The following is a 141,590-nucleotide window of genomic DNA, read 5'->3' as shown; positions in this document are numbered from 1 at the left end:
ACCACCCTCTGTCATGCAGAGGTTGGGGTTACTGCTGGTTTTACCCAAAATTGGGCCAACTAGTAAGCGTAGGGAGGACTAATGACCTACCAGAGTTTGGCAGAAAGCAGCACATTTATTATAGACTCATAGACTCATGAACTCATAGGTCAGAAGGGACCAATCTGATCATCTAGTCTGACCTCCTGCACAAGGCAGGCCACAGAACCCCACCCATCCAATTTTATAACAACCCATATCCCAGGATCGAGTTATTGAAATCTTCAAAATTGGTTTGAAGACCTCAAGCTGCAGAGAAACCACCAGCAAGCGACCCGTGCCCCACGCTGCAGGGGAAGGCGAAAAACCTCCAGGGCCCCTGCCAATCCGCCCTGGAGGAAAATTCCTTCCCGACCCCAAATATGGCGATCAGCTAAACCTTGAGCATGTGGGCAAGAGTCACCAGCCAGCACCCAAGAAGGAATTCTCTGCAGTAACTCAGTTCCCATGCCATCCAATATCGCCCCGCAGATCATTGAGCAGACCTATCTGGTGGTAATCCAAGATCAATTGCCCAAATTAACAATCCTATCATAACATCCCCTCCATATACTTATCAAGCTTTGTCTTAAAGCCAGGAAAGTCTTGTGCCCCCACTACTTCCCTCGGAAGGCTGTTCCAGAACTTCACTCCCCTAATGGTTAGAAACCTTCGTCTAATTTCAAGTCTAAACTTCCTATTATCCAGTTTATACCCATTCGTCCTCATGCCTACATAAGTACTAAACTTAAATAATTCCTCTCCCTCCCTAAGGTTAACCCCCCTGATATATTTATATAGAGCAAGCATATCCCCCCGCAGCCTTCTTTTGGCCAGGCTAAACAAGCCAAGCTCTTTGAGTCTCCTTTCATAAGGCAGTTTTTCCATTCCTCGGATCATCCTTGTAGCCCGTCTCTGAACCTGTTCCAGTTTGAATTCATCCTTCTTGAACATGGGACACCAGAACTGCACACAGTATTCCAGATGGGGTCTCACCAACGCCTTGTATAACGGTACTAACACCTCCTTATCCTTGCAGGAAATACCCCGCCTGATGCATCCCAAAATCGCATTTGCTTTTTTAACAGCCGTATCACATTGGCGACTCATAGTCATCCTGCTATCAACCAGCACTCCAAGGTCCTTCTCCTCCTCCGTCGCTTCCAACTGATGCGTCCCCAACGTATATCCAAAATTCTTATTATTAATTCCTAAATGCATAACCTTGCACTTTTCACTATTGTATTTCATCCTATTTCTATTACTCCAGTTTACAAGGTGGTTCAGATCTTCCTGAATAGTATCCCTGTCCTTCTCCGTGTTAGCAATACCCCCCAGCTTCGTGTCATCCGCAAACTTTATTAGCACATTCCCGCTCTTTGTGCCAAGGTCAGTAATAAAAAGGTTAAATAAGATCGGTCCCAAAACCGATCCTTGAGGGACTCCACTAGTGACCTCCTTCCAGCCTGACAATTCACCTTTCAATACGACCCTCTGGAGTCTCCCCTTTAACCAGTTCCTTATCCAACTTACAACTTTCATATTCATTCCCATCTTTTCCAATTTGACTAACAGTTCCCCGTGCGGAACCGTGTCGAACGCCTTACTGAAATCTAGGTAAATTATATCTACCGCATTTCCTTTATCTAAGTAATCCGTCACCTTCTCAAAGAAGGAGATCAGATTGGTTTGGCACGATCTACCTTTACTAAATCCGTGTTGCAATTCGTCCCAATTACCATTGACCTCTATGTCCTTGACTACTTTCTCCCTTAAAATTTTTTCCAAGACCTTGCATACTACAGATGTCAAGCTAACAGGCCTATAATTACCCGGATCACTTTTATTCCCTTTCTTAAAAATAGGAACTACATTAGCAATCCTCCAATCACACGGCACAACCCCCGAGTTTACTGATTGCTTAAAAATTTTCGCTAACGGGCTCGCAATTTCACGCGCCAGTTCCTTTAATATCCTCGGATGGAGATTGTCCGGCCCCTCCGACTTCGTCCCATCGAGCTGTTCAAGTACGGCCTCTACCTCAGTTGCGGTAATATCCACTTCCATATCCACATTCCCGTTTATCATCCCTCCATCATCGCAAGGTTCACTAGTCTTATTAAAAACTGAAGCAAAGTACTTGTTTAGATGTTGGGCCATGCCTAGGTTATCCTTAATCTCCATTCCATCCTCAGTGTATAGCGGCCCCACTTCTTCTTTCTTTGTTTTCTTCTTATTTATGTGGCTGTAGAACCTTTTACTATTGGTTTTGATTCCCTTTGCAAGGTCCAGTTCAATGCGGCCTTTAGCCTTCCTCACTTTATCCCTACATGTTCTGACCTCACCAAGGTAGCTTTCCTTACTGATCCTGCCTTTCTTCCACTCCCTGTAAGCTGTCTGCTTTTGTCTAATCCCCTCTCTGAGTTGTTTGCTCATCCAGTTTGGCCTACAACTCCTGCCCATGGTTTTTTTCCCCTTTCTCGGGATGCAGGCTTCCGACAGTCTCCGCAGCTGCGACTTAAAGTAATTCCAGGCCTCCTCCGCATTCAAATCCACTAATTCCTCCGTCCAATCCACTTCCCTAACTAATTTCCTTAACTCTTTAAAATTAGCCCTCGAGAAGTCAAAAACCCTAATCCCAGATCTACATTTGTTTATCCTTCCATCTAGTTTGAACTGAATCAGCTCATGATCACTCGAACCAAGGTTGTCCCCTACCACCATTTCCTCTACGAGGTCCTCACTGCTCACCAACACCAAATCTAAAATGCTCAAAAGAAGAGGGATGGGGTGTCACACTCACATACTCACGCTCCCAGGACTGGCTCGGCACTGGAGATGTCAGGATTCTGCAAGGTAAGTGTCCCACAGTGCAGTGATGGACGGTGTGATGAAGGTACATATTCCTGAAGCACAATGAATTGCAATTTGGCGAACCACTGGCTAGGAGGTCCTGGCGAAGGGCATTCACTGGAGGTACAAGCTTGTGAGTGACTCCTGAGCACAGGGCCCCTCCCTCTTTTGAGGACCTGCTCCACATGGCCTGTAACTAGAAATGACTTGGCTGCATCTGGTTGGTCACATTCCACCTTGCGAAGTGTCCATGCTCTGGGGGTGTGAGTGCTGCCTAATTAGAGTCCCAGACACCTTGTCTACCTGGGAGCTCTTCTGCTCTTCAACCAGCCTCTTCATCCCACAAGCATTCCAGGAGTGGGGGGAGGGGGAAAGCCACTTCACAGGCATTCAGAGAGGGAAAGGACAAAAGTGGGAGGGAGGGGAAGTATAACAGACCTTTTGAGCACAGAAATCACTGCTGCTCCTACAACAGCAGGGACAGGCCAGTAGGAGCTGGGAAAATTAAGCCCTCATGTTTCTGCCTGGTTTTGAACCAGGGACCTTTTGTGTGTTAGGCAAAAGTGATAACCACTACACTACAGAAACTCTGCCAGGGGGTTTTGTCCCTCTCTTCATAAGAACATAAGAGTGGCCATACTGGGTCAGACCAAAAATCCATCCAGTCCAGTATCCTGTCTGCCAACAGGAACCAATGCCAGGTGCCCCAGAGGGAGTTAACCTAACAGGCAATGATCAAGTGATCTCTCTCCTGCCATCCATCTCCACCCTCTGACAAACAGAGGCTAGGAATACCATTCCTTAAACATCCTAGCTAATAGCCATTCATGGACTTAATCTCCATTAATTTATATGCAAAAGGAATAGGAGTACTTGTGGAACCTCAGAGACTAACAAATTTATTTGAGCGTAAGCTTTCCTGGGATAAAACCCACTTCATCGGATGCATGCAGTAGAAAATACAGTAGGAGGAGATATATATATGTATACACACACACAGAGAACATGAAAAAATGGGTGTTGCCATACACACTATAACAAGAGTGATCAGTTAAGGTGAGCTATTATCAGCAGGAGAAAAAAACCTTGTGTAGTAATAATCAGGATGGCCCATTTCCAACAGTTTTCAGGAAGGTGTGAGGAACATTAGGGGGACAAATAAACATGGAGAAATAGTTTTACTTTCTGTAATGACCCATCAACTGCCAGTCTTTATTCAAGCCTAATTTCATGGTGTCCAGTTTGCAAATTAATTCCAATTCAGCAGTCTCTCATGGGAGTCTGTTTTTGAAGGTTTTTTGTTGTAATATTGCGACTTTTAGGTCTGTAAATGAGTGACCAGGGAAATTGAAGTGTTCTCCGACAGGTTTTTGAATGTTATAATTCTTCATGTTTGATTTGCGTCCATTTGTTCTTTTATGTAGAGACTGTCCGGTTTGGCCAATGTACATGGCAGAGGGGCACGCTGGCACATGATGGCATATATAACACTGGGAGATGTGCAGGTGAATGAGCCTCTGATAGTGTGGCTGATGTGATTAGGTTCTATGATGGTGTTTCCTGAATAGATATGTGGACAGAGTTGACAATGAGCTTTGTTGCAAGGATAGATTCCTGGGTTAGTGTTTGTGTTGTGTGGTTGCTGGTAAGTATTTGCTTCAGGTTGGGGGGCTGTCTGTAAGCAAGGACTGTCCTGTCTCCCAAGATCTGTGATAGTGAGAGATAGTCCTTCAGGATAGGTTGTAGATCCTTGATGATGCGCTGGAGAGGATTTAGTTGGGGGCTGAAAGTGATGGTTAGTGGCATTCTGTAACTTGCTTTGTAACCTGTCCTGTAGTAGGTGACTTCTGGGTACTCTTCTGGCTCTGTCAATCTATTTCTTCACTTCAGCAGGTGGGTATTATAGTTGTAAGAACGCTTGATAGAGATCTTGTAGGTGCTTGTCTCTGCCTGAGAGGTTGGAGCAAATGCTGTTGTATTTTAGAGCTTGGCTGTAGACAATGGATCGTGTGGTGTGGTCTGGGTTAAAGCTGGAGGCATGTAGGTAAGTATAGCGGTCAGCAGGTTTCCAGTATAGGGTGGTGTTTATGTGACCATCGCTTACTAGCACTGTAGTGTCCAGGAAGTGGATCTGTTGTGTGGACTGGTCCAGGCTGAGGCTGATGGTGGGATGGAAATTGTTGAAATCACGGTGAAATTCCTCAAGGGTTTTATTTTCCATGGGACCAGGTGATGAAGATGTCTTAAGTTAGCACAAGTAGAGTAGGGGCATTAGGGAACGAGAGCTGAGGAAGTGTTGTTCTAAGTCAGCCATAAAAAAGTTGGCATCCTGGGGGCCATGCGAGTACCCATAGCAGTGCCGCTGACTTGAAGGTTTACATTGTCCCCAAATGTGAAATAGTTGTGGGTGAGGACAAAGTCACAACGTTCAGCCACCCGGTTTGCCGTGACATTATCGGAGATACTGTTCCTGATGGCTTGTAGTCCATCTTTGTGTGGAATGTTGGTGTAGAGGACTTCTACCTCCATAGTGGCCAGGATGGTGTTTTCTGCAGGGTCACCAATGGATTGTAGTTTCTTCAGGAAGTCACTGGCTCTTGAAGATAGCTGGGAGAGTTGGTAGCATAGGGCCTGAGGAGGAAGTCTACATAGCCAGGCAATCCTGCTGTCAGGGTGCCATTGCCTGAGATGATGGGGCGTCCAGGATTTCCAGGTTTATGGATCTTGGTTGGCAGATAGAATAACCCTGGTTGTGGTTCTAGACTATCTTATTGCCAAGGGATGGAGAAACTTGACCAACAGCAGGGAGTGAAGAACACCTCCCTAGTGTGGGGGTGACAGTGCCTCCAGGATCCTGACATCCTAGCACTTTACACACCGTCCTGGAGCCTCCCAAAGCCCCAGGACTGAGACCCCCCACTCTACTGATGAGAAACAGGCCTGGGGAGGGGAAGCTACTGGCTCAGAGTCACACCAAGTGTCAGAAGTATGGATGGGACCCCATAGTCCTTCTTTCCAGGCCCCTTCACTAACCACTGCTGCACACTCCCTCCCACAGCTGGCAATTACAAGCAGGCCCTCATGGCCACTCTCCCTGCCTCTGAGAGGGAGTGTGCTCCGCTGCAGCGACTGGACCAGGGGATTGGGAGTCAGGACTCCTGAGTTCCATTGCTGGATTTCCTATTGGTTCCACTGCAGGTTCTTTTCCTTTTCCTGGGGGACTTTGGGCAAGTTGCTCCCCCCTCTAGGGCTCTGTCCCCAGCAGTCAAATGGGGATTTCATACTTTCCCGCTATTGGAAAGTGCTGGGAGAATCCCCCAGCAAAAGCTGCTCTGACAGTGCTAAGCAGCATCTGACCATTGAAGGTCGGAGCGCACTGCCCAGGAGGAGTGTTTGGCTCTGGGGTTTCACTTCAGCCCAGTCTAGAGACAGGGGCCCAGCTATGGAGTTTTGCTCAAGAAGACCAACTCTCCAATTTGTTAAGGGTGTTTTGAATTCCAATCCTGCGCTCCAAAGTGCTTGATGTCAGTTGTAAATATTAGAAGCATGCTCTCCACTCCATTTTCCAAATCATTCATGAAAATATTGAATAGTACCGGACTGCGGATTGATCTCTGCCGGACCCACTAGGTACACCCTCTCCGTTGGACAGCCCAACCTGGAGAAGGACTCCTGGAATCTGGGCTTTCAACCAGCTCTGCACCCACATTACGCTGATTGCAGCTGGACTGCATATCCCTCGTTTGCTTGATGAGAATGTCCTACGGGACTGTGTCAAAAGCCTTAGTAACACCAAGATAGATCCCATCTACTGTTTACCCACCTCCACAAGGCCCAGAACCCTGCCAAAGAAGGAAAAAGGATGGGTTTGGAATGATTTGTTCTTGACAAATCCATGCTCATTAGTCCTAAGAACCAAATTATCCTGTAGGTGCTACTGATAAATAGATTGTTTAAGAATGTATTGCAGGATCTCTCGAGCTATGGAAGTGAGGCTAGCTAGTCTGTAAGTCCCAGGGGTCTCTTTGTTCCCCTTTGAAAGACAGGTCCTGTCTTGTTCATGGATGGGAAGATGTTCTTTTTCAGGGATCTCAGACGAGAACTGGGGTACAACACCTGGTTTGTTTAGGCCACAAAAATGGAGGCAGGAACCTCTTCTCTCCTGCTGGCAAAGAACCCCGGGTACCTAAAAGACGGACTCACATCCTTGAGTGGGCTTCAAAAAAGGCAGTGGTTAAAAAGTTTGGCCCCGAATATTTCTTGTTTCTGCAGACTAGACATTTTAGCAAACTTTAGAATTCCTTGGTGCTAAAACACTATGACACTCCCCTTTCTCCTTCACGGAGGGCTTTAACGCCCCTTATCTCACCAAGCCTCATGACCGCCCAGAGCTCGAGAATTGTCCCTGTTCCCATTGGACAGATGGGGAGGAGCCTGAGGTACAGAGAAGGGAAGTGTCCTGTCACCAGATAGATCAGATTGAACATGTTTCAAACCTCCAGAAGCCTCTTACCTTCTAAACAGGGGTGACTGTTTTCTAGTAAAATCACTAAAAGCGAAGGAGAAAACTTGAAAGAGGTTCCTCCTGGCACTCACGTCCGTGAACCCAAATACTCTGTCAGTCCTCAAGGAGAGACCTGGGGAAGGAGACTTGCTGAAGCAAAGCCGCAGGGGTCTCTGAGGTTTCTCTGGCCCCTCGCCCCTGTCCTGCCTGGCTGATGTCAGCATCTCTCTATGAGGTCACCACCCCCCATCACCTTGGACCAATAGTCTGAGGTCCTGCAAAACGCCTTTGTGATGTCACTGCCACACCCCTCCTTTGTTGTGCCAATATCCTGCCCCTGGCCAGGCCCTTTGGAGGTTTGAGCTACTCCCTGTGGTCACCCCACTCAAGCAGTGTTTGTTCTAGGCAGCAAGCTGGCTAGACAGTAAAACTTCAGACGCTGCTCCCAGTGCTACACTCAGTGTTTCAGAAATTAGTTGACTTTATGGCCAGAAAAGACCATTAGAGCATCTAATCGGACCTCCTGCGTATCACAGGCCCCCTGCATGACACAATAGCTACTTTTGGGGGAAAGGCATCTAGTCTTCATTGAATGACATCAGGGAATGGAGAATCCACCACTTTCCTTCGTAGCTTGTTCCTGTGGTGAATCATCCTTGCTGTTGACTATTTGGGGCTTAGTTGTAACATGAATTTGTCTCTTTTCACCTTCTAATCATTGGGTCTTGTTATGTCTTTCTCTGCTCCATTCAAGAGCCCTTTAATACCCAATCTTTTCTCTCCATTAAGGTACTTCAACACTTCAGTGAAGTCACCTTTCAATCTTCTTTTGATAAGCTAAACAGGTGGAGCTCTTTCAATAGCTCACTGGAAGGCATTTTTCTCCAGTCCTCAGAATATTTTGGTGGCTTTTTGCTGCCCCAGCTCCAATTTCACAGTATCTTTTTCAAATGAGGACACCAAAACTGGAGACAGTATCCCAATATCAGTCTCACTGATGCCGTGTCACCTCCTGTGATGTTATTGACATAATCTGTAACTTTATAGATCACCATTGTGACCACTGTTCTATATTTGCAGCCAATATGAGAGAAAGGTTGTCATGAAATGGGTCTATGGAGAGGTTCTGATTGGCTGATTATAATTATGCTATCTCTAGATGTGTATCATTTTTGTAGTTGATGTTATGAATATTGGCTCTATGCTGTCTGTATTCAAACTTGTGCTATGCTTCCAGGGAACACCCCAGCCAGACAAGTTGGTGTCAGTTCTGCCTAGCCTGCTTGATGGCCCATTAAGGACCATCAGCTCTACAATCAACCCACTGAGAGAAGGCAGATACGCCTTGTGGCTCAGCAAGGTATGCAGGGACCTGCCTATGGACAAAACTGAAAGGTTTTTCTATGCCACGTGCTGAATAGAGTGTCCTTGGGACAAAGAAAGCAAAGACCACATGGCAAGAGACTGTAAAAGGCTGATGCCTCATCTCCATCTTGTCTTCAATCCTGCTTCGTACCTCTGAAGGGACTTTGCTACAAACTGAAGCTCTGTACAAAGGACTGAATGACCCATCCCAGCTGTGGATGGACTCCAGAGACTTGATTTGAACCTGCAGTTTATTCCATCACTGCTACAAGCCTGAACCAAGAACTTTGCCATTACTGTATGTGAAGGGTTAAAATTCATGTGCATTTTATATAACAACCTGGTCTATGGATTGTGCCAGCTCTTTTCCAGACCCAAAGTCCAGAGTATAATCAAGGGACCAGAAGCCTAGCAAATAGTGACCAGCTAAAAGAAAGCTGGGTAAACAGAAAGCCTTGCTTGCTAAGATAGGCTTGGTCAGCAAATTGCCAGGTGTTGGAGCTAAGAACTAAAGAATTGTGTCTTATTCAGAGTTGCAGATTGAACAAAGAATCCCTGTTCCTATTGTGTAAGTCTCTTCTGTAGGGAGACGTTCTTCCCACAGATCCAACCTTGAGTTTATGAAAAGTTGGCAGATGTCAGTATAAGATATGGCATCCTTCCACCTCCCTTCCCAGGGACCAATGCCTTGCCTTAAGACACACAGAAAACAATCTTTATTGCCATATACTTTCACTGTTTCTTTGCTTTAACCCCTAGGAATGTACCTGGAGGACAATCGAAGGAGTTGCTCCTTTCCTATGGACCTCAAATCAGAATTCAGCATAGATATTTTATACTAATAACATTTTATCAAAGTATTCATGAAATGTTAACTTGCTAACTTGAGACCATGGGTGGAGACATTATGTAACCTGTTAACCTTTGGCTACTGTGCTTATCATGTCTTGCTGCAAAACCTATCCCAGAGTTTGGAACTCCCTACCCCGTCACTTTCCCCCACCCATGGAAAATCTATATATTCTATTGTAATCAATTAATAGTGTCTCTGAGCCTAATAAGCAAGGTGACACTCTGCCAGTGCTGTGTGTAATAAACTCCTATTCTTGCCCTCTACACGGTGGAGATTTATGTCCTTCACAGACACCTGCTGAATAAAGAGGAGATTCAGCATCCAGCTTGGCTGAATGTGTCTTCTCTCCCCACAGCTTGGTGATCTTGTGAGGAAATGGAGAAGACTGCCTTTGCCTAGCTGTACATTGCTTGCAAAAGAAACAAGTCTTTTTGGTGGCAAGTGTTGAAAGGAGCCATTAGACAAATGTGGAGACAGGAAAAATGTCCCCCAACTCAACTGGCATCTGTGGATGCTGAAGTCACAACACAAAGTGCTAAACAGTATATGAGCACAGGCTGGTGTCAGAAGAGTCTCTACCAAAGCCTTTTCCACCAGCAGGGGCCTCTCTGTGCACAGAACTCCTGGTAGTGTGATGGCTGCAGGCAGTGGAGAACTCTATTTTGGCATCTCTTTGTCAGTGAACATCTACAGAGGCTGTTTAAAGGTCTCTAGATAGTGATCTTTGGGAAGAGCTGGCTGAAGTGTCTTCCTAGTAACCAGGAGATCCTGGCTTGGCCTACCAGTTCTTCCTTGCAAGTCTTGAGGTAAATGGGGAATGTCTGTAGTTTGGAATTTGCAGGTGTTGTCCTGGGCCATCAAAGGGAACAGTTGCAAGTACTTTTGCAAAGCAGGCACCATGACTTAGCTGGCTAAAGCACTTGTCTAGTAAACAGAAGATTCTGGGTTCAACTCCCAGTGGTGCCTTGTTCTATGGGTTTTGTCTCCTCTGCTCACATTTTTCTGTGTCTTTCTAGGAAACAGAAGAGACCTCCCTTGGTATCCAAGTCATTACTTGCTAAGGAAAAGGCTTCTTTGGAGAGAAACATTGGAAAGAATCAAATCACAAGCCTGGAGTTGATGAAAAGGCTGCTGTGACTGGCATTGGCATGGTGGTTGCTTTGACTGCAATTGCTGCAACACAAAAGCCTGCACCACACGTCCTTGTGATTCGCTGGGGATGTCCACACACAGATGTCATGTCGTCTTCCTTTTGATTGTCACTGATGAAAATGGAGCAGCTGCGAGAAAAGTTCCAGAGGCACTTGCCAAGTGAAGTGGAGGTTAAAGATGCAGCACCCAGTGGTGCCTTGCCAAATGTGTCCACTCCTCCCACCTTTTGGTCAATCTTTTGAGGAAACAGAGAAGACTGCCTCTGCCTTGCAATGCAAATTCTTCCAAAAGAAACCGGTCATTTTTTCTGACAAGTGTTGGAAGAAGGCACCTAAGAAACATGGAGACAAGGAAAAGGTCATCATAACTCAACTTGCATCCATGGCTCCTGAGGCCACAACGCAGAGCACTGAGCACTGTACGACCACAGCTGGGGAATGAAGGGGCTTTTCCAAAGGCATTTTCCACTAGCAGGTTCCTCTCTGTGCGCAGAATTCCTGATAGATTGATGTCTGCAGGCACTGGAGATCACTATTTTGGCATCTCTCTCACTGTTTCAGTGAGCACCCGCTGTGGTTGTTGAAAGTCTGTGATGGGATCTCTGGCATGGAACCTGAACAGTGGGACCCCTGAGCCCTGTGTCCCACTGCCTGGGCTCCCTCTCACACTGTGATGCTGAGACAAGCTGTGAATCTCTGGCAGATATTGCACTTACACAGACATCCGTAGGTAGGGACACAGCCAACTGAATTACATGAATGCTTCTGCAGCCACTCATAACACTAATGATAGAGAGTCGCCCCCCCACAGCTCTGCAGCCTTGCACCCCTGGATCATACCATCTTGCCTTAATCAGAAGCCTGATCAGTGTGAGCTTATTACGCAGGGTCCACCCCTCCCTCACTGTGAATAGTACGTGAACCAGCCTTGTAATGGAGCTGAGATTTCCCAAGAACTTCAAGCAAAATACACCAGTTTAAGTACAGCATAAAACAGATTTATTAACTACAGACAGATGGAGTTTTAAGGATTATAAGTGGTAGGAATAAAAGATCAAAGTAAGTTACCATGGAAATTAAAGATAAATTCACAATCTAAACTTTACACCTTATTACACTAGACCGTAGTTAGGTTATGCACACAGGAAGGCTTAATGCTCGAGCTGCTGCACATGCTGGGCAGGCTTAAGGCCGGGCTCCCCATGGCAGGAGAGAAGAAGAAGACTCTGCCCCTGGAGGGGCAGGCTGGGCTTCCTGGATCCCATTTGCTCACAGCCAGCACCCTGACCCCACTCCCAAGTCATCCATGGTGCCCCCAGGTAGGCCAGAATGGAGCAGCGGTTTTCACTGCACTACGTCCACTTATGGCTTACAGGCAACCCCCAGACTCACCACAGCCCACCATCTCGGCCAGAAAGGAGCCCACTCAGCCTCACCATTGCTGCTTTTCCTTCCCCCCAGAACCCCGCTTCTCCTGGGCTGTAAGGACCCATCCCCTGGATGCCAAGAGGCAGCCACAGGGGTCTGTCTCCCAGCAGCCAACTGCATCTCCATGGGTTCAGCCCTCAGAAGGGCAGGTGGGAGTTTCCTGGATCCCAGTTGCTCACAGCCAGCCCAGCCTCCACCTCTAAAACCATCAGTCACGCCCCCAGGTTGGCCATAAAGGAGCAGCCATTCTCCACTTGGACTCAGCTTTGCTTGTTTTCCTTTCACCCAGAACCCCCCTTCTTCTCCTGGGCTGCAAGTAGCCACCCCTGGGAAGCCAAGAGGCAGGCACAGGATTCTACCTCCCAGCAGCCAACCGCACCTCCCCAGGCTTTGCAGAATGAAGGGTGGTGCTCTACTAACCCCACTTAGCTGTACAGCCTCTTCCCTGCCTTCCTCAGCTTGACTTTCCTCTATTGCCCCATTCCTGCCTCACTTCCTCCTTTGGCCAGTCATGCAAAGGAGCCCAGCAGGAAGTGACAGTCTCTATAGGCCAACCTGCAACAGCAGAGGTGGCCAAGCCACAAGCCTCCAAATGGTGACTGGCCTAACTACTCTAGGTTCTCCAGCCTGACACCAAGGTGCTTTCTCCACTGCTGTCAGCATCCTCTGTCATGCAGGGGTTGTAGTTATCCCAGGGACAGGCCAATAGGAGGAGTGGCCTTTCTGAACAACAAGGGGATCTGGGAAAAGGAAGCCAGCATGTTTCTGCCTGGTTTTGAACCAGGGACCTTTTGCATGTTAGGCAAATGTGATAACCACTACACTACAGAAACTCCACCTACTGGGTTGTTGCTCACTCTGGCACAGACCGATGGACAAATCTAGAGAATGTGGTGGTAGCCCCTCGATAGGTCAGCTGGCAGAGCAGAGGACTGGAGCCAGCACTCAGGAAGTCGTCCTTACCTCGCCCGTGTGACTCCAGCTTGAGGGAGAGCTTCTTTTTCTTCTCCTTGCTGACAAAGAGCAAGAGAAGAATGAAAGGTCAGGTGGGCCAACTCGGTGCAGAAGCCCATGCTGTCTTTTCCTGCTGCATAGCCTGAAATGAGGGACTCGTGGCAGTTAAAGGAACTGCTGAACTCTCAGAAAACATCCCACCCGTGCATAAAGGAGTATAGAAGAGCCTGTTAGTCTAGCACGCTCCCAACTGAACTGTTTCAGCAGCTGCTAGGTTTCTTTTTGGCCTATTACTTTTCTGTGTGGGATTTTTTTGTCAGCTGTTGCACAGAAAAAGGACATCATTGCGAGCGGCCCATGAAGACAAGATTCACTTTTGCCTTCCTTGCTCAGCTTTACTTGCTTCCTCACCCTATTCCTGCCTTAGTTCCTGTGTTACCTGAAGGCGACGGGGGCCCAGCAGTACGAGGAGGAAGTTGGGCAGCTAGACCCTGGTGGCAAAAGTCCTGCCACCACTTGTCACCCCACTCTCTTCTCCCAGCTTCACATATTGGCCACCAGGGACTTGGTGGCCAGCAGCACAATGGAAGGCAGTGGACAGAGCCACCCTCGCCTTGAAGCTCTGGCTCATTAAACCGCATCTTCAGTTGCTGATGGCCAATGAGAGACCAACAGCGCTTGCTATTTTAGCACTTGGAAATGCCATTGGTCAGTCATTGGATCTCTTCAGTGCTGTTACAGAACAAATGAAAATAGAATCTCAGTGTGACATTCTGTACCTTTGGGAGAGTGTGCTGTAACCCCCATATTCCTCATTTTCATATAATCGTGATCTTATATACGGAGCATGCCTTGTAAGGCATCGGGGAAAGGATATGATCTGCCGAAAGTCATTTCTCTACCCATAGATGTTTACCATTCATGCATATGAAGTTATGAGAATTGCGCAGTGTGGTTGTCACTATGCTGTAAGGTGGGGGAGTCAGCCAAATATTAGCTCGCCAGTGACAACAGCAAGGAAAGTAACCAACACCCGGACAGGGTGTCAAACAACCCATCAACAGCCATTGTTCAGCAAGGGAGCTACAGTGCAATCACTTACCTGCAAGAGGACACCCCAGGGGAATTGCTCAGACTTGCTTGGAGGGACACAGTGATGCTCACCTGACTCTGAAGGGTGAGCAAAGCCAAGAGGGAAGAAAGGACATCATAAAAGGAGAGACATTTGCCATGCTTTGTCTCTCTCGTCCACCTACATCTACAGACACCCCCACACCAAGCAACTGAAGCGCTGATGAAAGGGGAGAGCCTGGCTGAAAAGCCACCAGCCGGCCTGTGGTGAGAAGTATCTAAGTTTGTAAGGGCATTGAAAGGGTTAAGATCAGCTTAGAGTGCATTTTGCTTTTATTTCATGAAAACAACGAGGGTCCGGTGGCACCTTAAGGACTAACAGATTTATTTGGGCATAAGCGTTTGTGGGTAAAAAACCCACTTCTTCAGATGTATGGAGTGAAAATTGCAGATAGAGGCATAAATATATATTGGAACATGATGTGAAGGGAGTTACCTTACAAGGGGAGAACCAGGGTTGAAGGCTAATTCAGTCAGGGTGGATGTGGTCCTTTCCCCATAATTGACGGGGAGGTGTCAATACCAAGAGAGGGAAAATTGCTTTTGTTGTGAGCCAGCAACCCCCAGTCCCTCTTCAAGCTCAAATTAATGGTGTTAAGTTTGCAGATCAATTGTAACTGCAATTTCTCTTTGAAGTCTGTTTTTGAAGTTTTTGAATGGCTGTTTTTAAATGGCTACTTTGAATGGCTACATTTAAATGTGCTGCTAAGTATGGCAGTCCCATGTGGTCTAGTGGTTAGGATTCCTGATTTTCACCCAAGCAGCCCAGGGTTCAATTCCCAGCCTGGAAACAATGCAGAGCTTTTGCTTGGAGGGGAGGCAGAAAATGAAAGGAATGGGAAGGGATCCTGCCAGCAGTGGAGCTGGACAGTGTTGGGAGCAGTACTGGATTTGACGTGGTGCCATAGTGCTGGGCCCAAGCTCAGAAGGGGCCTGTAACACTAACTTCCTCCCCTGTGGAGAAACGGAGCCTCAGAGCAGCCTGGATTCAGCAGGGGAGCTGAGACCCCACAGGGCCCTGGGAACTGTAGTTCCTTGGCCAGCTCCCTGCCTTGGAGCAGAGAAGGAACATTTCCCAGCATTCCCTTGGCTGCTATCAACAGGAAAGGGAGGGGGGAAGCTGTGAGACTCCATGTGCTGCAGCTTGCTGTGGCTGGGGGGCTGGCTGCTATAAGGGGGTGGCACCGTGAATAGGGAACAGGTGTGCCCAAGGAGTAGCAGGCTTTGGCCCAGGTAGCACCCTCAGAAGACTTCCCCAGACTGGCTGAGGGATGCTGGTGTGACCTTACCTGACAGCCCCTAAAGAAGGAACTGGGTGGACTAAATGGACAGGGCCCCTCTCTATCTGAAGCTGGGCAAGGCAGGTATGTGAATCCCACCAGAAGATAAAATGGTAAGTAAGAGAGGGGAGGCTCTACTGGACCTGGACAGCTTCAGCTTCAGATACAGGACAGGAGGATTTCCACTTCTGAGCCATGAAAATAGAAATTGACTTTTCCTTTCCAGATGTATCTAATATTCAGAAAGGGAATCTAGCCCCTGCCTTCCAGATCTGAACACCTCAAAATCAGGAGTGCTCAAGCTCAGTTTGGGCAGCTGTTACTTCATTTCTCCCAAATCAAATATGCTGATCCACTGTCATTTGCTGTAGAAAAAGTAGGATAAAATTGAGCAACAAACGTTGGGGTCTTCCCAGTGCTAATGAGGGCTGGAATTGCTATTTTCCACAGCCATTACACATTTTTTTTTTAGTTTTGTTTGTTTAAAAGGAAGACAGTGATATTGCACTGGCAAATTCCCCATAGAAACAAAGAATGGAACAAAAGAATAATAAAGGCACCTCAACTTTCCTCATTTATGTAGGACAGTCTTATTAGATGGATCCAGACATCTTCCAATCACAGAAGCTGAAAATTGTTCCACTTTACTGCAGTTCTGTAACCATGCGGGAACCTAGAGGAGGAAAGTGCCTAACTCCAGAGTCTGCAGCTGCCTAGGGCCAGTGCTGAGGATTTAGAGTCCCTAGTGCTGCCATTACAAGGTTCAAGCATGCTCAGCCTTGGCATTGCCTCTGCTCCTGCGGCTAGTAGCTGCAGCTGTCTAAGGCTGGCCTCTGGCAGTTGCCCCATGGCTGTAGCCAGAGAAGCTACAAGTGGCTCTGTGACTCCTGGGGCCATTAAGCTAGAGCAGCTAAAGACACTGGAGTTAACCTCAAGGAACAGAGGTCACCAGCAGGAAAGGAATGTAAGGGGAGCAGGTCAGGCTTGCAGAGGGAGCTTTCAGCTGGTTGGGAGGGAGAGAGGCTGGTGTCTTCAAATTCCCAAGGGCTAAGTCCTCATTTTGGGGAAATGGTGTTTGCAGGTGGCTTGCTCACATGGCAGGATGGGGGCTGAGGGAGGGATCTGTCAGAACTGATCAGGTGTCTGCTGGCTTTAGAACTTTGAGCTGAGACTAGGACCACATGCAGTGACTGGTGACATGGGGGGGTACTGGAGACATGGATAGAGAAGGTCTGAATGAGGAAGGAGATAAATCTGTGGGGAGTTTCCTTGGTCACTAGGAAAGTTCTGCTCACTATGGACACTGGTAAACCCACATGGGTGTACAGCTCAATAAGAAAACTCGCGGGCTGAGGGAGCTGTGTATGGCAATGCATATAGTCATGGAGAGGTGTGTAATCAAAATGAAAAATGTCTATGAGGTTCAGTACTGGGTATACGATGGCACCAATGGCACTGCCCCACCAGGCCCACACTCGGAGCCCACAGTGACTACACTGGGGCCCACAAATATGTTTGGTGCCAGGGCCAACGAAAGGTTAATCCAGCCCTGACTGCCTGAGCACTATTTCAGCCTCACATTTTTGGGTGGATCTCCAACACTGAGAGCTGCAGAGCACTCCCCCGCAACACACACACACACACACTCATCCTGGTGTTGGGAGGGGAACAGGAGAAAGGACAAAAGAAGAGATGAAGAAAAAGGAGGGAGGGACAGGTGGATGGAGGAAAAGGTGAAACAAAAAGGACAAACCCTAATGTCCCCATGATTCTAAGGGACAAAATCCCAAGTGCGGAATAAAATTTTGCCTCCTTAAGCTCGCGTTTTCCATGCCTAGAATTCAACTCTCACCAGATGGATCAGACTGAACAGGTTTCAAACCTCCAGGAGGCTCTTACCTTCTAAACAGGGACAGCTGTTTTCTAGTAAAATCACTAAAAGGGAAGGAGAAAACTCAAAAGAGGTTCCTCCTGGCGCTCATGTCCGTGAACCCGAATACTCTCTCAATCCTCAAAGAGAGACCTGGAGAAGGAGATTTGCTGAAGCAAAGCCACAGGGGTCTCTGAGGTTTCCCTGGCCCCTTGTCCCTGTCCTGCCTGGCTCATGTCCTGCCTGGCTCTCTGTGAGGTCACCACCTTCCCATCATCTTTGACCAATAGTCTCAGGTCCTGCAAAAGGCCTTTGTGATGTCGCTGCCACACCCCTCCCTGGCTGTGCTAATGTCCTGCCCCTGGCCAGGGACTTTGGAGGTTTGAGCTACTCCCTGTGGATCACCCCACTCAAAGAGCTTTTCTAGAGCATCCTCAGATGTCTGAGAACACGAGTGCCATGGCAATGAACTGACGCACATGGCACCAAGATGAGATCATTAATAGACTAACCAATAGGAGAAGGTGTCATAAACAGATAAGTAGGAGTTAATAGAACAGAAGTGCTTCATATCTCTTTGCCTGGAAAGGGTTAACAAGAACAGTGAGCCTGGCTGTCACCTGACCAGAGGACCAATCAGAGGACAGGATACTTTCAAATCTTGAGGGAGGGAAGTTTGTGTGTGTGCTCTTAGAATTTGGTTGTTGTTCACTCTGGGGGCTCAGAGGGACCAGATGTGCAACCAGGTTTCTCTCCAATACAGGCTCTTTTAAGTTGAGAATAGTGAGTACTAGGTAGATAAAACGAGTTAGGCTTATGGTTGTTTTCTTTATTTGCAAATGTGTATTTGACTGAAAGGAGTTCAAATGTGTATTTGGCTGGGAAGAGTTCAAATTGGTATTTTGCTGAAAAGATTTGAATTTGTACCTGTATACTTAGGCTGGGAGGGTATTCCCAATGTCTATAGCTGAAAGACCCTGTACCTATTCCATTTTTTTAAATTGACAAAGATAATTTTTACTATTTTTTCTTTCTTTAATTAAAAGCTTTTCTTGTTTAAGAACCTAATTGTTTTTTTATTCTGGTGAGACCCCAGGGGACTGGGTCTGGATTCACCAGGGAATTGGTGTGGAGAAAGGAGGGAAGGGGGAGAGAGAGGCTAAATTCTCTCTGTGTTAGGATTACTGTCTCTCTCAGGGAGAATCTGGGAGGGGAAGAGAGAAGGAGAGGGGAAGGTGCATTTTCCTCTCTGTTTCAGGATTCAAGGAGTCTGAATCACAGTGATCTTCCAGGGTAACCCAGGGAGGGGAAGCCTGGGAGAGGCAACGGTGAGGGAAAGGGTTTACTTTCCTTGTGTTAAGATCCAGAGGGACTGGGTCTTGGGGGTCCCTGGGCCAGGTTTTGGGGGGACCAGAGTGTACCAGGCACTGGAATTCCTGGTTGGTGGCAGCGCTACAGGTTCTAAGCTAGTAATCAAGCTTAGAGGAATTCATGCTGGTACCCCATCTTTTGGATGCTAAGGTTCAGAGTGGGGAATTGTATCATGACAGAAGGACACTCCAGCATTAGTAGGGGAGAAACCCCTACTGAACATGCATTACACCTAGCAGCCCTTGCGTGGGGTCGGGCGGGGGCTGCGGAGGGGAGAGACCTGGGAAAGGGATGGATGGAAAATGTCTGTGCAGCTGGGACATGGCCGAGGGCGAGGGGAGAGAAGAGCAGGTGACCCCCGAGGAGCGAGGAGAGAAAGGGGGGGCTGAGATCCCCTCGGATTTACCACTGCCCCCTCCGTGGGGACCCCCCCTCCTCTCCTGTCCTGCCCCCTTTCTCCCTAGAGAGCAACAAGCAACATCCAGGGTGACCCCCCCTTCCCTCAAACCCCTGAGAAGTTACCTGTTCCCCTCCCCCCATTGTGCCCCATTTTCTCTCCCCTTTGCCAATGGCCAGTTCAAATCTCAGGTTTGGGGTGTTTCCCCCCATTTTCACCTGCAGTGATTTGTCCTTGTGTAGGACACAGAAATGGTTTCCCCGAGTGATTTCTGAACTGGGCAGAGGGTTAACGGGCAGAGGCTGGGGGGGCCCTGAGACAGGGACACCTCTGGGCTGGGCTGGGGGGGGCCACTCTCTGCTGGCAACAGGGCATGGGAAGGCCCAGGAAAGGGAGGGGGGAGCAAGTGTCCCCCATAGAGAGGGTCCAGCCCCAGGCTGCTACCAGTAGCACATTCCTATCCTGGCCGGGGGGAGGGCTTTCTTCAGCTGGGACCTGCCCCTAGGCAGCCCCAGGCTCTGACCGCATCAGCCCTGGCCTGGAGCCCCCAGTGAGTGGGAGACCCCGGAGGGGGAGGGGGCAGGGGCACTGGGCCCTGGCAGGAAAGTGACTCTCTCCCCTCAGATCTTGGTGGTTTTCTCTCATTTTATCAAATATGCAGTTTGTGACACAATTTCTTTGCAAATCTCAAAGATTCAAATAAAATAACCTAAACATTTGCCCCACTTCTCTCTAGTTGTCTATTTCTAATTGATTATGCCCTGAGATTTTTGTCTCTAATTATAAAATACTAAGAAAATCTCAGATTTACACCTTTTCTCAGATTCTTGAACACAAAATGTTTGCAAATGTTGCCCATTTCCTCTTTATTCATTTATCAAGTATTCATGTGAAACAGTCAGATTTTATCTCCTATCAACAACCGATATAAAATCCCTCTGATTTTCCACTTTCCTCTCTATAATTTGCAAAATGGATCCAAAATCTCTGATTTCCACCCTTTCTTTCATTGCTGAAAAGTGATCTGAAAGCTCAGGTTTTCCCTCTGTGTCATTATCAAATGTCATTTAAAAATCCTCTCGAGTTTTGGGCTGTTCCTTATGTTTTTAAATCCCAACAACTTCTTCCTTGGGGGGAACCTGTTGCCCTGAGTAGCTCTCCATCCTGGATGTTGCAGGGGATTAAATTTCCCAGTGATTGTCTTTCCCCTCTCCTTTGAGAATCATTTGTTCCCTCTTTTAGCTCTGTTAGATGTTTGCCAAAGAAAGAGACCAGCCAGATATTTAATACACATCAAAGCGAGAGGCCTCCCCCTGTTTGGGGATCAGTGGTTCGCAGCTGGTAATGGGAGAGTTGGCTGGCCCCTTTTCTTTTTTCCAGCTGGCATGGGATGAGGGGGTCACTCTGAGTGCAGCGTGGCTTGAGAAGTATCCCAAACCCCAAGACAAATGGTCTCTGTGAAGGGTTGCTTCCTGCAGTGGTAAGATGTAGCCACCTCTGGGAGGATCCATGGTGGCTATTATTTGCTAGTGACAGGCCACGGACATTTCTTACCTATTTTGCCCCTCCATGCCAGGCCTGCACAACATACGGCCCACAGGCCAAATGCGGCCTGTGAAGCCTTACTGTGCGGCCCGCAGCCGGGAATCAAAGGGCTCTGGGCTGCCCACATCTGCGGGGAATCCAGAGCCCTTTAAAGTTCAGCCACGGCCGGGATTCAAAAGGCTCTGAGCTGCCTGCAGCAGTGGGGAGCCCAGAGCTCTTTAAATCTCAGCCTCGGCCAGGATTTATAGGGCTCTGGGCGGGCGGGGAGCTCAGAGCTCTTTAAATCCCAGCCGCCAGGGCCGGCTTTAGGCCAATTCAACCAATTCCCCTGAATCGGCCTCGCTCCTAAGAGGGCCCCACGCCCAAGCCCCAGTACCGTGTACTGGCAAAAGTCAGTGCGCTGGACCAGGATGGCCCAGCTTCCCCAGGGGGCAATTTAAAAGGCCTGGGGCTCCCAGCAGGGGCTGGAGCCCCAGGCCCTTTAGATTGCCACTAGAACCCTGCTGCTGGAGCCCTGGGGTATGGCTGCGGGGCTCTGGGGGCTATTTAAAAAGTCCAGGACTCCCATTGCTTCTACCTCCCCGGCCCTTTAAATAGCCGCTGGAGCCCCGACGCTTCCCCAGGGTTCCCGCGGCTATTTACAGAGCTGAGGCAGTGGAAGCAGGGGCGCCCCGGGCCCTTTAAATAGCCCCCGAGCCCCAGGCTGCTGCTGCTACCCTGGTGGGAGAGGGGGGAGGTGGAGGGGGCACTCATCATAGAGGATGGGCTGTACCCCCTGTACCTGCACCCCCTGCCCTGCCTGCAGCCAGCCTGTCCCCAGCCAGCCCCTGCTGCACCACCTGCCCACACCAGCCCCGCACCTCCAACCTTGCTTGCACCAGTTCCTGCCTGCAGCCAGCCCGTCTCCAGCCAGCCCCGCACCCCGCCTTGTTTTCAGCCCTGCACCAACCCGTCTCCAGCCAGCCTTGCACCCCCTGCCCTGTCTCCAGCCAGTCCCTGCCACACTGCCTGCCCTGTCTCCAGCCAACCCCTGCCACACCCCGCTGCCTGAAGCCAGCCAGTCCCGCACTCCTTTGTCTTCAGCCCTGCCAACCCGTGCCGCACCCTGCCTGTGGTCCTGCCTAAAGCCAGCCAGCCCACCCCACACCCCTTGCCCAGCCTGCAGCCAGACCCTACCTCTCGCATCCTCCCTCTCCCCCCCTCCAGCCAGCCCCATGTCCACTGGTGCCCTGCAGTTCCCAGGGAAGTAACCCTGCACACCTGCTTCAATGAGATGAGCAGGGAGCAGCTGGGACCCACACATGTGCACCCTAGCACACCCTCAGGGAGTGGCAGAACTCATTTCTAGTTCAGACTCATCTTTTTAAAAAAGAACTTTAGGTAGGGTTAACATACCTCTGTACTTTCCCAGACATGTCAGGCTTTTTGGTTCTTAAATCACCATCCAGGAGGAAAATACGGATGTATGGTAACTCTACTGGTACAAAAAGTACATATTGTGGCAGAACTTTTTATAGGGAACAGGTTGCTAAGAACTGAAAGGCTTTTTTTTTCCCCCAGTCATCCCTGCGGGGCCCCGCCAAAAATGTTCAAATTGGGCCCAGCACTTCCTAAAGCCGGCCCTGCCAGCCACGGCGGGGATTCAAAGGGCTCTGGGCTGCTCGCAGAGATTCCCGGCCACAGCTGAGGTTTAAAGGGCTCAGGGCTCCCCACCGCCACGGGCAGCCGAGCCCTTTGAATCCCGGCAATGGCTGAGATTTAAAGGGCTCAGGGATCCCTGCGGCTGCAGGCAGCCCAGAGCCCTTTGAATCCCGGCGGCGGCTCCAGCGGATGGAGTGGGACTGGGATTTCTAGGGCTCAGGCTCCCCTCAGCATCAGGAGATTCTGGACCCTTTAAATCCCTGCCCCAGCCTTGCAAAGCTTCAAGTTCCCCCAGTCATCGGAGCCCCAGCCCCTTTAATTTGACCCTGAGGGCTCCAAGCCACCTCTTCGGCTGGGAGCCCCTGGTTGCTTTAAAATCAAGTATCACCTCCCCACCCCCAACCTTCCTTTTTGACCCATAGCTGTTTTGGTGGGGCGGCGCTGGGGAAGGAGGGTTTGTTTCTGCAGGGCTGGGCGGGGTGTTTCCGCCGGGCCGGGAGGTCCTGAGTGGGGAGTGTTTCCGCTGGGCCAGGGGGTTTTGGCCCTCAGCTGTTTTCTTTGGAGTATTGTGGCCCTCGCTGTTGTACTCAAAGTACTATACAGGATCTTTTCAGGGGGATTAAGCAAAACGCCGCATTTATTAGTAATACAGGTATCAATTAATCCTCTATGATATCCATATGAGATATATATCACAGTCATGCATTCACGCACACACATAGACATAAACACACTCCGTCTTGCTGTTGTTACAAACTAGTTGCTCCCCTTAACTGCACTGGCCAGGTGAGTTAGATGGGGGAGGGGTGGAGCCGGGCTTCTGCCGATCCGAATCGATGCTCCGATGGTGACAAGATGAGATCTGGGGTCCTTCTGCAAGACACCTCGCATTTATAGCAGCTTCCCTCTTATGCAAATCTAGACCAGATTCAAAATCTGGGTCTGTGTCCGTTGGTCTTTGTGCTGCTTTTCTCTGGGTGTTGTCCCAATGCTGCTCAAAGAGGGTGTTTTCTAAAGAAGGTTCTTGCTTCTAATCCCTGAGGCCATCAATATGTCTGCTCTTCTTTATTGGGCCCACTTGACAAGTTGTATTGTCCTTTGCTCTGGCTCCCATTCCCTCTTCAACTGTTGTAGCTGTCTGGAGGTGGGTGTCTTCCAAGCCTCACTCATTCACACCTCATTCAGTCAATAGGGCAATTGATTACAGAGTGGGGGGGAAGATCTTATTCTACTTCTAGCAAAAAGGCACGTTTTCTTTTACTTTAACTATACTATCCTTAGGGGCTATAACATTTGATACAAAGTTTTCTACCAATTTTCTATATAAGGATCTAATACAAAGTTGTATGAAAATAAAGAGGCACAATGCTAAGTCATATGAAATACAAAATAACATCATGCCGGATGCAATGTCATAAAGATACTTAATACAGAAAGATACTTAATACAAAATAACACAATGCAATGTTATAAAGATTTATAGAGATAGTTAATACAGAGATTTCTCTACATCGCCGCTTTACGAGTTGTGCAGGCCTGCTGACGGCATTCGCGGGGCTTCTCGCTCGTGTGGATTCTCTGATGCTGAATAAGATGAGAGCTGCGATTGAAGGTTTTCCCACACTCATGGCATTCATAGGGCCTCTCCCCTGTATGGATTCTCTGATGCCCAATAAGGTGCGAGCTGCGACTGAAGGTTTTCCCGCACTCACGGCATTCATAGGGCCTCTCCCCTGTGTGGATTCTCTGATGCCGAATAAGGTGTGAGCTGTGATTGAAGGTTTTCCCGCACTCACGGCATTCATAGGATCTCTCCCCTGTGTGGATTCTCTGATGCCTAATAAGGGCTGATCTTTGAGTGAAGAGTTTTCCACACTCGCGGCATTCATAGGGCCTCTCCCCTGTGTGGATTCTCTGATGCCTAATAAGGGCTGATCTTTGAGTGAAGAGTTTCCCACACTCACGGCATTCATAGGGCCTCTCCCCTGTGTGGATTCTCTGATGTTGAGAAAGGCCTGATCTGTAAGTGAAGTTTTTCCCACACTCAGCGCATGTATTTTTTTGCTTTTCCCTGCAGATTTCCTGCTGTATTCTGGTTTCCTTAAGGCCCTTCTGAGTTCCCTGACAGGAAATAAATTTATCCATTTTCTCCCCTGGCTGGTTTCCCTGCTCTTTTTCTGGTCTGTGCTTAACCTCACACGTCATTGCATCACCTGCTGTGATAGAGACAGAAACTTCAAACAGGGATGGAAAGGGGAAGGCCAAACCAAAACAAGTGCTGGAGAGAAGTCAAATAAAAATCAGGAACTCAGCTCCCCCCAACAGGAGAGAGGAGGGGATCAATTCAGCCTTCACATCCCATCCAACTTCGCAGGGGGAAGGGAGAAAGCTACTGCCCGGTGTCTGCTAGGATCTATAGGAAGCCTTGAGCTATATTTACCTTGCGGATGCTACCCCTGCTATGGACAATAATGAACTGAGAGACTTCCCAAGAGCTTTGTAGGGCATCCCAGATGTTTCCTTCAGGCACTTACAGATTCTGAGTTGGTTTAATGTTTCCTCATCTGTGCAGGGAGATTTCAGGATCTCTCTTTCCTCTGAACCCTGGAGCTCTGGGACCCATGGCTCTTCCCCTTGTTCCAGCTGGGAGATCATATCATGCTGGAAAACCAGAAACTCTGCTCAGATGAAAGAAAACAAAGGAGTTCAGTTGATTTCATAAAACTTGATCATAAAAAAACATTCTATTAATTTATCTTCAGTGCTTAGTGTGACCTGGTGTGCCTGGGGCACTCCTCACTGAAAATGCCAAGGTCAGAGCAGGCTGAAAAAGGGAGAGCAGATGCTCCAAAAACTGGTGGTTAACACTGAAGTTAAACTCACTGACCAGTCACAAACTGTGCTTCTGATCCCACACACTGGTTAACGAGACTCTGAAAAAAGAAATCACACGGCCCCCTTTATTGCATGACAGTTCTCTGACTCCTAATCAGCAACTAGGTACGGTACAGTGAGAGGTTATTTAAAAACTCTTCTCACTGTGATACAGCATGGCCAGAGGGCAGAAGGAGAGTGATCCCAATTGGATCCAGGAAGTGGGTGGGTGGAAGATCAGCCACATTACCCAGTCACTATAGGTTTGGATCTCATCCAAAATACCATGCTGCCAGTCAATCCTTTAGCAGTTAAACTAAATGTTTAGAAGAAAGAACGAATGAAAGAATGAAGTTAAATTCCATCCTTCCAGACAATTCTTTAGCATCTAAACTAAAGGTTTAAACGAAAGAAAGACAGAAAGAAGTTAAATGGAAAAGCAGTCAGATACATTCCAAAATGGATATATCAGGTTCTTAGCAGTATTGGTGAGTTGCTGCCTTGAAAGTCTGTCTGGAACGCATCCACAGCTTGGATGGGTCATTCAGTCCTTTGTTCCAGGGTTCAGTTTGTAGAGAAGTTGCTCCAGAGGTAGGAAGGGGGATTGAAGACAAGATAGAGATGATGCAGCTACGCTTTATATTCCTTTTGCCATGTGGCTTGTACTTCCTGTGTCCCAAACACAAGTTTCACAGCACATGGCATGGAAAAGCTTTGGAGGATTCATTACACAGGCAAACCCCGGCATGTCTTGCTGACTCAATAGGTGTATCCCCTTGGTCCATGGGCTCATTGTACAGCTGATGACCCTCAATGGGCCATCAAACAGGCTAGGCAATGTTGATGCCAATATGTCTGGAGGTGTCACCCAGAAACACTGCCCAAGTCTGGAAATACAGATATACCCTACATATCTATAACTCACAATACAAAGGTGATACAAACATAGAAACAAAATTATCATACTTGGCAAATCATAACATTTTCACTGACACCTTACATGGCATACCTAGCATGATTCATTGCCATTTTATCAGATTATATTATTATTTTATTATTAATATCAAAGTCTCTCACAATTTCATGCAGTCTCACACTTGGTAAACTAGTGAATTCCCAGGACCAGTTCCCCAGGTCCTTGAAGATGCCAAACATTGTGGTTATGAGGGATTGAAATACCCACATATCTGCTGGGAACACACACACACAGACACTGTGTCAGTCTATACCCCTGTGTTCACTCTTCTAGAAAATTATGATCATTTTTGTACACAGTATGGCTTGTGAGGTATCACTTGAAAACGCATAATCTACTGAATATTATCCTCCTGTTAAAATGTGTACTAACACTGTATGTAAAGTTATGAGATTTTACAGTATGATATTACTGAAAAAGTTATAATTCTGGGGAACACCCACAGACCAGTTCCTCAGAGACAGCAAGGCAAACAGCTGGTCAAACAGCCATTCTCCTGCAGGGGGAAGGTGTGAAGAAGACATTTACATTCCATCACAGGGACCTCTTGAAGCTGTTGTGGAAAACAACCACACGACTGATTTTGAATCAGCTCAGCCTGAGGCTCTTTTCTTGGTTAAAAGTGCGCAGGAGGCAACAGGAGGCTACTGGAATACTGTTCTCCTGAGCTAAAAATCACACAAGCCTTTTACAGCTTAAAACCACAAACAATGACACATACGTTGCTCTTTAATTTCCTTATTTGGAATATATTGCAAAATTTGATGCAGGTCAAAAGCAAGCTAAACAATTAGTTTTCCATATTTGGCTTTTCCTGTTATTGTTATTACACCTCGTGATATGGGAGTAAGACTCTCCATGTCTCAAGATATGTCACTACCAACCTAGGCCATTTTCACATGCTGGAGTGCACTCCAGATCAGTGAGGAGTTACGTCACCCAGGAGCGGCGCCAGGGTTTTTGGCACCCTAGGCAGGGGTTCTTCCGCGCTCCTGGTTGGCGGCGGCAACTCTGCGGCAGGGGGGTCCTTCCACGCTCCCGATCTTTGGGGCACTTCAGAGGCAGGTCCCGGAGCGAGTGAAGGACCCACTGCAGAATTGCCGCCGAAGACCCGGAGCGCAGAAGGACCCCCCACCGCCGATTTGCCACAGAGAGTGGCAAAATGCTGCCCCTCCAAATCCTGGTGCCCTAGGCAAACGCCTAGGTCGCCTAAATGGAAGCGCCGGCCCTGGTGTCATCTGTAATCCAGGGTGAGATTCAGTATTCTGCTGCTGGAGCTACCCTGTCTGGATACTCCCAGCCAGCATTCAAGGACGCACTGAGTGTCTGTATGATAAGTAACCCTGGACCGGCAGCTCTGACTCCAGCAGCCTGCTTGTTACACCCCAAGCACATTCTGGTTTGGGTAGAGAAGGCTCAGGGTTTGAGAGAAAGCAGGGGGTAGGAAGCTTCTGTTCGTTATGCTGGACCTAATCTCCAGTTTTACTTGAGTAAAGAGGAGATATTTGACATTTTGTGATATTGCTCCTGTGCTCTTTTCCCAAAGTGTTCTGCAGCAGAGGAGGGTCTCTGGTAGTGTGTGTGTCACTGGCATATTGGGGTGATGCTGAAACAGGACAGAGTACAGATGGCATTGTGGGGGTGGCATGAACCTTCACTCTTCATTTCCCCTTCCAAGAACAGAGGGGACAGGAATCCTTACCCAGCGAGGTCACATTCTCATAGTTCTGCTGCATGACATCCCTGTAGAGGGCTCTCTGAACAGGGTCCAGCAGAGCCCACTCTTCCCTGGTGAAATACATAGCCACCTCCTCGAAGGTCACTGGCCCCTGAAAGAGCAAGAGTCCAACACTCAGTACCTGCTGCCCCTCTCACCACCCCACTAGTCACGCAACAGCAGCACCAGGTAAATGGAAGCTCCGGGAGGCACATGTTAACAGAGTCCCACCCCACCTAGTTTAGAGTAGCCAGGAGGCATCAGAGGGTAGAAAGAGAGAATCTTTGTGTCTCCCAGCTGACAGACGGAGGCAGGGTCGTTACATTTATCACATAGCTACTAGCCAGAGCTTGATATAGGAGATGGGGCTGTCTCTGGACCCTGTGCTGGTAGGAATCACAACACTCTCTAAATAAAATATATGGAAGAAAGGGGAAGTCAATAGTAAAGAATGGAAGTTAGAAGGTCAGAATTGTAGAAAACCGGTGAAGAAAGCTATCAGAAATCAATGACCAATCAATGACAACAAGAAGGAAATTTTTAGAAGTATATTAAGTGCAAACTTAATCCTAACAATGGTACTTTACTAGATAGAAATGGCAAAATTATCAAAAATAATGCAGAAGAGGTAAAAGTCCTCAATAAATATTTCTCTCCTGGATTTGGAGAAAAACAGATGATGTAGTCGTATCATGAGATGTTGACGACGACACTCTCTCCATTCTGACAAGTCATGAGGACATTAAACAGCAGCTATCAAAAGTCAGACCTGTTTAAATCAGCTGCTCCAGATAACTTGTATCCAAGACTTTCTAAGAGACCTGAAGTCTGACATCTATACTCATCAAAAGAATGGAGCAGCCAATACTGGATTTCATTCATTAATAAAGAATCAAAGAAGGGTAATATGATTAGTGCCCATTAATGAAGGTTTAGAGAAAATAGAGCCTATCAAACTAACGGGATATCCTTATTGGATGAGATCAAAAGTTTGGTTGCAGCTAATAGTATTGATGTAATATACCTAAACTTCTGTAAGGGATATGACATGATCAGCACAATATTTTTACTAAAAAAACTAGAATGATACAAAATAAACATGGCATACATTAAATAGATTAAAAACTGTGATAGTAAATGGGGAACCATGGTCGAGTGGATTTCTTTCTAGCAGCTTCCCGCAGGGATTGGTTCTTGGCCCTGTGCTATTTAACATTCTTATCCATGACCTAGAAGAAAGTATAAAATCATCACTGATAAAAGTTTGCAGTTGCCACAAAGATTGGGGTTGGTGGTAACTAATGAAGTGCCAGTAGATTCAGGCTCCATCACTGGTAGTCTGGGAAGTTGTCCGAGCCCTGGCTGGAGGGTTATTTCCTGTTCCACAAAGAGGGGAAGTTCCATTCTCAATTCCTGTGCCTTGAAATTAGGCCCTATCTGACACTACACCCCATATTCATCATTGTGGTATGGTTATAATATGATTAGGACATAATTATGATGTATTTTGTACAAGATGCAACGTGTGGTGTCACTGGAAAAGTTCTGATTTGCTGAATATGATTATCCTGTTTGTGTGCACATATGTTTGTATCTGAAGTTATGGATACTGATTCTGTATCTGTATTTCAAATGTGCTTACTCTGGGTAACACCCACAACGAGCCTTTCAGGTACAACAATGAAGAAGCCAGACAGGGCTGATGGCTCATCAAAAAGACAATGGACTGTGGAAGAGCTTAGCCTTCCTGTGAATGTTTCAGTCAGCCTATGGCCTTGGCTACACTTGCAGGTGTGCAGCGCTGGGAGTTACAACTGTCTTCATACAGCTGTGTAGGGAAAGCACTGCAGTGTGGCCACACTGACAGCTACCCAGCGCTGCAGTGTGGCCACATTTGCAGCATTTGGAGCGCTGTTGGGAGTGGTGCATTGTGGGCAGCTATCCCACAGAGCACCTCTTCTCATTTTGGTGCCATGGGTTGTGGGAAGGGGACGGAAGGGTGTGGGTCATTCTGCTTCCTGTCCCAACGCCCCGTGGTGCATTGCTTCACATCCCAGCAGTCACTGTTTTTCCGTCCACATTTGGCGCCATTGTGAGTCTCCCAACGGTTTCTGTGCAGCGCGATTTCTGTGAGAAATGGAGCCCGAGCTGCTGAGGACTTTGCTGATGAGTCTCGCCAGCACATCACATTTGGCAGTGGAGCTATTCCTTCAGCTCCAAAGTGACAGTGATGAAGAGTCCGACGATATCGAGTCGCCTGATGCGTACGACACTAAATTGCTTGTGGCATTCACGGAAATGCTCGGCACCGTGGAATGCCGCTTTTGGGCTCGGGAAACAAGCACTGAGTGGTGGGATCACGTCATCATGGAAGTCTGGGATGACGAGCAGTGGCTGCAGAACTTTCGGATGAGAAAAGCCACTTTCATGGGACTGCGTGCTGAGCTCACCCCCACCCTGCGGCGCAAGGACACGAGATTGAGAGCTGCCCTGTCAGTGGAGAAGCGGATGGCTATTGCAATCTGGAAGTTGGCAACTCCAGACAGGTACTGATCGGTCACGGACCAGTTAGGAGTGGGAAAGTCGACCGTTGGAATCGTGTTGATGCAAGTTTGCAGGGCCATTAATCGCATCCTGCTAAGAAGAACCGTGACTCTGGGGAACGTGCAGGACATTGTGGATGGCTTTATACAAATGGGGTTCCCTAACTGTGGAGGGGCAATACATGGGTCGCATATTCCTATTCTGGCACCATCCCACCTAGCATCCGAGTACATTAATCGGAAGGGGTATTTTTCTATGGTTCTCCAGGCACTTGTGGATCACCGTGGGCGTTTCATTGACATTTACAAAGGCTGGCCTGGAAAGTACATGATGCATGCATCTTTCAGAACAGTGGCCTGTTCAGGAAGCTGCAGACTGGGACTTTTTTTCCCAGACCGGAAGATCCCAGTAGAGGACATTGAAATGCCCACTGTGATCCTTGGAGACCCCGCTTACCCGTTAATGCCTTGGCTCATTAAACCATATACAGGGAAGCTTGACAGGAGCAAGGACCAGTTCAACTACAGGCTGAGCCGGTGCCGAATGACTGTAGACTGTGCTTTTGGCCGTTTAAAAGGGCGCTGGAGAGCTCTTTATGGGAAGCTAGACTTGGGGGAAAGCAGCATCCCTGCGGTTATATCCACGTGCTGTACCCTCCATAATATTTGTGAAGGGAAGGGTGAAACATTCAGTCAGGAATGAACCTCCGAGGTTCAACGCCTTGAGGCTGAATTTGCACAGCCAGAGAGCAGGGCTACTAGAGAGGCCCAGCACAGGGCTGCAAGGATTAGGGATGCCTTGAGGGAGGAATGCCTGGTCCACACTACACAGTTAAATCAATTTAAACAGTGTTAAATCAATTTAACGCTGTACCCATCCACACTACAAGACACTTTAAATCGATTTTAAGGGCTCTTAAAATCGATTTCTGTACTCCTCCCCAACGAGAGGAGTAACCCTAAAATCGTTAGTCTCATTCTTTTACTGTAGCTACCCAGAGTGCACCGCTCCAGAAATCGATGGTAGCCTAAGGACCATGGATGCACACCACCGAATTAATGTGCCCTAGGCCACGTCCAGACTAGGTATTAAAATCGATTTTAGATACGCAACTTCAGCTACGGGAATAACGTAGCTGAAGTTGAATTTCTAAAATCGAGGTACTCACCCGTCTGGACGGCGCGGCATCGATGTCCGCGGCTCTCTGTGTCGATTAGACTCATAGACTCATAGGTCAGAAGGGACCAATCTGATCATCTAGTCTGACCTCCTGCACAAGGCAGGCCACAGAACCCCACCCATCCAATTTTATAACAACCCCTATCCCAGGATCGAGTTATTGAAATCTTCAAAACTGGTTTGAAGACCTCAAGCTGCAGAGAAACCACCAGCAAGCGACCCGTGCCCCACGCTGCAGGGGAAGGCGAAAAACCTCCAGGGCCCCTGCCAATCCGCCCTGGAGGAAAATTCCTTCCCGACCCCAAATATGGCGATCAGCTAAACCCTGAGCATGTGGGCAAGACTCACCAGCCAGCACCCAAGAAGGAATTCTCTGCAGTAACTCAGTTCCCATGCCATCCAACATCTCCCCGCAGATCATTGAGCAGACCGTTCGGGTTGATGGAATTCCGGAATTGATGTAAGCGCGCTCGGGGATCGATACATCGCGTCCAGACTAGACGCAATATATCGATCCCCGAGCAATCGATTTTAACCCGCCGATGCCGCGGGTTAGTCTGGACGTGGGCCTAGTGTGGAGGCATAAAATCGATTTTATAATATCGGTTTTATAAGACCGGTTTTAGTAATTTCGATTTTATGCTATAGTGTAGACGTAGGTTTTGAGGTTAAAAGCCAACAGTAATGTTTGGTGCCTTGCACGGGAGTGAAGTGCAGTGGTTACACTGTTAGCAGGAATCTGTTTTTCCTAAAATGATTTGCAGTACCTCTTTCTTTCCTGGGCTATGGTATCTTTCACTTTCTGCAATAATAAAGACTGTTTTCAAAGCCAAGAATTCATTTATTGAAAAGAAAATAACTTTATTGACAGACACACAACATTTTGGGAACTTAAAAGGGTAGGGGGGTGGGGTGGTGAACTGTACAGTCACAGGTTTTAATATGTCCTGTCTGCAGTGCTGTGCAATGACTGTTGCACTTCAGGATGAAAACACTGCATGGTGATGGGGGTTGAGTACAGACGGTAAGAGTCGTAGTTCTCAGGGCTGGTAGGTGAACATACAGGTGTTGGGGGCAGCTGGTGGTGGTAAGAACCTGGATGCTGGGGAAGGGGGTTTGGAGCTGACATTGGGGCAAAAGGGAAAGAGCTTTGGGACGGGGGGGCAGCACAGTAGTGCTCTGCCTGCATGGCTACGAGTGACTGGATAGAGTCCATCTGGTGCGCCAGGATGTTTATCAGCTGATTCTTGCTTTTCTTCTTAGCCACTGCCTTTCTCCTGCTTTCTCTTTCCCTCCATTCCTGCATTTTTTCCCTCCATTCCTGCATGTTTTCCTCCATTCCTGCATGTTTTCCTCCATTCCTGCATGTTTTTACTCTCTCTGACAGACTGATTCATTACTGCTTTCGGCACTTCTTTGCTTTCTCACGGCTTCCTCCTCAGGTTCTGTAGCCTCTGAGCAATCTGTGATACAGTCACTCGAGTATTCAAGGACACTGTTATTAGAGAGACAAAAATTGAAACAATTTACAGAGGCACCATTGTTTATAATCTCACACAGACAGACAGTTATTTCCCCCACCCTCCCAGTGAAGGAGTTTACACTCTTCACTTTAGCATACTTTTTCTATACCAAACAGACCACACAGAAGCGAAGAAATGGTAAGTAAGGGGCAATGATTGCAGGAGAAAATTAATCCTGGAAGCTATCTCGCTGCTGTGGGTCACCTGGGAAGTGGGAATGATTGATTCAGGGCAGTGCAGGGGTTTCTTTGTGTTGAGCAAAGCAAAATGCTGCAGGAGGCACCTACACTGAACAGTCTCCCAACATTTTCCACTGGAGTTAATCCTGGAAGATATCTCGCTGCTGTGGGTCACCTGGGAAGAGTATGAGGGTCTTCTACAGCAATGCGGATTCCACCCTGGCCCCTATGCAGCTTGCCTGTGCGCAGCAATGGTCCCCCCACCCCTCGCAGCACAGTGGCATGGACGCATTAGCCTGACTGGGACAAGGACCACAGTGGCTCTCCCTATAAACTTGCACAAGCGCATTGCCCATGCTCTGGCAGAAACTTTTGAAGAGATTACTGTGGCTGATTACCGTGACGTGATAGACCACATCAATGGGCTATTCCGCATGTAGGCATGCATGCATGCAGCCCTACCTCCCTCCCCCACCAAAACATTTCCATCCTGAAAATAAAAGCTGCTTACCGGGAACATGCTGCTTTGCTTGCCCTTCACCAAGTTCCAGCTGCTGCGACTGGCTGCCTTCCTCCTGGCTTGAGAAGAGCTCCTGGCTGCATGCCTCCTGGGACTTCGAGGTGTCTCCCCCCACCACAGTACCCTCACTCTTGGCTTCTTCCCTCCGTCCTCCTCCTCCTCCTCTTCCTCCTACTCTTGCCCGCCCTCCCCCACCTGCTCTGAAGTGTCCATCGTGGTCGTCGGATTGGCGATGGGGTCAACCCCAAGTATCGCGTCCAGCTCCTTATAAAACCGGCAGGTCGTGGGGACAGCGCTGGAGCGGTGGTTTCCCTTGCATGCTTTGCAATAGGCACTCCGCAGCTCCTTTACTTTAACCCTGCACTGCACCGCGTCCCGATCATGGCCCATTTCCATCATGGCCTTTGATGTCTGGCCCTAGATATCGTAATTCCTACGGCTGGAGTGCAGCTGTGACTGTACAGCTGCCTCCCCCCAAACACTGATGAGGTCCATCAACTTGCCATTGCTCCATGCTGGGGCTCGTTTGGCGCGTGGAGGCATGGTCACCTGGAAAGATTCAGTGATTGCACTCCACACCTGGCTGAGCAAACAGGAAGGGGATTTTTAAAATTCCCAGGCATTTAAAGAGCGGGTCACCTGAGGCCAGGGCAGTAGAGTGCAAACTGATGAGCAGAGTGGCTGAGCAGGCATTCTGGGATGCCTCCAAATACCTCAGAGGACAGTTACAGTGCTTTTGGTGGCCAAACTTGCGGAGCAGTGCTGCATCACTAGCGCTGCAATCCTTATACCTGAGGCAGAGCAGGAGTACGGCCAGCGCTGCAGCCAGAGAGATGCAGCGCTGTATGTGCCTTGCAAGTGTGGATGATGAGTAAGTTGCAGCGCTGTAACCCCATCACCGGTGCTGCAACTCTCCAGTGTAGCCAAGCCCTATGTGTCATGGATACTATGACCCAGCAGGGCCTGTGACCAGACCACATGACACTAAACTCCATTTTAGTACCTGTATTTTTCCACAAACTGGACTGGGAACTGAATTTGGAACAAAGGGTTCCCGCCATATGGAAAAGCTACAGAAGGTGCGGTGTGACATCATCTCTTGGTCTCACTCCCCACACAACAGAACTCCTGGAAACACCTGAGAAACAAAAACTGAAGTGGGGGAAGTGCTGCTCCCAGGATCAAGGGATTTCTAGCTTGGTATGGAAACTTTGGGGACTGCTTATATCATCAGTCAGGGTGAGAAATTGCTATTTCAAATTCTATCCATCTAGTATGTTAGGCTTAGTCTGAGTTTTGCTTATTTGCTAAATAATCTGCTTTGATCTGTTTGTTATCACTTATAATCACTTAATCTATCTTTCTGCAGTTAATAAACTTGTTTGATGCTTTATCTTAACCAGCATATTTTGAGTGAAGTGTCTGGGGAAAATCTGAGCTTGGTTAGTACAAGCTTGTTGTGCACATCTGTCCCATATCGAGGGGAACGGGAACTATATTAATGAGCTTACATTATAGAGATCCCTGTGCACTACAAGATGGTATAATTCTGGATTTATACTACAGCAAGTGTGCAAGGTGGGGGAGCTGGGAAATTGGCTCTTTTCTTCTCTCTCTCCTTGAGTGGCTTAGGTAAAGCACTCAGGTAGCTTAGTTGGATGCATGGCGCCACCTGCTGTCGTGTTGGGTGATAACAGGCCCTGGAGAGAGTGGCTGAATCTCCAGCAAAGCAGTGTGAAAAGGGCCAGCCTAGCTTGAGGGTTAGAGGGCACAGCTGTTCCCAGAAGCTCCCCAGACTGCACCCCGAGGTGACAACCTATGACACCCTACATTACACAAGTCTCAGCAGGTTTGTCACATCCTGTCCCCTCCCTTTCTCCACCCAAGATATTTCCTGCCTCCAACCACCTCTAGCAATTCCCACCCTTCTATGCATTTACTGCTCCTCGACCTCCAAGCAGAGCCCACCACCAGCACCCTGATAATCTCTTACCTGAGCCAGCTCCATTGCAGCCATTTCCTTCCCCCTGGGAGGATGGGATGATCTGAAGCAAAACATGGACGTTATTCTGTAGCCTGCTGGGGTGAAAAGGGCAAAGTGTGAGAATTCAGAAAGGGCTTTTGTCCATTCCACAAGCCGATTCCCCCCAGCTTTTCCCCTGCTAATGCACATTCTAGGTTCTGGCACACTGGGAAGCACAGAGTGACCTTATTCCAGTACAGGCCTAGCGCCCTCCCACCAGGGTGTAACCCTCTGACACATGGTGAAACCCTCCCAGTAACAGTCTCTCTCTTACACGTATCAAGCTTGCGGACAATACCAAGCTGGGAGGAGTTGTAAGTGCTTTGGAGGATTGGATTAAATTTCAAAATGATCTGGACAAACTGGAGAAATTATCTGAAGTAAATAGGATGAATTTCAGTAGGGACAAGTGCAAATTACTCCACTTTGGAAGGAACAATCAGAGGCCAGAGAAGAGCAGAAACAAAGGAGTCACTTTGGGGGATTCTCCCTGTCATTGTCCCCAAGGCAGCTGTCTCAGGTTTACAAAGTTGTTCGATGTTCCAGCCTTTATACAGTCTCTCCTGGGAGTGCCTCTTTCATCGGCTGGGCCTAGTTTTAGTTTTTGGTAGTTAACAATCTTAGTTTATTTTTTATCTAACCAGTGTGTTTGGATTAAAGTGTGTTGGAAACTGCGTTTGGGATAACAAGCTGGTGCATGTCATTTTCCACTGATGGAATGACAGACTTCATATGAGCTTGTGTTGTTCAGTAGCGTGCTGGACAGTGCAAGATGCACATTTCTGGGGGAAAGTTGGGCACTTGAGAATTTGCTGGTTTTCTCCTGAGGCGTAATTCATGAGTGACTGTCTAGCAGCACTCAATACTGTGTAGCTCGGAGTGAGTTACATGCTGGAGACTGTGTGTTAATTGGCCAAGAGGGGCTGTTCTCGCGGGAAAACAGTGGAAAAGGCACCTCAGGTTGGAGAACTGAGGGGACACAGCTATTTAACAGTCCAGATTGTACTCTGGGTAACGTCACAGACACTCATTATGACAGAGCCTCTTGTAACACAGAGAAAGTAAATCCATGTCCCGGAAATCGAAGACTCCAGACAGAGGGCAACTGTCCCTGGTACTGCTTCTTGCTGACAGACAGGTTCAGACACAGTGCGAGAGTCCTGGGGAAGCTGGGAACAGAAAGCATGGGCTGGCGGGGTTCAGTGGAGAAAGGGAACAGGAAGGGCAGGGATATTACTGAATGCAGGATGTCAGCAGTACTAGATGACAGGATAGCACATAGTGCAGCCCATTGGGAAACATAATCCCAACTATATATACAAAATGATGGGGTCTAAATTAGCTGTTTCCACTCAAGAGATGGATCTTGGAGTCACTGTGGATAGTTCTCTGAAAACATCCACTCAATGTGCAGCAGCAGTGAAAAAAAGTGAGCAATGTTGAAAATAATTAAGAAAGGGATAGATATGACAGAATATATCATAATTGTGAAAACAGCAAATAAATCCATGATACACCCACATCTTGAATACTGCATGCAGATGTTATCCCCCCATCTCAAAAAAAGATATATTGGAATTGGAAAAGGTTCAGAAAAGGGCAACAAAAATGATTAGGGGTATGGGACAGTTATGCCAGACCTACCTCCCAGTTTCACTTGAGCAAACAGGAGATATTTGACGCTGTGCAATCCAGCTCCTATGCTCACCCTGGCATATTGGGGTGACGCTGAAACAGGACAGAGTACAGGTGGCATTGTGGGGCTGACATGAACCTTAACTCTTCATTTCCCCTTCCAAGAACCGAGGGGACAGGAACCCTTACCCAGCAAGGTCACAGTCTCATAGTTCTCCTGCATGACATCCCAGTAAAGGGCTCTCTGAGCGGGGTCCAGCAGAGCCCACTCTTCCCTGGTGAAATTCACAGCTACCTCCTTGAAGGTCACCGGCCCCTGAAAGAGCAAGAGTCCAACACTCAGGACCTGCTGCCCCACTCATAACCCCACTATTTGTGGCAGAGAGGAGCAAATCAAGTGGAAACTCTGGGTGCATGCCACTTAGCAGAGTCCCATCCCGACCCCGCTCAGTGTATCCAGCAAATATCAGGGTGAGGGGATGAAGAGAGAGCACCTTGTCTCTCCCGGCAGATCCATCACACACCTACTAGCCACCGACTGACACAGGAGATGGAGCCCCTAGCAGGGTCCAGGGAAAGCTCCCTGGTAGGAAGCCCAATAACCTCCTCATTGTGAGGAGCGGGATATGAAGGGAGAGGCAGCTCCAATAAGCCTGACTCATGGGTGCCCCTTTCATATCTCACAGCAGCCACTGGTTAGTGAGGTCAGGCTCCAGCACTAGGAGTCTAGTCAGTTTGACTAGCTCCATGTAGGTGGGTTATTTAAACTCTTCACAAATTAGGGCAATTCCACTTCCTAACCTCCTGGGTCTGTTCCTAGAATCTAGGCCACTTATTAAATAACTCCCAGCAGGTTTGCCACACCCTGGCCTCCTCCTTTCCCCATGCTGTGAATTTTCTGCCCGGCTCCAGGCTCCAAACCAGACTGTGCAAACCTTCCCACTACCGGTGTATTTGCTCTCCCTCTCCTCCAGCAGGAACCCACCAGCAACGCCCCAATAATCTCTACCTGAGTTGGCTCCACTGCAGCCATTTTTCTTCCCTGTCCCATGCCAGGCTGGGATGAGCTGGAGCAAAACATGGACGTCATTCTGCAGCCTGTCTGGGGGAGAAGGACAGTTGTAGGTGTTTCAGAACCAGTTTTAGTTAATTTGACATCACAATTTCCCCAGAACCTTTGCCTGCAGACAGTCACCCTAGATTCTGCCATGCTGGGTCTCATGGTATAATTCCCCACTCTGAACCTTAGCGTCCAAAAGATGGGGTACCAGCATGAATTCCTCTAAGCTTCAGTACCAGCTTAGTATTTGTAGCGCTGCCACCAACCAGGAATTCCAGTGCCTAGTACACTTTGGTCCCCCCCAAAACCTTGCCCAGGGAACCTCAAGACCCAGATCCTCTGGATCTTAACACAAGGAAAGTAAACCCTTTTCCCCACCGTTGCCTCTCCCAGGCTTCCCCTCCCTGGGTTACCCTGGAAGATTACTGTGATTCAGACTCCTTGAATCACAAAACAGAGAGGAAAATTCACCTTCCCCCCCCTCCTTCTCTTTCCCCCTCCCAGACTCTCCCTGAGAGAGAAAGTAATCCTAACACAGAGAGAAAATTAATCTTTCTCTCCCCCTTCCCTCCTTTCTCCACACCAATTCCCTGGTGGATCCAGACCCAGTCCCCTGGGGTCTCACCAGAAAAAAAAATCAGCTTTCTAAACAAGTAAAGCTTTTAATTAAAGAAGGAAAAACAGTAAAAATTATCTTTGTAAATTTAAGATGAAATATGTTACAGGTCCTTCCAGCCAAATACACAATTGAACTTCTTCCAGCCAAATGCACATTTGCAAATAAAAAAAACAAACATAAGCCTAACTCGCCTCATCTACCTAGTACTTACTATTTTGAATTTATAAAAGCCTGTATCGGAGAGATTGGTTGCACATCTGGTCACTCTCAGAACCCAGAGAGAACAACAACCAAAAACTAACAGCACACACAAAAACTTCCCTCCCTCAAGATTTGAAAGTATCCTGTCCCCTGATTGGTCCTCTGGTCAGGTGACAGCTAGGCTCACTGAATTTGTTAACCCTTTACAGGCAAAAGAGATATGAAGTACTTCTGTTCTATTAACTCTTACTTATCTGCTTATGACACTGGGAAATGCTCAATCTGTTTATTGCAATGTAGACCTGGCCTCTCCTGCCAGGCTAAGCCCACAGAGACATTTTTAACCTCCCTTCTCCCTCCCCCATCCCATAACAAAGTCTCTGAACACAAGGCTAGAAAAGAGCAGAACCAAAGGAGTCACTGTGGGGGATTCCCTCAGACACTGACCCCACAGCAGCCACACCCCAGCAGGGGGAATATGGAGTCAGGAATTGGATTTTCCTCTGTCTGATCCTTGTTTTGTTCACTGGAAAGTGGTTCTGCCCAGGGATGCAGCAATACATGTGTCTGGGTGGACAAGAGAGCTGGAAATCTCTCCCCCTACTCATTTCTCCCACTGCCCCTTTCAGTCTCCCCTTCCCCTGTCCTCTGGCTGCAAAAGTCCCATTCCTGGGGGTTTTGCTTTTCAATGGCTGGATTTTCTCCTGGTAATTGCTAATGGGAGGAGAAATGAGGAGGGGCTGTTTGTGCAGAGTCACTTTCTTGCCAGACCCCAGGACTTTCCCTGAGGTCTTTCAGTTACCTGGAGACTCTAGGGGGCTAGGACCAGCTAGAGAAAGTCATCCCCTGGTCCGGGCAGAGAAGAAGCTTTAATTAAGGTCAGTTCCCAGCACAGAACCCCGCCGCGGGAGCAGCAGCTGCTAAGCTTGGTCTCCCAATAGTTGGTGTCACTAAGCATAACCCTAAGTAACTCGGGAGGGTGGAAGGGCACAAAGGTATGGAGCCTTCCTGGTTTTAGGTCTCAGCAGACAAGAGTCCCTCCATGTTTCAACTTTAATCGACCTAAAAGGCCAGGCGTAACAGCCGTTATCAGTTGCAACAGTTCTAACTGGTCTAAAGCAGAAATAATGAGGCCTATACACCTTTAGCAGAAGGACAAGATAAATTGCAGAAGGAAAACTTACTAACAAGCTGCCATGGCCCAGGTTACTTAATGCACCTGCGCTTATGTAACTGCTACAGGGGGAGGAAGGAGGAGGAGGAGCCGGGGGAAAGAAAGAAGAAAGAAAAAAAAACTTATAAAAAGGGAAAAGCTGCTTGTGTAGGGATGCTGGATCTGAGGCATGCTAAGTCTCCCACCATTGCTTTGAGATCTCAAATAAACTTTGCTTGCTTCTCCACCCTGGTGTGTTTATTGGCGCTACGCACTCTAGGCAACGAACCACTGTTGCTTGCCTCGGGCACCCTCTGTGCCTGCAACAAGATCACAATGGAGGCTGCAGCATCTGACCCAGGAAGCTGAACCCCAATATCCTGAGCAGAGAGGAACAGAGCGTTTGAGCAGCTTCCCTCCTTTAGCTCTCGGGAGAGCAGCTAATCAGAGCCCCTCCTCACAGGGAGAATTGCTGATCTCATTTGCCTCACTGTCCATCTAGAGGCACTCCTTGTCTTTCCAAACTGACTCTGGATTAACAATGGTCTCAATGACACCAGATTTTAGAAAGAATGAGTCCAGAACGCTGTGGAAGAGACCATCATGTGGCAGTGCTGACCCCCTTCCCACCTCCCTCAACCCCCAGATAGAGAACAAGGACAGAGGGACAGGGGAAAGCATTTTCCCAACGGAACCGGAACTTCTTGCAGTTTTCAAGAGGGAAGAAAAGCAAAATCTGTGATTTCACCTCATAGTGTTTGATAAGTGGATAGAAAGTTCTCACAGTGACTGGGCCTGGCCAGGGAATGTCAGGCAGTGCTTTGAGCCAGGATTCTGGCATAAGATAACTAGGGAGAAGAAGTAAGGTCAGGAGTAGCCCCAGAGCACCAGCCAGCCCCCCCAGATATTCCCTGGGACCCAGGCCAGGGACCTCAAATACCCCTCAGAGCCCCACTGGCCAGAGATCCCCCACCAGAACTTCATTGTCAGGTTGGGAATCCCAAAGAGTTCCCCCCACCAAGAGACCCCAACAGCCGGAGACCCCCCAAAAGGGATCCCCACTTGGAACTCAGTCCCTCACTGCCTGCCTAGGATCCCGCCCCCCACCCTCCAGAAGGATCTGCCCTGCCCTTTTGCCTGGCACCTCCTCCTCCCTGCTACGGGATCCCCTGATGTTTTACAGTGGCACCCTCTGGCCTAGCACCAGGGATTCTCCCACACACACTCTGTGCACCGGGCAAGGCAGTGATCCCAGGAGTCTGCGGGGGAAGCCCAGACAGAGCCCTTGGCACAGCACCAGGCTCCCTCTAACCCCCTGTCCTGCCTCCCCAACAGACGCCCACCCTGCTGTTCTGCAGCAGACAGGCCCCCAGCGATACCCACCTCCAGGACCCATAGCCTCAGGGATGGGCACATCACAACCACCCCCTGAAACCCCAAACCTCCAGAATCCACCAACCTGACTAGGGTACCCCCTGTCCAGCCACCCAGAGGCCTCCCCCTTCCACAATCCCCCTTCAGCTGCTATCTCCCCACACAGCCCCACTCCCCACACAGCAACACTGTTACCTCACAGTGCCTGATAAGTGAATAGAAAGTTATCACTGCCCCCTGCTGGCAAGTCACACAGGCAGAGGGAGCCTGGGGGGTGCTTCTTTAACAGGAGAATGGAAGGCCTGGAGGGACAAAATAGGTAAGAAATGTCCATGGCCTGTCACTAGCAAATAATGGACACAATGGATCCACCCCAGAGGTGGCTACATCTTAGCACTGCAGGAAACAACCCCTCATAGAGGCCATTTGCCATGGGGTTTGGGATACTTCTCAACTCACACTGCACTCAGAGTGACCTCCTCATCCCGTGCTAGCTGGAGAAAAGAAAAGGGTCCAGCCAGCTCTCCCATTACCAGCTGGGAACCACTGATCCTCCAAACAGGGGGAGGCCTCTGGCTTTGATGTGTATTAAGTATCTGGCTGGTCTCTTTCTTCAGCAAACATTTTAACAGAGATAAAGGAGGGAACAAATGATTCACAAAGGAGATGGGAAAGATGATCTCTGGGCAATTTAACCCCCTACAACATCCAGGATGGAGAAGAACTCGGGGCAACAGGTTCCCTCGAAGGAAGAAGTTGCTGGAATTTGGAAACACGGGGAACAGCCCCAAATCCGAGAGGATTTTTAACTGACATTTGATAATGACATAGAAAGAGGCAAAACCTGAGCTTTGAGAGCAATGTTCAGAAATGAAAGAGAAAGGGTGGAAATCTGAGAGATTTTGGATCCATTTTGCAAATTATAGAGAGGAAAGTGGAAAATCAGAGGCATTTTATATCAGTTGTTGATAGGAGGTAAAATCTGAGTTCTTCACATCAATATTTGAGAAATGAATAAAGAGGAAATGAGCAACATTTGCAAACATTTTATATCCATGTTCAAGAATCTGAGAAAAGGTGTAAATCTGAGATTTTCTTGGTATTTTATAATTAGAGAGACGGGAAAATCTCAGGGCATATTCAATTAGAAATGGACAGCTAGAGAGAAGTGAGGCAAATGTTTAGGTTATTTTATATGAATCTTTGAGATTTGCAAAGAAAATGTGTCACAAACTGCATATTTGATAACATGAGAGAAAAACACCAAGATCTGAGGGGATTTTATATTGCTGTTACTGAACTAGTGGAAAAGGGGGACTGTTGGACTGGATTTTATACAACTGTCCAATACATAAACACAAAGTAATGGTTCCCCCCATCCCCATGGGCAGCAGGGAGCCCTTTGAGGAGCTGATTAAAAGGGCATGGGAGGGGGAACTGAAAAGTCCCTGGATAAAGGAAGGGGGCAGCTGTGGGGGATGGACAGGTGACTGGGAAGTGATGGTTGGGATCAACTGTGTTGGTAGTTAGGGGGCAACAATTGGGATTGGGAAACTGCTCAAAGCAGGACCAATCCCCAGCTAAATCCCCAAATGGCCCCCTCAAGGAGTCAGCTCCCAGCCCTGGGTTTAGCCGGCCAGTGCTCAAACCACTGAGCTATCCCATCCCCGCTCCAGGGGCAGCCACGTTTTGGGAATGACTCAGGGCAACAATTTCCCACCTAAACAAGGACAAATCACTGCAGATAAAATGGGTGGGAAAATGCCCCTCACTAGAGAAGATTTTAAATTGACGTTTGAGACTCATGGGGTGAACGGGGGAAATCGGGGGAGATGGGAGAGCTGATCATTTGAGGGGAAAGGGGGGAAATGGCCCCAGATTTTATAGTCCCATGTGAGATACTGAGAGAGAAAAGGGGCAGAACTAGAGAGAATTTGTATCAGGGGTGAGAGGCAAGTGGCACAAACAGGGGAAGGATCCAATTAACTCCCCTCCCCCTTTTGGCTGCCCGCCATTTCCCGCCCCCCAGGAATTCCCTGGCTGCATAGAGACAGTTCAACTCCCCCCACAACCGTGTCCCACTGACCTTCCCCTCCCTACAACTCCAGCTACTCCCCTCCCTGCCTGATATCGCCCATCTCCCCCCACACCACAGGGAATCCCCCCGCCAGGCCCCAGTCTCTGCCCCCCAAATCCCAGGGGTGCCGGGGACAGATCCTGCTGCAGCTCCACTGGGGCTGAGGCAGCTCTGAGGCTTCTCCCAGGTTCCCTGGGGCAGAGTCACTTTCCCACCCCCCCAGTGTCCCCCCGGGTCTCTCACTCCCTGGGGGGCTCTGACCCAGGGGGCTGGTGCAGGCAGAGCCCGTGGCTGCCCAGGGGGCCGGTCCCAGCAGGAGAAACCTCCCCCCGGTCAGGTGCACAGCCCCGCGCAGGCGCTGAACACGTCCTTATATCACTTTTGTGGCGGGAAAAGTTCTGAGGAGATGGAACGCTGAGGGCTGGTTTTGGCGGGAAAAACCGGTTTGGACTGGTCTGAGCCTGTGTCCTGATGGTAAACACGTCCCCTCTCAGAGATGGAGTCCAGGGGTCAATAGTTCATATGCTCCAGACTGGATCTTATTTTAAAGCCAGTGATTTACTTCATAAACATCTTAGTAACCAACTAATTGAACAAATCAAACAATTTATACTTCTTACACCTAACAATGAGATAAAATACAGAACACAGACAAACCCTGTCAGTAACGGCTAATGTCCTAGATGGGAAATCAGCAGCAGTTTGTAGCGGGGGGAGCGCACAGTCTGAATGTGTATGACCCGACCCCAGTCCCCAGCCCCGCAAAGCAGTAGGGCTTGGCACTCTCTGTGCATTGGTGTGGTGGCTGAGGGGTTAACCAGGCAGTGACAATCCAAGGAGTTTCCCTGAGTCAGTCTCACTCCTGAGGAGATTCTGCACCAAAAAAATCCTGTGCACAATATTTAAAAATTCTGCAAATTTTATTTGTCAATCAATAAATGTGGAGCCTCCAGCATGGCAGAGGAGAGCACAGGCTGCTGGATGCACGGAGGTGGGAGATCACCCTGCAGCCCCCTCTCTCCTCCAGTGAAACAGACTCGGTGGTGAGGCTGCACCTCTCTGCTGCCTACTCCAGGAGCCCCCAAAGGACTCCCCAGAACTGCTCATGAGGGCACATGTGCCTTCCCTTTGCTTCCCCATCAGAAAGTCAGAAAGCCTGAGCAGCTGGCCCCGGGCGATTTGAAAGGGCCCGGGGGCTCCTGCCACCACTACTGGCAGCACAGCGAGACTAAAGCGGATTCCTGCCCACCCTCGCTCTGCACGGCGCACCACTCCCAGAAGGATCTGGCACATCCCTATGGCTCCTGTGGGGTGTGTCTCTCGCACGCTGCCCCCACCCCAAGTGCCAACTCTGCCATTGGAACTGCGGCAATGGGAGCTGCAGGGGTGGTGCCAGCGGGCAGTGATGCCAGGAAACCCACGCCCCCCAGACCTCTTTCATGTAGGAGTTGCTGCCAGATGGGGGTGTGGGTCACTCTTGGGAGCTGCCCAAGATAGGTGCCACACCCTAACCCTCTGCCACAGGCCAGATCCCGCACCCCACCCACATCCAAACTCCCTCCCAGAGCCCATCACCCCCCCTGCACCCCAACTCCCTGGCCCAGCCCAGAGCCCACATCCTTCCCATACCCAATCTCCCTCCCAACGCCCGCCACTGCCTCCCAACCCCCTGCCCAGCCCCAGAGCGTGCACCTCATGCACTCAAACTCCCTCCAAGAATTCGCACCCCCTCCTGCACCCAAGTTCACTCCCACAGGCTGCCACGGCCCCCCCTACCCCCTGCCCATCCAAGAGCCTGCACCTCATGTACCCAAACTCCCTCCCAGAGCTTTAGGGGGGGGTGAGGAATACCCAAACTCCCTCCCAGATCTTTAGGGGGGGGTGAGGAAGGAAGGGCAGGACTTGGACCCGTTCTGGGCATCACCAAAAGTTATATGAACCTGGTGACGCTGAGCTGGAGCTGGGGACTGGGGGGAGCTGGGAGTTTGGGGTGCAGTGGGGGGGTCAGGGCTGGGGGGAGCTGGGAGTTTGGGGTGCGCTGGGGGGGGTCAGGGCTGGGGGGAGCTGGGAGTTTGGGGTGCGCTGGGGGGGGGTCAGGGCTGGGGATTGGCGGATGTTTAGAGGTCACAAGCCCTCCCAGCGCTGCCGCTGTATTAAACCGCTCCCCGGGAAAAGGCGGGGGGGGGCCGGTCTCTCAGCGGGGGAAAAGGAGGAGGGGCGGGGAGACGGTCTGCCTGGCCCCGGGGACCTCCTTAACTTGGGCTGGAGAGGGCGGAAGCGGCCCCGGTGCAGGCTGGGAGATGTAGTTCCTGACTCTCCCTGCACAGGAAGTGACGTCGGCGGGGAGGCGGAGCCGGGCTGCGAAGGAGCGTTGGTCGCTCCGGCTCTGCCTGGCTCGCGCGGAGCCGTTGGAGCCTCTCCCGGGGCCGGAGAAGGGTTTGTGCCGTGGGGGCTCTGGGCATGCGCAGATCGCAGCAGGAGAGCCCGATTTGTCCTTGTGTGGGTGGGAAATGGTTCCCCCGAGTGATTTCTGAACTGGGCAGAGGCTGGGGGGGCCCTGAGACAGGGACACCTCTGGGCTGGGCTGGGGGGGGCCCCTCTCTGCTGGCAACAGGGCGTGGGAAGGGCCAGGAAGGGGAGGGAGGAACAAGTGTCCCCCATGGAGATGGCCCAGCCCCAGGTTTCCCAGTTCCAGCTACTTCCCCCTCCCCATCACCTGCTGGTCACATTCCCGGACCCCATTACCAGCCCCTCCCCACAGCCAGCGACCTTCTGACTCCAGCCCCGCTCCTTTCCCCTGTGAAAGCCGCATCACCCAGGGCTCCCTGCTGGCCATGTGAATGTGTGACCAGAAGAATCCGTCCTTTTCTGTTGTTGATTAAATAACCCTGTATAATCCCCTCCAATTTCCCCTCTTTTCTCTTGAACTGTTGAATGGTGACATAAAATCTCCCCGCCTGTTGATGCTTGTCCCTTCTATTGGCAAATGTTTAGTTTGTGCCCCATTTTCTCCTCAGTTCTGAAATACTGATTTCAAATTCTCAAAAATCTTCCCACTTTTCTCTCCAGGTGTGTGACTGAGATCAGGGCTCCTATCGTACTGAGCGTGGCCCTGTTCTGCCAGGCGCTGCAGGGACCCCAGCTGAGATCTGGGCCTTTTTCTGCCAGGCACTGAAGAGACCCCAGGTGAGATCAGCGATGTTTTGGCCTGTGTTGCATTGGCTTCCAAATGAGACTGTGGAATTCCCTTCACTGGAGGTTTTTAAGACCAGATTAGAGATACACCAGTCTGGGAATGTCTAGGGGGTACTTGGTTCTGGCTCAGCACAGAGGGCTAGAGTAGACGACCTCTCAAGATCCCTTCCAGGCCTACATTGAAATAATTCTCTTTTGTGCTGTGTCCTGTTCTACGCTGAGCTGTTTTGCATCGTGCCATTTGGACCTATAATGTACCACGTTGTGTTGCATAGTTTTATGATGCGTTGTTTTGCTTTAGCTTGTTTTGTGTCTGTGTTATGTTGGTTTGAGTTGTTATTTTGTATTGTGAACTTTGGTCCTAAGTTGTGTTAGTTTGCATTGTGTTGCTTTCTTCTCCTTAGTATTGTGTCATTTTATGCTGTGCAATGTAGTTTTTTGTGGTGGTGTTTTTTGAATGGCCTGACTTCATGTTGTCATGCGGTTTTTCTCTGGATGTTGTTTTATACGTATATATTGCATAGCATGCTAGAAATGTAGGGCTAGATAGGACCTCAAGATGTCATCAAGTCCAGCTGTCTCTGCCGAGGCAGGGCCAAGTATATTTTGATTATCTCTGACAGAGCTTTGTCCTACCTGTTCTTAAAAACTTGCAGGAAAAGAGACTCCACAGCCCCCCTTGTGAGACTATTCCAGAGCTGAACTAGCTCAGCTCTGGTGACACGCACACAGATTTTAGTGGTGAGCAGCTGTGGAGAGAGAGGAGACCCCAGTGAGTGGGTAGCTGGGTAAAGAGACTAAAGCTGGGAGGAGAAACATTGATGTGTGCGAGGTCTGTGACAGAGCTAAAACTAGATCCCAGTTCTAGTGCCACCGTCCTGCTGTTCTGGGCACTGAAGGTCTGTGCCATACTGGTGTTTTAGGCACTGGTGCAAACCCTTAGTACAGACAGACTTTACACTAGTGTACTCTGGCACTGGTGCACCATGTCCCTGTTTGAAGGTTTGAAGTGGTGGGGTGGGAGTGGCAGTGACCTCACAGAGGCCTGGGTCTGGCTGACCAGTGCAGCTGGTAAGGGAGGGGCAGCAGTGAGTGCTGGAGGTATGAGCCAGGAGCACAACCCCACAGGACTGGACACTGACTTCTCCTGACTCATGACACACACGCCCAGCTGTGTGCAGGGACCGCAGCTGAGCTGCCCTGCCAAGACAGCCTGTGCATCCACGGACAAACCACGTCTTCCTGCAGCCTAATACAATGGGGTGTGGGGACCTTTCCAAGCTGCGGGTGATGTGGCTCTGGCGTTCACGGGGTATGTTCCTGGCTCTGTCCCTGACCTGCTTGGTGACCTTGGGGAAGTCACAGCCCCTCTCTGTTTTCCTCCTACCCATTGTGTACTTGGATTGTGATCTCTTTTTGAGCAAGGACTTTCCCGGGCCGGGTGCGGGGGGGGTTTAACGGGTCTCACCAGCACAAACTCTTCTGCTCCGCCCGATCTGCGGATGCCCAGAACCGGGAGGCACAAAACCCTTCTCTGGCCCCGGGAGAGGCTCCAACGGCCCTGCGCGAGCCAGGCAGAGCCGGAGCGACTCGCGCGCGTTTGCAGCTCTGCTTGTGCTCTCCCACCTAACGTCACTTCCGGTCCAGGGAGAGTCAGGAACTACATCTCCCAGCCTGCCCCGGGGGCGCTTCCGCTTTTTCTAGCCCAGGTAAGGGAGGTCCCTGGAGCCTGACCCTGTCCCCACATCCCCTCCCTCTGCCAGCCGGTCCCTCTTAGAACCCCCCCCCCGCCTTTCCCGGGGAGCGGCAGAGCTGGGGGGGCTTGTGCCCCCGAGCAATAACCACCCCCCAGCCCGACCCCCCCGCGGCAGGAGCGTGTCCGCCCCACGCGTGTCCCCCGCCCCCCCGCGCTGCCCCGCGGGCTGCAGGGCTGGAGCAGGGGCAGGGGCTGGTGGAGCAGCAGAGGGTGTCAGCTGGATCCCAGCCGCTGCAGCCCGCCCCGGCGAGCGCTACAGCCCGGGGGAGCGGGGGGGTGCAGGGCACAGGGAGGGGCTGGAGCAGCTGGGAGCGGGGGGGAGTTGCAGGGCACAGGGAGGGGCTGGAGCAGCTGCGGGGGGCAGGGGTTGGGGGCACAGGGAGGGGCTGGAGCAGCTGGGAGCGGGGGGGAGTTGCAGGGCACAGGGAGGGGCTGGAGCAGCTGGGAGCGGGGGGGGTTGCAGGACACAGGAAAGGGCTGGAGCAGCTGGGAGTGAGGGGGGGGGTTTGCGGGGCACAGGAAGGCATTAACCCCTCCGTGCCCGGCCGGGGGAGCTCTCTGGCTGCAGTGGCGCCAGCTCAGGTCGAGGTTATTGGGGGGTTGCTGGTGGGTTCCTGCTAGAGGGGGAGGGGCAGGAAATACTGAAGAGGTGGCAACTTCTGGGGAGTTAGGGCTGGAGGGGGCAGGGAATACCCTGGGTGAGGAAAGGGACGGGGACAGAGTGTGATAAACCTGCTGGGACTTGTTTAAGGTGGGCCTAGATCCTCAGAACAAACACTTGGGTGTTGGGGGAGAAAATTCCCTAATTTGTGGAACAGGAAATAGAGAAACCAACCCCCTGGGCAGAGCTGGGAAAACTGACCAGACTTCCAGTGCTGGTCAGTGAGGGGCTGGTGTGACATGGAATGGGGGCCCCCACCAGGGAGGTGCAGGGAAGATGTCCCGGCCCCTCACATCCAGCTGCTGGCAGTGGGGAGGGTGTTGGGTTCCTACCATGGGGTTGTATCAGCCCCTGGCTAGTAGGTGTGTGATGGATCAGCAGGCAGAGATAAGGGGTCTCTCTTTGTTCTCTCACCGTGGTGCCCCTGGCTGCTCTCAGCAGTGTGGGGATAGGACTCTGCCGACTGTTTCTCTCTCAGAGCTTCCATTTGATTGGCTGCTTTCCCCCATGAATAGTGGGGCTGTGAGTGGGGCAGCAGGTATTGATGGTTGGACTCTTGCTCTTTCAGGGGCCGGTGACCTTTGAGGAGGTGGCTGTGTATTTCACCAGGGAAGAGGGGGCTCTGGTGGACCCCACTCGCAGAGCCCTTTACAGAGACGTCATGCAGGAGAACTATGAGAAGGTGACCTTGCCTGGTAAGGATTCCTGTCCCCTCGGTTCTTAGAAGGGGAAATGAAAAGTTAAGGTTCACGCCACTCCCAAAATGCCACCTCTGCTCTGCCTGATTTCAGCTGTGCACCGACATGCCAGTGACACACACACTAGCCCTCTGCCCTCCCCTGTTACAGAGCGCTCTGGGAACAGAGCAGTCCAGCAGAAAGTCTCACACCTTCTCTTTGCTAAGATAATCGAGTTCATCTCCATCATAGGAAACAGAAGCTTCCTCCCCCTGGGCTGCTCTCCAGTACTGAACCTCCTGCACACAGACCATCTGAGACTTGTACAGTGTTACTACCTCTTTCCCTTCATCCTAAATTTTCCCTGTGAGTCACTCTGCCTCCGCTTACCCCTCACTAAGCCCCACAGATCACTCCAACATACGCCACCAGGGTGCTGACAATCCCCATGGCAAGAACACACCATTGGGCACCTTTGCTAACAAAGCCTGCAACACTCAGCACGGAAATGAGGCAGAATTGGCCCCCCAAGTTTCACATGCACCTCTCTGCGTAGCACAGGCACAGCTCTGCCCAGCTGCTGCAACCCATCCCTCCATCAGCCAGTCACAGCTACAGCTGGCCCAGTGCACGCAGCTGGAGACATGCGGATAGATGCTGGGATTCCCATCTGTGAACACAGCACAGACAGTGACACATTCTCTTAGTCTTTCCTTGGATCGATTACGGATTCGCAGCTTCGAAGGCCAGATGTGACTATTAGCTCATCTGCTCTGACGTCCTTTATACCACAGACCATAGAATTCATCCCGTTACTGCGGCATTGAGCTGAACACCTGAGTCCCTGTGGCAGTTTGTTAACCTTTGCGTGGCCGACACAGAACCATCCTCAGGGTATGTCTACATCTACGATTTTGCAGCGCTGGTTGTTACAGCTGTATTAGTACAGCTGTATAGGGCCAGCGCTGCAAGTGGTGTTAGATGTGGCCACACTGCAGCGCTGTTTGGCGGCTTCAAGGGGGGTTTGGGGAACGCGAGAGCAAACCGCGGGGAAGCAGGTCTCCTTCCCCGCGGTTTGCTCTCGCGTTCCCCGAACCCCCGTGCAAGCAGGTCTCCTTCCCCGCGGTTTGCTCCGGTGTTCCCCGAACCCCCGTGCAAGCAGATCTCCTTCCCTGCGGTTTGCTCTCGCGTTCCCCGAACCCCCTCTCCGCAAGCAGGTCTCCTTCCCCGCGGTTTGCTCTCGCGTTCCCCGAACCCCCGTGCAAGCAGGTCTCCTTCCCCGCGGTTTGCTCTCGCGTTCCCCCAACCCCCGTGCAAACCACGGGGAAGGAGACCTGCTTGCACGGGGGTTCGGGGAACACCGGAGCAAACTGTGGGGAAGGAGACCCGCTTGAGGGGGGGGTTCGGGGAACGCGAGAGCAAACCGCGGGGAAGGAGACCTGCTTGATTACCAGAGAGGCTTCCTCAGTGTATGCTGGGATACCTGCTTATTCCACGGAGGTCAAGAAAAACGCTGGTGAGTGTCTACACCTGATGACCAGCGCTGGATCCTCTACACCCGAGGCGCAACGGGTGTACGGCCAGTGCTGCAAACAGGGAGTTGCAGCGCTGGTGATGCCCTGCAGATGTGTACACCTCCTAAGTTGCAGCACTGTAACTCCCTCACCAGCGCTGCAACTTTGTGGTGTAGACAAGGCCTCAGTGTTTCTTGCCAGCTGCAGGGTTGAGGGTTGGGGGCAAAGTTAAGGTTGCATTGGAGGAGGAGGGGGGGCGTTTACATTAACTTCTCATTTCCTGGTTCGCAGAGGTTTACGTTTAGTCACCATCTATACCAGAGGTGGGCAAAGTACCCTCCTGCCTCCCTTGTTTTCTTTCCCTTGAGCAGGGTTTCCAGTTTCCAAACCCTCTGTGATCTCCCAGCTGGAAGGAGGGGAAGAGCCGTGGGTCCTGGATCTCCAGGGTTCTGAGGAAAACGAGATCCTGAGAAGTCCCTGGACAGGTGAGGAAATATTAAACCAACCCAGAAACTGTAAGTGCCTGAGAGAACCAGCTGGGATTCCCCACACAGACTCTGTGAGCTCAGGACAGTCCTCAGCAGATCTCACTCCAGCTTCCTACAGATGGTGACTGACACCTTGGCTGGAGCTGCCTCCCTTCCGACAGAGCATTTGGATGGGATGTGGGCAGGGCCGGCCTGGGGGAAATGGCACCTGGGGCAAACTTACATTTTGGTGCCCCTGGCTCCCCTGGGCATGGCACCCCCCCATTCCCTCTGTCCCCCATAGGCTCGCCAAACTCCCCACCCTCCCTTCCCCCCAGCCCCTGCACTGTGCCACCTTCGCTCCAAATACCTGCTCCCTCTTCACTCCAAACTTCTACCCCCTCCTGCCCCTCCCAACACCTACCCCCTCCTGTGCCCCTAAGCCCTGCCCTGTGCCCCTTCACCTCAACCCCTTCCCTTCTCTCATATGCCCCTAATTCCAGGAATGTGCCCCCTTCACTCGTACCCCCTGCACCTCCCTCCTGCACCCTGAACCCCTGATGGTGCATACCCCCTTCACCCCAAACCCTGCCCCCTGCACCTCAACACCTGCCCCTCCCTGAGCCCCCAACCCCTGCACTGTGCCCCCTTTGCCCCTAATGCTTGCATCCTCCTGCACCCAAGTGGGGAACCTGACCTAGATGCACAAAGCAGCTGGCATTGCTGCTTGCTCTCCCCCTGGACTGCTGCTACCCTGCCCCACTCAGCCCTGGGGGCCTGGGAGAGGGGAGCAAGGAGCGACGTCAGGGCTGCCTGCATCCAGGTCACTTTTCCTGCAGGCTGTGTAAGGGGAGGGCAGGAGAGCAGCTGCTCCTGATGTCTCAGCATAGCCCAGGTGGGGAAGTGACCTGCATTGAGGGAGCCATGGTGTGTGTGTGTGTGTGTGTGTGTGTGTGTGTGTGTAGGAGAGGATATGAGGAGTGTGTGTATGTTGATGGGCGTGTGTGAAGGACTGTGTGTGTGGAGAGGCCCCTCTGCTCTGGAGCAGTCACCTGGCTCTGACGGCAGGTCGTCCAACTACCCCCTGCAGCTCAGGTCTCTCCCACACCCCCACGCAGCTGCTTATCTGCCTCCCTGTGCCCGTTTTCATCAGCCCAGCGAGCCTCTCGGCAGCAGGTCAGATGGGAATCCAAACCCTGCGCCCGGCATCCCCTTGGGTGGGGCATCCGTACGGCCCACCCTAAAGGCCGGTCCTGAGTGTGGAGCAGAATTGATCCCCTCCACTCTCCCCTATGGGGATGAGTTTGGGGGAATTCAGTCCCTGATTTTTATCATCTGTCTCTCCGGCATTTACTCGGGTTTGCTCTCTGCCTTTCCATCCCCAATTCTGAGATTTCTCCTTCCTTCTAGCAGGTGATGGGGTGGTGAGGGAGAGCGAGGAGCAGAATCCTCACCAGGAAGTTGCTGAGCTTGCCGAAGCGCACGGGGAATTACTGTGAAGATCCAAAGGAAGCGTGTCCAGCCCCCGTGATCAGGGAAAAGCTGATGAAAGTTACCACAGACCAGAGAGATAGCAGGGAAACCACTCAGAGGAGAGAGTGGATGAACCCATTAATTGTCAGGCAACTCACAGGGACCTCAAGGAAACTACGTCCCAGGAGAAAATCCTCACGGAGAAGCGAGAGAATACATGTAGTGAGTGTGGGAAAAACTTCAATTACCATTCAGGCCTTATTCGACATGAGATAATCCACACAAAAGAGAGACCCTACGAATGCTGTGAGTGTGGGAAAAGCTTCAATCGTACCTCTGCCCTTAGTAGGCATCAGCAAATACACAGAGGAGAGCGACCCTACGAATGCTGCGAGTGTGGGAAAAGCTTCTTTCGGAGCTCAACCCTTATTACACATTACAGAATCCACACCGGGCAGAGACCCTATGAATGGTGCGAGTGTGGGAAAAGCTTCGCTCATAGTTCAGGCCTTTCTAAACATCAGAGAATCCGTAAAGGAGATAAACTTCATAAAAACCTTCTCTAGAGCTGTCAGAAGATTTTTTTTCTTTAATTCTTTTGATAGTTCCCAGGTAGTGAGTGTTAAGGCTGTTTGCATCTTTTGCTCACTGTAGTCCCTCAGCTCCCACACATGAGTTGCCCACTTTTGAAGCTCGCCCGTCTTTGAGGTGGATCCTGTGGTCCTTTCTATCAACTCCATTGTCCTGTGAGTCATGGGAGAGTGTCCTTTCTACCAGGAATGTCATCACCCCAGGTGGGGGAGATAGAGGGTGTCTTCCACCAGCTACGCTGAGATACAATCTACCTGGGTCTCATCACTGTGGTTGCTAGCTTGAGTTCACTTTCCTGATGTAAAAAGACAGCTATTCTTGCAGTAAAGACATGGGCCATGGATAGTGGGTGGGGTTATCTAGCACATTTCCTCCTGATCTGACCTAACTACGGTCACATTTCCTTGTCTGAACAAACCTGGAGATTCATATTTGTACTCGTCCTCCCAGTGCAAAGTTATTGTTAAAAACGTTATGTTCCTCTTTGAGGACAGATTGTCTCATTCCCAGTTGTTCTCACATTACCCTGCATTGTGCAGAACAGCAGTTACTTTGTTGACTTTTTTTCTCATTTTAAAATATATTTACATATGATGAAGAGCTGGAGCCGTGTCAGGGAAATAAGGGTCATTTCAGGCTCTGTGACACTGGAAGGAGGTGAGGAAGGACGGAATATCTGAGTCGCCCCGTCACCCTAGAACTGTTACCTTGTGTCTGAGCCATGCACAGTTCATCCCTTCATATTCCTTCACTTCCCAACGTGTCCGGTGAGGTCATGTTCTTGGCTGTCCATGCTTGGGAATGGTGCTTGGACGTCTTTGATCCTAAATCAGAGTCACTCAGGCATGAGGGGAAAGTGTCACAGGCCTGGAAGGGGATTTCAAATGGATCCCAGGCACTGTTCAAATCCCCTTTTCCCTCTATTGGCAAAGCCACTTCTGGGAAGGTCAGCTGTTTTTTCCCCCCCTTTATGAAGAAGCTAAAACTTTTTTGTAAATAACACTAATGAGACAGTACTGGGTGAAGCAGGTTTCAGTGGATCAGGGGAGAATTTCTCATCCTGATTCTGAGTTATCAGATGTAACCTAGTCTGGAATTTCACTTTAAATGAAAATGAAAGTGTCTTCTACCTGTCTGTGATATGGGTTTTCTATCTTTCACGAAGGCTCCTTGGTCATATAACTGCATGTTAGTGTTGTTTGACAGATTGTAGCTCAGATTTATTGGGAAATTTCACACAAATGACCATCATTCTTTACTTCGGGTTTGTTTTCCTCCCACCCCTGCATGGTGCCATGGAGAAAATTCAAATGCAGTTCAGTCAACAGGAGAGAATACTCATAGCTGCTGGACATATTATCAAAGAAACTGCAGTGTGTTTAAACCTCCACTCTGAAAAGGTGAACAGCAGCAGATCCCAAACCATGTAACCGACGGAAGTAACTGCACATGGTCACAGGGTAGTTCGATTGTTTAAGTCAATATTGTCTCAGATGCTCCAGGGATAGAATTCCACAGCAAGTGACTTGGAACTAGGCAAAATGCCCAGGTATTTGTTTCCCAAGGTATTTGTGACCCAGTCCCTACAGGAGGTTACTCCTGAAGAGATCTCCTGGCTAATCCCAAAATTTGGGAAATGCTGTCTGTGATGAGGTGTATCAACCCTGCGCTGGCACTGCTAGGGTTAACTGCATCCTGTGGGCTGAATAGGCCACACCCCCTCACCCTCTCTGGGCATGCTCCGACTGGAGATGGAGTATAAAAGGGAGCAGCTCAGCTCAGCCTGCGTGGACTGAGGAGGAGAACAAACCTGTGTTGTTGGCTCTTGCCAGGAAGCTGCTGGACCCCCAGGCTGCACCATCCAGCCACCCTGAGGCCCCTGCAGACACCCAGTTGACCACCAAGGATGCGATGCTGGATGCCAGGACATTACCAACTCTGAACATAAGAGTGGGATGTGACTGAGGGAATGGGACTGTTGCAGTGAGAGATCAAGTCTGGACACAGGAGTATTGGTTCCTCAAGGCCCTGGGTCAGGACCTGGTGGAGTAGGGTGGTCCCAGGTCCCTCTTCCCCACACTGCACCCACCACTGGATGGAGTCACCACCTGAAGACAAGCTGTCTTGACCCAGGGGACAGATTTCTTCCCCCCTCAAATCCCTGCCTTCTTCCGTACGTGGCCATACATCCTGTGACAGGATGTATCAACCCCATGACACTGTCCATAATGATGTAGATGTGGAGGAAACAGAAGTGGTGTTTTCGTTGAACTCACCGTTTGTGGGTGATATAACTGTGTGTAGGATGAAATCAGTGTTGAATGTGAGATGGCTGCAGAAAAATAGCTATTTTTTAATAGGAACCTCATCTCTATTATTTTACAGAAATTCTGATCCAGGACTCTATCTAATCCGGGGTGGGCAAACTACGGCCAGGGGGCTGCATCCAGCCCTTCAGACATTTTAATCCAGCCCTTGAGCTCCCACTGGGGAGCAGGTTCTAGGGCTTGCCACATTCCGACACTCCAGCTGGGGAGCGGGTCGGGGGCTTGCCCTGCTCCGCATGTGCTGTGGCTCTGTGCGGCTCCTGGGCGCACTGGCATGTCCCCCCTCCAGCTCCTACGTATGGGGGCAGCCAGGGGCTCCACACACTGCCCCCACCCCAAGCACCACCTCCACAGTTCCCATTGTCTGGGAGCTGCCTGGCCATGGCTCCGTGTAGGAGCCGGAGCGAGGACATGCCGCTGCTTCCAGGAGCTGTTTGAGGTAAGCGACAACCGGAGCCTGACCCCCTCCCTTACCCCAACACCCTGCCCCAGCCCTGATCCCCCTCCCAACCTCTGAACACCTCGGTCCTAGCCCGGAGCACCCTTCTGCACCGCCAACCCCTCATCCCTAGCCCCACCCCAATGCCTTCTCCAAGCCTGGAGCCCTCTCCCACACCCTGAACTCATTTCTGGCTCCACCCCAGAGGCCACAACCCGAGGAAGAGCCCTCACCCCCTCCCATACCCCAGCCCCCAATTTTGTGAGCATTCATGGCCCCATACAATTTCCATACCCAGATGTGGCCCTCGGGCCAAAAAATTTGCCCACCCCTGATCTAATCCCTAGCCACAACTGCACTCAAGGGTTCACTAGTGGAAAGGGGGATTAAAGGAAAACTGCCATAAAGGAGAAGATGCTTTAATTGTTGAGGATTTATTATTACCCATGAAAATAAAATTAAACACGAAGTTACTCTTTAATGAAGAAGAGGCTTCATTATGTGATCAAGTGAATTCTACTGGAAAAATAAAACTTGTCTTGTTTTTCTTTTTGTTAGTAATATAGGAAATGGGGCTAATCCTGAAAAGCTTCTTTGATGTAACTTGCTCCCCTTGGCCTAAAATGTCCAGATGTAAAACCTCACTCCAAAGGATGGGGTGGGGGAATGTGTGTGAGAAATAGAGTAGAGGAGAAAACTGACCCAGTATTGATTTGAATGATTTGTATTTCAAAAGTAACTTATTTTGATTAGCTTCCAAGTCAATTTCTGTGTAGGTGTGTTAGCAAAAAGAAGGTCAGAGAAAGTGTGGGCTCCTTACTGAATGGGGCAGGCAACCTAGTGACAGATGATGTGGATAAAGCTGAAGTGCTCAATGCTTTTTTTGCCTCGGTCTTCACAGACATGAGCAGCACAGTATGGGGAGGAGGTGAGCAGCCCTCGGTGGTGAAAGAACGGATTAAGGACTATTTAGAAAAGCTTGACATGACCAAGTCCTCAGTTCCGGATCTAATGCATCTGAGGGTCCGGATGGAGTTGGCAGATGTGACTGCAGAGCCGTTGGTCATTATCTTTGAAAACTCATGGTGATTGAGGGAGGTCTCAGATAGTTGGAAAAAGGCAAATCTAGTGCCTATATCTCTGCACTGCAATTTTAGTCTTGCAGCCCAAGCCCCATAAGCCTGAATCAGCTGACCTGGGCTTTGAGACAGGTGCCCTGGGTGTGTTAATCACAGTATAAACATAACGTTAGGCTACATCTACAGTGCAATGAAGCACCCACGGCTGGACCCTGTCACATTAATCAGGGTCATGCGGCTTGGGCTGTAAAGTTGCAGTGTCCGTGTCTCAGTCCCCTGCTCTAGGAGCCCAGAAGGTTGGGAGGGAGTTTAGCGAGTGGAAATGGTAAAACCGCAGTGAAGTGTTACCCTGGAGTCATGGCATTTCTCCATTGGTCTGTCTGCTTTGGGGTAGGGACAATAACACGTCCTGCTGCATTCGTCATTTCAAAGGGCAGTTTAGGATTTTCATTCTCACCCATGGTGCACAAAGCAGGACTCAACCCTCGGTGTAAACTAAACGAGCTTCCAACAGATTCTGGCAGCCACAATGAGCCTTTTGGTGCGAGAGCTCAGACCTGCCCCTGTCCCAGAGGGAGGGGGTCATCTGTGACGGACTGGAACACTGACCTATCAGCTCCTAACTCCCAAACTTTCAGTAACTCTATTATCAGTGCCTGTGAGCATAATTTAAACCATAAGAGCAGCCACACTGGACTAAAGCTGCATCGAGCTCTGTGTTTTGTCCTCTGGCTGTAGCCAATACCAGGTGCCCCAAGAGATACTCAACAAGGCACCCCTGGGAGTTGAACCCAGGATCTCCTGTTTACAAAACAGGTGCTTTAGCCAGCTAAGCCATAGTGCCTGCCTGTGGCTAAGGGATACTGTCTGCTCACACCTGACTACCTGCCATCCCCACCAGGGCCTGACAAGCTTTGCATGTGTTTGGATTCTGCAAAGCAGAGGAGCAGGTGCGGTTTTCCTTGGGGGTGTGTGTGGGGTGTGTGTGTGTGAGAGAGAGAGAGAGAGAGAGAGAGACTTTTTGGCCAGGTCTGCACTACAAAGTTATTTCAGCAGAATTATATTGCTCAGGTGTGTGAAAAACACACAACGCTCCCTCGGTCGGCACCCTTCTCCTCTGTCCCAACCCACAGCCCCTCCTATTCCCAATGCCCCTCAATCCCAACCTTGACGAGAGCCTAGAGCTTTTTGCAGCAAGCTTAAAGCAACAAATTGTCAGTGTAAATGCTGCTGTTCATTATATCACCATAACTGGCCTCCTCCAGTATCCCACAATGCCGGCCGTGAACTCGCCTGCCCTGCATTCCTGCTACAGAGGCTGGGCCCCTCCCCTTTCATAGCTCCAGAATGTTCTGACAGCTGAGCTGCTAGCTACACCGGCATTGGTTTGCTATAACTGCATTGCTTGGGGGAGTGTACATATTTTATACATCTAAGTAATGTAGTTACACCGACCTAATTTTGTAGCATAGACCTGTCCAAATAATCACTCACACACCTTGGGAGTAAACCTTCCCCTACTCCTCTGCTTTACAGAATCCAAACACGAGAAAAGCTTATCAGGGCTCAATGGGGATTGGCAGAATCAGATGTGGGCAGACACGATGCTTTAAGTAACAGCAGGCACCATGGCTTAGCTGGTTACAGTGCCTGTTTTGTAAACAGGAGATCCTGGGTTCAACTCCTAATGGTGCTTGGTTGAGTGCCTTTTGAGGCACCTGGTGTTAGCAACTGTCAGAAACCAAGATTCAGAGCTAGATGGACCTTTGGTCTAGCCCAGTGTGGTTTTTCTTATGGTTTAAATTACACTCACAGGCACTGCTAATAGAGTTACTGAAAGTTTGGGTGTTAAGAGCTGGTAGGTCAGTGGTCCAGTCCCCTCAATACAGTTTTACCATTTCCACTTGCTAAACTCCCTCCCAACCTTCTGGGCTCCTAGAGCAGCGGACTGAGCCTGAGCTGAGACATGGACACTGCCACTTTACTATAGACCAAGCCGCATGACCCTGATTAATGTGACCCGGGCCAGCCGTGGGTGTTTCATTGCACTGGAGACGTAGCCTAATGTTATGTCTACACTGCGATTAACACACTCAGGGCACCTGCCTCAAAGCCCGGCCAGCTGACTCAGGCTTACGGGGCTTGGGCTGCAAGACTATAAAATTACAGTGCAGACATAGGGACTTGAGCCCAACCTCTGAAACCCCAGGAGGGGTGAGGGTTTCTGAACCAAGGCTTCAGTGTGAACACAAATATCCGGACCACAGTTTCTAGCCCCTCAGCTTTAGCTCCATGGGCCCAAGTCAGATGACCCAGGCCAGCCATGCTGCCATCTTTATCCCAGGAGAGATAGACTCTACGGGTACGTCTCCATTGCAATGTCAGCCCTGGTGTGGCACGCTGTGCTCAAGGCAGCACCTGGAAGCCCCATATTCACCACTCTCATATAATGATGATACGGTTTGTACAAAGTCTGCCTGGTGAGGTATCATTTCAGAAGTCTTGATCTGTTGAACACTAATATTGTGTTGGACTGTGTGTGTAGCATTGGCTGGGAAGTTATGAAGTTTGCTCTGTGTGTGTTACTGAGATATATTATGAGGTTGCGAAATGCCCACCACCAGCCTTTCAGGTGTGACAATGGAGGAGCCAGACTCGCTGCTGGCCCATTAAAAGGGATCCACACTCCCAAGGACTATCCCAGGAACTGTGTACAATGCAGACTTCTCTGAGATAGCACAGTGACAATGGACACTGCTTGACTCACATCCTAGCAAAGGTACTTCCTAGCAAGTTGGAAGAAACTATGAAAGAGGGGAAGAGACATCATGAGTTGGCCTCTCTCCCCCACAACTCAACACCTGGAAACACATCTGGAGGACAAACACTGAACTGAAATAAATCAGAAGAGAATAATAATAATATATTCAAATCAAAGTCTCCAAACAGACTAGTATTGGTTTTTCAGCAAAAATTTTCAGTTTGGGGAATTTTCTTTTCTCAGTCAGACTTTGCCAAGGGAAGTGGAGAAAAAATGTTTTTGAGTTGCTTCTTTCAGAACAGCCTGGCCTAGACACTAGCTCTGGTTCACTGTTTTGGTCTTGCTCAGGATGGGGGTATTTTAATGATTTTGGAAGGTCCCAGGGTGTTTGTGGGAGATTATGAGGATGTTCCCTTTTGAGATAAAAACTAAGAAATACAGGACTAGAGAATTTCTTTAGAAATCTGAGATTTAGACTTTTTATTTGAAATGGCGGGGGCAGGGGGGCGGTTAGATTCTGAGAAGGTTTTTGTTTGCAAGAAGAAACATTGTTTCATCTGTCATTGTACCAAAGGGGGAGATGGTTGTCTATAAAGGAGGGGTGAAGACTAAATGCTTCCAATGAGGATGAGATTTGAACCCATGCATGCAGAGCATAACGGATTAGTAGTCTATCACCTTAACCACTCAGTCACCTCATCTGAGCTGTCAGGAAATAGACAGGAAGAGAAATCTAAGGCCAGCAGAGATAGGGACACTAAGGAGTTTTTAAATACTAAGCATAAGCAGGGTCTGACTGAGCTCCCCCCTCACATCTAGTGAGGAGCTGGGGAAAGACTTCAGGAACAGACCGTGTTTGCACAGACACACCTACTCTGCCTAGCTATGCAGCATGATGGGGCCGCTTCCCCAAAATGACCAGTTTTGGTTGGTGATGGGTTACAAATCACTTTAGGATTGAGTGCAATGAAATGTTATTCTCCTTCCTGTATGAGTGAAGGGCAGCAGAACATACCTAGTCTGTCCTGATGGAGGGGTAGGTGGGTGAGGAATAGCTTTTATTGGACTGCAGAGAAGTGATTGAGGACATCACCCTAAACCAGTGGTCCCCAAACATTTCACATTGTGCCCTCTTAGCCATGGCTGTAGCCCCTCAGAAGCCACGATTGAGAACCGAGGCTGGGAGTGGGGCTGTTGCTTGCTGGGGAGAGGGGTGCGGACAGGGGTAAAGGGGTTGACGCCGGGCTGGGAGCCAGAGTCTCAGGCTGAGGGTGGGGTTGGGGAAGAGCTGGGACAGAGTGGGGCTGAGTGGTGCTTCCTCCCTGCCCTCCGTGGGGGCTGGCTGAGGCCCCTGAGGTGCCCCCATGAATGTTCCTCTGTGTCCCCCTAGAAGTCACACCCCACGTTATGGGAACCACTGAACCCTAGTCACTAAGCAGGGGCGAGTGATGCCAAAGCCCAGGGAAAGGGAGAACAAGTGCGGGGGCCCCAGCACCAGAACCATGGCCCCAAACCCTCTTCTGCCTGTGCCCTTGCCCTCTTTCAACCTTTCCATTCCTTCCACCCATGACCCCATCTACTAATCAGCTCTTTTCCGCCCCACCCTGCTCATTCATTTACTCCCCCCACCTCCCCCCCCACCGCTTTGCAGCCCTGAGACCAGAGAAGCTCTGTGCCCCTTCTGCAGCTCCCGGGCCACAGTGTGGACTGCGAGGTCCTCCAGCCCTTGGACCGACATGGGGGAGACTTTTCCAGGGGTCCCAAATCAGCCGGGGTACTCGGGCAGCATGAGGCAGTGCAAAGGTGTGCGCTGCAGGTGTAGTGTCAGACACTGCTTCCTGGGGGGGCTCCCACATTTCTCCCTGCATGTACCCAGTGGAGGAGCATTGTGGGGGGAGGGGCAAGTGGTGACACAAAGATACAGCTCACTCGCCCCCAACGTTCCTCTGTGGCCCCATAGAGGGTTTGGGGGGAGCGAGGAGCAGCACTATGTGCTCCATGCGTCCTGGTCACTTTCCCCACCTGGGCTGTGCAGTGAGGGGAGCATCAGAAGCTGCTGCTCTCTGCCCTCCCCTTATGCAGCCCAGCTGAGGAAAGTGACCTGGATGCAGGGAGCTCGGATGATCTCGCTTCTTGCCCCCACATCCCACAGCCCCTGGGGTGCCCGGAGAAGCAGCGTTCCAGGGAGGAGTGGGGGGCAGCAATGCCAGCTGCTCCATGCACACAGGTCAGTGTCCCCACATGGGCACAGGAGGGGGTGCAGGGGTTTCTGTGATGCCTATTCTATCAATATCGTCACTCAATACCAGGCACTCAAATTCACCCGTCTTAGTACTTAGACATTTAGCATTTGTATTTAAGCACTTATAAAATGTGTCCAATTTAGCTGTCTGCTATTGCATGATGTAATTGAGGGAGACTCTTTCATTTCACTGTTTCTCATCAGATCCTACCTGTACATTATCATCTTCCATCCTCTCCTCCTTACTAGGCTATAGAGAATCCCTGTGAATAGTTCCTCTCCTACCGGATGTCTCTGTCTGAACCCTGTGCTCCTCAGCGCTTGTCGGCTTTCCCCCAGCTCTGAGGCTGTGTCTACACTGCGCACCTCACCACGGCGCAGCTGTGCCACTCTAACCGTGCCATTGTAAGGTGAGCTGTGTAGCCACTCCTTATCGCTGGGAGAGAGCTTCCCCGGCAACAAAACCAAACCACCTCCAACGAGGGGCAGGAACGTCGTCACCGGGAGCACAGCTCCACCTATGAAGCACTGTTCACACTGCCACTTTTCATGGCTCAATTTTTGGCATTCGGGAAGTGTTTTTCTCACCGAGTGACATAATTTTTAGCTACAAAAGCCTTAATTTAAAAAAAAACTCCTCTGCAACCTATTTAATGTTACCTTTATATAACCTTTATACTGCCTCCGGTTTTGGTGTCCTCATTTGAAAAAGATGTTGTGAAATTGGAGCTGGGGCAGGAAAGAGCCACCAAATGTTCTGAGGGCTAGAGAAAAGTGCCTTCTAGTGAGCTATTGAAAGAGCTCAACCTGATTAGCTTTTCAAAAGATGATTGAAAGGTGAGTTCATTGAAGTGTTGAAGTGCCTTAATGGAGAGAAAAATTGAGTATTAATGGGTTCTTTAATCGAGCAGAGAAAGGCATAACAAGACCCAGTGGCTGGAAGATGAAAAGAGACAAATTCATATTACAACTAAGGCACAAATAGTCAACAGTGAGGATGATTCACCACAGAAACAAGCTACCAGGGGAAGTGTTGGATTCACCATCTCCTGCTGTCATGTAATGAAGACTAGATGCCTTTCTGGAATGTGTTTGCCCTCAAAGTAGCTCTTGTGTCATACAGGAGGCCTGTGATATGCAGGGGGTCAGATTAGCTGCTCTAATGCTCTCTTCTGGCCATAAAGTCAACTAATTTCTGAAAAACTGAGTGTAGGATTGGAAGCAGCGTCTGATGTTGTCCTGTCTAGCCAGCTTGCTGCCTAGAACGAACACTCCTTGGGTGGGGTGATCCACAGGGAGTAGCGCAAACCTCCAAAGTGCCTGGCCAGGGGCAGGACATTAGCCCAGCAAGGGAGGAGTGTGGCAGGGACATCACAAAGGCCTTTTGCAGGACCTGAGACTATTGGTCAAAAGTGGTGGGGAGGTGTTGACCTCACAAAGAGATGCGGCAGCCAGGCAGGACAGGGCTGAGGGACCAGGGAAACCTCAGAGACCCTTGTGGCTTTGCTTCAGCAAGTCTCCTTCTCCAGGTCTCTCTTTGAGGACTGAGAGAGTATTCGGGTTCATGGACGTGAGTGTCAGGAGGACTCATAGACTCCAGGACTGGAAGGGACCTCGAGAGGTCATCGAGTCCAGTCCCCTGCCCTCATGGCAGGACCAAATATTGTCTAGACCATCCCTAATAGATATTTATCTAACCTACTCTTAAATATCTCCAGAGATGGAGATTCCACAACTTCCCTAGGCAATCTATTCCAATGTTTAACTACCCTGACAGTTAGGAACTTTTTCCTAATGTCCAACCTAAATCTCCCTTGCTACAGTTTAAGCCCATTGCTTCTTGTTCTATCATTGGAGGCTAAGATGAACAAGTTTTCTCCCTCCTCCTGATGACACCCTTTTAGATACCTGAAAACTGCTATCATGTCCCCTCTCAGTCTTCTCTTTTCCAAACTAAACAAACCCAATTTCTTCAGCCTTCCTTCATAGGTCATGTTCTCAAGACCTTTAATCATTCTAGTTGCTCTTCTCTGGACCCTCTCCAGTTTCTCCACATCTTTCTTGAAATGCAGTGTCCAGAACCAGACACAATATTCCAGGTGAGGCCTAACCAGCTCAGAGTAGAGCAGAAGAATGACTTCTCGTGTCTTGTTGATGTAAGCAGAGTCAGGATAAGCTCTACCCTGACATCTGGTGGAAAGAATTTCAGAGAGTGTATTTGCATAGGCACGCCTACCCTATCCCAGACTGCTGAGCTGTGGGACTGCTTGGTGACAAATGACTCACCCTCAGTTGAGTGGTACTTGCTAGACAAGGGACATGGGTTCCAAAACCCAGTGAATTGAGAAAGAGGTGGGGGATGGGTATCTGTGCTTGGTGGAGCAGTTGCCTTATGGTGCCAGAAGGACCAGTTCTATCCCCTCCTCTCTCCACTGTGGAATGTGAGAGTTGATTTTTTTTTATTCCCTCAAGAATCTAAATACAGGTTACTGAGCTGAGTTCACTTTGGGCTAATGGTGCACTAGCATTTGGGCTCCCCTACTAAGAGCTGAGATCACTAAGAGTTGAAATCACTAAAGAGCTGAAATTACTGAGCTGAGAGCACTGAGTACTGTGCTAACTAGTGGGGGAGCCTGAAGATATACTGTGGAACAGAGCGGCTGGTGGAATGGAGCGGTTGTGGGGATGGCTGGAGCGGATCACAGGACAGCTGGTAGCAGCGGAGCGGCTGGCAGAGCGGAGTAGCTGTGGGACGGGTGGAGCGGCCCACAGAGTGAGCGGAGCCGAGCAGTTTGCAGGGAGAACTGGAGCAGCTCATGGAGCAGAGCAGTTGGTGGAGCGGAGCAGTTTCTGAGAATGGCTGGAGGAGCAGAGCAGTTCGTGGAGAAGGCGGAAGCAGAACCCATGGAGAGGCAGGGCAGTTGGCCCTGGACCATGTAAGGTGCCCCTTTCTACCCAGGCTGGGGGGAGGGACCTCTACAAATAAACTCTCGAACTCTGGGGTGGCATTGACCAGAGACTTTTGGGTTGTTGGACTTTGGGGTGATTGGACTTAAAACCCTAAGGGGAAAAAGGACAGTACCAAACATACTTGGAGGTGGGTTTTTGTTTATGGTTTGTGTTATAACCCTGTTTGTGGTGTTTCTCCAATGGGATGCCACATTGATTCCTTCTTTTATTAAAAAGATTTTGCTATACTCAGACTCCGTGCTTGCGAGAGGGGAAGTATTGCCTCCTAGAGGCACCCAGGGGGGTGTGATATGTGAGTGTCCCAGGTCACTGGGTGGGGGCTTGAGCCGGTTATGTATTGTGTTACTGAAACGGAACCCCTGGATACTGAACCCGGCCCTTGTTGCTGCCAACTCAGAGGGGCAGAAGGGTTACATTTACAACACACCTGTTAATGCATCCCAGAATCACGTTTGCTTTTTTTGCAAAAGTATCGCACTGTTGACTCATATTAAGCTTGTGGTCTACTATGACCCCTAGATCTCTTTCTGCCATACTCCTTCCTAGACAGTCTCTTCCCATTCTGTATGTGTGAAACTGATTGTTCCTTCCTAAGTGGAGCACTTTGCATTTATCTTTATTGAACTTCATCCTGTTTACCTCAGACCATTTCCCCAATTTGTCCAGATCATTTTGAATTTTGACCCTGTCCTCCAAAGCAGTTGCAATCCCTCCCAGTTTGGTATCGTCCGCAAACTTAATAAGCGTACTTTCTATGCCAACATCTAAATCCTTGATGAAGATATTGAACAGAGCCGGTCCCAAAACAGATCCCTGCGGAACCCCACTTGTTATACCTTTCCAGCAGGATTGGGAGCCATTAACAACTACTCTCTGAGTATGGTTATCCAGCCAGTTATGCACCCACCTTATAGTAGCCCCATCTAAATTGTACTTTCCTAGTTTATCTATAAGAATATCATGCGAGACAGTATCAAATGCCTTACTAAAGTCTAGGTATATCACATCCACCGCTTCTCCCTTATCCACAAGGCTTGTTATCCTATCAAAGAACGCTATCAGATTGGTTTGACATGATTTGTTCTTTACAAATCCATGCTGGCTATTCCCTATCACCTTACCACCTTCCAAGTGTTTGCAGATGATTTCTTTAATTACCTGCTCCATTATCTTCTCTGGCACAGAAGTTAAACTAAGTGGTCTGTAGTTTCCTGGGTTGTTTTTATTTCCCTTTTTATAGATGGGCAGTATATTTGCCCCCTTCCAGTCTTCTGGAATCTCCACTGTCTCCCATGATTTCCCAAAGATAATAGCTAGAGGCTCAGATACCTCTTCTATTAACTCCTTGAGTATTCTAGGATGCATTTCATCAGGCCCTGGTGACTTGCAGGCATCTAACTTTTCTAAGTGATTTTTTTACTTGCTCTTTTTTTATTTTTTCTTCTAAACCTACCCTCTTCCCGTAAGCATTCACTATATTAGACATTCCTTCAGACTTCTCAGGGAAGACCGAAACAAAGAAGTCATTAAGCATCTCTGCCATTTCCAAGTCTCCCGTTACTGTTTCCCACTCCTTACTGAGCAGTGGGCCTACCCTGTCCTTGGTCTTCCTCTTGCTTCTAATGTATTGATAAAAAGTTTTCTTGTTTCCCTTTATTCTCTTTCGAGTTTTCTCCTTCCCTTTTAGGGATTTTACTAGAAAACAGCCATCACTGTTTAGAAGGTAAGAGCCTACTGGAGGTTTGAAACCTGTTCAGTCTGATCCATCTGGTGACAGTTGAATTCTAGACATGGAAAACACGTGTTAAGGAGGCAGAATTTTATTGCGCACCTGGGATTTTGTCCCTTAGAAACAGTGGGGACATTTGGGTTTCACCTTTTCCTCCATTCCTCCCTCCTTCCTGTCTCTTCGTCTCTTGTTTCTTTTGTCATTTCTCCTGTTCCCCTCCCAACACCAGGAAGGAGGGGTGTGTATGTGTGTGTGTGTGTGTGTCTGTGTGTGTGTGTGTGTTGCAGGCGAGTGCTTTGCAGCTCCCACTGTGGGAGGTCCACCCAAAAATGTGGGGCTGAACTTGTGCTCAGGCAGTGATCCCCACCAGTGACATGGGCCATCCTTTGGGCTGTCTGGTGAGAACCTTCAGCCTCAGTCTCTACCCTGATTGGCTGAGCAAGGGGTTATTGACAGGAAGGAGACTCAGGTCCTTGTTAGTCTCTTTTAAGACCAAGGAAATAAGTCAGAACCAGTTCTATATTTGATGAATTTTGCTGCTTCTCTGCATTAATGGTCTCTGAGCAGTTGATGATTCTCTCTAACATTTCAGCTCTCCTGAAATACTTGCTGAATAATTACTGTGCACTGTTGTTGGTTTGGAGCTCATCTGAGAGCACTTTATTCAGGTCATTCAATGTCTGAAATTCAAGATCCGATGGTTAGTTTGAAAATCAGGGCTCTTGGGTCCTATTCCCAACTCTACCACTGACGGGCTGTGTGACCTAAGACAAGTCAATTCTCCTTTCTCAGCCTTAGCTTCTCCCTCTTTCAAGTAGGGATAATAATGATCCGCTCTTACCTACCTGACGGTGGGTGGAGGATGGAGATCCATTGGAGAGTGTCACTAGGAGTAGGGCATAATATGAGGTGTCCAATCACGTTTACTCAGAGCAGATTAACACATAATAGAATAGCTGAAATAGTCTATTTGATTTGTATGTTTTTATTTTGAAATTGTTAAAAGCAGCAACGACTTAGCTCAGACTGAAGCCTCTTATCTAATGTTTGAGATCTAAGTGTCTCCTCTTTGTGTGCGAGGAGACAACTTAACATATTGTGACAAACAGGAGATGCTTTTGTTTTGCAACAAAATACTTTTGCAAAGAACTTTCATCCCACTTGTTATGATTTTGAGAAACAAACTGGTTTAGTCTGAATGGGATTTTCTGACAGAAACGGTTTCAGTGAAATTTCCCCACCATCTCGATCCCTGGGCTCTATCCCTACCTCTAAGGAGGGTTTGTCTGTTAGAACAGAAGTCAGGACCGCTGGCTTCTCTTTCTGGCTCTGCCACTACCTTTATGTGTAGGACCTTGGGTAGGTCACTTCCCTTCTCTGGACCTCAGGCTCCTCCCCATCTGTCCAATTGGAACAGGGACAGTTCCCTGCGCCTTTCCACGTTGTGCCGTCCCCCCCCGCATCCCTGCCCTGAGGTGCCCTACTCGTGGCAGCTCCCCCCCTCCACCCTGAGGTACCCCTCTTGTGGCAACTCCCCCACTCTGCCCTGCGGCACCTCCCCTCGCCCCAGCTCACCCCTGCTCCGAGCACGAGCACCCCGAGCACACCGTGGCCGCTTCAATTCTCCGACTCCCAGCCTTGCGGCTCCTAAGCCTGCCAGGTCGTCAAACAACCTCCTCTGAGCCACAGCAGCCCTGACAGTTGACAATAGAGGCACCTTAACCCCGAGTTCCTTCAATGTGTCTCCCTCCGGGGTCCAGCTCCGACCACCAGATACTCGGGGTATGTCTATACCACCTGCCCAATCAGTTGGCAGCGATCGATCCAGCAGGGGTCAATATATCACGTCTAGTGTAGGTGCAACACATCGAGTGCTCTCCCCTCGACTGCTGTACTCCAGCTCGGTGAGAGACGCAGGCAGAGTCTACGGGGAGCTGCAGCAGTCACCTCACCGCGACTGTGACATTATAAGTATAATCTAATATCTCATTGAAAGGTGACAGGGCCAGAAAGAGTTAATTAACTCACCTCACCGACTGACCTGACCTGTGGGTGAACCTTAAGAGCTGGTTAGCAAGATATGTAAATGAACAGAGCTTTGAAATGCAAGTCTGCAGTGTTAGAGGTAGAAGGGGAGGTGTTTGCTCAGGTCTTGTGATGTAAGCAAACAAGTCTTGTCTATTGCTATAATTTTAATTCAAAGAGCAAAAAAGGAATATTAACATTTATGATGATACTTGAGTGAAATAGTATTATTGTCTCTGTGTCTCTTTGAAGGTTGTGGTAACCTGTATTTGAACTGTTTGATGGATAAATTACCCTGTACTAATTGCCAGGATGTTTGGAAGGAGAGTTAAGCCTATTGTTTTCTCAGGCCGAAAGGCTGCTGGAAATGTATGGGAACCCTGGGACACGATCCTTCTTCATCTCAGATCTGCTTTGGGTTTCAAGAGGGGGAAACCTTAAGCCACAAGGATTGAGATTCCCAGTCATTGACTGGAGCCACCCTGAATATGGAAATTGGACTATAACCTATGGACTATTTCTAAAAGAACTTTCGGCAACTACAAGTTCACCTCTACTATGTATCTGAACCTCAAGAATTGAATTCAGATCGATATGTCTATTAATCTTTTAACCAACACTCTCTCTCTTTTCTTTTCTAATAAATTTTAGTTTAGTTAATAAGAATTGGCTATAGCATGTATTTTGGGTGAGATTTAAGTTATAATTGAACCTGGCTATGTGACTGATCCTTTGGGATCGGAAGAATCTTTTCTTTTATATGATGAAGTAAGATTTTCAGGAATCATCATCATATCTGACACGTGTGTCTGGACGGAGGCCTGAGGCTGGGTACTTAAAGGGAACTGCATGGTTTAAACTTCTAAGTAACCAGTGAGGTACTACAGAAGCTGTTTTGTGCTGGCTTGGTAAATCTAAGTATTGAAATAACCAGCAGCATTTGGGATTTGTCTGCCCTGTTTGTTTGCAGTTCACCCTGATTGAGTGACCTCAGCTGGCTCCCACGGGCAGCACCGTCACACCTACATCCAGGCTGTAGGGGTCCGGGGGATCTTAGGGGTCTTCGGATGCACAGATACCTACGTCCAGGCCATAGGGGTCCCGGGGGGGCTTAGAGAGTTTTTTGGGGGGACACGGATACCAATCTCCAGGCTTTAGGGGTCCCAAGGGGGCTTAGGGGGTTAGTGGGGTGCACATATTCCTACATCCAGGCTGTAGTGGTACCAGGGGGGCTTAGGGGGTTAGTGGGGGGCATAGATACCTACGTCCAGGCTGGAGGAATCTTGGGAGTCTTAGGGGATTTTTGGTGGCCCAAGATACCTATGTCCAGACTGTAGGGGTACAAGGGCGTCTTAGGGGTTCGGGTGGGCACAGATACGTATGTCCAGGATGTATCGGTCCTGGGGGGAGGTTAGAGATTTTGTGAGGGTCACAGATATCTACGTCCAGATTGTAGATGTCCCGGGGGGTGTTGGGGGGTTGGGAGGGTACAAATACCTACGTCCAGGCAGTAGGGGTTCCTGGGGGGTTAAGGAGTTTCTGAGGGGCACGTATACCTACATGCACACTAGAGTGTCCCAGGGGGCTTCTGGAGTCTATATGGGGCACAGATACCAATGTCCTGGCTGTATAGGTCCCTGAGGGGCTTAGAAGGTTTGTGGGGGGCACAGATACCTAAGTTCAGGCTGGAGGGGTCCTGGAGGGGCTTAGGGTCTGTCACGGAGTGTGGGGGAGTCCGGTCTGGCACCCCTCTTTCTGGGACTCACAGTGACTCTCAGGCAGCCAGTAAAACAGAAGGTTTATTGGACAACAGGAGTGAAGGATATAGCAGAGTTTGGAGGCACAAGCAGGACCCCGCAATCGAGTCATTCTGGGGGTTCACGAAACTTAGTTCCCAGTTTGGGATTCCCTGAATTCCAACCACCCAGTCCAAAACCGATACTGAACTAACCCAACTCCCTCCAGCCGGCCCCTTCCAGTGTTCAGCTTCCTCGGCAAAGTTGCTGACCCTCTCCCCCTTGCCTAGCTCGAGTTACAGGCTGAGCACGTGTCCTGTCCTAAAGTCACCTGCTGCTCTCCCATCCCCCACACAGACAGTCCCTACTCCATCACAGTAATGCCCAGAGCATTTCCCGCATGGAGCAACAGTGACACCGTGTGGCCACGCAGGGTAATGCACAGAGCATTTCCTGCTTAGAGCAACAGTGACACCTTGTGGCCACGCAGGGTAATGCACAGAGCACTTCCCATGGAGCAACAGTGACACCGTGTGGCCACGCAGGGTAATGCACAGAGCATTTCCTGCATGGAGCAACAGTGACACTGTATCAGAGGGGTAGCCGTGTTAGTCTGGATCTTTAAAAACAGCAAAGAGTCCTGTGGCACCTTGTAGACTAACAGACGTTTTGGAGCATGAGTTTTTGTGGGGGAATACCCATATGGACTTTTTTTGAGGGTCGAAATGACAGTCTGGACGCTACATTGTATGCTTCCGCCGACATGCACAGGCAGAAATTGTGGAAAAACAACATCGCTTGCCTCATAACCTAAGTCGTGCGGAACGCAGTGCCATCCACAGCCTCAGAAACCACCCAGATATTATTATCAAAGAGGCTGACAAAGGAGGTGCTGTTGCAACATGAACAGGTCTGACTATCAAAAGGAGGCTGCCAGACAACTCTCCAACACTAAATTCTACAGGCCACTTCCCTCAGATCCCACTGAGGAATACACTAAGAAACTGCACCATCTACTCAGGACACTCCCTACACTAACACCGGAACAAATCAACAAACCCTTAGAGCCCCGACCAGGGTTATTCTATCTACTCCCCAAGATCCACAAACCCGGAAATCCTGGACACCCCATCATCTCGGGCATTGGCACTCTCACTGAAAGACTGTCTGGATATGTGGACTCTCTACTCAGACTCTATGCCACCAGCACTCCCAGCTATCTCTGTGACACCACTGATTTCCTGAGGAAACTACAACGCACTGGTGACCTTCCAGGAAACACTATCCTAGCCACCATGGATGTAGAGGCTCTCTACAGCAACATCCCACACACAGATGGAATACAAGCTGTCAGGAACACTATCCCTGATGATGCCACAGCACAACTGGCTGCTGAGCTCTGTGCCTTTATCCTCACACACAACTATTTCAAATTTGATGACAATATATATCTCCAGATCAGTGCCACAGCTATTGGCACTGGCATGGCCCCACAATATGCCAATATTTTTATGGCCGACCTGGAACAATGCTTCTTCAGCTCTCGTCCACTCACGCCTCTTCTCTACCTACGCTACATTGATGACATCTTCATCATCTGGACCCATGGGAAGGAGTCTCTAGAAAAATTCCACCATGATTTCAACAGCTTCCACCCCACCATCAACCTCAGCCTGGACCAATCGATACGGGAGGTCCACTTCCTAGACACCACAGTGCAAATAATGATGGTCACATTACCACCACCCTATACCGAAAACCTACCGACCGCTATGCCTAACTTCATGCCTCCAGCTTCCATCCTGGGCACATCACACGATCCATTGTCTACAGCCAAGCACTGAGGTACAACCGCATCTGCTCTAAACCCTCAGACAGAGACCAACACCTACAAAATCTCCACCAAGCATTCTCAAAACTACAATACCCACATGAGGAAATAAGGAAACAGATCAACAGAGCCAGATGTGTACCCAGAAGCCTCCTACTGCAAGACAGACCCAAGAAAGAAACCAACAGGACTCCACTGGCCATCACATACAGTCCCCAGCTAACACCTCTCCAACGCATCATCAGGGACCTACAACCCATCCTGGACAATGATCCCACACTTTCACAGGTCTTGGGTGGCAGGTCAGTCCTCACCCACAGGCAACCTGTCAACCTGAAACATATTCTCATCAGTAATTGCACACCGCACCATAGTAACTCTAGCTCAGGAACCAATCCATGCAACAAACCTCGGTGCCAACTCTGCCCACATATCTACACCAGCGACACCATCACAGGACCTAACCAGATCAGCCACACCATCACCGGTTCATTCACCTGCACGTCCACAAATGTAATATACGCCATCATATGCAAGCAATGCCCCTCTGCTATGTACATTTGCCAAACTGGACAGTCGCTATGGAAAAGGATAAATGGACACAAATCAGATATTAGGAATGTCAATATACAAAAACCTATAGGAGAACACTTCAACCTCCCTGGCCACACTATAGCAGACCTTAAGGTGGCCATCCTGCAGCAAAAAAACTACAGGACCAGACTTCAAAGAGAAACTGCTGAGCTTCAGTTCATCTGCAAATTTGACACCATCAGCTCAGGATTAAACAAAGACTGTGAATGGCTTGCCAGTTACAGAACCAGTTTCTCCTCCCTTGGTTTTCACACCTCAACTGCTAGAATAGGGCCTCATTCTCCCTGATTGAACTACCTCATTACCTCTAGCTTGCCTGCATATATATACCTGCCCCTGGAACTTTCCACTACATGCATCTGATGAAGTGGGTATTCACCCACGAAAGCTCATGCTCCAAAACGTCTGTTAGTCTATAAGGTGCCACAGAACTCTTTGCTGCTTTTACAGATCCAGACTAACACGGGAAACCCCTCTGATAAGTGACACCATGTGGCCACACAGAGTATTACGCAGATCATTTCCCACATGGAGCAACAGTGACGCTGTGTGGCCACCCAGGGTAATGCCCAGAGCTTTTATCTCATAGAAGAACAGTGACACCGTGTGGCCATGCAGGGTAATGCACAGATCATCACACCTGTGTAGAGGCTGTAGAGATCCCTGGGGGTCTTAGGGGTCGTGGGGGGCACAGATAGCTACATCTAGGCTGGAGGCATTCCAATGGGGATTAGGGGCATCATGGGGGACACAAATATCTACATCTGGGCTGGAGAGGTCCCTGGATGGCTTAGGGGGTTGTGGTGAGCACAGATACATACGTCCAGGCTGTAGTGGTCCCTAGGGGTTTAGGGAGTTGGTGAGGGGCACAGAAACCTATGTATGGTCTGGAGGGCTCCCTGGGGGACTTAAGGGGTTGTGGTTGCGCAGATACGTACGTCTCGGTTGGAGGGGGCCCTGGGGAGCTTAGGGGGTTTGTGTGGCATACACATAGCTACAACCAGGCTGGTGGGGGCCCTATGGGTCTTAGGGGGTTTGTGGGGGGCAGAGATACCTACGTTCAGGCTGGAGAGGTCCTGGGGAGGGCTTAGGGGGTTCCTGGAGGTCACAAATATCTACGTCCAGGCTGGAGGGTTTCTGGGGGTATTAGGAAGTTGTGGGGAGGCACAGATACCTATTTCGATGCTGTAGGGGTCCCGGGGTTGCTTTGGGGCATTTTGGGGTACAGATACCTACGTCCATGCTGTAGGGGTCGCTAGGAGGATCAATGTGTTTGTGAGGGTGCACAGATACCTACGTCTAGGCTATAGGGATCCTGGGGGGGCTTAAGGGTTTGTGAGAGGGACAGATACCTTCATCCAGGCAAGAGGGGTTCTGGGGGCCTTAGGGGGTTTGTGTTGGGCACAGATACCTACGTCTAGGCTGGAGGGGTTCTGGGGGGCTTAGGGGGGTTGTGGGGATCTCAGATAACTATGTCGAGGCTCGAGGGGTCCCATCGTGGCCTAGGGGGTTTGTGGGGGAAACAGATACCTGCGTCTAGGCTGGAGGGGTTTCGGGGGTCTTTGGAGGATTGTGGGGGCACAGATACGTATGTCCGTGCTGGAGGGGCCCCGTCGTGTCTTAGGGGATTCGTGAGGTCAGAGATACCTACGTCTAAGCTGTAGGGGTCCCGGGGGGGATTAGCTGTGTTGGGGGGGGATCAGACACCTACGTCCTGATTGTAGGTGGCCCTGGGTAGCCTAGGCGGTTTGTGGGGATCACAGATACAAACATCCATGCTGTAGGGGTCCCGAGGGTCTTTGTGGGGCTCTGAGGGTCACAGATACCTACCTACAGGCTGGAGGGGTCCTCTGGGTCTTAGGGGGTTTGTGGGGCATACAGATGCCTACATCTGGGCTTGTGGGTTCCTTGGGGGGCTTAGAGGTTTGTGGGGAGCACAGATACCTTTATCCAGCCTAGATGGGTCCCAGTGGGATTAGGGAGCTGTGGGGGGCACAACCTATGTAAGCAGAATCAAGATGAACTCTACCTTGACATCTGGTGGTGAATTATGGTGAGTGTGGAAAAGAATTTCAGGGCTGATCGTGTTTGCATAGACACACCCACTCCACCTGACACGGCCACGGCAGCCTGGGATGGTTGCTTTGGCAGCTGTGGTATCCCCAGTTTATTTGTTGTTGGGGCATGAGATGTGGAGTGTTGTTATCCTGATTGTGTGGATGAGGAACGGTGAAACTGCTTTGAGACAGGGATTCTCACCATCAATTAGTGGCACTCGCTAGACAAGGGAGTGGGCTCCTTGAGTGATCCAGAAACACCAATTGCACCTTTTTCTTTTTTAACAGTTGAATAACAGCGTTGATTTTTGATTGTCTTAAGAATTGAAATTCCAGGTTCCTGAACTGAAATCACGGAAGAGCTGTGCTAGTTATTGGGGGAGTCTGAAGCTATATGATGGAGCAGAGCAGCTGATGGAGAATAGCAGTTTGTGGGATTGTTGGAGTAGCCCATAAAGTGAGATGAGCTGAGCACTTTTTGGGGACAGCTGGAGCAGATCACAGGTTGGCTGGCAGAGCAGAGCAGATGGTGGGGAAGGTGGAAGCAGAATCCCATGGAGAGGCAAGGCAGTCGGCAGTGGACCACGTAAGGTGCCCCTTTCTACCCAGGCTGACGGGGGAAAACCATGCAGATAGACTCTTGAACTCTGGGGCTGCAGGACTGTGGGTGATTTTGGGGTTGCTGGACTCTTGAAACATTTGAGGTATTGGACTTTGGAGTCTTGGGGTGATTTGGGGACTGCTGGACTCAAGAGCCCAGGGAAAAGGACACGGCCTAGATGAGGTGTTTTCCCAATTTAATGCTATGTTGTTTATCTCACATTATTAAATGTTTTCTGCTACACCCAGGCTCTGTGCTTGCGAGAGGGGAAGTATTGTCTCTTTGAGGCACCTAGGGGTGCGTATGTAAAATTTTCCCATGTCACCGGGTGGGGGCTTGAGCTGGTCTGCATTACGTTGTAGGGAAGGACTCCTATGTATTGAACCCAGTCCTTGCTGCTATCAGTTCAGTCTGGTAGAAGGGTCTCACCTACGTCCAGGCTGTAGGGGTCCCTGGGGGGCTTTCGGGGTTTGTGGGGGGCACAAATACCTGGGTCCAGGCTGTAGGGATCACTGGGGGGCTGAGGAGGTTCGTGGGGGGCACAGATATTTAGGTCCAGGCTGTAGGGGTCACTTGGGGGCTCAGGGGTTTGGTGAGGGGCACAGATACCTACGTCCAGGCTGCAGGGGTCCCGGAGGGGCTTAGGGGGTGTCACAGAGTGTGGTGAGTGTGTGCACCCCTCTTCCTGGGACACACAGTGACTCAGCAAGCCAGTAAAACAGAAGGTTTTTTTTGGCCAACAGGAACGAAGGATACAGCAGAGCTTTGGAGCACAACCAGGACCCCTCAATCGAGTCCTTCTGGGGGTTCAGGAAGCTTAGTTCCCAGTTTGGGATTCCCTGAATTCCAACTACCCAGCTCCAAACCAAAACTGAACTAACTCCATCCAGCCGGCCCCTTTCTTTGTCCAGCTTTCCGGGCAAAGGTGCTGACCCCCTCCCCCCTGCCTAGCTCGAGTTACAGGCTTAGGTCCTGTCCCTCACCTAAAGTCACTCCCTGCTCTCCCATCCCCCGCACAGACAGTCCCTACTCCATCACAGTAATGCCCAGAGCATTTCCCTCATGGAGCAACAGTGACACCGTGTGGCCACGCAGGGTAATGCACAGAGCATCACACCTACGTAGAGGCTGTAGAGATCCCTGGGGGCTTAGGGGTCATGGGAGGTACAGATAACTATGTCCAGGCTGGAGGCATTCCAGAGGGGCTTAAGGGGGTTCGTAGAGTCACAGATACCTACGTCCAGGATGGTTGGGACCCTGGGGAGTTAGGGGGGTTGTGGGGGGCATAGGTACTTGCGTCCAGGCTGTAGATGTCCTGGTGGGGATTAGGGGCTTCGTGGAGGACACCAATACCTATGTCTGGGCTGGAGGGGTCCCTGGATGGATTAGGGAGTTGTGGTGAGCACAGTGGTCCCTGGGGGTTTAGGGACTTGGTGAGGGGCACAGATACCTATGTATGTCTTGGAGGGGTCCCTGGGGGGGCTTAGTGGTATTGTAGGGGACACAGATACCTACGTCCAGGCTATAGGGATTCTGGGGGGCTTAGAGCATCAGGGGGGCACAGATACCTACATCCAGGCTGGAGGGGTCCCGGGGAGCTTACGGGGTTTGTGGGGGCACAGATATGTACGTCCAGGCTGGAGAGGTTCTGGGGAGGATTAGGGGCTTTTGCGGACAGCAGAGATACCTATCTCCAGGCTTTAGGGGTCACTAGGGGGCTTAGGGTTTTTTTGGAAGGCACAGATATCTATGTCCAGGTTGGAGTGGTTCCTGGGGGCTTTAGGGAGTTCCTTTGGGTCACAGATACCTAGGCCCATGCTGTAGGGATCCCCGGGTGGATTAGAGGTTTTCTGGGGGGCACAGATACATACGTCTAGGCTGCAGGGGTTCCTGGGAGGCTTAGGGGGTTTGTGGGGGGCAGAGATACCGACATGCAGGCAATCGGGCTTCCAGAGGGAATTAGTGTGTTGAGGGGGCACAGATACCTAGGTCCTGGCTGGAGGGTCCCCGGGGGTGGGGCTTAGGCAGTTTCTGAGGGGCACAGATACCTGCATCCAGGCTGGAGGGGTCCTTGGGGACTAAGGGGGTTTCTGGTGGGCACAGATACCTCCATCGAGGCTGGAGGGTCCCTCGGGAGCTTAGTGGGTTCGTGGGGGGCACAGATACCTAAGTCCAGGCTGGAGGGGTCCAGGGGGGTCTTATGGGGTTCAGGGGGGTACAGATACTTATCTCTAGGCTGTAGAGGTCCCTGGTGGACTTAGGGGGTTTTGGGGGGCCCAGATGCCTAAGTCCATGCTGTAGGCGTCCCTACAGGTGCTTATGGTTTCGTGGGGTGCACAGACACTTATGTCCAGGCTGGAGGAGTCCCAGGGAGGCTGTGGGGGTACTCACTCACTCACTCACTCCCGTCACCCCAATCGGGGTATGGGCTGCCAACAACAGACCTCGAGAGTCCTCTATCCTGGGCCATTCGTTCTAACTGGTTCCAGGTATAGCCTGAAGGTCACGTCGCCAGGTTTTTCTTGGACGGCCTCTTTTCCGCTTGCCTTGGGGGTTCCACCGCAGTGCCTGTCTGGTGCCTCATGTTCCATGTGCCTATGGTAATCCTCCTGGTTGCAAGAAGGGTAATCGGCTTAGTGGCTTCCTCATGGCTTTTACCACCCAGGGTCATGCATCTTCGAATTGAAGACCCTTCTTTTTCCAGGGTAAAAGTCTCTGTTGTCTCTATTGTTGGCGTTTCTGTAGCGGGTAGATTTTTTACGAGGTGGAGTTGCTAGCCCCACGCCCAACCCTCCTCCTTTATCCTGACTTGGGACAGGCAGATGGCCCCAAAGGACCTCTCTGGTGGAGTTTGTGGGGGTACAGATACCTACATCTAGGCTGGAGGGGTCCTGAGGGGTATCGGGGGTTTGTGGGGGGCACAGATACCTAGGTCCAGGCTGTCGGTGTCCCAGGGAGATTACACAGTTCACTGGGGGCTCAGATACATCCAGGCTGGATGTGTCCTGAGGAGCTTAGGGGGTTCGTGGGGTGCTCAGACACCTGTGTGTTTGGGAGGGGACTCACTCAGCCCCCGCAGGAGCAGGGAGGGGGGAGCAGCTGAGCGGAGCCTGCCCAGCAAACAGCTGATCGCAGCTGCGCGCAGGCTGCCCCCAGGGAAAAGCTCAGCTGGACGTAGGTATCTGTGCCCCCATGAACCTCTAAGCCCTCCAGAGACCCCTCCAGCCTTGACATAGGTATCTGTGCCCCCAACAACCCCCTAAGTCCCCCAGGGACCTGTACAGCCTGGAAGTTGTCATCTGTGCACCCCATAAACCTCCTAATCCCCTCGGGACCCGTCTAGTCTGCACGGAGGTATCTGTGACCTCCAGAAACCCTCTAAGTCCCCCAAGACCCCTACAGCCTGGACGTAGGTATCTCTGACCCACACGAACCCCCTGAGGACTCCTTCAGCAGGGATGTAGGTATCTTTACCTCCACAACCCCCGAAGCCCCCCAAGGGACCCCTACAGGCTGGACATAGGTATCTACACCCCCCCACCTCCTAAGCACCCCTGGGACCCCTATAGCCTGAAGTTAGGTATCTGTGCCCCCCACAATCCCCTAAGGTGCTCTCAGGACCCCTACAGCCTGGACGTAGGTATCTGTGACCCCCACAAATGCACTAAACCCCCAGGGAGCCCTCCAGTGTGGACGTAGGTATCTCTGCCCCCCACAACCCCCAGTCCCCTGGGGACCCCTACAGCTTGGACTTAGGTATCTGTGCCCGCCCCGACCTCTAAGCACCCCCGAGACCCCTATAGCCTGAAGTTAGGTATCTGTGCTCCCACAACCTCCCTAAGCCCCCCAGCCACCCTTCTAGCCTGGACATGGGTATCTGTGCCACCCACGAACCCTATAAGCCCCCCATTGATCTCTCGAGCCTGGATGTAGGTTTTTGGGCCCCCCACAAACCATCTAAGCATCCCCAGCTACCCCTAAAGATGGGAGATAGTTATCTCTGCCCCTCACAAATCCGTAAGGCCCACAGGGACCCCTACAGCCTGGAGATAGGTATTTGTGCACCCCAGAAACTCCCTAATCCTTTCCAGGACATCTCCAACCTGGACGTAGGTATCTGAGCTCCCCACGAACCGCCTAATCCCCCACGGGACCCCGACAGCCTGGATGTAGGGTTATGTGCCACTTAAGCCCCTCTATGCACCCCAGGAATATCTACTGACAGGACGTTGGTATCTGTGCCCCCCACAAACCCGCAAAGCCCCCCAGGGACCTTTACAGCCAGGACATTGGTATCTGTTTACCCCATAAATCTCCTAAGCCCTCTGGGACCCCTCCAGTCTGCATGTAGATATCTGTGACCCCTAGAACTCCCCTAACGTCCCAGGAACCCCTACAGCCTGGACATAGGTGTCTGTGACTCCAACAAACCTCCTAAACCACTCAGGACCGCTCCAGCTAGGACGTAGGCTTCTGTTCCTCCCTCAACCCCCAATCCCCTCGGGACCCCTACAGCCTGGACGTAGGTATATGTGTCCGCCCTGATCCCCTAAGCACCCCCATTACCCCTTTAGCCTGGACGTAGGTATCTGTGCTCCCAGAACCCCCCTAAACGCCCCAGCGTCCCCTTCCGCCTGGACATACCTATCTGTGACCCCCCACGAACCCCCTAAGCCCCCAGGGATCCCTACAGCCTGGACACAGGTGTCTGAGCACCCCACGAACCCCCTAAGCTTCTCGGGACACATCCAGCCTGGATGTATCTGAGCCCCCAGTGAACTGTCTAATCTCCCTGGGACACCGACAGCCTGGACCTAGGTATCTGTGCCCTTCACAAACCCCCTATACCCACCAGGACCCCTGCAGCCTAGATGTAGGTATCTGTATCCCCACAGCCCCCCTGGGATTCCTACAGCCTGGAGGTTCCTATCTGTGCCCCCCACGAATCCCCAACCCCCCCGGGACCCCTCCAACCTTGACATAAGTATCTGTGCACCCCACGAACCCATAAGCACCTGTAGGGACGCCTACAGCATGGACTTAGGTATCTGGGGCCCCCCCAAACCCCCTAAGCCCACCAGGGACCCCTACAGCCTAGAGATAAGTATCTGTGCCCCCCGAACCCAATAAGAGCCCCCTGGATCCTCCAGCCTGGACTTAGGTATCTGTGCCCCCCACAAACCCGCTAAGCTCGCCAGGGACCCTCCAGCATGGACGGAGGTATCTGTGCCCACCAGAAACCCCCTTAGCTCCCCAGGGACCCCTCAAGCCTGGATGCAGGTATCTGTGCCCCTCACAAACTGCCTAAGCCTCCCACCCCGAAACCCTGCAGCCTGGACCTAGGTATCTGTGCCCCCTCAACACACTAATTCCCTCTGGAAACCCGATTACCTGGACATAGGTATCTCTGCCCCTCACAAACACCCTAAGCCTCCAGGGACCCCTACAGCCTAGATGTATGTGTCTGTGCCCCCCAGAAAACCCCTAATCCACCCGGGGATCCCTACAGCATGGACCTAGGTATCTGTGCCCCGCAGGAACCTCCTAAACCCCCCAGGAACCACTCCAACCTGGACATAGATATCTGTGCCTCTCAAAAAAAAACCCTAAGCCCCCCAGGGACCCCTAGAGCTTCGAGATAGGTATCTCTGCCATCTGCAAACCCCCCTAATCCTCCCCGGAACCTCTCCAGCCTGGACGTACATATCTGTGCCCCTCACAACCCCCCTAACTCCCCAGGGACCTCTTCAGCCTCTACGTAAGTGCGATACTCTGTGCATTACCCTGCGTGGCCACACGGTGTCACTGTTGCTCCATGCGGGAAATGCTCTGTGCGTTACCCTGCCTGGCCACAAGGTGTCACTGTTGCTCCATGCGGGAAATGCTCTGGGCATTACTGTGATGGAGTAGGGACTGTCTGTGTGGGGGATGGGAGAGCAGCGGGTGACTTTAGGTGAGGGACAGGACCTAAAAGCCTGTAACTCGAGCTAGGCAGCGGGGAGGGGGCCAGCACCTTTGCCCGGGAAGCTGGACACAGGAAGGGGCTGGCTGGATGGAGTTAGTTTAGTTTTAGTTTGGAGCTGGGTAGTTGGTTCCAGGGAATCCCGAACTGGGAACTAAGCTTCCTGAACCCCCAGAAGGACTCAATTGAGGGGTCCTGGTTGTGCCCAAAAGCTCTACTGTATCCTTCGCTCCTGTTGGCTAAAAAAACCTGTTTTACTGGCTTGCTGAGTCACTGTGTGTCCCAGGAAGAGGGGTGCAGGGCCGGATTCCACCACACTCCATGACACCCCCTAAGCCCCTCTGGGATCCCTGCAGCCTGGACGTAGGTATCTGTGCCCCCACCAAACCCCTGAGCCCCCCAGGGACCCCTACAGCCTCGACCTAGATATCTGTGCCCCCCACGAACCCCTTAAGCCCCCCAGGGATCCCTTCAGCCTGGATGTAGGTGGAACCCTTCTGCTAGGCTGAATGGAAAGCAGCAAGGACTGGGTTCAATACATGGGAGTCCCTTCCCTATAGCGTAATGCAAACCAGCTCAACCCCTCACCCAGTGACATGGGAAAATTTTACATACGCACCCCTAGGTGCCTCAAAGAGGCAATACTTCCCCTCTCGCAAGCACAGAGTCTGGGTGTAACAGAAAACATTTAATAACGTGAGATAAACAACATAGGATTAAATTGGGAAAACACCTCAACTAGGCCATGTCCTTTCCCCTGGGCTCTAGAGTCTAGCAATCCCCAAATCACCCCAAGACTCCAAAGTCCAATACTTCAAATGTTTCAAGACTCCAGGAACCCCAAAATCACCCACAGTCCCGCAGCCCCAGAGTTCAAGAGTCTATCTGCAGGGCTTTTCCCCTGCCAGCCTGGGTAGAAAGGGGCACCTTACGTGGTCCACTGTCTACTACCCTGCCTCTCTGTGGGATTCTGTTTCCATCTTCCCCACGAACTGCTTAGCTCTATCCAGCAGCTGCTCTGCTCCAGCAGCCGACCTGTGATCTGCTCCAGCTGTTTTTAAAAATTTTTCCTCTCACTTCATTCTGTGGGCTACTCTAATCATCTTAAGAACTGCTCCTCTTCATCAACTACTCTGTTCCACAATATAATTTCAGACTCCCCCACTAGTTAACACAGCTCTTTAGTAATTTCAGCTCAAGAATTTAGAACTTCAATTCTTGAAAAAACCCAACATCAACTCTATTATTCAACTGTTAAGAAAGAAAAGATGCAATTGGTGTTTTTGGCTCACGCAAGGAGCCCACTCCCTTGTCTAGCGAGTGCCACTCAATTGAGGGTAAGAATCCCTGTCTCAAAGCAGTTTCACAGTTCTTCATCCACACAATCAGGGTGACAACACTCCACATCTCATGCCCCAACAACAAATAAACTGGGGAAACCACAGCTGTCAAAGCAACCATCCCAGGCTGCTGTGGCCATGTCAAGTGGGGTGGGTGTGCCTATGCAAACACGATCAGCCTCTGAAATTCTTTTCCACACTCGCCGTAATTCACCACCAGATGACAGGGTAGAGTTCATCTTGATTCTGCTTACATAGGTATCTGTGCCCCCCACAACCCTCTAATCCCACCGGACCCATCTAGCCTGGATAAAGGTATCTGTGCTCCCCACAAACCTCTAAGCCCCCAAGGGAACCCACAAGCCCAGATGTAGTCATCTGTATGCCCCACACACCTCCTAAGACCCACAGGACCCTTCCAGCCTGTAGGTAGGTATCTGTGACCCCCAGAGCCCCACAAAGATAATCGGGACCCCTAAAGCATGGATGTTTGTATCTGTGACCCCCACAAACCACCTAAGCTACCCAGGGCCACGTACCATCATGATGTAGGTATCTGTTCCCCCCTCCAGTACACCTAATTCCCCCCGGGACCCTTCCAGCCTAGACATAGGTATCTCTGACCCCACGAATCCCCTAAGCCACGACAGGACCCCTCCAGCATGGAAATAGGTATCTGTGCCCCCACAACCCTCCTAAGACTCCCAAACCCCTCCAGCCTAGACGCAGGTATCTGTGCACCCCACAACCCCCCTAGGCCACGATGGGACCCCTCCAGTCTCGACATAATTATCTGAGCTCCCCACAACCCCCCTAAGCCCCCCAGAACCCTTCCAGCCTAGATGCAGGTATCTGTGCCCAACATGAACCTCCTAAGGTCCCTAGGACCCCTCTTGCCTGGATGAACGTATCTGTGCCCCTTACAAACACTTAAGCCCCACAGAATCCCTATATCCTGGACGTAGGTATCTGTGCATCCTCACGAACCCACTGATCCTCCCAGCGACCCCTACAGCATGGAAGTAGGTATCTGTACCCCAAAATGCCCCAAAGCAACCCTGGGACCCCTACAGCCTTGATATAGGTATCTGTGCCCCCCCACAACTCCCTAATACCCCCAGAACTCCTCCAGCCTGGACGTAGATATTTGTGACCTCCAGGAACGCCCTAAGCCCTCCCCAGGACTTCTCCAGCCTCATCATAGGTATCTCTGTCCCCCACAAGTCCCCTAAGATCCATAGGGCCCCCACCAGCGTGGTTGTAGCTATGTGTACGCCACACAAACCCCCAAGCTCCTCAGAGCCCCCTCCAACCTGGACGTAGGTATCTGTGGAACCACAAGCCCTTAGTTGCCCAGGGACTCCTCCAGACCATACGTAGGTGTCTGTGCCCCTTACCAACTCCCTAAACCCCCAGGACCACTACAGCCTGGACGTATGTATCTGTGCTCACCACAACCCCCTAAGCCGTCCAGGGACCTCTCCAGCCCAGACGTAGATATTTGTGTCCCCCATGAAGCCCCTAATGCCCACTGGAATGCCTCCAGCCTGGATGCAGCTATCTGTGCCCCCCACGACCCCTAAGCCCCCCAGGGATCTCTACAGCCTCTACATAGGCGTGATGCTCTGTGCATTACCCTGCGTGGCCACACGGTGTCACTGTTGCTCCATGCGGGAAATGCTCTGTGCATTACCCTACGTGGCCACACGGTGTCACTGTTGCTCCATGCGGGAAATGCTCTGGTCATTACTGTGATGGAGTAGGGACTGTCTGTGTGGGGGAGGGGAGAGCAGCGGGTGACTTTAGGACCGGACACATGCTCAGCCTGTAACCTGAGCTAGGCAGGGGGGAGGGGGTCAGCACCTTTGCCTGGGAAGCTGGACACAGGAAGGGGCCAGCTGGAGGTTGCTGGGTTAGTTCAGTTTCGGTTTTGGTCTGGGTGGTTGGAATTCAGGGAATCCCATACTGGGAACTAAGTTTCCTCAACCCCCAGAAGGACTCGATTGCGGGGTCCTGCTTGTGCCTCCAAGCTCAGCTGTATCCTTCACTCCTGTTGTCCAATAAACCTTCTGTTTTACTGGCTGGCTGAGAGTCATTGTGAGTCCCAGGTAGAGGAGTGCAGGACCAGACTCCCCCACACTCCATGACAGACTCTAAGCCCCTCAGGGACCCCTGCAGCCTGGACGTAGGTATCTGTGCCCCCACCAAACACCTAAGACCCTCGGAGACCCCTCCAGCCTGAACGTAGGTATCTGTGCTCCCCACAAACCCCCTAAACCCGCCAGGGACCTATACAGCCAGGACATTGGTATCTGTACCCCATATAGACTCCATAACCCCCCTGGGACACTCCAGTGTGCACGTAGGTATATGTGCCCCTCAGAAACCCTCTAACCCCCCAGGAACCCCTACAGCCTGGACATAGGTATTTGCACTCCCACAACCCCCCTAACTCCCCCCCGGGACATCTACAATCTGGACGTAGATATCTGTGCCCCTCACGAAACCTCTAACCCCCCCCCGGGACCGATACAGCCTGGACATACGTATCTGTGCCCACCCGAACCCCTAAGACCCCCTGGTACCCCTACAGCCTGGACATGGGTATCTTGGGCCCAAAAAATCCCCTAAGACTCCCAAGATTCCTCCAGCCTGGACGTAGGTATCTTTGCCCCCCACTAACTCCCTAAGCACCCCTGGTACCACTACAGCCTGGATGTAGGAATATGGGCCCACACAAACCCTCTAAGCCCTTCTGGGACCTCTAGAGCCTGGAGACTGGTATCTGTGTCCCCACCAAACTCTCTAAGCCCCCTAGAGACCCCTATGACCTGGACGTAGGTATCTGTGCACCCTAAGGCCCCTAAGATCCCCCGGACTCCTACAGCCTGGATGTAGGTGTGACGGTGCTGCCCGTGGGAGCCAGCTCAGGTCATTCAATCAGGGTGAACTGCAAACAAAACAGGGCAGACAGATCCCAAACGCTGGTGGTGATTTCAATACTTAGATTTACCAAGGCAGCACAAAACAGCTTCTGTAGTACCTCACTGGTTACTTAGAAGTTTAAACCACGCAGTTCCCTTAAAGTACCCAGCCTCAGGCCTCCGTCCAGACACACCTGTCAGATATGATGATGATTCCTGAAAATCTTACTTCATCATATAAAAGAAAAGATTCTTCCGATCCCAAAGGATCAGCCACATACCCAGGTTAAATTCTAACTTACATCTTACTTAAAATACATGCTATAGCCAATTCTTATTAAGTAAGCTAAAATGTATTAGAAAAGAAAAGAGAGAGAGTGTTGGTTAAAAGATTAATAGACATATAGACTTGAATTCAATTCTTGAGGTTCAGATACATAGTAGAGGTGAGCTTGTAGTTGCCAAAAGTCCTTTTAGAAATAGTCCATAGGTTATAGTCCAATTTCCATATTCAAGATGGCTCCAGTCAATGACTGGGGATCTCAATCCCTGTGGCTTAAGGTTTCCCCTCTTGAAACCCAAAGCAGATCTAAGATGAAGAAGGATCGTGTCCCAGGGTTCTTATACATTTCCAGCAGCCTTTCGATCTGAGAAAACAATAGGCTTAACTCCTTCTTCCAAACATCCTGGCAATTAGTACAGGGTAATTTATTCATCAAACAGTTCAAATACAGGTTACCACAACCTTCAAAGAGACACATGGACAATAATACTATTTCACTCAAGTATCATCATAAATGTTAATACTTCTTTTTTGCTCTTTGAATTAAAACTATAGCAATAGACAAGACTTGTTTGTTTACATCACAAGACCTGAGCAAACATCTCCCCTTCTACCTCTAACACTGCAGACTTGCATTTCAAAGCTCTGTTCATTTCCATATCTTGCTAACCAGTTCTTAAGGTTCACCCACGGGTCAGGTCAGTCGGTGAGGTGAGTTAATTAACTCTTTCTGGCCTTGTCACCTTTCAATGAGATATTAGATTATACTTATAATGTCTCAGTCTCGCTGAGTCGACTGCTGCAGCTCCCCGTAGACTCTGCCTGCGTCTCTCACCGAGCTGGAGTACAGCAGTCAAGGGGAGAGCACTCGATGTGTTGTATCTACATTAGATGCGATATATCGACCCCCGATGGATCGATCGCTGCCCACCGATTCGGCAGGTGGTATAGACATACCCCGAGTATCTGGTGATCGGAGCTGGACCCCGGAGGGGGACACATTGAAGGAACTCAGGGGTTAAGGTGCCTCTATTGTCAACTGTCAGGGCTGCTGTGGCTCAGAGGAGGGTGCTTGATGCCTGGCAGGCTTAGGTGCCACAAGCCTGGGAGATGGGAGAAGTGAAGCGGCCACGGCGTGCTCAGGGTGCTCGTGCTCGGAGCAGGGGTGAGCTGGTGCGAGGGGGGTGCCGCAGGGCAGAGCGAGGGAATTGCCACAAGAGGGACGCCTCAGGGTGGAGGGGGGGAGCTGCCACCGGTGGGGCGCCTCAGGGCGTGGGCACGGGGGGAGGGCCCAAGGTGGATGTTTCGCCCAGAGCAAGAAACATCCTTGCACCAGCCCTGCCCCATGCCCTGCCTGCAGCCAGCCCTGCACTCCCTGCCCTGCCCTGCCCGCAGCCAGCCTCTGTCTCCAGCCAGCCCTGCACCTTCTGCCCTGCCCCACCAGCCACATTCTCCCTGCCCTACCTGCAGCCAGCCCCACAGCCAGCCTCTGCCACACCCTATGCCCTGTCTCCAGCCAACTCATGCCGCACCCCCCTGTGGTCCTGGCCAAAGCCAGCCAGCCCCTACACACCCCCAGCCTGCACTAGCCCTGCACCCCCAGCCCTGCCTACAGCCAGCCTCGCACCCCCTGCCTTGTCTCCAGCCAACCCCTGATGCACCCCCCTGCCTGAAGCCAGCCAGCCCCTCATCCCTTGCCCTGCCTGCAGCCAGACCCTACCTCCAGCCAACCCCATGTCCACTGGTGCCCTGCAGTTCCCAGGGCAGTAACCATGCACATCTGCTTCAATGAGGAGGGCAGGGAGCAGCTGGGACCCACACATGTGCACACCCTAGGGTGACCAGACAGCAAATGTGAAAAATTGGGACGGGGTGGGGGGTAATAGGATCCTAGATAAGAAAAAGACCCCAAAATTCGGACTGTCCCTATAAAATCGGGACATCTGCCCACCATAGCACACCCCCAGGACTCCTGAGTTCCATTGCTGGGTTTCCTATAGGTTCCACTGCTGGTTGTTTTCCTTTTCCTGGGGGACTTTGGGCAAGTTGCTCCCCCCTCTAGGGCTCTGTCCCCAGCAGTCAAATGGGGATTTCATACTTTCCCGCTATTGGAAAGTGCTGGGAGAATCCCCCAGCAAAAGCTGCTCTGACAGTGCTAAGCAGCATCTGACCGTTCAAGGGCGGAGCGCACTGCCCAGGAGGAGTGTTTGGCTCTGGGGTTTCACTTCAGCCCAGTCTAGAGAGAGGAGCCCAGCTATGGAGTTTGGCTCAAGAAGACCAAGTCTCCAATTTGTTAAGGGTGTTTTGAATTTCAATCCTGTGCACCTAAGTGCTTGGTGTCAGCTGCAAATTTTAGAAGCATGGTCTCCACTGCATTTTCCAAATCATTCATGAAAATATTGAATAGTACCGGGCCCCGGACTGATCCCTGCAGAACCCACTAAGTGCACACTCTCCACTGGACAGCCAAACATGGAGAAGGACTCCTGGAGTCTGGGCTTTCAACCAGCTCTGCACCCACATTACACTGATTGCATCTAGACTGCATTTCCCTCGTTCACTTGTGAGAATGTCCTACAGGACTGTGTCAAAAACCTTAGTAACACCAAGCTAGATCCCAACTACTGTTCACCCACCTCCACCAGGCCCAGAACCCTGAAAGAGGGAAAGAGGATCGGTTTGGAATGATTTGTTTTTGACAAATCCACGCTCACTCGTCCTAAGGACCAAATTATCCTGTAGGTGCTGCTGACAAACTGAGTGTTTAAGAATGTATTGCAGGATCTCTCCAGCTATGGAAGTGAGGCTAGCTAGTCTGTACGGTTAAAAAATTTGGCCCCGACCATTTCCTGTTTCCACATACTAGACATTTTAGCAAACTTTAGAATTCCTTGGTGCTAAACACAGTGAAACTCCCCTTTCTCCTTCATACGGGGCTTCAACATCCCTTCTCTCACTCAGGCTCACAACTGCCCAGAGTTCGAGAACTGTCCCTGTTCCCATTGGACAGATGGGAGGAGCCTCAGGTCCAGAGAAGGGAAGTGACCTCCCCAAGCACCTACACAGACAGGCAGTGGCAGAACCAGAAAGAGAAGCCACCAGTCCTGACTCCTGTTCTAACAGACAACAAACCCCCCCAGAGGCAGAGATGGAGCCCAGGAATCGAGATGGTGGAGAAATTTCATTGAAACCATTTCTGTCAGAAAATCCCATTCAGGCTAATCCGGTTTGTTTCTCTAAATCATAACAAGTGGGATGAAAGTTCTTTGCAAAAATATTTTGTTGCAAAACAAAAGCATCTCCTGTTTGTCATAGTGTGTTAAATTGTCTCCTCACATGCAAAGAGGAGACACTTAGATCTCAACCATTAGATAAGATGCTTCAGTCTGAGCTAAGTTGTTGCTGCTCTTAATTTCAAAATAAAAACATACAAATCTAATAGACTATTTCAGCTATTCTATTATGTGTTAATTTGCTCTGAGTAAACGTTATAGGACACCTCATATTATGCCCTACTCCTAGTGACACTCTCCAATGGATCCCCATCCTCCACCCACCGTGAGGTAGGTAGGAGCAGATCATTATTATCCCTACCTGAAAGGGGGAGAAGCTAAGGCTGAGGAAGGAGAATTGACTTGTCTTAGGTCACCCAGCCAGTCAGTGGCAGAGTTGGGAATAGGACCCAAAAGCCCTGATTTTCAAACTAACCATCGGATCTTGAATTTCAGACATTGAATGACCTGAATCAAGTGCTCTCAGATGAGCTCCAGACCAACAACAGTGATAGTAATTATTCAGCAAGTATTTGAGGAGAACTGCAATGTTAGAGAGAATCATGAACTGCTCAGAGACCATTAATGCAGAGAAGCAGCAAAATTCATCAAACATAGAACTGATTATGACTTATTTCCTTGGTCTTAAAAGAGAACAACAAGGACCTGAGTCTCCTCCCTGTCAGTAACTCCCTGCTCAGCCAGTCAGAGTAGAGACTGAGGATGGGAGGCTGAGGGTGCTCACCAGAGAGCCAAAAGGATGGCCCAGGTCACTGGTGGGGATCACTGCCCGAGCACTAGTTCAGCCCCACGTTTTTCGGTGGACCTCCCACAGTGGGAGCTACAGAGCACTGCCCCACAACACACACACACACACAAACACACCTGCTGGTGTTGGGAGAATAGGAAAAAGGAGAAAAGAAGCAAGAGACAAAAAGAAAGGAGGGAGGGATGGATGGAGGAAAAGGTGAAACAAAAAGGACAAACCCTTATGTCCCCACTGATTCTAAGGGACAAAATCCCAGGTGCGCAATAAAATTCTGCCTCCTTAAACTCGTGATTTCCATGCCTAGAATTCAACTCTCAACAGACGGATCAGACTGAATAGGTTTCAAACCTCCAGGAGGCTCTTACCTTCTAAACAGGTACGGCTGTTTTCTAGTAAAATCACTACAAAGGAAGGAGAAAACTCGAAAGAAGTTCCTCCTGGCGCTCACGTCCGTGAACCCAAATACTCCCTCAGTCCTCAAAGAGAGACCTGGAGAAGGAGACTTGCTGAAGCAAAGCCACAGGGGTCTCTGAGGTTTCTCTGGTCCCTCGACCCTGTCCTGCCTGGCTCATGTCAGCATCTCTCTGTGAGGTCACCACCTCCCCACCACCTTGGACCAATAGTCTGAGGTGCTGCAAAAGGCCTTTGTGATGTCACTGCCACACCCCTCCCTTGCTGTGCCAATGTCCTGCCCCTGGCCAGGCACTTTGGAGGTTTGAGCTACTCCCTGTGGATCACCCCACTCAAGGAGCGTTCGTTCTAGGCAGCACGCCGGCTAGACAGGAAAACATCAGACGCTGCTCCCAATGCTACACTCAGTTTTTAAGAATTTAGTCTATTTTATGGCCAGAAGAGACCATCAGAGCATTTAATCACATAATCATATAATATAAGGGTTGGAAGGGACCTCAGGAGGTATCTAGTCCAATCCATTGCTCAAAGCAGGACCAATCCCCAACTAAATCATCCCAGCCAGGGCTTTGTCAAGCCTGACCTTAAAAACCTCTAAGGAAGAAGATTCCACCACCTCCCTAGGTAACTCATTCCAGTGCTTCACCACCCTCCTCATGAAAAAGTTTTTTCCTAATATTCCACCTAAACCTTCCTCATTGCAACTTGAGACCATTACTCCTTGTTCTATCATCAGGTACAACAGTCTAGATCCATTGTCTTTGGATCCCCCTTTCAGGTACTTGAAAGCAGCTATCAAATCCCCCCTCAGTCTTCTCTTCTGCAGATTAAACAAGCCGAGTTCCCTCAGCCTTTCCTCATAAGTCATGTGCTCCAGACCCCTAATCATTTTTGTTGCCCTCTGCTGGACTCTTTCCAACGTTTCCACGTCCTTCGTATAGTGTGGGGCCCAAAACTGGACACAATACTCCAGATGACGCTTCATCAATGTCGAATAGAGGGGAATGATCATGTCCCTCGATCTTCTGGCAATGCCCCTACTTATACAGCCCAAAATGCCGTTAGCCTTCTTGGCAACAAGGGCACACTGTTGACTCATAGCCAGCTTCTTGTCTACTGTAACCCCTAGGTCCTTTTCTGCAGAACTGCTCCCTAGTCATTCGGTCCCTAGTCTGTAACAGTGAATGGGATTCTTCAGTCCTAAGTACAGGATTCTGCACTTGTCCTTGTTGAACCTCATCAGGTTTCTTTTGCCTCAGTCCTCTAATTTGTCTAGGTCCCTCTGTATCCTATCCCTAACCTCCAGCGTATCTACCACTCCTCCCAGTTTAGTGTCATCTGCAGACCATTAATGAAGATATTGAACAAAAGCAGCCTCAGGACCAACCCTTGGAGCATTCCACTTGAAACTGACTGCCAACTAGACATGGATCCATTGATCACTGCCCATTGAGCCTGACGATCTAGCCAGTTTTCTATCCACCTTATAGTCCATTCATCCAGCCCATACTTCTCGAACTTGCTGGCAAGAATACTGTGGGAGACTGTATCAAAAGCTTTGCTAAAGTCAAGGAATAACACATCCACTGCTTTCCCCTCATCCACAGAGCCAGTTATCTCCTCATAGAAGGCAATTAGGTTAGTCAGGCATGACTTGCCCTTGGTGAATCCATGCTGACTGTTCCTGATCACTTTCCTCTCCTCTAAGTGCTTCAGAAGTGATTTCTTGAGGACCTGCTCCATGATTTTTCCAGGGACTGAGGTGAGGCTGGCTGGCCTGTAGTTCCCTGGATCCTCCTCCTTCCCTTTTTAAAGATGGGCACTACAGTAGCCTTTTTCCAGTCATCCGGGACCTCCCCCGATGGCCTTGAGTTTTCAAAGATAATGGCCAATGGCTCCACAATCACATCCGCCAATTCCTTTAGCACCCTCGGATGCAGCACATCCGGCCCCATGGACATGTGCTCAACTCCAGTTTTTCTAAATAGTCCCAAACCACTTCTTTCTCCACAGAGGGCTGGTCACCTTCTCCCCATGCTGTGCTGCCCAGTGCAGCAGTCTGGGAGCTGACCTTGTTCGTGAAGACAGAGGCAAAAAAAGCATTGAGTGCATTAGCTTTTTCCACATCCTCTGTCATTAGGTTGCCTCCCTCATTCAGTAAGGGGCCCACACTTTCCTTGACTTCCTTCATGTTACTAACATACCTGAAGAAACCCTTCTTCTTACTCTTAACGTCTCTTGCTAGCTGCAACTCCAAGTGTGATTTGGCCTTCCTGATTTCACTCCTGCATGCCTGAGCAATATTTTTATACTCCTCCCTGGTCATTTGTCCAATCTTCCACTTCTTGGAAGCTTCTTTTTTGGGTTTAAGATTAGCAAGGATTTCACTGTTAAGGCAAGCTGGTCGCCTGCCATATTTACTATTCTTTCTACACATCAGGATGTTTTTTCCTGCAACCTCAATAGAGATTCTTTAATCCTTTAGAGGATTGGAACTGATTTCAGTTAAGGCACATGTTTGCTAGGTTTTCACGCATTTGTACAGAAAACATTGTGTGTTTCCATTCATTTCAGGGATCCCTATTCAGTGGAACTCCTCAACATAATGGAAATGCAATTATTTTTGTTGAAGGAAGAGGTTTGTAAGGGGGCAATGGGATTTGAACCAAGGACCCTTTAATTTGCTATCAAACACTCTATCACCGAACTATACCCCCATGCTTACTGTGGAGGTAAGTCAGTGATCTTAAAGATTTTGAAGGACAGGCCCTGCCTCAGAGATCTCCTGTTCTCTTCCCAGACCACAGTGCTTTTAAAAATGGGGTTTGATTAAACTTACAGATACATGTAGACACCACAGCTTGCACATCCACCCACATAGCTTCCCCCAGTGACATAGCTACCACCTCTCGGGGAGATGGATTAACTACACAGATGGGACAGCTCTCTCCCCTCTGCTTAGAGCATCTTCATTCTTTATGACTAGGTAGGAAATAACCTCCTAAATGGACAGTAACCAACTGATCAAATATTGCGGGGTCTGCATTCAATATGGGTAACTGGTCGTGCTGGGCTGGATTAGTAGGAGCATTGTCAGCAGATCGAGGGAAGTGATTATTCCCCTCTATTCGGCACTGGTGAGGCCACATCTGGAGCATTGTGTCCAATTTTTGCCCTCCCACTACAGAAACAAATTGGAGAGAGTCTAGGGGAGGGCAACAAAAATGATTAGGGGGCAGGGGACTTAGGAGGAGAGGTTGGGGCACAGTCACCAAGAGGGGGGGCAAGTGGGGCAATTTACCCCAGGCCCTGCAGGGATCCCATGAGAATATATTATTCTATAGCATTGCAACTTTTTTTTAAGGAACAGGCCCCCAAAATTGTTTTGCCTCAGCCCCCCTGAATCCTCTGGGCAGCCCTGTCCACTTCACCCCCTTGACTCATTCTCCTCCCTCTGAGGCTCCACCTGTGCTCTGCTCTCACTCCCATTTGGCCACTCTCCCACCCCTGCTCTTTCTCTTTGGCTGAGACCTGCTGGTCTACCTTTTGCTTACTCCTCTCCTCCCCGAAGGCCTCCTTGTGTCTCTCCACCCCCGCCCCCAAGGTCGGCCTGCTACCCCCACCTCTCTGCCCTTCCCCTGAGACTCACCCTGCCCAAATCTCTCTGCCCCCTCCCCTAAGACCAGCCCTGCCCAGCACTCACACCTCTCTATCCCCTCCCCTGACCTGCCCTGTCCACCACCCACAGCTCTCTTCCCAATCCATGACACCAGCCCTGCCCACCACTTGCACCTCTCTGCCTCTCCCCTGAGGCCTGCCCTGTCCACCTCTTTCCTCTGTCATCTCTTGTTATTCCTTGAAACATCAAGGATGGAATAAAAAGCTGAGTTTATTCCAGGGTGAGGAAAGAAAGGAGCCACCAACCCCCTGACAAATCTCAGTGCCCCAGAAAAAACCTGCCCTCTGCTATTGCAGTCACTGATGTGCTGGGGATAGGATGGTAAAGGAACTGTCTGAATGATCAAGGCAGGAAATGGACAACAATCTTCAGGAATGTCATTGACCACAAACACACTCTCCTCATGCTCCAGCCAGAAGGGAAATGAGCAGGAATTCTTGCAGTTCAGCCAGGGACACACTTACACAATGGCACAGCAGTGTGTGTGTTGTGGAAGCTGGTGTGAAGAAACAACTGGAATTGATCACTCAGTGAGAACAGAACTGGAGTGTAGTGAGAGACCCATCTTGAGCAAGTAGTTGCAGCCAGGTGGTTAAGGTGATGGGTTAGAAATCCATTGGGGTTTCCCTGCACAGGCTCAAATCCTGTTAACTACAGAGGAAGTTGTGGTCCTTTAGTTTCAAGGGAGCTGGGTCTTGTTCCACTGTCAAGCTATATCTACACTATTGGATAATGTGGCTTTAAAGTGTTTTAATTAAACAGCTGTTGCATGGCCACACTATGCCCCTTGTGTTACCAGAGCACATCCAGGCTAGACTCTTGGATGGCCACAGAGAGCAGTGCATTGTGGGTAGCTGTGCAACTGGCTGCAGGTGCTTTGGGAAGGGTTGGCAATGCCTGTGGGCTGGTACAGCATCACACAATGCAGGTTTCTCTATCCCATTGTTCCATGGGAATCCTACTAGATTTGCAGCTGCTTTTCAACTGCAATGCGCCTGGTGAGTTAGAGAGTGTGGGGGCGGGGGAGAGGAAGTGTGTGGGCACACTGTCTCTATGTTCAGACAGCTGCTGCAAGCAACCAGTCCTGAGGCAGGGGGAGGGGCACAGCCCCAACATCAGCCCCTGCTTCCCTCACTGGCTCAGCTCAGCACAGCAGCCTCTGTGACACACACAGACTGCTGCCTGCTTAGCTCTGTATCAGGGGTGCTGTAACAGGGGGTTAGAGGGCCATGGCCCCACCACTCTTTACCGGCTGTTAGGACAAATGATGGAGTGGGGGGAAGGGTGGAGTCTTAGGGGGGGAAGAGGCGTTCTGTGGATGTGGCCTCGGGGGGAGGGGTGGTGTGAGTGTGGGTCCCTGGGGAAGGGGTGTCATGGGAGCACCAAGTTCAGACAACGGTGCCCCCCCCCCACTGTAAGGAAGCTCCCACCGCCCCTGCTCTGTGTTCGTAGTGTCGTGGAAAATGACCACCACCCAGTTGAGTTGATCAGACAGCCTGAGGCTCCTTTATTGATTAATCAGAGAATACATGCATATGCATGGAGAGACGACAGGTCCTCTAGCAAGAGGTAAGTCGCTCTGCCTTACAGCAGTGATACCTGTGCTTATAAAGCTGAAAACCGCAAATTATCATATGAGCTTATACATCCGATGATACCTTATTTGGTTAATACAATGACATCTTCTAACCATCTGCTAAAAACAACTACTATTAATATACCGGTTATGAGCTAATTTGCAAGCCTGCTTTTTGTTACTTCCCCTTTTTATGGGTTTTTGTAATTGTCAGGACTTTGACACCTGGTTTCCACCTACTTGCGGTTTCAGCAGCTGTGTTCTGAAGCAAATTTTGAGGAACTTGGGTCCAAAAATACCTATTGGTGTACCTTTGGTCAAATGATCATGAGTTATATTTTACGCCCACACAAGCAACTTAATAAACCATAATAAACTAAAAGCTGTTATAACTTAACAGATTTTCTGGTTCCCCTTTATCCAATTCTAGTTCCTCTTTTTGGGGCCCTGACCACATCTTTTTGCCTCAGCGTGCCCTTTGTACAGAAAAACAAGTTTAGCAGGAGTTAAAACTCTTGCTTCTAGCTAAGGGCCTACTCTTACTTTATTCTCAGGAAAAAGCCTGGGGCCTTGGGTAAGGTGGGGTCGGGGGGTTTCCCTATCAACTCCCTCCTTTTTGATGCCTTTGTCTTACATGGCATCAAACTCCTCACTCTGGATATCCATTAAGTCCTGGATCTCCGGATGAGGATTCTTTAAGTTTGGAATGCTGGCATAGGTGGCTTCTTTTAAGGAAGCATTCAGCGTGGCATAACGCAGGTGGTCCTCATTGGCTAAAGTCGATTCCATTAATGGGTTAAGAGGTACTAACTGTAGTGGGGTATAGGAACGGGAAGTTGCACAAGGACATGTGCAATGTGACCAGCAACAACAGCAACACCAGCAGCAGATACACACAACGGTAAACGTGCTAATGCCAAGGAGGAGCCATACGTACCAGGGGTGATGGGGTGACTGAACACTTTTTGTGAATTGGCAGAGAATGTCGCTTTTAACACAGAGGGAAGATACTAAGTGAACAGTTTGGAGGGCGTTCATAGCTTCCTGATAAACAGTTTCTAAATAATGAATTTGAGTTTGCAATTGCGAAATAGATTGAATTTCTGACGGGAGAGATAACAATGAGTGAAATCGGTCAGGGATAACAGATGTCCAGTTGAAAGGGACCTGAAACTCCAAATAAACCTGACAATCCTTTTCCGCTGGCCAGTAAATATTATGAGTACCTGAGTTGGTGTGGAGATTAAAGGCCACATCATGTATGATGGATGAATTGACATGAACACAACTGCTATTAGCGGACAAAAGGGTATGGAAGGCTAAGTCTTGCAGACTGCCAAGACCCTCTCAACATACCCGGTGATGGACAGTTACCACCTCTCCGGGGTGTAATTTTCTAAAGCATTGCAGTTGTGGGGGTTGTAAGGGCCAATAGGTCCAGAGATTACCCAGACCTATCCAAAGGTCAGGAGTTATAGCCAGGGCACCGATTAAGAAGCGGTTAGGACCGCCAGGAGGCTTAATTTCCCAAACATCTCGATGGATTATCCAGTCCCATAAGCAACCACCCCAATGGCCTGGGAGAATATGATAAGTGGGGGCCCAAAATCCTTTCACAGGTCCATAAGCCCGGAAGGAACACTGTAAGCGCCAACATTTCCATCCAGAAAACTTCCAAGTATGTCTCCATGGCCACAAATTGGGGGGTACACCAGATGTATTAGTAAGGGCAGTGGGTCAGCGCTGCTGTTCGAGGTCCTTACGTAAGGAGAAAAGGATGGTATTGAGATAATCCTGTACTTCTGAACACGCCTGATCCCACTGCAATGCCTTTCCTGATACAGTAACCTGATGGACCATTTGCTTAAGCAGGTCCTGGGTAACAATGCTTAGTGCTGAGATAGTATGGAGTGCGCCTATACCGGCCTTCTCCTCAGTAATCTGAGCCCCAGAGATAAATCCTGCGGCCTGGTCTAGTTGCCCTAAGTGACCCTCATGTTCCTGTGTTTTGTAAACAGTCCAAGCTGATGTTGCAGTGTTAGCATCATGCAGCAGAGTGTCAACAATATCTCTCCTTTTTCTGCTTTCTGTAAGTCGAGCTTGCTGTTCCATTAGGCGTATGGCTGCACCCTTTGAGCAGTTAGGATAAGTGCTAGTAATCTGAAAGTGAGTAAGGGGTAGGGAGAAATGGACAGTTCCCAGAGTAGTATTTAAGATTGTCCATTTAAATCCTGATAAGTGAGGTTTTTCTGTGGGCTCATACCATAACTGTTGGCTTTGAACCTGAATACCCTCCTTAGCCAGGGAAGTGTTAATTGAATGGGAAGGGGTGTATTGAAGTAGAGTACAGGTGATATTTGCAGTGAGGGGAATATCCTGGACACAAAGAAATCCTACAGTGGTTAGGCAGATCCTTTCAACTGTAACATTAGTTCGGGTGGCATGAGTGACTATAAAACATTCTGGACCCTTTTAGCTATATGGTCAACAAGTGCCTGGGACTAGCACGAGATCTATATTATGGTCAGTGTCCCATGTGTCTATGTAAATCTCAGCTTGGTCAGGTTCTCCTGTATAAGTAACATAAGAGGTTATATTACGGTAACTAAGATATACCATACCAAACGCATTCCATTTAACATACCATTGGTATACATGGCCATGCAATGAGAAGATTAACTTGGATACGCAATAGGAAAACAAATCACCAGAGGAAGAGGGTCTGGGCCATTGTATAATGGTCGAGGTCTTGGGTAAATATGGGTCTGATTGGGGCTCGGGACGGATATGATTTTCTGAGATATTGAGGGATGGAGTTACTACGGGAGGCTCAACTAAAGGGGAGGCCGTGGGGGGAGCAAGGGAAGGATGGGATTCGTCTAGTAGTTCTGGAATAGCCTGGCATGGCGAGGGGACCTAACCTGTACGGCAATCACCTGAACTGGGAATAAATCCCAATATCCATTTTATCCCACATCCCATGCCTGTTTCAGCGATGCTTAAGAGCATTTTAGCAGTAAATCTTGGGTTAAAGAACTAAGGGTGGAGACAACATGTAATTCGTCCACTCCAGCCCAGATACTGCTTACCTGTGCCCCGGAGATAAGCCTATGTCCTGGGCCAATTGGCCCAATTTTCATTATGCTGTTGATTTTTGTAAATATTTCAGACAGGAGCGGCACTATTTGCCCCGTCCCGCAAGGAGCCAGTTAAATCCCTCCTTTGGTAGGAGGATGCACCCCAAGTCTATACCAACCCAACCTCAGGAGCAATTGGGGCAGGTAGAAGTGATCTGGAAGTGGGATAAGGGCAGGGCAAATTTGATAGTTCCTAGCCTGGCATTAAGTATGGTCCATCTGAACCCCCTTGGGTTTATTTTTCCTAGAAGAACCATACCACAACTGCTGGTCATACACTCAGATACTTTTTCAGGAGGCTTTAGGTTCGTTATATGGGAGAGAAAATACTATAACAGGGTACAGGCTATGTTTTGGGTTACTGAAATAGCCTCTAAGTAGAAAAATATTCCCGTGGTTAGACAAGTCCTGTGGGTATATGTTTGGTTATTTACTAGTGGTGTCAGCAGTGAGCTTACAAGTAAGGCTACTAATTGGAAAAATATTCAGAAAATATTACTTTCCCATCCCCATCCCAAGTTCATTAAAGAGGAGAGGTTAAGGAACATTAAAAGTCTCATTTTTAGGTAGTTTTGGCTAGCTTCCGCAAGCTATTCTTCGAGATTTCGTAGTCTTAATTCACTTAGCTGTCCAGCAGTGAGGCAGCAAGGGAGAGGTTACTAGCACAATCACCTTGCTTGCTTGGAGCTTGGAGGCTTTATTATGTCCTCAGGTGGAGAGGTTGTTTTCTTAGCAAAGTTCAAAGGCTCAGTGGGTCTGTCAGCAAACAAAGGAGAAGTTACCAGTTCTTTTACCTTGTCCTTCACTCCTGCCGTCCAGAAAGAGCAACAACGCCAGAAGGAAAGATAGACCAATCATTAGTCAGAGAAGTCATCACAGTGAGGAACATGGGCAGGTAGTCAATTCTTGGCACTTCACAGCAGTGTTGGTAATTAACAGGATTTGATAAGGGTCTTTCAGCATGGAGCCAGGGCAGTTCCTCGCTGGTGGACCTCCATGTACACCCAGTCTTCTGGTTTCAGCAAGCAGCAGAGCTACTGTATTTAAAAAGACTTAACACATTTTATTAGTGCCTGGCGATAATTATGCATTGTGTCATTTATTAAATAAATGTCCACCTGAGCCAAAGCCAGTAGGGCACTGTTGATAGTTGCACTGGGTGCCCTGGTAGAAATTTTATAAGGGCTGAGTGCGTTGGAAGTGGCCTTGTAAGTGCATTTGGCCATAGTAGATCTGTGAAGCTGCACATAACTTAGTTATAATTTGTCCAGTAAAATTAGGTTTACATTCACTGTTGCTATTTACAAGTATGCCAAAGCTTCACAACTGTTTTGACATAAGCCTTTTTATAAGGAAATATATTACTAAAACTAACACATACTGATAAGAACAGCATTTTGGCATGTTTATAAAGTCAATCTGAATATTTACAAAGGGTCCTCATGGAGTGGGGTGAGCTGCAGGTCTAGTCTGGACTGGTTTTCCACTGTTGTGTGCCAGACAAATAGGGCAAGGATTACAATATTGTTGAGCCATGATTAAAAATTTTGAGGCATACCAATGCCACAACCCTGATGCAATCATCCCTCCTTTTCTCACGCGGGCCAAACCATGGGCCATGCGAGCAAGGTAGGGGAACATAGCCCGGGGCGCAACCAGATGACCATCTGGAGTGCACCACAAGGTGTGGAGAACACCCATTTTTTCCCCATCCGTCCTTCTCCTTTTTAGACGCTGACTCTTGCAATAGTGCCAGGTCATGAGGGGACGCAGCTGGAGAAAGAGGTTGCAGCACACAAAGACAAAAAATTTCAAAGGGAAGCCATCAGCTACTGGGTCCAAAGAGGAACTAAAATATGCAACGGGTTTGCGTGAGGACCCCTAGGGCCATCCCCTCCTTTTTTAATGACAATAGAGAGTAAAGGGTTTCTTATAATCAGGGAGGCCCAGTGCCAATGCTCAGGCCAGAACATGCTTAACCTGAGTGAAAGTCTTATTAGCCTTTAATGTCCAAGGGATGGGGTCTGTGACCTTATTTACGGTCAAATCTTGCAATTACAACATTTAAACATTTAAATAAAATTATTTTGCTTAAAATATTTTTTTCTTTACAAATATCCTTGCTGATTGCAGGCAAAACTGAGGAATTACTTAAATTACTCCCCATATTTTTCTGTATTTGTTTTGTAGGCGGATCAAGTTTTAATGGTTCCTATCTGCTATTTGTTACCAAAACAGATTCAAAATCTTTTACCATTCCCCTGGCCTTGACTGCCCTGTTGCAGCCACAACTTTGGATTGTTTTCTTGTTTAGTTTTGTGTTCTGGCAAAAGTATATATATATTTTTTACAACCCAAAACAACACCAATTATTATAAAACAAAAATTATACACACCAAGAGTGCTGATTATTTACAGACATTCTAAAAAAACCAAGATTTTGATTTTTACAACACCTTCTTTTAACATTTGTACTTAGTTTTACTGCTTAATTTTTTTCTAATAACTACAGAGTTAACTTTTAACTTTTTTTTTCTCTCTTACTTCCTTAAACCGCGGTTGCCGTTTGTTTGGGCCCGATCCTTTTTTCTTGCTGCATTATTATTATTTTTTTTTATGGGTACAGGCATTGTTTCACTACCAATTTGGCAAGGAGAGCGGGCCTCCCGACCATATCCCCTTCTATCTATCCACGCACACCCATCCACATACACACACCACATCCAGAGGCATCCTGTTCAACGATCAACATTTTTTTTTTCATGTCTGGACTCAACACAATCTTTCCCTGAGGCAACAACAACCCCTCAGCATCAGTGCACTACAAAAGAGAATAATAACAGGGCTACAAACAATAAATAAAATAGGGAGAACAACAGCATAAGCAGCACAATAAAATTCCTTCCTCGGTATAGTTTGAGAGGAGGGATTTAACTATATTTTTGGGAAGTGGTCTTGCTGGGTTCAGGCAAATTTCAGCCAGCTGGGCAGATCCAATGTGCCCAACCTGGTCAGCATGATCGGCTCACAATGCCCACAGGGAGGGAGAGACCTTAACCAACAGTTCCTGTTGCAACGAGGAAGGGCTGGGGTCGGTCTTCTCCTTAGAGTGTTCCTTTAAAAAGCTGCCAGGGCCTTATTGTGAGCGGGATCAGGCATATCCAGATACACACCATTTGGGTACAACAGATTGTACAATTTAATTCACACAACAAAATTTTTTCCTAATGGGTTGACGGGAGAACATGGACTAAGGAGAAATGCATGTCGGTTAGAGAGACCAAAAAAAACCAAAAACGGTACAGAGTGGGGAATGGGAGCATTTCTCACTCCTACTGCAGTCACAACTTTGGAAGAAAGGGGCACAGTGGAGAAATCTTGTGCCCTTAGAGTAGAGCTAGAAGCTCCCGTGTCAACCAAGCAGGGGGTAGGGACACCATTTATTAGGGGGTGGTGGAGCAGGAAGAGGCACTCCCTCCTGCCGTGGGTACTGCCTAGGGGGTCGCGTAGGGCAGTTTTTGATAAGGTGTCCATCCTTTTTACAGTATTTGCACTGGACTTTTGGGCAATTGGCTTTCCAATGTCCCTTCTGCCCACATAAAAAGCAGGCCGAGGAGTTAGGGTTAGTCAGGGGGTTATTTCCAGTATAGGGTTGGGCTTTAGTTACTGCCTGTTTTGGTCTCCGCCTGGGCCCTTTCCCAGCGGAATCTTGCATAGTCTGGAAATCTTGTATAGTCTGGATTTGTAAGGCCGTAAGCTTAGACTCTGTTTCATCCTTTTTTCTTTCTATATTAATTCTTAACTGTTCTCCCACCTTTGGCAAGAGTTCTTGCACAGAGGCAGCCACTATTGCCTGCGTAGCTGCATGTTCTGCATTTTTAATCCCCAAATACCTTTCAAACACTTGCTTAATATGCTCCATAAAGTCTGCCGGATTTTCTCCCTTATTTTGCTTACAGGCATTTATTTTTGCCCAATCTGTTTTCTTTGGGCATACGGTGAGAACCTCGTTAACTAAGTCAGTTCTTATTTTTCTTGGGTATCTTTTAGACCCCTAACTTGGGATTCCTGACGTCTTTTACCCATTTCATCATGCCATTCAAAATAAGCATCAAACTGTCCCTGTCCTACAGAATTGGCAAGAAGGGCACCCCGGAGGTGCACGATCCTGTCAAGATCAAAACTGCCCTCTACAGGAAATTGCAGTTTTGGGTCATCTCTGGTATACCAATTCCACTTTTGCAAATATTTACATGTCGACGGGCCACGGTGCACATACATATAAGCAGCAGGAGTGCCTTTTGGTGGGACAGGAATCCCTTTAGATTGACTAGACCCCATTTTCACTTCAGCCCTCTTCCACACAAGCCACTCATACAAGGGAAACGTTGATCAGGATTACCACGGTTCTAACACCAATGGCATCTTTGCCTGCCCTGGGCAGGGGAAATAGGAGTAGGCTTTCGCCAACCCGCCATACAGCAGGTACCTACAAGGAAGGAGGTAAAGGATGGGACGGGCTTCCTCCCGGCGAACCCGCGGTCCCCGCACGCCTGTCGTCAGCCCAGAGCACCAGCCTTAAGCCAACGATGCTTCTGAAGCTACGGACCCAGCGGTACGGTTTTCCTGGGGGCTTCCCTCCTCTCCGAGAAGGGAAGGGAGCTTATGGCTCCAGTGGGCAGAAAAGGGACCCTGCGGTCCTGAAAGGACAGTGCTCGAGGAGCGGTCACAGGGTCATAGGTCATGGAAGGGAAGGGAAAAGGGACGGGGAAACACACAAGCACCCAACAGGCTAGCCACTTACCAAGGCCTGCCAGCTAGGAAGCTTCACAATCTCTCCACACACATACACAAAGCTCAGCTGTGGGGCTTTCTTTCGAGACACTCCCGGTCATGAGCTTTCGCTTCGCAGGAGGCTCGGGGCATCTTCCCACAGCTGTCACTCACACTGGCCGCTTGGCCCTCACACACACAGACACAGGCACTTTCTTGACACAGGCGTCAAAGCGAAAGACTTTAAAACCCGTATCCCCACCAAACCTAGTAAGAAGGGGACCCCCGATCAATTCCCAGGGCGTACTAGCCCAGGAGCAGATCAGGACTCTCCGGACCGAAAGGAGCATGGTCCGTGGGCTGCCGGTGATACCTTTAAAACCTTTGGAGCCTTTGGAAAGGCTTTATACCTTCGAGACTTACATGACCTGGAAACCTTAGAGAAAGGGCGTCAGGTCTGTCTGATGGCTAAAAGTTCGAACCCAGCTTGTGACTTACCCCAAACCGGAGCCTACAGACCAGTCCTCTGCCAAACCCCGATAGAGGTTTCAAAAGGTCTCTTACCTTTTAGTTGGGCCCTGGGGTTGGAAGGAGACTGTCTGCGGTCCTCCGATCCAGGAGAAGCCCTCTCGTGGGTTCCTGGCCAACGCACCAAATTGTCGTGGAAAATCACCACCACCGTGCTGAGTTGATCAGACAGCCTGAGGCTCCTTTATTGATTAATCAGAGAATACATGCATATGCACGGAGAGACGACAGGTCCCCTAGCAAGGGGTAGGTCGCTCTGCCTTACAGCAGTGATACCTGTGCTTATAAAGCTGAAAACCGCAAATTATCATATGAGCTTATACGTCCGATGATACCTTTTTTGGTTAATACAGTAACATCTTCTAACCATCTGCTAAAAACAATTGCTATTAATATACCGGTTATGAGCTAATTTGCAAGCCTGCTCCTTTGTTACTTCCCCATTTTACAGGTTTTGCGATCATCAGGACATTGACACCTGGTTTTCCACCTACTTGTGGTTACGCTATTGCATGTAGCTCAGGCCTTTTTGAGGAACTTGGGTCCAAAAATACCTATTGGTGTACCTTTGGTCAAATGATCATGAGTTATATTTTACGCCCACACAAGCAACTTAATAAACCATAATAAACTAAAAGCTGTTATAACTTAACAGATTTTCTGGTTCCCGTTTATCCAATTCTAGTTCCTCTTTTTGGGGCCCTGACCACATCTTTTTGCCTCAGCGTGCCCTTTGTACAGAAAAACAAGTTTAGCAGGAGTTAAAACTCTTGCTTCTAGCTAAGGGCCTACTCTTACTTTATTCTCAGAAAAAAGCCTGGGGCCTTGGGTAAGGTGGGGTCGGGGGGGTTTCCTTATCAAACTCAAACCCCATATCCACACCCAAACTCCCTCCAAGACGCTGCCCACCACACCCACTCCTGCATCCCAACCCTCTGACTGAGCCCAGACCCTGCACCCAAAGTCTTTCCCAGATCCCAACCCCTCTCCCTCCCACACCCAAACTCCCTCCCAGAGCCTTACACAGGTTTAGGGTGGGGCAGCACTTGGTCCCATTCTAGACACCACCAAAAATTATACAAACCTGCCAGCTCTGTCCAGCCCAACCTTCTGCTGATGCACCTCAGCCCACACCCGTGCAGGGTTTGAAGCTTTCATTGCTTAAATTCCAGGACACTGAGGGATTTCAGCTCCCCTTTGCCCAGAGGGAACCTTCACCTCACTCCCAACCAGGTTCTTGTCCATGGGATCACTGTAGGAGGGCTGGGTCCCTCTGGGTCTTTTCTCTCTTTAGGACAGGCCAGGGTGCAATAACTGGGGCATCTGAGCACCCAGGACCTTCTGTGGGGCTGCCATTTCCCTTCCCCTTCTGTGGTCCCATCTGTCACTGACTCCAGCCTTTTTTCTATCCATCGTCAGCACCATCCCAAGCCAGCTGCACCCGCCTCAAAAAGTCAGTGTCCCCTGGTGGGTGTAAATCACTGACCTCTCTCCTCTCTGAGCACTGACAGCCCCTCTGTTTCCTTGCCTCTCGGGCTGTGCAGATGGGACCTTTCCCTCCAGTGCTGGAGGATTCGCCCTTCTCATCTACCATTGTCCCAAGCAGCACAGCGGGTGAGAATCTTAAACATAGTGAGGTGACTTAGGAGCAGAAACTCCCCCAGGACCTTCCATGCAATTTTCCCTTGCCCCTCAGTGAGCAGGATTGAAGCTCAGGCATGGAGCCTGGTGGGCCACATCCCCTCTGGGCATGAGCAAAGCAGCAGGGTGAAAAAAAGAGCCTGGAGATACTGAGGATTGAACCCAGGACCTCATACATGCAAAGCATGTGCTTTATCACTGAGCTACACCTCAACCTTGGGTGGGTTCCTGCTCTGAGGGTCAAACCTGCTGTCCTGGAGGTTGGTGGCTCATGGGGAACACTTTGCAGCAGGGCAAGATTCTACACAGCAGAGGAGGCAAGAGAGAGTGCATGCCCTGGACCCAGGGTGCAGCGATACAAGACTCAGCCCTCATACTGCATTGGCTGGGTGCAGGGGTGAAAGTAACTTACAGGACTTACTGGTACTGTGGGAGTCCTGAGGGGGCGTGGCATCATCCAGAAGAGGCGTGGCCTCTCAAGAGTTAAAGGCCCTGGGGCACCAGCTGTGGCTGGGAGACCCAGAGCCTTTAAATCAACCAGGGGCTCCTAGCTGAAGAGGTCGCTGGGAGCCCCCCGGGGCTCATGGGGCAAATTAAAGGGCCTGGGCCTCCGGCCACCAGGAGAACCCCGAGCTTTGCGGGACTGGGGCAGGGATTTAAAGGGCCCAGAGCTCCTGCCACTGAGGGGAGCAACGAGACCTTTAAATCCCAGCCCCAGCCCGGTCACCAGAGCCGCGGCCGGGATTCAAAGGACTCTGGGCTGCCTGCAGGGGCTGGGAGCTCTGAGCCCTTTAAATCTCAGCTGCAGCTGGGATTTAAAGGGCTCTGGGCTGCCCGCAGCCGCGGGGAGCTCTGAGCCCTTTCAATCCCGGCCCCAGCCCGGCCGCCAGAGCCCTGGCCATGGGCAGTCCAGAGCCCTTTCAATCCCCGCCGTGGACGCCGGTGCGGTCCAACACGGCGTACTGGCTCTTGCTGGTACGCCATAGCAGACTGGACCGGCTTACTTTCACCTCTGGGTGGGTGGGTGGTGCTGCAATCCCCTGCTAGAAAGTAATGGTGGTGGGGGACTCTGTGAGCAGCTCAACACCCAACCCTGGTGGCAGACGCAGTGTGGGGGACTCCAGGTGTTTCTAGGGTCCACGATTTCCACCTGCCTGTAAAATCCAGCTTTCCCCAGCACATTCACTGCAGTGCAATTGGGTCAGTGTTTCCATGGCTGCACAGCAAAGAATCGCTCCCAGTTTCCTCTCTATCTGCAGCAGGATTAGTCTGTGTCGGTGGTTAATGAGGTGGATCTTGTAGTTTGTTATTCATTCCCCACCTTGATAATTCAGACAGTCCCTTTCCTACTCAAATCCCCAGCACCTCAGTGACCCTGGTAGCAGGGGTTGGGTTTTCCCTGAGGGCCTGAGATTTTCAGGGGTCTTTTTCCCTTCAGCTGGAGTGAACTCAGCTTTTCCCCATCCCACACATTCCATGAAATGACAACAGCAGCATAAAGAAAGAGGGGAGGGAACATCTCATGGCCAGGGCTGGATGTGCCCAGGGCCCACCTGCTTGGCCATTGTTTCCATGGAATTTGGCCACCTGCTTTGCACAAGGGACAGAGAAAGATCTTGCTGTTCCTGTGTCTGTGCAAAGAAAATTGTGCTTCTGTATGAAAGAGAGGTGGGAAATGGCCCCATGATGGGACAATATCCTCAGGATTTAGACCTAAGGACTCAGGTTGAGAACTGATTTAACTCCACTCATCTGGGATTTAACAAATTCCCTTCCACGGAGACACTGGGAACTTGTGACCTTGATCCAGACTCTGCAGCTTCAGGCTGCTTTAACTCCTGGTAAAAACCTGAACTTGATTCCAAGAAGGGAGAGAGGAGAAGCCTGAAGTTGCCTTTGGTCCAAGGCTGGGATCTCCTGGATGGGTAGAAACGTCCTTCCCTGCTACCAGGGGACAGCAGCTACTGGAGACATAGCAGAGCTCAGAGGAAGGGGGATTGTTGAATGCACTTTATGCGCACAGGGCCCCACTAACTCTAAATCCCCCACTCTAGCAGGAACTTAGAAAGTCAGACCTCGGTCAATGGCAGGACTGGGCTTTGAAAAAGAGATTCGTTTTTCCTCCCCGTCATGAGAAAGAAAGTAAGAGCTGGCAGCTCTGGTGCAGAAAACCACTTTTTCCTCTAGCTGCGGAGCTTCCAACCAGGCGCAGACGACTGGTGTCTCCTGAAGGGGGGGGCACAATGTCAAGGTTCAGCCCCATCCCCTTGCAATCAACAGCCCCCCCAGCTGTGAACAGTGCAGGGAGAGGAAGCAGCAAAGACAGCCTCTCTCCACTCACCCCTGCAGCAGCTGCTGTACAGGGAAGGGGCCTGGCAGCACCACATGATGTAGCAGGCGATAGCTAACCCAGGTGCGGCACATGACCCCACACACGCCCTCTGCTAGTGTTGCCTCTGAAATTAGGAACACTGGTGAGTTCAGGGCACAGCTGCACACCCAGAAGAAAGCCCAGCATGACACGCCCAGGGTGAAGGGGGTGCTAACGCCTGGCATCAAACCAGAAACCTTTAGATCTTCAATCCAATGCACTCCCAGCTGAGCTACTTTGGCAAGGACCAGGCCCACCACGAAGGCTTAATACATGAGCTGCAGCACATGCTGGAAAGATTTAAATCTGGATGTCACAAAGCAGGAGCCAAGCAGTGGACTTGGCCCGGAGGGGCAGGCTGGGGTTTCCTATATCCCATTCACTCAAGCCAGCACCTGCCCCCTCACAAGCTGTCACTGGCACCCCCAGGTCGGCAAGAAAGGAGCAGCGGTTCTCACTGGAACAACCTCACCCACAGCTCGCAGGCTCCTCCCAAGCCTAAAAGGGAAAACCATCTTTCCAGAAAGCAACTGACTAGGACTCATCATTCTCAATAGAACATCTCTCCAGTCAGCAATGGCAAATGCAAGATGGACATCGCTTGCTATTTTAGCACTTGGAAATGTCATCAACTAGTCTCTGGATCTCTCGAATGCTGCGCTTCAGCTCATGGGGGAAAGGCGAGAGAAGCGACCTTTCAGCTAAAGGCCTGGGGTTAACATCCTAACGCTGTCTCCTACTGTAACACTACTTAATACTGGCCAGCCCTGTGCTGGTGACAGTTCCATTGCTAGGTGTTAGTACAGTTCAGTTACTGTCAAAATTAAAAAGTTTCTATATGCTTAGAGGAAATGAATTTGTTTTATTTGCTTATATGTGGCATGAATAAATACAGGTTTACAGAACCTAGCCTGCAAATTTAGCATCTTATATGACAGAGAAAGTCATGCATCGAAATCATAAAGTGAGCTACAAATGCAATGAAAAATAAGATATTCAAAATTTAACATGGGGGGGGCACCAAAGACATGTCTTGCGTGAGGTGCCCCTTGGTCTAGGGGAGGCCCTGTCAGGGAGAACAGGAGTTAGTGTCACATGCCTATTTTCAGGCTGTAATCTGTGGGCACCCTGCTCTGTGGGAGAGATCGTGGTAGCCCAGACTCAGGGCTGGAACAGACCCCTGATTGAGGGGGTGGCTGCATTGTTTACAGCGCTCTGATGTCTCAGACAATGTGTCTCTCCCAAAGCCTCAGATCTGTGTCCCCAGAAGGCTCCTGTGCTGCCGCCGCTCCTTTCACCTTCTACAGCAAGGAGCAGCAGCAAGGGTCAGGGATGAGCCATAGGCACTAGGTGGGGGGCAGAGGCTTCAGGAGCCCAGAGTGTTTGCCTGTCTGGGCATTTTGGCTGAGACCTCAGGGACACATTGTGAGGCAGAATCCCAGGCATCTGTATGAAAGGAGCATAAAGACGTAAGAGCAGCCAGACTGGGTCAGACTGGGTCCATCTCGCCCAGTGTCCTGTCTTCCCATAGTGGCCAAAGCCAGGTGCCCCAGAGGGAATGAACAGAACAGATAATTATCAAGTGATCTATCCCCTGTCACCCACTCCTAGCAAACAGAGATTAGGGACATCTTTCCTGCCCATCCTGGCTCAGAGCATGTCCTCCATGAATTGATTTAGCTCTTTTTTTGAGCCCTGTTAGAGTCTTGGCCTTCACAAGATCCTCTGGCAAGGAGTTCCACACGTTGACTGTGCATTGTGTGAAAAAATACTTCTGTTTGTTTGTTTTAAATGTGCTGCCTATTAATTTCACTTGGTGACCCCTAGTTCTTGTGTTATGAGAAGGAATAAGTAACACTTCCTTATTTACTTTCTCCACACCAGTCATGATTTTATAGACCTCTATCATATTTCCCCTTGGTCATCTTTTCTCCAAGCTGAAAAGTCCCAGGCTTATTATTCTCTCTTCATATGGCAGACACTCCATACCCCTTTTCTGAACCTTTTCCAATTCCAATACATCTTTTCTGAGATGGGGTGACCGTATCTGCATGCAGCATTCAAGATGTGGGCGTACCATGGATTTATACAGCGGCAATAAGATTTTCTCTCTTATATTCTATCTCTTTCCTAATGATTCCCAACATTCTGTTCGCTTTTTACCGACCGCTGCACACTGAGTGGATGTTTGCAGAGAACTATCCACAGTGACTCCAAGATCTCTCACTTGAGTGGCAACAGCTATTTGACATCCCATCGTTTTATATGTAGAGTTGAGATTGTGTTTGCCAATGTGCATCACTTTGCATTTATCAGCATTGAATTTCATCTGCCATTTTGTTGCCCTTTCACCTAGTTTTGTGAAATCTCTTTTTAGCTCCTCACAGGCTGCTTTGGACTTAACTGTCCTCTGTAGTTTTGGATCATCTGCAAATTTTGTCACCTCTCTGTTTAGCAGATCGTTTATCAGTATGTTGACTAGTCCTGGCCCCAGTATAGACACCACTAGGTACCAATTTGCATCCTGAAAACTGACCATTTATTCCTACCCTTTGTTTCCCAGCTTTTAACCAGTTATTGAGCCATGTGAGGAGCTTCCAGAGGTGAAAGTAAGCCGGCATGTTCTGGTATGGGGTACTGGCAAGAGCGGGTACGCTGTGCCAGCCCGGCCTGGCTTTCCCAGTCTGGTGATTTAAAGGGCCCAGGGCTCCCTGCAGTGGCCGGAGCCCCAGGCCCTTTAAATCGCCTCCTGAGCCCCCCTGTCGGAGCCCTGGGACCTTTAAATCACCTCCCAAGCCCTTCTGCTGGAGCCCCCGGGAACAAATCACTGCCATGGATGCTGCTCTCTCCTGCACTACGAACACAGAGCAGGGGCGGTGGGAGCTTCCTTACAGTGGGGCGGGGGCACCGTTGTCTGAACTGTGGCGCTCTCATGACACCCCTTCCCCAAGGAACCACACTCACACCACCCCTCCCTCTGAGGCCACACCCACAGAACACCTCTTCCTCCCAAGACTCCACCCTTCCCCCCCCCATCACTTGTCCTAACAGCCGGTAAAGAGTGGTGGGGCCATGACCCCCTAACCCCCTGTTCCAGCACACCTGACAAGAGCTAAGCAGGCCGCAGCGTGCATGTGTGACAGAGGCTGCTGTGCTGAGCTGAGCCAGTGAGGGCTGTGCCCCTCCCCCTTCCTCAGGACTGGTTGCTTGCAGCAGCTGTCTGAACTTAGAGACAGTGTGGGCACACGAGTGACCAGCACACTCACTCTTCCCCAACACACACACTCCCTTCTCCCCACACACACAAACACACACTCACTCACTCTTCCCCCCCCCCCAAACACATTGCAGTTGAAAAGCAGCTGGCAATCTAGTAGGATTCCCATGGAACAATGGGATAGAGAAACCTGCATCATGTGATGCTGTACCAGCCTGTGAGGCATTGCAAACCCTTCCCAAAGCACCTGCAGCCAGTTGCACAGCTACCCACAGTGCACTGCTCTCTGTGGCCATCCAAGAGTCTAGCCTGGATGTGCTCTGGTAAGACAAGAGGCATAGTGTGGACATGCAACAGCTGTTTAATTCAAACACTTTAAAGCCACATTATCCAATAGTGTAGATATAGCTTGAGAGCAAGACAAGACCCAACTCTCTTGAAACTAAAGGACCACAACTTCCTCTGTAGTTAACAAGATTTGAACCTGTGGGGGGGGGGGGCCCAATAGATTTCTAGCCCATCACCTTAACCACTCAGCCACAACTACTTGCTCAAGATGGGTCTCTCACTACACTCCAGTTCTGTTCTCATTGAGTGATCAATTCCAGATGTTCCCTCAGACCAGCTTCCACAACACACACACTGCTGTGCCATTGTGTAAGTGTGTCCCTGGCTGAACTGCAAGAATTCCTGCTCATTTCCCTTCTGGTTGGAGCATGAGGAGAGTGTGTTTGTGGTCAATGACATTCCTGTAGATTGTTGTCCATTTCCTGCCTTGATCATTCAGACAGTTCCTTTACCATCATATCCCCAGCACATCAGGGATTGCAATAGCAGGGGGCAGGTTTTCTCTGGGGCACTGAGATTTGCCAAGGGGTTGGTGGCTCCTTTCTTTCCTTACCCTGGAGTAAACTCGGCTTTTTATTCCATCCTTGATGTTTCAAGGAATAACAAGAGATGACTGAGGAAAGAGGTGGACAGGGCGAGTCTCAGGGGAGGGGCAGAGAGGTGGGGGAAGCAGGAAGACCTTGGGGTAGGGGGTGGAGAGGCACAAGGAGGCTTTCGGGGAGGAGAGGAGCAAGCAAAAGGTGGACCAGCAGGCGTCAGCCAAAGAGGAAGAGCAGGGGTGGGAAATGGCCAAATGGGAGTGAGGGCAGAGCACAGGTGGGGCCTCAGAGGGAGGAGAATGAGTCAAAGAGGTGGAGTGGGCAGGTCCACCCAGAGGATTCAGAAAGCCTGAGGCAAAACAATTTTGAGGGCCCCTTCCATAAAAAAAAGTTGCAATACTATGTTCTCATGGGATCCCTGCAGGGCCTGGGGTAAATTGCCCCACTTGCCCCCCCCGGGTGACCGTGCCCTCAGCCTCTCCTTGTAAGTCCCCTGCCCCCTAATCATTTTTGTTGCCCTCCCCTAGACTCTCTCCAATTTGTTTCTGTAGTGGGAGGGCAAAAACTGGACACAATGCTCCAGATGTGGCCTCACCAGTGCCAAATAGAGGGGAATAATCACTTCCCTCGATCTGCTGGCAATACTCCTACTCATCCAGCCCAATACAACCAGTTACCCATATTGAATGCAGACCCACCAATATTTGGTCAGTTGGTTACTGTCATTCAGGAGGTTCTTTCCTACCTAGTCATAAAGAATGAAGAGGCTCTAAGCAGAGAGGAGAGAGCTGTTCCATCCGTGCAGTTAATCCTTCTCCCAGAGAGGTGGTAGCTATGTCATTGGGGGAAGTTATGTGGTGGGTGTGCAAGCTGTGGTGTCTACATGTATCTATAAGTTTAATCAAACCCCATTTTTAAAAGCACTGTGGTCTGGGAAGAGAACAGGAGATCTCTGAGGCAGGGCCTGTCCTTCAAAATCTTTAAGATCACTGACTTACCCCCACAGCAGTCGTGGGGGTATAGCTCAGTGGCAGAGTGTTTGACTGCAGATCAAGTAGTCCTTGGCTCTAATCCCATTGCCCCCTTATAAACCTCTTCTTTCAACAAAAATAATTACATTTCCATTATGTTGAGGAGTTCCACTGAATAGGGATCCCTGAAATGAATGGAAACACTCAATATTTTCCTGTGCAAATGCATAAAAACCTAGCAAACATGTGACTCCACTGAAATCAGTTCCAATCCTCTAAAGGATTAAAGAATCCTTACTGAGGTTGCAGGAAAAAACCATCCAGATGTGTAGAAAGAATAGTAAATATGGCAGGCGACCAGCTTGGCTTAACAGTGAAATCCTTGCTGATCTTAAATGCAAAAAAGAAGCTTCCAAGAAGTGGAAGATTGGAGAAATGGCCAGGGAGGAGTATAAAAATATTGCTCAGGCATCCAGGAGTGAAATCAGGAAGGCCAAATCACACATGGAGTTGCAGCTAGCAAGAGATGTTAAGAGTAACAAGAAGGGTTTCTTCAGGTATGTTAGTAACATGAAGAAAGTTAAGGAAAGTGTGGGCCCCTTACTGAATGAGGGAGGTAACTTAGTGGACAGAGGATGTGGAAAAAGCTAATGTACTCAATGATTTTTTTGCCTCTGTCTTCACAAACAAGGTCAGCTCCCAGACTGCTGCACTGGGCAGCACAGTATGGGGAGGAGGTGACCAGCCCTCTGTGGAGAAAGAAGTGGTTCGGGACTATTTAGAAAAACTGGAGACGAGCACATGTCCATGGGGCCGAATGCGCTGCATCCGAGGGTGCTAAAGGAGTTGGCGGATGTGATTGCAGAGCCATTGGCCATTATCTTTGAAAACTCATGGCGATCGGGGGAGGTCCCGGATGACTGGAAAAAGGCTACTGTAGTGCCTATCTTTAAAAAAGGGAAGAAAGAGGATCCAGGGAACTACAGGCCAGTCAGCCTCACCTCAGTCCCTGGAAAAATCATGGAGCAGGTCCTCAAGGAATCAATTCTGAAGCACTTAGAGGAGAGGAAACTGATCAGGAACAGTCAGCATGGATTCACCAAGGGCAAGTCATGCCTGACTAACCTAATTGCCTTCTATGAGGAGATAACTGACTCTGTGGATGAGGGGAAAGCAGTGGATGTGTTATTCCTTGACTTTAGCAAAGCTTTTGATATGGTCTCCCACAGTATTCTTGCCAGCAAGTTAAAGAAGTATGGGCTGGATGAATGGACTGTAAGATGGATAGAAAGCTGGCTAGATCGTCAGGCTCAATGGGCAGTGATCAATGGCTCCATGTCTAATTGGCAGCCGGTTTCAAGCGCAGTGCCCCAAGGGTCGGTCCTGGGGCTGGTTTTGTTCAATATCTTCATTGATGATCTGGAGGATGGTGTGGATTGCACCCTCAGCAAGTTTGCAGATGACACTAAACTGGGAGGAGTGTTATATATGCTGGAGTGTAGGGATAGGATACAGAGGGACCTAGACAAATTAGAGGACTGGGGCAAAAGAAATCTGATGAGGTTCAACAAGGACGAGTGCAGAATCCTGCACTTAGGACGGAAGAATCCCATTCACTGTTACAGACTAGGGACCGGATGGCCAGGCAGCAGTTCTGCAGAAAAGGACCTAAGGGTTACAGTGGATTAGAAGCTGGATATAAGTCAGCAGGGTGCCCTTGTTGCCAAGAAGGCTAATGGCATTTTGGGCTGAATAAGTAGGGGCATTGCCAGCAGATCGAGGGATGTGATCATTCCCCTCTATTTGACATTGGTGAGGCTTCATCTGGAGTACTGTGTCCAGTTTTGGGCCCCACACTACAAGAAGGATGTGGAAACATTGGAGAGAGTCCAGCAGAGGGCAACAAAAATGATTAGGGGTCTGGAGCACATGACTTATGAGGAAAGACTGAGGGAACTGGGCTTGTTTAGTCTGCAGAAGAGAAGACTGAGGGGGGATTTGATAGCTGCTTTCAAGTACCTGAAAGGGAATTCCAAAGAGGATGGATCTAGACTGTTCTCTGTGGTACCTGATGACAGAACAAGGAGTAATGGTCTCAAGTTGCAATGGGGGAGGTTTAGGTTGGATATTAGGGAAAATCTTTTTCACTAGGAGGGTGGTGAAGCACTGGAATGGGTTACCTAGGGAGGTGGCGGAATCTCCTTCCTTAGAAGTTTTTAAGGTCAGCCTTGACAAAGCCCTGGCTGGGATGATTTAGTTGGGGATTGGTCCTGCTTTGAGCAGTGGATTGGACTAGATACCTCCTGAGGTCCCTTCCAACCCTGATATTCTATGATTATATGACTAGATGCTCTAATGGTCTCTTCTGGCCATAAAGTCGATGCATTTCTGAAAAACCGAGTGTAACATTGGGAACAGCGTCTGATGTTTTCCTGTCTAGCAGGCTTGCTGCCTAGAACGAACGGTCCTTGAGTGGGGTGATTCACAGGGAGTAGCTCAAACCTCCAAAGTGTCTGGCCAGGGAAGGACATTAGCACAGCAAGGGAGGGGTGTGGCAGTGACATCAAAAAGGCCTTTTGCAGGACCTCAGACTATTGGTCAAAGGTGATGGGGCGCTGGTGACCTCACAGAGAGACGCTGACATCAGCCAGGCAGGACAGGGACAAGGGACCAGGGAAACCTCAGAGACCCCTGTGGCTTTGCTTCAGCAAGTCTCCTTCTCCAAGTCTGTCTTTGAGGACTGAGAGAGTATTCGGGTTCACAGATGTGAGCACCAGGAGGAACCTCTTTCGAGTTTTCTCCTTCTCTTGTAGTGATTTTACTAGAAAACAGCCGTCCCTGTTTAGAAGGTAAGAGCCTCCTGGAGGTTTGAAACCTGTTCAGTCTGATCCATCTGGTGACAGCTGAATTCTAGGCATGGAAAACACGAGCTTAAGGAGGCAGAATTTTATTCCACACCTGGGATTTTGTCCCTTAGAATCACTGCAGACATTAGGGTTTGTCCTTTTTGTTTCACCGTTTCCTCCATCCATCCCTCTCTCCTTTCTCTTTGTCTCTTGCTTTTCTCCTTTCTCCTGTTCCCCTCCCAACACTAGGAGACGTGTGTGTGTGTTTTTCAGGGGAGTGCTCTGCAGCTCTCACTGTGGAGAGTCCAGCCAAATATGTCGGGCTGAAATAGTGCTCAGGCAGTGATCCCCACCAGTGACCTGGGCCATCTTTTGGGCTCTCTGGTGAGAACCCTCAGCCTCCCGTTCTCAGTCTCTACCCTGGTTGCCTGAGCAGGGGGTTATTGACAGGGAGGAGACTCAGGTCCTTGTTGGTCTCTTTTAAGACCAAGGAAATAAGTCAGAACCAGTTCTATGTTTGATGAATTTTGCTGCTTCTCTGCATTAATTGTCTCTGAGCAGTTCATGATTCTCTCTAACATTGCAGTTCTCCTCAAATACTTGCTGAATAATTACTGTGCACTGTTGTTGGTCTGGAGCTCCTCTGAGAGCAATTTATTCCGGTCATTGAATGTCTGAAATTCAAGATCCGAAGGTAAATTTGAAAATCAGGGCTCTGGGTTCCTATTCCCAACTCTGCCTCTGACTGGCTGTGTGACCTAAGACAAGTCAATTCTCCTTTCTCAGCCTTAGCTTCTCCCTCTTTCAAGTAGGGATAATAATGATCTGCTCCTACCTACCTCAACACACTCACCCTTCCCCAACACACACACTGTCTCTCCCCACACACAAGCAGTCTCCACACTGCAGTTGAAAAGCAGCTGGCAATCTAGTAGGAGGCCCCTGGAACAATGGGATAGAGAAACCTCCATCACTGAAAGTGCAGCCATAAAGACAGCACATAGCAGCCTTCCCTAGCAGGGGTGGGGGGTCGAGAAGCGAGATCATCCGAGCTCCCTGCATCCAGGTCACTTTCCTCAGCTGGGCTGCATAGCGGGAGGGCAGAGAGCAGCAGCTTCTGATGCTCCCCTCACAGCACAGCCCAGGTGGGGAAAGTGACCAGGACACATGGAGCACATAGTGCTGCTCCTCGCTCTCCCCAACCATCTGAGGAAGGCAAAAGTAAATCTTGTCTTCATGGGCTGCTCGCAGTGACGTCCTTTTTCTGTGCCACAGCTGAAAAAAACATCCCACACAGAAAAGCAGGAGGCCAAAAAGAAACCTAGCAGCTGCTGAAATAGTTCAGTTGGGAGCGTACTAGACTAACAGGCTCTTCTATCCCCCTTTGTGCAGGGGTGGGATGTTTTCTGAAAGTGCAGCAGTGCCTTTAACTGCCACGAGTCCCTCATTTCAGGCTATGCAGCAGGAAAAGACAGCTTGGGCTTCTGCACCGAGTTGGCCCACCTGACCTTTCATTCTTCTCTTGCTCTTTCTCAGCAAGGGGAAGAAAAAGCAGCTCTCCCTCAAGCTGGAGTCACAAGGGCGACGTAAGGATGACTTCCTGAGTGCCAGCTCAAGTCCTCTGCTCTGCCAGCTGACCCATCAAAGGGCTAGCACCACTTTCTTAGGTTTCCCCATCGGTGTGTGCCAGGCTAGTAACACTTTAGCTCTATCCCTTCACTTTTCCATTATACTAACAAACCCATCTGGCTGGGCAGAAGCAACATACAATTTCTTTGTTCACACATATTAATAAGGATGTAAGAGACACATCCTGGCTTGGCCTGCCAGTTCTTCCTTGCAAGTCTTGAGGGAAATGGGGAACATCTGTACTTTGGAATTTGCAGGTGTTGTCCTGGGCCATCAAATAGAACAGTTGCAAATACTTTCTTGAGGCAGGCACCATGGCTTAGCTGGCTAAAGCAGCTGTTTAATAAACAGGAGATCCTGGGTTCAATTCCCAGTGGTGCCTTGTTGTATGGCTTTTGTCTCCTCGCTCACATTTTCCTGTGTCTTTCTGGGAAGCAGAGACCACCTCCCTTGGCAACACAAGTAATTGCTTGCTAAAGAAAAGGCTTCTTTGGCGAGAAGCATTGGAAAGAATCAAATCACAAGCCTGGAGTTGATGAAAAGGCTGCTGTGACTGGTATTAGCATGGTGGTTGCTTTGACTGCAATTGCTGCAACATGAGATTCTGTGTCCCATGTCCTTGTGATTTGCTGGGGATGTCCACACACAGATGTCATGTCACCTTCCTTTTGATTGTCACTGATGAAAAATGGAGCAGCTGGGAGAAAAGTCCCAGTCAGCGGCACCATGGCTAAGCTGGCCAAGGCACCTGCCAGGTAAAGTGGAGGTTACAGATGCAACTCTCAGTGGTGCTTTGCCAAATGTGTCCGCTCTTCCCACCTTTTGGTCAATCCTTTGAGGAAACAGAGAAGACTGCCTCTGCCTTGCAATGCAAATGCTTCCAAAAGAAACCGGTTATTTTTTCTGACAAGTGTCAGAAGGAGGCACCTAAGAAAGTCATAGTTGCTGGGATTCCCATCTGTGAACACAGGACAGATGAGAATCCCAGCATCTATCCACATGCCTCCAGCTGTGTGCCCAGGGTCAGCTATAGCTGTGACTGGCTGATGGAGGGATGGGTTGGAGCAGCTGGGCAGAGCTGTGCCTGTGCTACACAGAGAGGTGCATGTGAAACTTGGGGGCCAATTCTGCCTCATTTCCATGCTGAGTGTTGTAGGCTTTGTCAGTAAAGGTGCCCAAGGGTGTGTTCTTGTCATGGGGGTTGTCAGCACTCTGGGGGCATATGTTTGCGTGAACTGTGGGGCTTAGTGAGGAGTAAGTGAAGGCAGTGACTCACAAGGAAAACTCAGGTTGAGGGCAAGGGTGTGGTAACACTGTGCAAGTCTCAGATGGTCTGCGTGCAGGAAGTTCAGTACTGGAGAGCAGCCCAGGGGGAGGAAGCTTCTGTTTGCTATGATGGAGTTGAACCCGAATATTATCTTAGCAAAGAGAAGATGTTAGACATTCTGCTGTACTGCTCTGCAAATCAACAGTACTGGCCTCTGGGCGCTATCCCACAGTGCACCATTGTGACCACTCTGGACAGCAATCTGAACTCGGATGCACTGGCCAGGTAGACAGGAAAAGCCCTGCGAACTTTTGAATTTCATTTCCTGTTTGCCCAGCGTGGAGCTCTGATCAGCACAGGTAGTGATGCTGTCCCAAACCCAAAAAGAGCTCCACTATGGACCGTACGGGAGATACTGGATCTGATCACTCTATGGGGAGACAAATCTGTTCTATCACAGCTCCGTTAGAGAAGACGAAATGTCAAAGCATTTGAAAAAATCTCCAGGCTATGATACAGAGTCCACAGCACAGTGCTGCGTGACAAGCGTAACGGAAAGCCAAAGAATCAAATGGATGCTCATGGAGGGAGGGAGAGGGTACTGAGGACTCCAGCTATCCCACAATCTCCGCAGTCTCTGAAAAGCATTTGCATTCTTGGCTGAGCTCCCAGTGCCTGAAGGGTCAAAAACATTTTCCCGGGTGTTTCAGGGTATATGTCATCAATTTACACCCTTGCGCCCCCTGAAAGAAAAGGGAAAAAAAAGTTTCTCACCTTTTTTCAATGTCACTCTATGTCTACCGCATGCTGCTGGTAGACGAGGTGCTGTAGCACTGAACACCAGCATCCTCTTCCTGGTGGCAGATGGTACAATATGACTGCTATCCATTGTCACCATCAGCCTGTGAGTGCTCTTGGCTGGCCTCGGTGAGGTCGGCCAGGGCACGTGGGTAAAAATGAGAATGACCCCTGGTCATTCCTGGCAGATAGTACAGAACGGCTGGTAACTGTCTCCATCATAGCAACTAGAGGCTGAGCTCCATCAGCCCCTCCCTGCCCTTTCAAGTCTAATGAAAAGATTCTCTACTGCCTGGACTATCATAGCAGCGGGAGGCGGGGCTCCTCTCCCCCCCACACCGTTTAATGTCCTGCCTGGACTATCATAGCACCTGGAGGCTTCCTCCCCCTCATTTTATCTCACTAAGAAGTCAGGTTTCTCACTCTTGCATTCTTTATTACTTCATTACACAAATGGGGGTGGGGGGGAGACACTGCCACTGTAGCCCAGAAGGGTTGGGGGAGGAGGGAAGCAACAGGTGGGGTTGTTGCAGGGGCACCCCCTAGAATGGCATGCAGCTCATCATTTCTGCGGGATCTCTGGGGCTCTGACACGGAGCAGCTGTGCTCTCTGGTTCTCTAGTACACTTTCCTCATATTCTAGGCAGGACTGTGACTGCCCTGCTCCAAGAAATTTGTCCTGAATTGATACTCTCAGCAGTGTCCTGCCAGAGGCCAATTGTTACAGGGGTCGTCTGGGATTACAGCTGGGAACTCTCTGAAGCTCAGGATGCGCTTCCTCAGCTAGGGGACGTATGTAACCCACACATCTCCAGGGTGCGGTGCTGTGTCCCAGCTAGTGGCACCACGATCACTTAGAGGGAGAGAGAAAACGAGTCTTTTCTACAGTCTTAGCTAGCAGCCAGGTGGCTTTTAGTTCATGCTGTAGAGCTAAGCTCCTGAATTCCCACTTCGACCCCACCCACTGACAAGTCACCAATCCGGATCTGTCAGCGTAACTGAGACAGCTGCCGCCCCAAGAAGGAGAAAGCTGCCATGACACGCCCAGCTGAGAAGAGGTGCCAAGCAGTGAGCTGACACCCATCAGAGCTTCCTGTGATAAACCGCAAACTTTGGACAATAGCAGGGTGGTAGGAAGTGTTGCCCTCAGAGTGGCCTGGGTCAGAGCCCATGGGAAGCCCTGGGCTCCCCTGCCATCTGCTGCACCCTCCCGTCCCACGGGACCAAAACCCTGACCACTAGGCGACATCCCCACGAGCAAAGGCCATCACCAGGCATCTGTCTTCGAAAGTTTGCAGAGGATGTGGAGCAGAAAGGGCAGAGAGGATGAGGATGGCTCTTGGGAAGAGGGAGGGAGGGAGCCTTATGGGAATGTCTTGTTTACCTCCATCAACCCAATGATCAGATCATTGATGCCTAGAATCTTCCCTGACGTGCTGTAATTGATTGGACCTAGATTTTAAAATGGGTACCACATTTGCAGAGGGAGAAATGTCAGCGAGTTGAGTGGAAGGCCATTGCAAGCTCAGCTAATTATGCAACGTGGCTTATGCCTCATCTAACAAGCTCCTTAAACAACAGCTTCCAATTTTCACTTACATTGTTCTGTTAAGTGTTTTTCTCCAAAACACTTTCACTAATCATTTTGGTCACCTTTAGAAAGTTAGCCCTTTCAGTGCACCAAATATAAATATTGCTGGTGGGGACTACCCTCTATTGGTCATAAGAACAGCCACACTGGATCAGACCAATGGTCCGGCCACCCTAGAATCCTATCTTCCCACAGTGGGCAATGCCAGGTGCCCGCAAGGGAATCGACAGAACAGGGAATCATCAAGCAATTCATCCCGTCACCCATTCCCAGCTTCCGGCAAACAGAGGTTAGGGACACTTCAAGAACATGGTTTTGTATCCCTGCCCATCCTGCCTAATAGCCAATGATGGACCTCTCCTCCATCAACTTATCTAGTTCTTTGGTGTTATAGTCTTGGCCCTCACAGCATCCTCTGGCAAAGTTTCCCTAGGTTGACTGTCTGTTGGGTGAAGAAATACTTTCTTTGGTTTGTTTTAAACCTGCTGTCTATTCATTTCATCGGGTGACCATTAGTTCTTGTGTTATGAGTAAATAACACTTCCTTACAGATCCAGACTAACACGGCTACCCCTCTGATACTTCCTTATTTACTTTCTCCAAACTTGTCATCATTTTATAGATCTCTATCCTCGTCCCCCCTTAGTCATCTCTTTTCCAAGCTAAAAACTCCCCTCAGTTTTATTAATCTCACCTCCCACGGAAACTGTTCAAGATTCCTAATTATTTTGGTTGCTCTTTTCCGTACCTTTCCCAATTCCGATATATCTCTTTGAGATGGGGGACCAGCTCCAATATTCAAGATGTGGGCATACCATAGATTCATAGACAGGCAATATTATATTTCTGTCTTGCTAGCCATCCCTTTCCTAATGACTTCCCAACATTTTGCTCGCTTTTTTGACTGCCAATGCACATTGAGTAGATGTTTTCAGAGAAGTAACCACACTAACTCCAAGATCTCTTTCTTAAGTTGTAAGAGCAAAATTTAGACCCTATCAGTTTAGATGTAGAGTTGGGATCATGTTTTCCCATGTGCATTACTTTGCATTTATCCACATTGAATTTCATCTGCCTTTTTGCTGCCCAGTCACACAGTTTGGTGAGATCCCTTTGTCACACTTTGCACTCTCATTTGGATGTAACTAACTTGAGTTGGTTTGTATCATCTGCAAATGTTTCCATCTCACTGTTTTTACCACTTTTTCCAGATCACTTAGGAGTATGTTGAACAGTGCTGGACCCAGTACAGACCCCAGGGGGACACCACTATTTACCTCTCCATTCTATAAATCAGACCCTTTCTTTCTTGCCTTTGAACCATACCTATCCCAGAGAGGACCTTCCATCTTATCCCATTTTGCTTCAGAGCCTTTGAGGAGAGACCTTGTCAAAGGTTTTCTGAAAATCTAAGTATATTACATCCACGGGATCACCTTTATCCACATGCTTGTTGACTCTCTCAAAGAATTATAGTAGATTTGTGAAGCATGATTTTCCTTTACAAAAACCATGTTCATTCTTCCCCAATGTAAGCAGGGGCAGACTCACCTGGAGGCACCTCCTGCTGATCATCTTGGGAATTAGCTCTCCAGACATCAGAGCGCCCACCGCAGGCCGGTGATCTGCCTCACTGCAGTTGGCCCCCTGTCCCTCCCAGGACCCCGGTGCCTCATTTAACCTGGCAGTACCCCCTGGCAGTACCCCTACAGTTATGGGTCTCCCCATTCCAGGGGAACCTCCACTCACTATCCCCACTTCACCTCAGTCTTAGCTACTGCCCAGTCTCCATCTAGCCCTCATTCACTGGGGCAGACTGCAGTATGAGCCACTCATCACAGGCAAAGGGGGTTTTGGCCCTCAGTTGTTTACTTTAGAGTAATGTGGCCCTTGCCGCTTTACGAGTTGTGCAGGTCTGGATTAGGGCATTGCGCCACCCTGTGGGCATTTCATGTCCCTCCTCAGTTTCCCATACCGATACAATTTCCTTTGCTGTTCAACGAACAGCAAAACCTTTCTGTGTCTCTAGTTTGAGCCAGGGCATTCAATTCCATTGAAACCTTCTCTCCTGCAATGGCAATGGTCAGACAGAGGGGACGTGGCCACCTTCAGCAGCTCTGAGAAGGAGATAGTTACTCTCCTCTTTCTTCAAGCTGCTGTTGTTATTCCATAAAACATGTACCATGGAATAAAAAAACTGAGTTTAATCCAGACTGAGGAAAGAAAGGAGCCACCAGCTCTCCGAAATATATCTGTGCTCCAGAGAGAACCTGCCCCTGCTATTGGAATCACTGATGTGCTTCAGCTACAATGGGGAAAGTATCTGCTCTCATTGGGGTAAAGCTCAGTGGTAGAGTGTTTGACTGAAGATCAAGGGGTCCTTGCTTCAAATGCAAGTGCCCTCTAATAAGCCTCTTATTTTCTTATTTTTATTTTTGAAAAAAGGGAAAACATTTTCATTTCCATTCTCCATTATGTTCAGGAGCTCCACTATACGGGGATGCTTGAAATGAATGTAAACACTCAACATTTCACTGTCCAAATGCATAAAAATCTAGCCAAGCTAACCATCAGCTGAAAGCAGTTCCAATCCTCTAAGTGTAGAGTTTATGTTTTCATCCATTAAACAAAGGGATCATATGAATGTACATTTGCAGATCCCTCTTCTCCATGGCTGTGCTGTGTAGAAGAACAAGAGCCACATCCAGTTGGAGTTCAGGAGTCTGACAAGCAAAGGCAACTTGGTGCAGGATAAAGTCACCAGCACTTTGGCTCCTTCTCATTCAACCAGCAGCTGGGCCTCCAGAACAAGGCATGAGAAGATGACAGTGGTTGTGAGCAGGAAAATAGCCCTCAAGAAGCTGGCTAAAGCTGTCAAGATCCTCAGGAAAGTCACCATGCCCATGTCTAGCATGTACTGACTGCAGCAGAGACCAAAAAAGCAGAGAAAAGCCCTCAAAAGTTGTAAGCTGCCAAGCCCCAGAAGGTGATCAAAATCCTACCTAAAATCAAGACAGGATAAGGCTAATGTCATCTCCAAAGCCAGGGCTAAGAAGGTAACACTAAGAAAGAAGTGAAGAGATTTCCATTGGGATGACTCCTGCTCTTTTATGATTCACCATGGACCACTCAAAGAGATCAAAGTCCTGAAGGATAAACAGCCTCATGGACAGTATAATGAAGTGGTGGCAGCGGAGAGGTGTTTCTCTTCCAGAGGGGAAGTGCTGCGTTTTGTGTAACACCTGCCAGGTGAGTGGTGCACTGACAGGGCAGCTGCCCGTAGCTCCCACATGAGCTCATTCTCTTCGATCTGCTTCTGCCCTTATTTCAGAGCCTGTACTAGTGGGAGTGTGTCCCTAGCACTTCACCAGCTGTAGAACAGGCTCTGTCTGCATCCCAGCTCTGATTAATCCCACTTTTTAATGTATTCCTACTGCGATACTTTCCCAGTTCTCTGCCTCATTCTAACATTCCGGTCAGAGACTGACTATGGGGAGGAATGGACTAATTTGCGTCACATTCAGTAAGTTGCCATAGTACGTGACTGAAAGCTCTGCTGGAGGTGGGCAAGAGTCTGTTACACACACAAAATAGCTAAGCTTTCTCAAACTACCTGCTACATATTCAAACCTTCCTGTACACACACAATAGAAACTGGGGCACTGAGAAATGGCAACTTGCCTTTAACACAGATCATTGTTTTCTGTACATCCAGAGGCATTGAAATAGAAGCATATTACCTTTCAACAGCTGCTATTTCATGATCAGCAGCAAAGCCTGTCAATTTACCACCCATAGAGCTGATTGTTTCTAACTGCAGGGTTAGCCAGACCATTCAGTAACATTATCGCTCTGTTTACAAGGCCTTTGGTTAGTGACAAATCATGAGACTTATCCCTTCCTGCTGTAATTCCACTGACTCAAGTGTTCTCTTTCCCCAGTTCCGGTTCCAAGAAAAAAAAGAAATTAAACAACCTTCAGAACTAACATGCTGTGGCAAACTGGAAATGTTGATAGCTCAACTTATTCAGTTTCTTCTGTGTCTTGTGTATGTCTATCTGCTTCGTGTGTGTGACCGGTGGGGCTTTTTGTTTGCTCCAGGCAGGTTCAACCCTGTCAGATTTGTCTGTGGGGAGGGGCCAGAGAAAACAGACACCCTGGCCTTCCAGGTTGGGGTTAGGCAAAGGAATAACAACCCTGTCCCATAAAAAACAAACTATGTTACAGAAACAGTGGTAGGAACAGTGCTAGAGAAACTGGTTAATAATCACAATGCCCAGGCTTGAAGCAATCGGAAATACAGAATTCAAAAAGCAAAGCTCAGGGGAGATTTGGGGTTTATTCTCTGAGTTTAGCCACGTGGTATAGCACAGGGAGCATTTCTGGAAGTCTCCCATCCCACAACTGGGGAAAGGAAAAGGATTCTGAGGTTCTAGCACGGATTGAAGGAGGACAGTGATGGGGAATAAGGGACTCCCTCTGACTTACTCTAACTATGTCTGTTGTTACAGAGGAGGAAATGACTTTTTTCCCTATCCCTGCCCTGTTCCTGCTCTTTGTTATAGTTCAATATATTTTAAGTGTGGAAAACAATAATAAAAATATCTGCTCTCCAGCACAACCTGAAGCAACATCAGAACAACTGGGAATGAAACAATTTGTTCCCCAAGGGAGAACTCGATGACTAACAATTGCTTTGAAATGGGGGAACAGGATAACCCTGATGCTCAGGGTTAGTTTAGACTAGGAAAAGTGATGGAGTTTAGGTCAGGTCAAGGGGAAAGCTAATGCCAACCACTGCACCTGGGCTGCATCTGCACTACAACTTTTTACATTAAGATCACTAACTTGAGCAGTTAACGCCATGTACAGTCCTAGTGGATGGAAGGCACAGGTAGTTTTTGCCTCAGTGTACCTTGCTGGGATCAAACCTCTCTCCCCAACTTGGAGCTCATGAACATTCCTGGCTGGAGGGATACACACTCCTATGACTCAGAAGGAAAGGAGTTGATAGAAAAGATCTTAGGACTGAACCCAAAGAAGGCTGATCTGCAAAAGGCAGAAGACGGCAACTTATCTGGTGGAGCTGAGACACCACGGTGAAGACGATGCAAAAATCACTTTGCGGGAATTAGCTAATGTGATTTTTAAAAAAAAAAAAAATTCATTTTTGCCAACCCTAGTCAAGGGATTTATTACAATTCTCTCTGCTGTGCATTTTCTGATGTCTAATGAGCCTTGAGCACTGATTGAAGCTTTGCCCTCACTCTGAGCATGTGTAGGGCATCTCCCTTGTGTGGATTCTACGATGTGTGTTCAGGGTACAGCTCCGATTGAAGCTTTGCCCGCACTCAGCGCATGTGTAGGGCGTCTCTCCCGTGTGGATTCTACGATGCGTGTTCAGGGTAGAGCTCTGACTGAAGCTTTTCCCACACTCAGTGCACGTGTACGGCGTCTCTCCCGTGTGGATTATCTGATGTATGATAAGGAGTGAGCTCCGACTAAAGCTTTTCCCGCACTCAGCGCATGTGTAGGGCGTCTCTCCTGTGTGGATTCTACGATGCGTGTTCAGGGTAGAGCTCCGATTGAAGCTTTTCCCACACTCAGTGCACGTGTACGGCGTCTCTCCCGTGTGGATTCTCTGATGTATGATAAGGAGTGAGCTCCGACTAAAGCTTTTCCCGCACTCAGAGCATGTGTAGGGCGTCTCTCCTGTGTGGATTCTCTGATGTGTGATAAGGCTTGAGTGCTGACTGAAGCTTTTCCCGCACTCAGAGCATGTGTAGGGCGTCTCTCCTGTGTGGATTCTCTGATGCGTGATAAGGTTTGAACGCTGACTGAAGCTTTTCTTACACTCAGAGCATGTGTAGGGCGTCTCTCCTGTGTGGATTCTACGATGTCTGACAAGGGTAGAGCTCCGACTGAAGCTTTGCCCGCACTCAGAGCATGTGTAGGGCATCTCCCTTGTGTGGATTCTACGATGTGTGTTCAGGGTAAACCTCCGATTGAAGCTTTTCCCACACTCAGTGCACGTGTAAGGCGTCTCTCCTGTGTGGATTCTCTGATGTCTGATAAGGTTTGAGCTCCGACTAAAGCTTTTCCCGCACTCTGAGCATGAGTAGGGCGTCTCTCTTGTGTGGATTCTCCGATGTCCGATAAGGTGTGAGCACCAACGAAAGCTTTTTCCACACTCAGCGCATGTGTAGGGCTTCTCTCCTGTGTGGATTCTACGATGGGCATTCAGGGTAGAGCTCCAATTAAAGCTTTTCCCACACTCAGTGCACGTATAAGGCGTCTCTCCAGTGTGGATTCTCTGATGTCGGATAAGGTGTGAGCTCTGACTGAAGCTTTTCCCACACTCAGTACACGTATAAGGCGTCTCTCCCCTGTGGATTCTACGATGTCTGACAAGGGTAGAGCTCCGACTGAAGCTTTTCCCACACTCATGGCACCTGTAGCGTGTCTCTTCCAAGTTGATTCTGCCACTTGTTATAAGGTCTGAGAGGCTACTAAAGTTTCCCTCTGGCCTCCCCTGAGTCTCACAGGCTTTTGGTTTTTCTGGGAGTGCACAACTCCTGGAAACATTCTCTTTGGATCTTCCTGATAACATTCCATGTGCTTCTCTTCGCTCAGCATCTTCCTGACGGGGTTTCTCCTCCTCATTCTCACTCACCATCCCATCACCTGATGGGAGACAGAGAGAATCCTAACAGGTCACTACCTGCACCGGAAAGAAAGAAAATCTCAGAGAGAGGAATGGAAAAAGGGATGAACAATCCAAAATATGTGTGGAAGAGATCAAACCTATCAGGAGCTGATTTTCCCCAAAACCTTCCCCAGAGGAGAGAGGAAGGGATCAGTTTTGGTCTGCATCTCACGAGAACACTCAGAGGAAAGTGAGATCGCGGAGCGACCTGCTGCCAGTTGTCAGTCAGAATAGGAGGGAAGCCATGAGTCACATCTGCCATTATGATTCCACATCTGCAGGGAACAATCCTGAACTTGGAGAGCTCACAGGGTCTTTGTAGGGCATCCCAAATGTTTCCTGCATTCCCACACAGTTGTTGAGTTGGTTTAACCAAGTCCTCACCTGTGCAGGCAGCTCTTGGAAGCACTTCTTTCTCAGAGCCACGGAGGTCTGGAACCCACGGCTCTTCCCCTCGTTCCACCTGGGAGATCACATCAGGTTTGGAAACTGGAAACCCTACTGCAGGCAAAGAAAACCAGGGAGGTCAGTAGAATTTCTGGGATACTTGTCACAAAGAATAGTCCATGGTTTTAACCCCCAGCTCATTGTTAAGCAGTAACATCCCAAGGCCAGCTTCCTTGGTTCAAAGAGGCAGGAGAGTTATTATGATTATAAATCATATTCATTACATTAGTGCTAAGCAGCAACTAACATTGGGTCCCCATTGTGTTAGGACAAATACAAACACAGAATAGTAGATGACCCATGCCCTGAAGAATTTACAATCTAAATACACAAGACAGGCACAGAATGGGATAAGGGACAGAACCCACTGTTAGAATAGAGATATTCAGGCCTGCCTGTAAAGCCTATAGTTTAAGAACTTAGGGGTATTTTTATCACTTACCTACTTACAGGAGTATGAAAACAAAGAATCAAAATCACTGTCTGTATTTGTAATAGCCTTCTCTTGCTGTGACAGTCTGAGGCCTTGTCCTTAGGCTAAGACCTTTGGCTAAGCAGCAGGGGCAGCCATAAGCTTGGAAGCAAAGGGTCACATCCCAAACCAGTCACACTGAAATAAGGTGCTATTGGACTGTTAGGAAGATGATCCTGTCCTGATAGTGCCCAGCACTACCAGATAAAGAAACAGATCTTAAGATGGTTAAAGAAAACTTAGTTTGATAGCAGCCTGGTTTGGCAAGAAATCACTACTCAATGCTTGTGGTTGTGAAACTCTCATTTTTGTATTCTTTTATCTTTATGGCCACCGCTTTACAATGTTAATCAGTCTGGTTCTCTAATTGTTTTTGTCTGCTGCATAATTAATTTTGCTAGGTGTAAGTTAATTAGGTAGTGGGATACAGTTGGTTAGAGAATTATGTTTCAATGTGTTAGGATTGGTTAATTAAATTTCAGTACAATGATTGGTTAAGCAAAGGTATAGCCGAGAATATTACTGTATGAACTGAGTCAAACAGGAGGGGGAACAGGAACAGGGAATGGGGAAACAGGGCAAATGCTCTGAGGCATCAGAGCTCATAGACTCATAGATTCTAGGGTCAGAAGGGACCCATGTGATCATCTAGTCTGACCTCCTGCACAAAGCAGGCCACAGAACCCTATCCATCCACATCTATAACAAACCCCTAACCTATGCCTGAGTTATTGAAGTCTTCAAATTGTGGTTTGAAGACCTCAAGCTGCAGAGAATCCACCAGTAAGTGACCCATGGCCCACGCTGCAGAGGAAGGCGAAAATCCTCCTGGGCCTCTACCAATCTGCCCCGGAGGAAAATTCCTTCCCGACCCCAAATATGGCAATTAGCTAAACCCTGAGCATGTGGGCAAGACTCACCAGCCAGCACTCAGGAAAGAATTCTCTGCAGTAACTCAGATCCAATCCCATCCAACATCCCATCATCGACCACTGGGCATACTTATCTGCTGATAATCAAAGATTGATTGCCAAAATTAGGCTATCCCATCATACCATCCCTTCCATAAACTTATCAAGCTTAATCTTAAAGCCAGATATGTCTTTTGCCCCCACTACTCCCCTTGGAAGGCTGTTCCAGAACTTCACTCCTCTAATGGTTAGAAACCTTCGTCTAATTTCAAGTCTAAACTTCCTAGTGTCCAGTTTATACCCATTTGTTCTTGTGTCTACATTGGTACTAAGCTTAAATAATTCCTCTCCCTCCCTAATATTAATCCCTCTGATATATTTATAAAGAGCAATCATATCCCCCTCAGCCTTCTTTTGGCTAGACTAAACAAGCCAAGCTCTTTGAGTCTCCTTTCATATGACAGGTTTTCCATTCCTCGGATCATTCTAGTAGCCCGTCTCTGAACCTGTTCCAGTTTGAATTCATCCTTCTTAAACATGGGAGACCAGAACTGCACACAGTATTCCAGGTGGGGTCTCACCAGTGCCTTATATAACAGTACTAACACCTTCTTATCTTTGCTAGAAATACCTCACCTGATGCATCCTAAAACCGCATTAGCTTTTTTAACGGCCATATCACATTGGTGGCTCATAGTCATCCTGTGATCTACCAATACCCCAAGGTCCTTCTCCTCCTCTCTTGCTTCCAACTGATGCGTCCCCAATGTATATCTTATCTTCTTATTATTAATCCCTAAGTGCATGACCTTGCACTTTTCACTATTAAATTTCATCCTATTACTATTACTCCAGTTTACAAGGTCATCCAGATCTTCCTGTATGATATCCTGGTCCTTCTCCGTGTTAGCAATACCCCCCAGCTTCGTGTCATCCGCAAACTTTATTAGCACATTCCCACTTTTTGTGCCAAGGTCAGTAATAAAAAGGTTAAATAAGATTGGTCCAAAAACCGATCCTTGAGGAACTCCACTAGTAACCTCCTTCCAGCTGGTAAGGGGGACACGAGGAAAATGCTCTGCGGTGTCAGAGCGGATAAGAGGGACACACCACCGAAGACCTCAGGTCTCCTGAATCCTCTGGGAAGCCCTGGGTGACAGTCATTCTCTTGTCTCTGTTGGGTATTAGATTGATGTAGGTTACTCCCAGCGAGTCCTAAATGACCCATTCATATTACCCCATGACAGCTACGTAACAAAACACCTCACGTCTCCTGCTCTTTATAATCATAGCAATACCAATCACAGCAGGAAACTGAGGTGTGTATTGGCATCATACAAGTATCACCCAAAGTCCCACCTCTATCTCAGACACACTGTTCACAGCCCCTGGAGAGAAAGCAAAGCACAGGAACTGGACGTTAGTCCAGCAAAAACAGTGGAGGACAAGCTGCAATCCCCACACACTGGTCAAAAAGGAGAGGCATGTGGGTCCCTATCCATAGAGGGGGCTGGCTAGAGGTCTGATACCTGAGGGGCCATTCCTTGAGCAGACCATGGAGGCAGGTCAAAGGCTTAGGTACCCCGACCTGTGACATTGCAAAAGCACATTTTGGGAATTAGGAAATCTAGTGACTCAGGTGAAATGGGAGGAAGAATTAAACTCCCGCAGTGTGAGGAGAAGGCTGGGCAATTAAACGCTAAACATTCAGGAGCAACAGCCTCTAATTCTTCTGGAAAAGGAGAAAGTAAGAAACAAGAACTGGGCTACGCAACCTCAGGAGGGACAGGCTCAAAGATCCAAGGAGCCTAGAGGGAAGACAGCTTGTGGCTGCTGTAGATGGGGAGAGGGCGGATAAGACTCTCTCCAAACTCTCACTCTTCGTAAAATCAGGGCAGGGTCAAGATCTATGAGCTAGTGTCACATCTTCTGGGCAATTTTATACTTGCTAGAGGTAAGATGTCATGATCAGAGTATTGCTTATTAGCTTGGAACATGCGTGGAGGCAAAGAGGTGAGCATAAAGAAATGGGTTATTAAGGGCAGGTCGACACTACAGCCGGGACTGACGCTCTGAGATCGATCTAGCCGTGGTCGATTTAGTGATACGATTTAGTAAACGTAGCCTAAGCTTGCTACAGTTCAGGGCCTTATATTAAGTTGAGGCTTTGCGAGAGTGGTTATGCTGAAGTCTAGGATTTACCTGAGGTTTGGGTAGGGATTCAGGGTTAAAGGTCTGGGATCCCCCACAGCTCTAGATCCCCAAACCTCTCCTCCCTCTCAATGACCCACCCAGCCCACTTCCTGGGTGCCCTTCCTCCACACTCCCCTGTTTCTTCCCATTACTCGCAGCCGGCACCACCTCCTGGCGCCTTGGGAGCTTCTTGTGTTCCCTCCTCGACTCTCATTACCTCCTCCCTCCCTCCCTGCTGCCTGCTAGTGTATGGGAGATAAGGAAAAAAAGGGGGGCAAAGAAACTTGTCAAAACTTGAATGATGAATAAAGGTATAAAGTTATTACTGCTCAGGTTCTTTAGAGACCCCACAGCTTCTAATAACCCAGGGGACAGGACTCCTTACCCAGCGAGGTCACCGTCTCATAGTTCTCCTGCATGACTTCCCTGTAGAGGGCTCTCTGAACAGGGTCCAGAAGAGCCCATTCCTCCCTAGTGAAATACACAGACACCTCCTCAAAAGTCACCAGATCCTGAAAGAACAAGAGTCCAACACTCAGGACCTGCTGCCCCACTCACAACCCCACTATTCACGGAACAGCAGCACCAGGGAAATAGAAGCTCCAGGAGGCACATGTTCACAGAGTCCCACCCCACCTTGCCTAGAGCAGCCAGGAGGAAGAGAGAACCTTTGTGTCTCCTGTGACGAACCGGGAAAGTTCTTAATGGTTTCTCTGAGCACTGTGTTGGTGCCTCAGTGTCCCCATGGCAGTTCTTAAGTATCTGGCAGAGCAAAGGGCCAGTGCACCTAAATGCCTGACACTCTGTCTCCTAGCAACTGATGGCCTGGGCCCCTTCTCTGCAAAGGTGCCGGCTGAAGCTATTGGAGACAAAGGAATCAGGTGACCTCCTGGCCCAAGAAACGGGCTGGACAGAGAGGAGGGGCTGGGAGGGGTTGTTAGTCTGGAGCTGGCTGGGGTCAAGGGTGGAGAGCAGACCTGGGGGTCTGGCTCACTGCCCCCCAGAATGGACCCAGCCAAGGGGTCTGGTTCGCTGTATCTACAAGCTCTGTTTTAGACCCTGTTCCTGTCATCAAATAAACCTCTGTTTTACTGGCTGGCTGAGAGTCACTTCTGACTGCAAAGTGGGGGTCCAGAACCCGGTGGCTTCCCCAGGACCCCGCTGGGGTGGACTAGCTATGGGAAGCACACGGAGGGGCAGAGAATGCTGAATGCTCCAAGGAGAGACCCAGGAGGTGAAGCTGTGTGAGCTTCATGCTCTGAACAAGTCTGCTCCAAGGGAGAGGAGGCTCCCCAAAGTCCTGACTGGCTTGGTGAGGAGCAGTTCCAGAGCATCGCCCGGGGACTCTGTGACAATTGGTGGCAGAGGTGGGATGTACTGCACCCCATGAATGGCGCTGCTTGCAGTAAGTGACTGGGGAGCAGTAAAACAAAGGAGGGATAATGAGGACCAGGCGTGCTGAAGGCTCAGAGAGGGATGGTTTCAGGAGGCACTTAACCTCTGGGAGTGTGTGACCAGCGAGAAGGACTGTTTGAATAACGGGGTCCCCCTGAGGACTGCAGCGAGCAGTCTCAGGGGCGGAGGAGCTTGCCACTCAACCCTGGGAGAGAGAAGGATTTTTCAGTAGCAGGGTTCCCCTGGGGATTGCAGGAGCAGTCCCAGGGGCGGAGGAGTCTGCAGCTCGACCCTGGCAAAGAGGTGGTAATCACGAGAAGGGCTGGCACACCAGGGGTTCTTCCCGGAAACCATGGGGGAGCCAAGAGCACACAGGCCTGTGAGTCCTGAGCCACTTGGGAACGGTGAAGTGATGGCCTATCACCATCTCCTTAAGAAGGACCTTGTGATCCTGTGCACAAAGAAAGGGTTATGCATGGGGAAATTCACCAAGGTACAGTTAATCGTGCAGTTGGAGAAAAAGGACCGCTCTGAGGAGCAGATTCCTGGCCCAGATGGGGCTACGAGAGAATCTGAGAGCAACTGGAGCATCAGTCAGGCATCCCCGGGAGTCTGGTCCCCAATCAGACGAGGGTCTTCACGATTGGGTTCCCCATCAGAAAACTGAAGATGGATGGGATGGAAGCAGAGTCCAAGAGAGCGAAAGGACCGTGAAAGAGAGCAAGAGCCCAAAAAAAAGCTGCAGGAAAAGCAGCAGCAGCATGGACTGGTAATGGTGAAGCAGAGAGACATAGGGGGCTGCCCAGGGGTCAGTGGAAAAACACGCCTGCAGGGGCAAAACCCTGGAACAAAGAGAACTGTGGTGGTGCAGCCCCAGATGCTAAGGGACTGTGGGACCTGGGTAAAGATCCCTGGGGTGAAGCCCCTCGCCCTGCCTACGGCCCAGATCCCTGAGCAGACCCAGAAGGGGTTGGGCTGGCTGGTAGTTGGGGTTCTCCAGGATATCGGCTTGGAGGCCCTGTTGGGGGGTGACTGTCTCCCATGGGACAGGATCCAGGCCCCGCTCCTGTAACGGCCGAGGGTTTGAATTCAAATCCAGGAAACCAATTGGCTAGGACGAAAATGGTCAGTGAAAATGCAAATGACCTGGCTGGCAGGGGGGAGGAGCTGCTGGGCTCAGAATACCTGCCTACCTATAACCAGCCCCCTGGGGCTGAGTGGGAGGGAGAGATGCTCCCCGCTCCCCTGCACACCGGAGAGGGGGCTCACGCTGGCTCTGATGCTGTGACCAGAGCAGAGAGCTCCCTGCCTGCCCCCACTGGGACAGCAAGGGCAGCGCTGAGCACGGGGGGAGCTGAGATCCTAGCTGAGTGGGGGGACACCTGGGCAGGGCAGGTCAGCTGCCAAACAGGTTTGCCTGGTCCAGACGTGCTGCTGGGAAGTAATTACACAGCAGGGAGGGAGCTACCAGGGACAGGGCTCAGGGGGGCTGTAACCCCAGGCCCAGCCAGTGAGAGGGAGCAGGTCCCACTCCCTGCCCCAGCTGTTAAATCCAAGACCGAGCTGCAGAAGGATCTCTCCTTGGAGAAGCTGAAAAAACTTGGTGGGCACAGCACTGCAAACCCCCTTGGGGAAGGCTGCAGGGACAGAGTCCTGCAGGAGAAGGGATTCCTGTACCGGAAATGGGTTCCCCAAGGGGAAGTAGAACTGGGGGGAATCGGGAGACAGCTGGTGGTGCCCCAGGAATCCACAGGGTTCTTCCCTTCGAGCTGCTGGATGGGAGGAGAGTGAGGGGACCCCTGAACCTGAAGAGGGAGGATTGGATAAAAAAGGGGGAAGACCTCCGGGGGGATCTCTTCCCTGAGGTGGGAGACAATCTCCCCATCAGGTGTTCCCCGTTCAAAGTCACTGGGAAAGCAGCCCAGAACCTGGAGAGAGAGGTCAGGGACATGCTGGCTTTAGATGGGATCCAGCCATTTTACAGCCCGTGGGCCTCACCCGCGGGGCTGATCCCCAAGCGAGACAGAATGATCTGGTTTTATGGGGGCTATCAGAAGCTTAAAGCCATCACAGTGTCTAATGCCGACCCCATGCCTAGGCCTGGGAAGACTCTAGACAAGCTAAAAGGAATGAAGAACTTGGCCCTGGCAGACACTAATAACGTACATCTTTAGCTAGACCTGGAAGGAACAGGTGTCCCAGGTGAAGAGGGGGCTGGGCTGCCTCAAGGAGGTGGGACTAACAGTAAAAGCTGAAAAGTGCAAGGGGGGACGGCAAAGGTGTTGTGTCTGGGCCACAAAGTGGGAAGCGGCTGCCCAAGCCCAGAGCTGGCAAAGCCCAGAATGGGGGCTCTTAACCAAGGGAGCCCAAATCACAAACCAAAGGGCTGGGAAAAGACCCAATCCCAGCTTAAACCCAGGAGTACTGGGGTGGCAAAGGATGTGGGCTGCATAAACCTTCCCACATGCGGTCTGCAAATGCCATCAAGCACACCCAACCTAAGGGAGGGCGTGAAACTGGACTGTCCTGGTGTAACTCACACCAAAAGATGGGAGAAATGCTGGGGCATCCATGGGAACCTTGGTGGGTTCGAACTTCCCCAAGTCACTGGCTGGAGTGACCTCGCTCAGTTCGGTCTCGAAGGGGGGAGAGATGTGACGAACTGGGAGAGTTCTTAATGGTTTCTCTGAGTACTGTGTTGGTGCCTCAGTGTCCCCATGGCAGTTCTTAAGTATCTGGCAGAGCAAAGGGCCAGTGCACCTAAATGCCTGACACTCTGTCTCCTAGTAACTAATGGCCTGGGCCCCTCCTCTGCAAAGGTACCAGCTGAAGGTGTTGGAGACAAAGGAATCAGGTGACCTCCTGGCCCGGGAAAGGGGCTGGCAGAGAGGAGTGGCTGGGAGGGGTTGTTAGTCTGGAGCTGGCTGGGGTCAAGGGTGGAAGACAGAGCTGGGAGTCTGGCTCACTGCCCCCCAGAATGGACCCAGCCAAGGGGTCCGGTTCGCTGTATCTACAAGCTCTGTTTTAGACCCTGTTCCTGTCATCAAATAAACCTCTGTTTTTCTGGCTGGCTAAGAGTCACGTCTGACAGACGGAAGCAGGGTCATCACATTTATCACATAGCTACTAGTCAGGGCTTAATATAGGAGATGGGGCTGTCTCTGGAGCCTGCTGGTAGCTCCCTGGTAGGAATTCCAACACTCTCCAAATAAAATATATGGAAGAAAGGGGAACTCAATAGTAAAGAATAGAAGTTAGAAGGTCAGAATTGTAGAAAGTTGGCAAGGGAAGCTATCAGAAATCAATGATCAACCAATGAAAATAAGAAGGAAGTTTTTAAAAGGACAAAATTAATCCTAACAATGGTCCAGATAACTAGAGTTTTGAAAGACCTGCTGGAGGAGCATGGTGGACTGTTAATGTTGATTTTAATTAGGACTTGGAACACGTGGGAAATTCCAGAAGGCTGGAATAAAGCTAATGCTGTGCCAATATTTAAAAAGTATAAAAAAGATGACGCAGCTAATTACAAGTGTGTCAGTCTGAAATCGATACTGGGCAAGAGAATGGAGCAGCCGATACTGGATTTCATTAAGAAAGAAAGGAGAGTAATATAATTAGTACCCATTAAAAAGGTTTAGACACAAGAGATCCTATCAAACTAACTGGATATCCTTATTGGATGAGATCAAAAGTTTACTTGCAGCTAATAGTCCTGATGTAATATATGTAGGCACATGAGTTGGTTCAGCACAATATTTTGACTAGAAAGATACAAAATACACAGGGCATACATTAAATAGATTAAAAACTGGGATTTTAAATAGGGAACCATGGTCGAGTGGATTTCTTTCTAGCGGTTCCCGCAAGGATTGGATCTTGGCCCTGTGCTATTTAACATTCTTATCAATGACCTGGAAGAGAATATAAAATCACCACCAATAAAGTTTGCAGTTGCCACAAAGACTGGGGGTGGGGGTAACTAACGAAGTGTCAGGAAGTTCAGGTTTCAGCACTGGGAGTCTGGGAAGTTGTCCCAGCCCTGGCTGGAGGGTTATTTCCTGTTCCACAAAGAGGGAAAGTTTCATTCCCAAAGCCTGTGCCTTGAAATTAGAACCTATCTGACACTACAGCCTATATTCAACATAGTGGCAGGATTATAATATGATTAGGACATGACTCATTTTGTACAAAATGAGTCATGTGTGGTGTCACTGGAAAAGTTATGATTTGCTGAATATGATTATCCTACCTGTGTGCACGGATCATGTTTGTAGCTGAAGTTATGGATATTGACTCTGTATCTGTCTTTCAAATGTGCTTACACTGGGTTAACAGCCACAAGGAGCCTTTCAGGTACAACAATGACGAAGCCAGACAGTGTTCATGGCTCATCAACAAAGACAATAAACTGTGGAAGAGCTTTGCCCTCCTGTAAACGTTTCAGCCAGCATAGCAGTCATGGCTACTGTGACTCAGCAGGGCATGCTAGGGCATATGACCAGACCACATGACAATCAACTTCATTTTGGTACCTGTATTTTTCCACAAACTGGACTGGGAACTGAGTTTAGAACAAAGGGTTCCTGTCATATGGAAAAGCTACATAAGGTGGGGTGTGACATCATCTCAAGGCCTCATTCCCTGCACAAGAGAACTCCTGGAAACACCTGAGGAACAAAGATTAAACTGGAGGAAGTATTGGTCCCAGTGCAAAGGGATTTCTAGCTTGTGTATAGAAACTTGGTGGACTGCTTGTATCATCAGTCAGGGTGAGAAACTGCTAATTCAAATTCTATCCAGATAGTATGTTAGGCTTGGTTTGAGCTTTTGGTTATTTGCTAAGTAATCTGCTTTGATCTGTTTGCTAACACTTATCGCTGGGAAATTGGCTGTTGTCTTCTCTCTCTCTCCTTGGGTGGCTTAGGTAAAGCACTCAGGTAGCTTACTTGGCTGCATGGCGCCACCTGCTGTCGTGTTGGGTGATAACAGGCCCTGGAAAGGCTGGCTGAATCTCTAGCAAAGCAGTGTGAGAAGGGCCAGCCCAGCTTGAGGGTTAGAGAGCACAGTGGTTCCCAGAAGTCCCCCAGACTGCACCCTGGGGTGACAACCCATCACACCCTGGAGTACACAATTCTCAGCAGGTTTGTCCTGGGTTAGGGGTTGTTATAAAATTGGATGGGTGGGGTTCTGTGGCCTGCCTTGTGCAGGAGGTCAGACTATATGATCATATTGGTCCCTTCTGACCTATGAGTCTATGAGTCACATCCTGTTCCCTCTCTTTCTCCACCCAAGATATTTCCTGCCTCCCACCACCTCTAGCAGATCCCATCAGTGGTGAGCTCCAGCCGGTTTGCATGAACTGGTTGTTAAATTTAGAAGACTTTTTAGAACAGGTTGTTCCAGGACAACTGGTTCTAAAAAAGCTTTTAAATTTAACAAAGGCTCAGGCAGTTGCCCACTCGGCCCCCGGCCCCACCTCACACCCCCCCTCCTCTGAATGCTCCACTCTCCTTCTCCTCCCCTTCCCCTGCTTCCCGCGAATCAAATGTTCGCGGGAAGCCTGAAAGAAGCAGCAGGCAGGTAACCCAGGCCGGGGGGGTGGGGGAACGGCACGCGTGGCTCAGTCTGGTTCCAGCCGAGCGCCCCAGCCGGGTCCCGTCTAAGCACACCTGGCTCGGGCTGGTCCTGGCCGAGCGGCTCCGACCCGGCCCAGCTCAGGCCCCGCAGCACCGGTCCCGGCCGAGCGGCTCCAGCCCAGCTTGGGGAGTTGGGTCCTGCGGCGCCAGTCGCGGTCCGAGGAGAGCGGTCCCAGTCCTGGCCTCAGGCAGTGTGGTAAGGGGGCAGGGAGCAGGAAGGGGGTGTTTGGTGGGTTGTGGGCACGTGGATAGGGGTCAGGGCGGTCAGAGAGCAGGGAACAAGGGAATTGAATGGGGGCAAGTGTCCCAGGGGGCAGTCAGGAAGGAGCAGGGGTTGGATGAGGTGGTGGGGGGCAGTCAGGGACAGAGAGAAGGGGTGGTTGGATGGGGCAGAGGTTCTGAGGGGGCATCAAGAATGAGAGGAGGGGTTTGATGGGGCGGCAGGGGGCAGTCAGGGGACAGGGAAGGGGGGGATAGGTCAGAGGTACCCAGGGTGTGTGTCAAGGAACACGGGGGGTTGGAAGGGGCATGACCCCCGGGGGGGGGCATGAGCCCCTTGTGAGGTGAGGAGGAAGGAACCTGTTGTTAATATTTTGGCAGCTCATCACTGGCTCCCACCCTCCCATACATTTACTGCTTCTCTCCCTAAAAGCAGAACCCACCACCAGCTCCCTGAGAATCCCTTACCTGAGCCAGCTCCATTGCAACCATTGCCTTCCCCCTGGGAGGATGAGATGATCTGGAGCAAAACGTGGACGTTATTCTGTAGCCTGCCAGGGTGAGAAGGGCAATGTGAGAGCATTCACACAGGGTTTCTGTCCTTTCCACATGTCGATTCCCCCCAGGATTTTCCCTGCTAATGGACATTCTAGGTTCTGCCACATTGGGAAGCACAGAGTGACCTTAATCCAGTACAGATCTAGCCCCCTCCTACCAGGGTGTAATCCTCTGACACATGGTGAAACCCTCCCAGTAGCAGAGTCTCTCTGTTACACTTCTCAAGTTTGCGGGCGATACCAAGCTGGGAGGGGTTCCAAGGACTTTGGCGGATAGAACTGAAATTCAAAATCATCAAAATTCAAACTGGAGAAATGGTCTGAGGTAAATAGGGGCTTGTCTACATCAGAAAGTTGCAGCGCTGGTGAGGGAGTTACAGCGCTGCAACTTTGAAGGTGTACACATCTGCAGGGCATCACCAGCGCTGCAACTCCCTGT

General features: G+C 49.7%; 3 protein-coding genes, 3 long non-coding RNA genes and 5 other non-coding genes across 18 annotated transcripts; 3 read left to right on the top strand and 8 right to left on the bottom strand.

Annotated features, from left to right (window-relative positions):
• Positions 1 to 3,386: 3,386 nt before the first annotated feature.
• Positions 3,387 to 3,459, bottom strand: TRNAV-AAC. The gene has a single exon. It is a non-coding gene; the product is annotated as a tRNA-Val (tRNA).
• Positions 3,460 to 12,932: 9,473 nt separating this feature from the next.
• TRNAV-AAC lies at positions 12,933 to 13,005 on the bottom strand. The gene has a single exon. It is a non-coding gene; the product is annotated as a tRNA-Val (tRNA).
• A 10,328-nt stretch (positions 13,006 to 23,333) lies between these two features.
• LOC115647208 (zinc finger protein 383-like) lies at positions 23,334 to 24,928 on the bottom strand. Its single transcript, XM_030554029.1, has 2 exons — positions 24,896 to 24,928; positions 23,334 to 24,577 (listed from the first exon to the last, which is right to left on the bottom strand). The coding sequence occupies exon 2, from the start codon at positions 24,564 to 24,566 to the stop codon at positions 23,868 to 23,870; it is 699 nt and encodes a 232-aa protein (XP_030409889.1). The 5' UTR covers positions 24,567 to 24,577; positions 24,896 to 24,928; the 3' UTR covers positions 23,334 to 23,867.
• Positions 24,929 to 28,013: 3,085 nt separating this feature from the next.
• On the bottom strand, positions 28,014 to 48,919 carry LOC115647210. Its single transcript, XR_003999235.1, has 3 exons — positions 48,739 to 48,919; positions 35,867 to 35,949; positions 28,014 to 28,040 (listed from the first exon to the last, which is right to left on the bottom strand). It is a non-coding gene; the product is annotated as an uncharacterized LOC115647210 (long non-coding RNA).
• Positions 38,298 to 42,918, bottom strand: LOC115647209. The gene is made up of 2 exons (XR_003999234.1): positions 42,134 to 42,918; positions 38,298 to 38,633 (listed from the first exon to the last, which is right to left on the bottom strand). It is a non-coding gene; the product is annotated as an uncharacterized LOC115647209 (long non-coding RNA).
• On the top strand, positions 40,605 to 60,856 carry LOC115647207 (zinc finger protein 28 homolog). Of its 8 annotated transcripts, none has more exons than XR_003999233.1 (6): positions 40,605 to 40,616; positions 48,492 to 48,497; positions 50,196 to 50,322; positions 51,099 to 51,198; positions 52,190 to 52,303; positions 53,696 to 55,489. XR_003999233.1 is itself a non-coding variant. In XM_030554027.1 (6 exons), the coding sequence occupies exons 1-6, from the start codon at positions 46,129 to 46,131 to the stop codon at positions 60,830 to 60,832; spliced, it is 663 nt and encodes a 220-aa protein (XP_030409887.1). In that variant the 5' UTR covers positions 46,114 to 46,128; the 3' UTR covers positions 60,833 to 60,856. The 8 variants fall into 8 exon arrangements, 4 of the variants coding, with proteins under 4 accessions (XP_030409887.1, XP_030409886.1, XP_030409885.1 ...); XM_030554027.1 differs by lacking the exons at positions 40,605 to 40,616; positions 48,492 to 48,497; positions 51,099 to 51,198; positions 53,696 to 55,489 and adding exons at positions 46,114 to 46,451; positions 47,073 to 47,139; positions 47,184 to 47,201; positions 60,819 to 60,856; XM_030554026.1 differs by lacking the exons at positions 40,605 to 40,616; positions 48,492 to 48,497; positions 51,099 to 51,198 and adding exons at positions 46,114 to 46,451; positions 47,085 to 47,139; positions 47,184 to 47,201.
• Positions 58,965 to 59,038, bottom strand: TRNAT-UGU. Its single transcript has one exon. It is a non-coding gene; the product is annotated as a tRNA-Thr (tRNA).
• Positions 59,817 to 59,890, top strand: TRNAT-UGU. Its single transcript has one exon. It is a non-coding gene; the product is annotated as a tRNA-Thr (tRNA).
• Positions 60,857 to 69,089: 8,233 nt separating the features above from the next.
• On the bottom strand, positions 69,090 to 90,499 carry LOC115647211. Its single transcript, XR_003999236.1, has 4 exons — positions 90,071 to 90,499; positions 76,207 to 76,212; positions 74,120 to 74,125; positions 69,090 to 69,104 (listed from the first exon to the last, which is right to left on the bottom strand). It is a non-coding gene; the product is annotated as an uncharacterized LOC115647211 (long non-coding RNA).
• A 28,765-nt stretch (positions 90,500 to 119,264) lies between these two features.
• On the top strand, positions 119,265 to 119,338 carry TRNAI-AAU. Its single transcript has one exon. It is a non-coding gene; the product is annotated as a tRNA-Ile (tRNA).
• An 8,426-nt stretch (positions 119,339 to 127,764) lies between these two features.
• Positions 127,765 to 141,142, bottom strand: LOC115645085 (zinc finger protein 595-like). Its single transcript, XM_030549486.1, has 5 exons — positions 141,063 to 141,142; positions 133,727 to 133,853; positions 129,703 to 129,819; positions 128,401 to 129,296; positions 127,765 to 128,361 (listed from the first exon to the last, which is right to left on the bottom strand). The coding sequence occupies exons 1-5, from the start codon at positions 141,084 to 141,086 to the stop codon at positions 127,876 to 127,878; spliced, it is 1,650 nt and encodes a 549-aa protein (XP_030405346.1). The 5' UTR covers positions 141,087 to 141,142; the 3' UTR covers positions 127,765 to 127,875.
• Between the last annotated feature and the right edge of the window lie 448 nt (positions 141,143 to 141,590).

This window comes from Gopherus evgoodei, chromosome 2 (genome assembly GCF_007399415.2).
Source record: "Gopherus evgoodei ecotype Sinaloan lineage chromosome 2, rGopEvg1_v1.p, whole genome shotgun sequence".
NCBI classification, from domain to species: Eukaryota; Metazoa; Chordata; order Testudines; family Testudinidae; genus Gopherus; species Gopherus evgoodei.
The sequence above is the reverse complement of the archived record's forward strand: the minus strand, read 5'-3'. Positions and strand labels throughout refer to the sequence as shown.

Excerpts from the sequence above, each read along its gene's own strand:
- LOC115647208 (XM_030554029.1), bottom strand. The coding sequence starts at position 24,566 with ATGACGTGTGAGGTTAAGCACAGACCAGAAAAAGAGCAGGGAAACCAG.
- LOC115647207 (XM_030554024.1), top strand. The coding sequence starts at position 46,129 with ATGTTTAGAGGTCACAAGCCCTCCCAGCGCTGCCGCTGTATTAAACCG. Across the intron at positions 46,452-47,072 it reads TCTCCCGGGGCCGGAGAAGG|TTTTCTCTCCAGGTGTGTGA; the intron begins GTTTGTGCCGTG and ends AAATCTTCCCAC. Across the intron at positions 52,304-53,695 it reads CCTGAGAAGTCCCTGGACAG|CAGGTGATGGGGTGGTGAGG; the intron begins GTGAGGAAATAT and ends CCTTCCTTCTAG.
- LOC115645085 (XM_030549486.1), bottom strand. The coding sequence starts at position 141,086 with ATGGTTGCAATGGAGCTGGCTCAG. Across the intron at positions 133,854-141,062 it reads TTGCAATGGAGCTGGCTCAG|GATCTGGTGACTTTTGAGGA; the intron begins GTAAGGGATTCT and ends TTGTTCTTTCAG. Across the intron at positions 128,362-128,400 it reads GAATCCACACAGGAGAGACG|CACTCAAGCCTTATCACACA; the intron begins CCCTACACATGC and ends AGCTTCAGTCAG.